Source organism: Armigeres subalbatus, chromosome 3 (assembly GCF_024139115.2).
Source record: "Armigeres subalbatus isolate Guangzhou_Male chromosome 3, GZ_Asu_2, whole genome shotgun sequence".
Classification (NCBI taxonomy): Eukaryota; Metazoa; Arthropoda; class Insecta; order Diptera; family Culicidae; genus Armigeres; species Armigeres subalbatus.
The window spans coordinates 206,087,487-206,231,665 of record NC_085141.1 but is presented as its reverse complement, the minus strand read 5'-3'; the positions used below and the strand labels follow the sequence as shown (position 1 = coordinate 206,231,665).

Below are 144,179 nucleotides of genomic sequence, written 5' to 3'. Positions count from 1 at the left end.
AGGAACATGGAACGTTTTAACCCTAGCCCAGCAGGGTTAATTGGCACAACTTGCCAATGAGGCACGCCGCATGAAGCTTGAGATCCTGGGACTGAGTGAAGTCCGTTGGCCAAACTTTGGAGAACACAGAACACAGGACAAGTTCTGCTATACTCTGGTTTACGAGGTGAACACGCTCCCCGGCATCGCGGAGTTGGCTTCATACTAGGCAGCCCTTGCTTTCTTGATTGTTGAGTATATTGATTCTTGTAAGATGTAGCGTATTTTGGAGCGTGGTGTTTTTGGCAATTTTGTATGTTGCGGTAAGTTCTTCTAAAAGTTTCCTTTGTAGTCAACCTGCTTTTTGATGCAAATAATAGTGTTCGTTCGCAGAATACGTGCCGACCAAAACCAAAACCTGTATAAGCCCTGGGAATATGCGAGATTCTTAACACATATTTTCTGAGACCTTACAATTTTGCAAGCTTTTCTTACACAAGCTTTTCTTCACGAAATCATGTAAGATTTGTAACATGAATAGGTACTTTATCTTTCAATGGAGTTTTCAAAAAAATGTATATCAATCGATTCGTGATCTCTCCACCAATTTGACAGTGGTATTGAAACTTTTTATTATCAACGCTAAACTATTGAAAATTTCAGTTTTTTCATGCATCAGCGTGTTGCGTGTTGCAATCCTTGGTACTTGTTTACTTTTAGGGTATTATCAATTATTGAACTGGGGTGTATGAGAGGGGTGAGAGGGGATACTAAAGCAGGGAAGTAGTGTCGGTGGGATGGTTCCGTCTCTTCTATAAAGAGCGGAATGATTGGTTTAGTGTACTATATCTGGTTTTACGTTTTTCGTCGAGCGATCATGTCCTGTATACAAGATTTTTTTGTATAAGAGTTTTAACCCTAGCCCAGCAGGGTAAATTGGCACAACTTGCCAATGAGGCACGTCGCATGAAGCTTGAGATCATGGGACTGGGTGAAGTCCGTTGGCCAAACTTTGGAGAACACAGAACACATGACAAGTTCTGCTATACTCTGGTTTACGAGGTGAAAACGCTCCCCGGAATCGCGGAGTTGGCTTCCTACTAGGCAGCCCTTGCTTTCTTGATCCATGTGCCTACGTCGATCTTGGTACCACCGTCCGACGCCATTTGGCTACCAAGATATTGGAAGCTAACAACATTCTCCACTGGTTGCCCGGCTACTGTGAAACTGGAAGGGGTCACCGTGTTTACATCCAACGATTTGGTTTTGTTGACGTTGATTACTAATCCGATTCGAAGTCGTTTATGCTCCATGGTTAAGGCTGCCATAACAGCCCGCGGTTTGGTTCACGGTCAATCGCACCTATCAGAATCTCGTTGATTACGATGAGGAACATTAACGGTGAAAGAATACATCATTGCGTCACACCAACTACGACCCGGATAGGGTCGGACAAAACCCCATTGTGCAGTACTCTACACATAAAGGCCTCGTACTGTGCCTCGATGAACCCCCTTGCGTCTCAAGGCGCCACACATATTCTCGTGATTGAGACGGTCGAGTGCTTTTTCGCAGTCAATGAATTCCAAGTAAAGGGACTCTTGGAATTCGTTGACCTGCTCCAAAATGATACGGAGCGTGACAATATGGTCCACACAGGATCTTCCGGCACGGAATCCGGCCTGCTGCCGCTGGAGAGTCGCATCAATCTTCTCCTGAATCCGGGCTAGGCTAACTTTGCATAGAACTTTGAGAACGGTACACAGCAACAGAGGGGCCCTCCTTAGCCGTGCGGTAAGACGCGCGGCTACAAAGCAAGACCATGCTGAGGGTGGCTGGGTTCGATTCCCGGTGCCGGTCTAGGAAATTTTCGGATTGGAAACTGTCTCGACTTCCCTGGGCATAAAAGTATCATCGTGCTAGCCTCATGATATACGAATGCGAAAATGGTAACTTGGCTTAGAAACCTCGCAGTTAATAACTGTGGAAGTGCTTAATGAACACTAAGCTGCGAGGCGGCTCTGTCCCAGTGTGGGGATGCATTGCCAATAAGAAGAAGAAGAAGAAGACACAGCAACATAATGCCTCGCCAGTTATCGCATACAGTTAGGTCACCCTTTTTGGGCACCTTCACTAAGATACCTTGCAACCAGTCAACCGGGAAAGTTGCGGTGTCCCAGATTACGAAATAAACGATGCAGTAGTTGAGCGGATGTCATGGGGTCAGCTTTGGGCATCTCGGCTGATATGCGATCGACCTCTGGGGCTTTATTCGATTTCATGCTTTGGATGGCTGTTTGAATCTCTAGCAGTGATGGAGCTTCGGTATTGACGCGTGTTATATGTCGAATCCTAGGCAGATCATGCCGAGGTGGTGGTGGTCTGACTGGCACTTGAAAAAGTTGTTCGAAGTGCTCGAACCAGCGTTTCAGCTGGTCATTTGGGTCGGTCAATAACTGATCATTCGCGTCTTTCACAGGCATCGTTGCATTCATCTTCGCCCCGCTTAAGCCTCGTGAGATATCGTAGAGGAGGCGAATGTCCCCGGCTGCTGCGGCTCTTTCTTCTTCGTCGGCCAGAGAATCTGCCCACGCTCGCTTGTCCCGTCGACATGAGCGTTTTACTTCCTTCTCAAGAGCCGAGTATTATTGACAGGCTAAGACTTTGGCTCTATCGCGGCTTTGGCTTCTCTTCGCTCCTCTATTTTCCTTCAGATCTCATCGGTGATCCATTGTTTTCTCTGGGTGCGCAGTTCGCCCAGATTGTTCTCGATGGTGGCGATGAAGGCATTCTTGATGGCGGTCCATTGGTCTTCCACGTTGCCACCTTCCGGAATATCTGCAGCACGCGTCTCCAGTTCTTCAACTAAGGACCGTTTCACCGTGGCATCTTCGAGTCGGCGTGTGTTGAACCGTCGTCCAACTCTCTCCTCCTGCCGGCGAATCCGCGCAATGTGCAGGCGTATTTCGCCGATGAGGTAATGATCAGACGCGATATCGGCTCTACGATTATTCCGTACATCAAGAAGGCTCCGTTTCCATTTTCGGCTGATGCAGATTTGGTCGATTTAATTTTCTGTAAAGCCGTCACGGGAGACCCACGTGACATTGTGAACTGGTCGAAGAGGGAAGAACGACCCCCCGATCACCATGTCGTTATTACCACAAAATTTTGCGAAAAGCTCTCCGTTTTCGCTCATTTCTCCGAGACCATGGCGTCCCATAATGCGCTCATGGTTCGAGTTGTCGGATCCGATATTCGCATTGAAGTCGCCCAAACAGATCTTAATATCACCCTTCGGAATTCTATCTACGACGGCATTGAGTTGACTGTAGAAGTTCTCTTTGTCTTGCACATCGGCAACATTGGATTATAGTAAGGTTTCGGATCCGTGTTCTAAAACTGGCAACAATTATCCTTTCACTTATAGGTTCCCACTTCATAAGCGCAGAGTGTGCCTGAGCGCTTAGTAGGAAGCCAACTCCGCGATGCCGGGGAGCGTGTTCACCTCGTAAACCAGAGTATAGCAGAACTTGTCCCGACGGCGTTCTGTGTTCTCCAAAGTTTGGCCAACGGACTTCACTCAGTCCCAGGATCTTAAGCTGCATGCGGCGTGCCTCATTGGCAAGTTTTGCCAATTTACCCTGCTGGGCTAGGGTTAAAACGTTCCATGTTCCTATTCGTGTCCGTTGTTTCGCGCTAAGAGTCGTCGCCGTAAAATCAGTCCTTATTCTTTCAGTATCGGATTCTCGAACAAATTGATGTTTCGGGAACAGTTGGCCCAAGGTTCCCTATCCACCGGGATGGGGCTGTCATCTTAGGTATAGCTTTCGGGGACTAGCATTTCATACTCAGCCGCTGGATGCCAGAACAGACGCTGTTGGAGCCACACTTCCTTGGTGAACAGACGCTCGATCAGTTGGGTCAAATTTGTTTAAAATCCCACCCAACACCAGGACTAGGCTAGTGCGCTTTGAGCGCCACACGGACGCTTTGATAGAGCCTGCTTGGGGACACATGCTTTTTAAAGAAGTTCAACAGAGCCCACTGTCGAACCCCACCACATCCTAGGCAGACCCCACACCCCACAGGACGCACCCTCTCACTCTAGCTGATGTCAGAAGGACAACAGTGCCCAGGCTACACTTCCAGCTAAGTACGCAACCCTCAGCTGGCGGTAAATTGTCATCGGAAGACCCGTGGAAGCGTGAGTATTGGAACTTGTGAGGACCAGAGCTATGTTAGGGGAGCGCCTCCCGAATGTCAACTCACCATTTCGTAGCCCCCTGTACGCTTCACCAAAGATTAAAACATCCAAAACGTACTCAACGAAATATACTTCAGGTCAACCAGAATTTTGGTATTGTCATCATCATCGGTATATGAACAATCGGGTTCAATAAGCATGGGATTTTTAAGCAGTAATAAAGCATTAGGTAAACCCGAATTCTTTAAATATGGTATGCACAGTAGACTATTTTGCGAATTTATTTAAGGCACATTTGTTGACATCGCATAATCTCACAAACATATACTCGAACGAAATCGGATTATCTAATCGCAGCATGCGTGAAATAACAAAAGAGATAGTTCTCGCGCTTAGTTTTATAGGGGCGTAACTGTATATATCGATTTAACTTCGTCGATGTTTTCTTTTTATTATTGTACCGAATTGCGCTAGTTTGTCGATGATTTAATGGTTTGGTATGATAAAGAATGATTGTATCTTGGACCAAAATCAATAATCACGGTTGTAGATTTTGAAACAATTGTGTTATTAACAAAATATAAAATCGATTAAACGAAATCGATCAATACAGTTACGCCCCTATGAAACTAAGCGCGAGAGTTGTACATTGCTTCCTTTTTGAGTGGGGTGCCCTTGTAAAGACGATTGAAATTTGTTTTGGATTTTTGAAGACTTGTCCTTAAAGCTATTTTTTCTCATTTCTCTGGCATTTCTGTTTCCCGAATGTGCAACTCAACCAACTCTGTGAAATCACTGAGTTGGGATCATAAAATAAATAAAACTGCCTACAAGACATCCTACGAAACGACAGTTTTCATACGTTGCTTTGCAAAATAAAAAAGGATACTGCCATTCAGTTACGCAAATGAAAAGTGTGATGGTCTAGTTTCTCAGGTCTAGATGCCTGAAGCCGGGAGACAGCCGGCATGTACGTATTTTCGTTCATGCGTTAAGTTAAGGATTAGAAAAGTGAATATAACAGTAAGCGAACGGTTCCCGGTAAAGTCTCAACTGGATCCGTTTACCGAAGTCCACAGCGTACACGTAGAAATCGAGAAGACTATTCCAGAAAATCTTTCTTTTTTGACCCTTTCTTCGGAAGTGTATAATGTATATACACCCGATTCTGTTTTCACAAGGATTTTTTTACACGGCCGTGTAAAAAAAATCCCATACATTTTTTTTTTCAAAGTTGCTCCATTTTGCATGATTCGTCGAGAAATCATAAAACGGAACGCATCCCCCATGTAAAAAAACGGGTGTAATTTCGCTTTGTATGCGTTACGTAGGCGTGTTACGTGAAATGTAATTGAAAAATTGATATTAATGTTTCGAAAAAGAATACACGTGTCTTGGTTGACCTCCAACCCACAACCTCTCTCTCTCTCTCTTAATATGCGTTATAACTTATAACCCCTACCTTCGTAATAGAACCACAAGTTTACATTTGTGGAAAACCCATCTGATTTAGATTTGCACAATTATCACATGTGCTCTATTGTTATATATCCAAAGTCAAGCGAGCACACATTTTTTAATTACGAGAACATTACACTCTGAAGTAGCTTAGAATATTTTGTAACAACCATTTCGATGGTAACATTCCAAATTATTACACCAATTCCTTTCGTCTTTAATAATAGCTTGCATATGCACAACCAATCACTATGTTAATACAGTTCAAGTTTATCAACTGATATAAAACTCATTGATGCTCACGGTGACTTCCGCCTCTCGGGCAAATTATGCTCCAAGATCGGATAAAACGTGTTTGCATGCAATCTAGAAGCACTTTTCATCGAGTTACCTATCATTGGCGGCTGCAGCAACAGAAGCAGAAACAAGTAGGTCTTTTCAACTTTTATCTTGTACCCCATTACTCACTTCTTGTGCAGGCTGCTCTTTGATTATGCTGGCTTGACTGCGTTCCACAAGTAAGGGCCTCTCCGGGACCTAGTGCCGTAGAAAAAAAAATAAAGTGCTTGCTTACTTTTGTCTCACTTTTCCTCTTCTTTCGTGGTTCCACACATAAATTAATTTAATTAATTGAGTATTTAATAAATTTATGTAGTGAACATTTTATGAAGTTTAGCCTCGGGCGATACAGGATAATCTTGGAAATACAGTGTCGCGAACAGCAGCGTCGTCTGGTTGCCAAGTGTGATAGTCTATTGCACGGGTAGCGCATATATCATTCCCTAATTAATATGTACATAAATATCTACTGCTTACCTGCGAAAATAACGCAAGATCATATAAATTTTTATTTTCATTTTTCATCGCGGGTTTTCTCCCCGCGGACACTTTAGCACTTGGGCAGCATGGATGGGGTGCGCTGGATAGTAGTACAAACACCAGCTTCGCCGATGATCGCCATCAACCAGCAGCTTTCTTAATTCCTGTCGAGAGTGTCATGTTTATGTCGTTATGTTATTAAATTACAATTAATAATAATTTGAGCACAAATTATCACATATTGTTAAGAGAGAATTATTACACGATAACATGATTTGTTGGTATAAATTACGACGTGAGATTTATGACTTGTTTGCCACCACTTGACTGCCTTTTTGCCACTCTAACATAGTAGGACCTTCCCCTCATGCTCCCTATGTCCGTGATACATTGTAGAATGAACTCTCCTTTGGAGTTCTTTCATTTCAGCAGTATGATATTTACGCGAAGTAGCTAACAATAAGCAATTACCGATCTTTACCTCTATCATATCATAATATGGTATCAATTGTTAATTACTTTTTTTTTCAATAATACGGCTGGTTTCTATGATAGGTACCTCATTTAGCAACTGTTTGTTTATTCGAATGAACATAAAAATTTCAATCATGCTTCAACGATGTATTTATTTGGTATTCAATACCTCAAACATACCTCATGTTTAAATGATATTTGACCATCTCTTAAGAAAGATAAAACACATAGAAGTCAATTATACCTTTTGATAATGAGCTCAGCGCAGTTTCCTGTGCTTCCGGAATTTTATCGCGCAGAGACCAGAAGAAGTTTTCTACGAAATGGCACAAAACGAAATAACCCGAGCAGGAGAAATTAAACCAATAATGCCTCATTCTGTTATTGATACTATACTCTGCTATGAACTCACCAAAAAATAATATGCACAATACTTCTGGCATATCATATTTTTTTATTACAATACCAAACGCATCAAAATTTATTATTCGTTTGGTATAAATACATAAGCATGTTATGCCTAAGGTATTTTGCATATACATTTTTGGTTATATTTTTTGGTATTTTACTTCTAGTTCATACCAATTTCTGTTATCGAGGTCGGCATTCCTGCTCGGGAACAGAAGTATTGATTGATTAGAAGTAGTATTTGATTCAGAGATGGACATGGGCAGATGGACACACGGTTGCGATTTTTGTGTGGTTTCTACGAATGAAATTGATTAATTTTACTTGAAATAAACACAATGACAATAAACAAGTGTGGTCTTGCTCTAACATTAACATGCTACTTTGTCATTTTGTTCGGCAAAGACTAGGAAAGTCTACAATGGGGAAGCGGGATTAAAAATGTAAAAAATTGGTTGTCACATCCTTCTTTTACGTTCTCAAGTCTGTGGAGGGGACGTCCTAACGTCCTCCTTACTAGCCCACCGCGTAGGTTCGTATCTAAGGGTCGGCACGCAACACCTGCTTGGTGAAAACACGAACCTTACTTAACCAAAGCGGACGTCAAATAAAATGACAAGCAGTGGAAAAAATGCATCTGGAACATACCCTCGGAAAACCCAGGTGGATAGTATACTAGAAGAGTGTCCGCTTCTGATGGTCCTGGTTTTATCAAAATCGGATTACCCTACGCAAAGTTATGCTGATTTGAATTTCGACAAAATTTGACCTATCTTAACCTTTTTGTCTAACCCCTGTATATGGTACGTTTTATAGCATTTTACTATTTATTTTTTAAGTACAACAGAGGCCGCTGGAGAGGTTATGGTTACCCAATTTGGTTACTACGGTCCTCTGTACCATTGGTACTTCGTGTACCTAAAGGAATAAAATAGACCCCATCTCGCGGTCCTTAGCCTCTTACCCAGCAACTCCTATCACTACCACCTCGTGGTGCTGGCAACGAGTAACCTTAGGGAAGATCGGGTAACCAACCCCGGTGGGAACTATGGTCGTATGCTGACAGGGAAGGGAGGTTTTTCTCCTCTCCGGAGGCGCAAATCGAACCACCATAGAACATTTCTTATGTCGAATTCGTTTTTAAACCTGGGTCAGTGCCAACCCGAACCCTGAATAAAAAAACGTTTTCAGTTCCATCTGTCATTGGATATGGTGGTGTGCGTGGCATCGTGTTTGTTTTGATTCGAAACATATGATCGACACCATACCGGACTTTACCAGTGCACTGGCAGTTTGTGGGCCACAACGAATCAGATCATGATAAAAATGATCAAGTACGCGCTCTGATTTTCGCGAATTACGAAATTTACTTTTGGATGGATATATCTACCCCAGCTTCTCTATTCCTTTTCGCTTCTTCAGGAATTCCTCCGCAAGTTCTTGCAGGCATTTACTCGGAGTTTCTTTCCGGAATTCTTCCAGATGTTTCTTCAAGTATTCCTTCGGAAATTTCTTCAGGAATCTATTCAGATTTCCTCTTCTTCCTGAAGTTACGTTCGGAGCTCGGGAGTTCGTTGGGAAAGTTCCGAAGTTCCTTAAAAATTTCCTTCGGAAGTTCCTTCAGAAAATCTTTGGAACATTCCTTCAAGAATTCCTCCCAAAAATACTTCAAAACTTCTTCCGGAAGTTCCTTCAGTAAATCATTTGGAAATTCATTCATGAAATCCTACTCAAATTCATTTAGGAGTTCCTCCAGAAGTACCGTCAGGAATTCCTCCGGAAGTTACTCCAGAATTTCCTCCAGGTATTCCTCCGGTGGTTCCTCCAGGAATTCCTCCGGAAGTTCTTCCAAGAATTCGTCCGAAAGTTCCTCCAGAAATTGCTCCGGAAGTTGCTCCAGGAAATCTTCCGGAAGTACCTCCAGAGATTCCTCCAGGAATTCCTCTAGAACTTCCTTTCTCAGGAAGTTCCTCCAGGAATTCCTCCGGAAGTTCATCCAGCAATCCCACCAGCTGTTCCTCCAGGTATTCCTCCGGAAGTTCCTCCAGAAACTCCTACGGAAGTTCCTCCAGAACTTCCTCCGGAATCTCCTCCAGAAATCCATCCGGAAGTTCCACCATAAATTCCTCCGGTAGTTCCTTCGGAAGTTCTCCCAGGAATTCCTCCGGAAGGTCCTCCAGGAATTGCTCCAGCTGTTCCTCCAAGAATTCCTCCAGAAATTCATTCCGAAAGTTCCTCTAGAAGTTCCTCCAGGAATACTTCCAGAAGTCCCTCCAAAAATTCCTTCGGAAGTCCCTCCCGAATTTTCTCAGGATACCTCCAGAGAAATTCGTGGAGGAGCTTTCGGAGCAATTCCTGGAAGAGCTTCCGAAAGAACATCCGGGAAAATTATTGGAGGAATATCCGAAGGAAGAAAGGAATTTCGGGAAAAATTTCCGGAGGAATTTCTGAAAGAACTTCCGCAGGAAATTCCGGAGAAATTTCTGGAAGGACTTCCGGAGGTACTTCTGAAGGATGTTCCGGAGGAACTTTTGAAGGAATTCCTGGAGGAACTTTTGGAGGAATTCCTGGAGGAACTCCCGGAGGAATTTCTGGAGGAACTTCCGAAGAAATTTCTGGAGGGACTTCCGGAGGAACTTCTGGAGAAAGTTCCGGAGGAATTCCAGGGGGAAAATTCTGAAGAAACTTCCGGATGGATTTCTGAAGGAGCTTCCGGAGGAATTTCTGGAGAAATTTCCGTAGAAATTTCTGAAGGAACTTCCGGAATAATTCCTGAAGGAATAGCTGGTGGGATTGCTGGATTAACTTCTGGAGGAACTCCTGGAGGAACTTCCTGGAGGAACTTCGGGAGGAATTCCTGGAGGAACTTCGGGAGGAATTCCTGGAGGAACTTCGGGAGGAATTCCTGGAGGAACTTCCAGAGAAATTCTTGAAAGAAATTTCGTAGGAACTTTTGGAGGAATTTCCAGATGAACTTCTGGAAAAATATTATGAAGGAATGCCTGAAATATTGCTCTAATGCATTCTGGGAAGAATTCGCAATGGAATGCATACAAGACCTCTAGGAGGAATACCTGAACGAATTATAAGAATTCTTTGAAGAATTTCCATATGATTTTTTGAAGAACTACTTAAAGATATAATTAATAGGGGAATTGTAGAACAAATTGCAATATAATATTTCCGTTTAAAACAAATTATCCTGGGATTACTGAAAAAAGTCCTAAGGGAATTTAAATATAATGCAAATGTTGACAAATATCATAGGGAATAAAAAATTTCCGTAAAACGGCTTTCGATGCGCATTTCTTATTAAATGCACAAACAGTTTCGTTTTTACTCTGGTTTGTATTTCCCTTCGGCTTGTTTATTCCACCCATATGGTTTTGACAGTTGAAGTGCAGTTGTATTGGTGAACCTGGTGCGAAACCGTGAAACAACACAGTGCGAACCCGACAGCTTTGGGGTTGGAACTAGTGCGAACCTAGTTCCAACCTGAGCGAATAAAAAAACACTTTGACAGCACTTAGGTTGGAACTGGTTCGATTTATGGATCTTGTGATTGATAGTCCTTTACTCTACCACAGCACCATTCAACACTTCGAAGGGACTGTATGTTGACTCACTATAAAAACCATACGAGTATGAAAGTTTTGTACTCGGCTTTTCTGTTACTTGATTGCACTATCACTGGAATAAATTGTGAGTTGTCAAAACGTTGAACGATGCTAAATCAAACATGAAGATACACACACAACTGACCTGTGACTTAATTTAAACTAACAATAATTGATTTATTCAATTTTGAAAGACGCATTGATGTTACATGGTATAAAATATGCAACTTAATGATTTTGTTTGCAGTATTTTTTTGACGTTGGACTTACGTCTTTCTTTACTATACTGGGTGTCATTAAGATTTTTGGAAATCGAGAGCGTTACGCTGGAAGGGAAGATTTTGAACGTTACCAACGCCTTTATCTTTCGATGGATTTTTAAGATTTATATATCAATCGACTCGGACACTCTCCACCATTTTGCCTATTCCATTGAAACTTAAGATTATTAACAATAAGCTATTGAAAATTTCAATTCTTGTCAAAGCCAGTACAAATTTCATATGTAACCAATCCCGTGCATTCCTAACACGGACATCAGAATGTGGTATGTCACGGGCCTTCGGGTCTACCGGAAGATTTTCTTTGTGTATAAAAGAAGCATTGCTGTCGTGTGCGAGTCATTTCAATTTGTGACGCCAGCGCGTACTGACGTGCTTTTTGCTCGCGCATTTTTCGTTTCGTTCGTTCGTACGCCGTGTTTTTTTTTTTTTTTTTTTTTTTTTTCTTTGTCTGTCATATCGAGCTCGGACCTAGTTGATCCATCTCGCTCTTTACGCTGTGTTTACATACACAGCGACAGCATGCAGTCACCAGCGGTAGAACTGCCGGTGGGTCGGCGAATATGCATGAAAGAAGTGGGCGCATTTTTTTGTCATTCTGTGTTTGATGATGATCGGATACAGTGGTGTCGGTTGCGATGGATGCAATCGCCCATCGCATCGCTCGGAGATCACGGCTAGAGGCCGATGATGGCTAATGGCCCGTTTACATATTCGCTAGTTCTAGCGGACAATGCACTATCCGACAATACTAGCGCGATATTAGCACAATGTAAACGCTTATTAGCGAGGACAATTCCTGTTTACATTGAGCTAATATCGCGCTAGTATTGTCGGATAGGGCATTGTCCGCTAGAACTAGCGAATATGTAAACGGGCCAATAAGCAGCGAGGGCAGCGGTGGTGGATGAAGAAGAATAAAATTAAAGAGATTTGGTCTGCTCATCCAGGTGATTGGTTTCATAATCCACATGATCTCGGGATGGATACGAGTCATGTCATATGACTGACCATATGTTAAGTTGTGCTTGGTACTAAACGACACGTGCATTAAAACATGGTTATACTATAACAGTTCTGATTCCCCACCAAAAAAATCAACAATTCTGAGGAAAATAAAAATTTGATCAAAATAATTACTTTCATTTATTTGAAGAAGGCATTAGCAATTAAAGATGCACAATCAGCAATAGTGTTAATATCCATTTTAGATTAGAAAATTTTGCTGTATTACATGTGAATGTTTTAAAAAAAGTCTGCAAAAATAATTTCCAGAAGAATATTTAAATAAAATTTTATCTTATTCTTTGTTTTTCATTTTCTGAGAAATTGTATTATTAAAATTGACGTAGACTCGGAGTTTGGAATCAAAACAAAAAAAAATTCGTTGACGTTTTAGCAGTACCTCCCCTATTTTAGTAGGGTTACTGCTCCTTGACTTGTTTCTTATTGTTGTGATTTTTTTCAGCAGTAAGCACGCATGCTAGCAAAAAGAAGCAACGAAATTGATGCTGTATTTCTTTGTTTGGAAAACGGGACGGTTCCCCTAAAGTAGCACATTTTGCCCAAGTCTGAAAATTTTATAAATAGTATTTTTAAACTTCATATACTATCATCAATAAGAAATCTATAAATGTCGTACATTTGCTTGAGTAAAGAATTCTAATTATGTATTTATTTATTAGTTTTATTTCCAGAAGTTTTGAATAAACAAATTACTAATAATTCTACATAGCATGGAAGTTGTCGTTTCCAATATCAACACCTATAATCAATATCCATAGATCCAAAAGTTAAATGTAAATACGTTACGTTTATACAAGTCCTACGTCTACTCGCGGTTATGTGAAAACATTACCCATCGCTTTTTTATTGTTTGTTTCCAAATGCCAAGCGCGTTCTGCATTGCAATATTAATGAAAAATTGATCACAGTTCGAACGTTTTTGACATTTCGATGCAACTTTTTCGTGCTTTGATGTTTTTCCATAAAACTAAATACAGGGGTTAGACAAAAAGGTTGAGATAGGTAAAAATAAGTCGAAATTCAAATCAGCATAACTATGCGTATAATAATCCGATTTTGATAAAACCAAGACCATCAGAAGCGGACACTCTTCTAGTATACTGTCCTTCTGCAAAACCTGAGATTGGTCCTTGGCCACCGGAAATGTTCCGGATTTTCCGAGGGTATGTTCAAGATGCATTTTTTCCACTGCTTGTCATTTTACGTGACGTTAATTTTCATCATTTTTTATGCTTGCTCCGAAAACTAGAACTAATATGCCGGCCAATGGTGACTGTAGATCGAGAATCCATCTAAACTACACAGAGATACGGCCATTTCCGTAAAAACGGTACCGGGAACATGATGAAATAATAACAGATCGGAATAATGCAAATATGAGTATCTGACTTCATGGATTTGCGATACGATGATTACAGAAACATTTCCAGAATGATAGTGTCCACTGCCACCCTTATAGCAGGTTCCATGGGCCTTCCAGGAGGGGCCGGTTTTGGCACCATCTGGAACCATGCATATATGGGTGTCAAAATTCATGTTTTCCCAAGACGATGAATATAGGACCTTTATTAGAGATATATTTTGAGGACTGTGAGACTCTTTGGCCAATTTGTAACAGGTTCCGGAAGTTCTGCAAAAGTGACATTTGTTCAGGGTGTATGGCCAATCCCGTACCGTTTTCACGAAAATTGCCATATCTCTGCGTATACCTATCGGATTTTCGATCTGCAGTCAGCATTGGTCAGCATATTAGTTCTAGTTTCTGGGGAAAACATAAAACATGATGGCAGTGCACATCATATAAAATGACAAGCAGCAGAAAAAATGCATTTTTAACATACCCTCGGAAAACCCGGAACACCACCGGTAACCAAGGGCCAATCAGAGGTTTCGCATAGGGCCAGTATACTAGAAGAGTTTCCGCGTCCGATGGTCCCAGTTTGATCAAAATCGGATCATTCTACGCAAAGTTATGCTGATTTGAACTTCGACAATTTTTTGCCTATCTCAACCTTTTTGTCTAACCCCTGTAGAAACAAGGTGCTTTTTGGAAGATGTTGCGTGTACACTACGCCCAGAAAGTCGAGAATGTTTCCCACCCGAAAGCATCCTAGACCGGACCGAAAATCAAACTCGGCATCTCCGGCAGCTGGCTTTCGTCAAGGTCCCAGACGTAGAAGTATGTATTGCGAATTGCACCAGGCAGACATCGGCAAGCCAACAGCTCAATAAATACCAACTGTGAACACGAAACCATCTAGTAGACCAATTTGAACCATGCTTTAGTTGTTTGTTTCTTAATTATTACATTACGCTGCGTTTTTTGGTATATGCATCCCGTTAATGGGACACGTTGAACTGGGGATTATATTAGATATTTTTCTATCCTTTATAGCCATTTCGTTTATGTGGTTTTCCTGAGCATACATGACATTCTTTCAATTAATCCATTTATTTTCGTGTATGTTTGTTTAGAGTAGGTTTAGAGTATGCTTCGTTTAGATTAGATGCGTTCACTTCCTGGGAGCTCTATGTGAACCTCGTGGTGTAGGGAATAGTGAAGGACAATATAGGCATTATTAAACAACACAATTAATCAATTAAATACATTATCGAAGAATTAGTTGAAATGCTGAATTATTTACATAAATACTAAGTAAAGTAATATTACCGTGTGCGTTTCATTCGAGCTTCTTTATACCTGTAGATGTAGAAGCGTTACGGCGTTATGCGTCTTAAATTGGAAATTGCCATTATGACAATTGTGCACACACATACACACATACATACATACACATGGACAGCCAGGCATTTGCTCAGTTCTCAGCTGAGTCGATTGGTATATCACACCAAGAATCTCTGGGCTTAATTTGGAGTGAAATGATAGCCTTTCGGTGCAACTTTGTTGTACGAGAAAGGCAAAAAATGTAATATATAAAAAAACATTTCACGTTTTTCACCGAAAAAAATCAACAACCCAAAGATATAAAAAAACATTTGAACATGCTCATTGCTCATATTCTACTTCCGATACAACTAATAGTTGATACTCTGAAAATTCCGGGATAATAATCATTTCTCATAAGTCTCGTTTTTTTTTGTTCAACTTTCGAAGTATTACCGCTTAATGAAGACATTAAATGTTTATACACTGGAATTCATACGAAGGTTGGATTCTGTGAATTTATTGCCACTCCGGAAGAGTTCTTGGGAAAAACACTTAAAGGTGCACTCCAACGGCAACCGTAGATTACGACTGAACCGGAGCCCGATTTTATCGGAGCGCTATACTCATCGGCGGCGGTCCTATGGTGTGCGAATCATTCGGTCGTTGATTACACCATAACCTCATAAATCGCCGTGGTGTGTATTTGTAGAAAAAGAAAACGACCCACGTCGAGCAGTAGGATCGTAAATTTGCCAATGAAATGTGTGATCATAAAATAAAATAAAAACTGTTCGAAGCTGGAGCAATGTTCATGTTTTTCCTATTGCACTGGTCAGTTCGGTGGATTTTTCAATGAGGGAGTCCTATATGGAATTCACTGGTTTCACCAAACAAGCATTGTGGGTACATTTCCAAACAAGTGCAGAAATTTCGTCACGCGTTAATTTTCTAATACTACCTCTAGTATCAGCAATTTTTCAACATCTGATGGCTATTAACAGATTTCCGTTCGACACTCTCATATAACAGGTTCGTGCCATCCCGTTCAGGTTGTTGTGAATTCCGTGATCATGTTCCAGCGCAAATAGCGATCCTTACAGATTCTCCTGCCACAAAACTCGACCGTTGTATGCGCTATTATTATCATTATAGGGCAGGTTTATATAAACATGCAATGAAATTATACTCCTTTTCACGATGCATCGATTTAATAGTATATTAAACTTCATCAGACACTTTAACGCATTGGAATTATAGCTATTAACCTCTCCTCTTTCGCCGTGCGTAAAATGTTTTTCATTATTTTTTGATTATGTTCCCTTGCACTACGTCTCTGACCACACATAAAACCTTTGAATGTTATTAAATCAAACTTTATTTTTATGTGTGCAGCATGTACAGCAGTTCATTCTTGATGGACGTTCTTGGTATGTTGTATGTGCACCGGGCTCAGACACTGTGTGTTGGACATAATGTTGTCTGGGACCTTCAAAAGCTTGCCCCAAATTTACCCACTATGCACTCATTAATGGCTTCATTGATGCCAGTGAAAATGCGATAGGCCATTGAAACGATATCTCGTGTACTTGGAAAGTAACCGGCAAGTATGTATTAAAACTGTGTTGTTATTTGGCAACTCGTTTTTCATCTGCATACGAAGCGCCATCGTATGATATTGAGAAGACGGGCAACGTGTTTAAAGGACTTAGTAACTCTTTTAGTTTAACCAAATATATGAGTTTTGCTACTGAGATGTGTACATATGCTTTCTTTCGAATACCAATAAGGAACAAAAATATCTATTGGTATTTCTCGAATTCCATAAAAGTTGTGATAGTCAGTTGCTAATTGAAATGTCTATGAACAATGTGAATTTACAATAGAAATAGTAAAAGAAAAGAGAAACATGAATTTCGAAAAAAAATGTACCACGAAGAGAGAATCAAATATTTTACAATCAATGAACAATCAAGTGAACAATCATTATGATTAACGTAGACATTTCATCAACATATTTCCGCAGAGCATTATAACCAAAGCATTTTTGCTATACAGCATAAACCAGCAAGCATTAAAAAGAAATGACAGGATAGAGGGTTAACGCTTTATGGATTAGAATGCCTTTGAACACTCACGTAAAGCGCTCCAAGTAGAACAATTCAGACATATTTGATTGCAGTAATCGAAATACAACTTTATATGATGTTATATACGTCACATGACACATCGGACTGGCCCGCTATACCGTACGAGTCAGTTGACGTGGTACCACTAGTGCCTAACGACGAGTTGACCAACGCTTCAAGAAAACTTAAGTTCAGAAGTTGATGCTATTGCCTAAGCCCGGGAAACCACAGGGACACCCTTCGGCATACAGACCAATTTGCTTACTCGACACGACTGGCAAGTTGCTAGAGAGAGTGATCCTGAATAGATTTTTGTTAAAAAAATTATTGAGCTTTTAGTGGAATGTCTTCACTTGTCATAAGACGAGTTTGTACAAACTCGTCTTATGACAACTGAATAGATTATCACCCTATACAGAATGTGCGGGTGCCTTATCAAGTAATCAGTATGGGTTCCATAAGGGCCGTTCTACCATCGAAGAAATTCGGTCGGTAACGGAAACGGCTAAGATAGAGCGTGGTTTAAATTGGGAAAGGTATTAGGTACTGTATACTGATTCCCTAGACCGCTTGCAAGTTCCATATTATCTGTACGGGTTTCAGAAAAGCTATTTTCAGAACAGGATTTTATTATACAAAACTGATGCTGACCGGCAGTAGAATGAAGAGTCAGCGGGTGTTCCACATTGATCGATCCTCGGACCGGTACTGTGGAATATCATGTATGACGGATGAGGTGACTCAAAAAACTCTTTTTCAATTTTTTTTTGTTTAGCAGCAATCTTATTGGGTTCTAATTGATGCCCTGATACTCTGGACAAAATTTCAGCCAAATCGGTCAACGTTTGGGCGGTGCTAAACTCGTTGGAAGTTTATGTGGAAAAATGTATGCAGAAATATCGAAAAACAGTGATTTGCAGTTGGATGGCACTATTTACTATGCAGAACTATGATACTAATTCAGTTCTTGTAGAATTGAATACCAGTGCTGCAAAGTGTCACCGTACAAGTCACGCAAAGCGTGACAATAACAAAATCCAGGTCATGTGTCAAGCACTCAATTGTGATGCTCAATGTGGATCTCACATGCTTGGTGTAACGATCACCATGAAAGTGACATTTTAGCAACTAGCGCTTGGTCACTCACCATGTCTTCACTTCTTCTGCCTGTGATCACCAGCATGAATGATAGGAAAACTTTCCTGATGTTGTGGTTGTCATATCCATGTCATCTTGACTATCGTGATGATCACTTGACCTATGCGGTGTTTGGTTCGAAATCAACGCTCGACAGCAATGGAATAATCCACTTAGCGGAATTAATGGATTTTTGCTGTGATAATGAAGCCAAAATAGAATTTTTGGGAACATTTAAGTGTTCTTATTGTTTATATTGACTTTTTGTGCAATATTTTAAGAGGTGCTATTAAAAGAAAAGTACATACATAGTTTTTCCAAATTTGATCCAGACTATCTTTTGAAAAGGCCAAATTTTTTTATTGATTTTTCAAATGGATACAATTAAAAACGACGCATCCTACAAAAAATGTTGTATGGGTGACTATCGCAAAATCAGTCAAAGTTTCTAATAAAGATATCGGAAACAATTCAAATTGAGCCCTACACTGAAAAAATCAGTTTCAACAGTTTCAAAATTAAAACTCGATTTGCGAAAAAACGCTTTTTGATTTGTATGAAATTGTGTCTCAAGATAGGTGATTATGTTCCTACCAACCGTCCATACATCGCAAGCTTGACATTTTTAAGGGAAAAAAGTTTTTCCAACAATTTTTTTTTCTTGTCGGAATTGGTTTTTTTCTCAGTGTCAAGGAGTGTCAGTGGATTTGACATATACATACATACATACATATATTGAAATGTTCCTGTACAGTCAAGCAGAGTACAATATTTAAGTCGTAACTAATCGCAACGGATAAAAATACACTGAAAATAATTTCGACAAGAAAAAGTTTCTTTTTTCCTTCAAAGTGCCCAGCTTGCGATGTATGGACGGTTGGTAGGGAACATAATCACCTATCTTGAGACACAATTTCATACAAATCAAAAAAAGCGTTTTTTCGCAAATCGAGTTTTAATTTTTGAAACTGTTGAAATTGATTTTTTTTCAGTGTAGGGCTCAATTTGAATTGTTTCCGATATCTTTATTAGAAACTTTGACTGATTTTGCGATAGTCACCCATATAACATTTTTTTGTAGGATGCGTCGTTTTTTGATTGTATCCATTTGAAAAAATCAATAAAAAAAATTTGGCCTTTTTCAAAAGATAGTCTGGATCAAATTGGTAAAAACTTAGTTAGAGCCATTCACAAATACGGCCCATACAAATTTCAGAACCCTCCCATACAAAATACGTTACGAGAGGGTGGGTGGGGGCTTTCAGCCCCCAGGTCCATTTTAGCATTATGTAATTTGTGAATGAACCCTTAATTTAACTATTGATTTATCCAATTTATCAATTAAAAACGACGTCAGTCCAATCAAACGACAACAAAATCAATCAATAACGGTGCTCACCTGCACTTTTGACAGCTGACCGACCTGATGCTCTTTATGGCTCTCAGCTTGTGGTTGTCAATCTGGGTGTCACGCTTACCGAAGGTACTCACGTGTCAGCTTCTACATGTCACGATGCGCTTGCAGTGATTGTCAGTAAAGAACATCGTTTAAAAGCGTGGTGGTTTTTGTTTTCATATCTGATCATCTGGTGATGGTCACGACATTTTGCAAGACTGTTAAATACAGAATGTTATGCTGAAAAGCGCGAGTGTTATATGGGTGATTTTTTTTTTCAAAGATAGAAGAAAAGGAATTTATAACAAAATAAAGTGTAAATTTGTAATGGCGTTACCGACTGGATTTGCTTCACTTATTGCAATTTTTGGCTTTCTCAGTCTGTTGAATTAAGAACGATTATTTGTATACGTTCCCGACGTTTCGGCCGATTGGTTTTGGCCTTTCTCAAGGGTCGTAAGGTCTATCGTCTATCGTTAGATGCGGTTCTCCACTTCAGTTGCTAGGAATGTTTTGCAACCATGCCTGCAATTTCGTAGTTATTATGTTTTAATCTATAATGTTTTCAATGATACGACTGATACAACTGCAACGTCTTTTTTTTTTTAAAGAACGCATAGTATAAATAGTATAAGCTGCAATCATTTACTTCAAGTCGAGTCAAGTACGAGACACTGAAGACGCCCTTAATGTTCAAAATACGTATCTGTCAAAGGTACAATAAAGTGGTGGAATTAAAATGAATAGTACAAACTCGTCTTATGACAAGTAAATACATTCCACTAAGGGCTTAAAATAATTTTCATATGCAAATCACTGTTTTTGGATGTTTTTGTATTAGATGGGTCACCGTTTGCTGACCTCTCTGTAGCACTGATGCAGCAATCAAAGCTCGGATTTGTTGGTTTGGTAAATTATTCTAATTAACTCTTGTATACACACTTTCAATCTGACGACTGGTAAAAACCCTTAATCCTACACCTTATTTATTTACAGAAGTTTGGAGTTACGCAACGGGCTTGGTGGCCATATGGCTACCGCTTCTGCCTCATACGTAGGAGGTCGTGGATTCAATCCCAGGCCCGTTCCATTCCTCCTACTTTCCTCTTTTGATATATTTCTCATGTTATAGCAATCGCTAGAACTGGAAATGGGTTTTCATACTGTTTCCATCTTCTATTCCTATACCTACAACTTGATTAGTTCTAGCAGGTAAGGGGCCGTACGTTAATTACGTAAGCACTTATGGGGGGAGGGGTGGTCTATCGTTTTCTTACGCTCCATATAAATAAAAAATAATTTTTATGGGAAAAATCTTACAAGGGGGAAGGGGGGTTGAAAACCCCAGAAAAAATGCTTACGTAATTAGTGTACGACCCCTAATTGTTAGAATTCGAAAATAGCATCTTTTCTACCCGCGCTTGGATGTTTGCTATTATATACATAGTACATACCTACATGGACCTTGATCTATAATACATAAGGAAATTCCTAGCTGCGCAAACAAACCAACAGAGCTTGGGTTTTTACGAATTGCGGGAGAGACAAAATGTGGAGACACTTGCTTTGGCGGTGGCGTCAACACGCGGATATAATACTAGAGGTCACTGGTGACACTCTCGATGAAGTTGAACATAAAGCTTCATATGCGTGTTGAGGGCTGGCTGAACTCAAGGAGGTTGTCGTTAGCACGTAACGAGATAGCAGTCATGGTGTTGCATAACCGCCATGGGATGCAGCAAGCGAGGGTTAGGTACCTACACAGTTAATTTCGTGAGTTCAATAATGAATTTTACAGAAAGCATCGGACATGCATGAAGTGATATTTTCCTTATTTTTCAGAAGACATCAAGCATAATGTGATATATCAATGCGGATTATAAATACATAATTCGTTAAAATAGTACCGATGCTTACCAACTAACTAATATTCCATCGAGAGACTGTCTTTTTGTGGAGAAATGGAGTTAAATACGGTCTTCAAACATCGCATCACCTATTAGCATTCCTTCCATCTTCCTAACTACAAGGATGTTATCGGCGCTGTTAACCACGCCAACGCCAAATTTTACACCAACGAAGCAGATAATCGATCGATATTCAGCATCCACAATAACGGACTCAGAAACCCTTATGCTAATAACACACAAGCAGGACTAACTAGCTCCTCGTTCGTCTGTCTTTCTAGTGGTCAGTTCTGATAAGAACTATGGCCGAAACTATTTCAAGGAGAAAGCAGCGAGAAAATGGGACATATGTTAGTTCCAGTAAGGGGTCGTACACTAATTACGTAAGCACTTATGTGGGAGAGGTATCTGCCATTTTCTTACGTTGCATGAGAAAAATCTTACATGGGGGGAGAAGGGGTTGAAAAACTCAGAAAAAACTGCTTACGTAATTAGTGTACGGCCCCCAAAAGGTTCATTGAGCAGCAGCCAAATTCCTTGGAGATATCGATTGCTGCAGCCAAGAACAGGAAGCAGCAGAACACAATTTGCGACAGCAACTAGACGAGCAGCGGTTGCTGCATTCCTCAGACCAGACCAGTTTGAAACTTTATTATTCACTGTGTAAATTACGTTTTACATATGGCAAATAATTCAGGTTTAAACTTTCTTTCATAGTTGTCGCAGATAGAGAAAATAGGATTCAGCAAATTTGATTGGTCCGCCAATCAGCGGCATCGTTCTATCAGTTGATTCAAAAGCATAAGATTGCTAGTGTCGCTCCTATTCGCATGACCAACATCTAGTTTGCTTCGGCCTAGCAGCCAAAGATTGGTTTTATAAATGTCAAATCGATGTTGTTGGTAAAATGAAACATTTACTACAACATGGTACATTGTAAACAGCCAAGTTCAGCTTATAGAAGCATAATTTGATAAAACATTATTAATGGCTACAGCGCCACAGCGTTCTAGTACTTATGCTTCTACTGTTCTATCGGAAACAGCGTTCTATCTATATAACGGAAACCAAAAAAATGTTGGTGAATAGGTTACTGTACACTAGGGTGCCAATGGAATGTATGGGAAAAATTTGACCATCAACAACGGGTAGTGTTCAAAAGTCTCATCTCCTCAAAAAAAGTCCCCATGCAAAATTTGAGCTTAACCGGACTTCGTTAAGGGTTCGACCAAAGCGATCAAAGTTCACTTTTTTAAATAAAATTTCCAAGGGGGGAGGGGGGGGGTGTTAACAGGAAAATTTCAAAATGCATTGAACGCTTTTAAAATGTCATCTGCATGTCATTTGACTGATTTGTTCATAACTTTCTTCGGAAGTCAAATATGTTCCATAATTTCAGATGTACTCATAACGCTTGAGTGTGGGTATATTTTTGTTCCAGGGTACATTGCTCTAAATATAATATCTCAGGCTGGAGAGTAAAAACTCTGCAAAATGTCACGTGTCATTTGACATAATGTCATTTGAATGACATTTTGCCTCCCTCGCCCCAGATTATATATTTACAGCAATATCTTGTTAGACAAAGTTGTAGGCACATTTAAGCGCTATAAGTTTGTCATACCTCATGAATTGATAGCTACCTTCTGAAAAAAGTTCTGGAAAAAATATACAAATGAATGCAAATGACATTTTACAACACAGTAGGTGTCACCTCAAAAAAAATGTAAAAAAATGACTTTTTGGGACTTTTTTTGAAATCGAAAAAAAACACATCATCGAAAACATCAGAACTCGACGTTTCATTTTTCATTGCATTTTCATTTCCCACTGTCCGATGTGGCAAACTTTTAATAGAAAACAAGGGAAAACGATTCCCCGTCAAAATGCAACTTTTTTTCAATCAGTTCAAGAAAAGTTTCTGAAACACGAGTGAGTTTCGTTTTGCGCACATACATACACACAGACAGACATCAAATCAATTCGTCGAACTTAGTCGATTAGTATATAACATTATGGGTCTCCGGGCCTTCTAACACAAAATCGTCTCTGGAGTGAATACATAGCCTTTTCGTTACACCTTGGTGTAGCGGAGTCGAATAAATCATACGGAGGTCATGCTCCAAAGATTGTTGAATAATGAATCAGATAAGCATCAAATACTAAAACTTAACAATCGAAACTCAAGACATTCAGTTAACCAAAGATCACTAAGGTAGAACAATACAAGGGGCGATTCAAATATGACGACCACTACTTTTTGAGATTTCTAGACCCCCCTTTCCCCTCTGTCCGGTTTTTGTATACCTGTATTGTATATGCACTGTCACAAAATCTTAGACCCCTCCCCCTAAAACATGTGACGTCATTTTTGATCGACTTCCAAAATGAGAATTAGATACATCATTATTGATGAGAAATAATGATCCATGTACCGTGGAGGTACCATATTCTGCGCATTTAAGAAAATTTGAAAAAAAAATCGTTGTTATCGAGAAACCATAATGATTTATGAATACCTTTAAGTAGTAGATGTGTTATTAAGATCCATGGAAGACTATGCATCATGAAAATTTTGGTTAAATTGACTAAGAACATATATTATTAAACGATTTGTAAATTGCCATATGGCTCCTAATTCTGCGCACATATTTTGAAATGTTCCATATTCTACGCACAATGTTCCTAATTCTGCGCACAATAATAAAAACTCAGTTTGGGTAATTTTTTGTCTCATTAAATGGTTTTGAACATTTATACAAATATTTCATTACTTTTGCACTTTTTTAGTATCATGTATATTTCCTAAAGTCTATCTGACTACAACGTTTTACCGTTCTTGTACGCTAAGTATACGAAAAAACGTCCACTCCAAAACTTATTTTTATATTAGACCTGGCGAATTAGACCCAAACCCAATCGACTCAGCTGCGATGAATTGAGATGATGCCTTTGTGTGCGTGTATGTATGTATGATGTATGTGCACAAAGACCTTATTCTTTTTGCAAATCCATTATCCGATTGCTCGCCATCGCCACAAGTTGCTTTCGACGATCATTTTTATCCGTTATACAACTTTCCAGATCGGTTATTGTGTTCTTGTCAATGGTCAAGTAACTGTTATGATTAATGTTATGATTAATATGTATTTGAGAACCAAGCGTTATATTAAAATAATTACTTAAAATGGCCCTGCAGCTCCCGGATCATATGATCCAATGGCATGTGCTCATTCAGGAACGGTGAAGTGTATTGACTAACCGCAATATAATTCGTCTTGGGATCCACAGTGCTTCCCGAGCAGCACAAGTCAGACAAAAATGGTTGCAGCAACCTGATTGTGACTAAATCTGGTGACATATGAGTTGTTGTAACCTATATGGAACATGTGTGCTGCTAGGGTTATAAATGAGGAAGCGGAAATTTTAACTGGAAGTGTCGGATAATCAAGAAATTGCAACGATTTGGCGTGTTGTGGAGAAATCAATCATGCTCGATCTTGCGATGTGCTCAAGCAAAGACTAATTGTTCAACTATTGACAGTTTAAACCTAGGTTTGAACGCAAAGTACAAACCCGGGCAAGATCATCATCAGTCAAACCTCCAATAGTCGATGTTGAAAGGATGGTTGCATCATGGGGATATCGGGATAATTTTCACACGAATCCTAATTTTAGTTTTTCAGAATTGGTGGTGGCTGGCCCAATTATTACTTCCGGTCTTTTACTATACTTAGTATAGTAATAGTCAAGCATTCGTTCTACATATTACTAATATGGGGGTAAGCGTGGTCAATTGTTATAGAATTTAAAAAGAAAACGAATGCTAAGACCAAGTGCCACTGGATGACTCCAAACGGGCCAGTATAATGTGGGGTAGTCAGGGTTTAACTAAATTAGCTAATAGTATAACTTATTTTGCCACGCACCAATTTCAGTATAATTTGTTTCTACGAATCAAATTCCTAGAAGTTAGGTTTTCAGCATTACTTAGCCCAAGAGAGGGTTTAAACTCTGCGTTAAACTGCATTTTATTCGCCGATTCGGGGCGTTATCATGAGTGATCAGCACTCATGGAACACATTGTTTAACGCGAATGTCAGCCGGGTTCGATCAAAAGTGTAAGATTTAGTGTAATTAGTTTAATTATTTTTATTTTTAGGCATCAAACGTTAGGAGCATGTTTTCAGCGTCGCACAGCCCAGGAGAGGGTGTAAGCTCACAACGGTATAGTGTAGGCCGTCCTCGATTGGGGTCCTGTGGGTCGCATGTAGTGGCTGTGCTCGGGGCAGTTATGTGTTGAAAGCGGTTTCGGGCCAGTTAGGATTGAGTTTTAATATAAACAGATGTAGGATTGAACAAAGTTATAACCACAGACAAACAGACGTAACAGCTAGAACAATTTGTTTTAAAATCCATCGCCCAGCTATTTTACCACCACCTAACGTGCATGTTGTACGAAACAAAGTTTAGTACGACAATGTCACCAGAAGGCGCTAGTGTGAAATGTCAAATAGAAAGGTATGCGATGCGCGCGCCCCTGGATGTGAAACTCGCAAGCAGTTGAATTTTAAACGACCGTTGAGTTCATGGTCGAGGGAATTTCCTCATTGTTACGTCTGTTTGTCTGTGTTATAACCTTCAAGGTTCATATTGTGGAGACTATTGACAGCCAAAGCGTTGAGGATAAGCTTTTAGTTAGGAACTGAATTAATTTATCCGATTTGGAATCCTAGATTGAATAGTAGGTATATATGGACAATAATAGAAACTATATACAGTTATCGTTTTATTAAGTATTGAGGATATGTTTTTAGTTAAATGGGCATGTGTGATATCCATTAATAAGACAGAATTATTAGAACTGTATTTTTGTCTTTGTAGTAAGATTAATTACTTACTAATGTCTTGCGGGCCAACGAGTGAAAGCGGCCCAATTCTTTTATCTACCTCTTTCCAGACGACCAGTGATGAAGAAAATCTCATAGTTCCGGTATCAGCAGTGGTATTCATATTCATAACAACCACCGTCAATACAGGAAGTCTGTGTTCACAACGTGATTACTTCAAGGACAATCCCAACATCTTCTGTGAATTGCAGATAAGTATTGCGTTTATATTTTAATTGCACTGAGCTCGTTCTAATCTGATCGATGAATGAATTTACTTGTCACTAATCAATATCATTAGTAAATTTAAATATTCCCGTAGATTAGAAAAGCAAGTGCATATATTTCTATTTTATGGCAACATATCACAACGAAACGGACCCTTCGGAGCCTTAAGTAAGATCTCGGTCCGGTTGCATCTAAGGAGATCTTAGTGCAGTGCACACCGGACGTATTGCCCAGTAGACGTATCGCTCAGCGGTATTTAAATACAATGCAGATAGGCTATGGTCAGAGGGTGCGTTGATATTACAAGATTACAAGATTACAAGAATCCTAATTTTAGTTTTTCAGAATTGACTCAACCTTACTCGTGATTTTCGCATGAGCAAATATCATATAAACCCGCCGGAAACTATAACAACATATCTGCAGAAGGAATGAAGTCTGAACTGATAGGTTTCTGTATATAAATAAAAACTAGTTGAGGTTTTGTTGTCTCGATTTGACTAGCCAAAGGATTTTCCCAGCGCCTGATTTGGGGGAGGGGGGGTCCTTTGGGCCATGGCCCCGGGCCCCCACATAACCTTATGTACCAAAATCAACCTTTTTCGTACATTTAGGGACTCCCGAAAACTTACCGGCCCTGGATTCACCGAATAGCAACATTTTTTCAAAAATTAATTCTACCTGGGATCAGCAGTGTTTATATATGCATATGAAACATGAAACGTTTCACTGTGAAATACAAGGTTGTGGTTAAGTTTAAATAAAACCTAAAACCGAAATCGATTTACAGCTTGGCGCTGCTAACCTAATGATTGACAATAAGAGAGAAAAACTAACCTAAAACTAACTAACCTAATTTAATTGGTCACAACTAAAAAAATAAGTACCGTCAACTGGGGGGAAGATGATCATTTTTAAGACAAAACATGCAATAACAATGTGTGTTTACATTTTAAATCGAAACAAATATTTTCAAAACATGTACTGCTATACGTTGCAATAATCAACAACTTTAGTTTTCTGAAATGCATTCGCATTTATTAAAATAAATTAAATTATCACACATTTTTTGAGTAATCTGGTTTGGGGTGAAGTTGATCAAGACAGCTCTACTAAAATCATTATGACCTAGTAGTCAAAATACACTAGGTTATTTGTATGAATGTTGAATTTACAACGTAAAGAAGTCTACGAAGTCAATATTTGAAACGAAAATAGCGTCATTTATGACTATTTCTCTCTTTCTTCCAAAAAATACATTTTCATGATTATAATCGAAAATCTCGGATTTGTACCTAGCGGTAACATTACTTGAACGGAGAATATTGTTGACTACCGTTTCATAAAAAAATTTGGCACTTTTGACTGACACATCAAATGATCATCTTCACCTCAATGATCATCTTCCCCCCAGTTGACGGTATTCAATAAAAGGACGATGAACCTATTTATTCTTACTGATTGCCGATTCGCTATTATAAATTATATTCGGGTATCATTTTTGTTATATTGAGCGGTAATTTCACCAAAATGATAACAATTCTAGTTATCAATATGACTGGATAATAAAGTTTGTTATTAATAAGTTATTCTGATTGCTCTCTGCCCAGCCGACTGTTATTTACATAAAATGGTCATGGCATCATGATTTGACTATACACAGTTTTCAGTAAATGCAAGATTGTAGAAAGCGTATTTCTCTTCTCTTCTACTCCTCAAGAAAGCGTTATTGGATGAGTGCCTAGAGACGACGCCGTACAACAACTCGATTCGAGTTCGAATCCCAGTGGGATGTCAACATTTTTTTCAATGCGTAACGTAGTCGGCAAAGAAGATTTAACTATTTTGGTCGATAAAACAATGATGGCTGATAACTAAATAATAACTAAATTAGTTATTTGGGTAAATAACATGTATAACAAAATGTGTTATCAATATGGGATCAGTGATAACCTAATTTGTTTTCATGTAGTTATTTCAGGAACAAAATTCTGGTGTCATTTTTGATATGTTGGCTGTTAATTCAGCCAAAATGATAACAAGTTCAGTTATCAATGTGTTCGATAACCGGATAATAAAATTTGTAATCAATTAGTTATTCATTTGAATCATTTGTTTGAGAAACTGCATAAGTCCATTTTACACTATTTCGAGAAAACAACAAAAAACTGTTTTTTAACAAATTTGCACCGAATCTTTCGATTTCTTCGATACTGATCAATAGTTTTTGGCAAAACTCAACACCCTGGGGCACTTTCAGTGCAAAAAATGTAAGCAGTACTCCACAATTGCTCTTCAAAGTACGTGGACATACATATGTAGTTTCTCAAACAAACGAAATTTTTTTCATACATTCCTGAACAAAATTTTTTTTTTCGTATTTTTTGCCAGAATATGTATTTTTGGACGAGGATTCAGAATATATAAAAATCTTATTTTGGCCAAAAATGTTACATATGCAGTTTCTCAAACAAACGGTTCATTTATGTTCACTACCTATCCATTCCGAGCGTACAATTAGGAAGAGAAAGTAAATTTTGTGCCATATTTTGCGCAACATAAATTGCTTTCTATAAGATAGAGATTACACTCTGAGAGCCGATTTTCATCATATTGAAGCAACAAATAACCTGCTTTTGCACTTCGCTTTTTTTAAAAATGAGTCTAAATGTTTTTTCGCTCAAAGTAGAGAAAAATTTGCTTACGTGCGTTTTAGCGCTGCTTAGCGAGGCCATTTTTAGACGTTTTTCGATTTTACCGATTTTGTTTTTCTTAATATTCCCATTATCAACGCTGGTCACGGTATTTCTTTTGTGAAATAAAGTTTGCTACAGTTTTTGGAAATAGTAATTGTATGTTAATTTTATTTACTTATGCATTATATATAAATAACAACCTCATAAACCGTTGTTAATTTCATAAACTATTGTCAGTATTGCGAGTCCGCTTGTTTCTGCTATAATCATCTTCTCTATTCCGAGGACGATACTCTGAGGTGCTAGCTTCCTCGCCGTTACTCCTTGACCTATCTCGACGATTTTCATAACGATCGTTGTTTCTGTAGTTATTTCTCCAACAGTCACTTCTACTGTAACGGTCACCATCTTGCCATTCTCTGCTTCTCCAGTAGCCCCCATAATCATAACTGTATCGAGATCGACTAAAATCTTGCCTGTGGTCGGTTTCTCGAGATCTATCCCGCCAGTTTCCAGCATAACGGTCCGAATGGTGCCGCCCGTTGCTTCTAGCTTCTCTTCTATATCTGTCCTTTTCTTGATTATCGGTTGGTGGATGCAGCGAAGGATCATAACTGGATGGTTTCAGACCTCTCAAATGGTTCAGGTAGTTGGCTCTTTCCATCGAATGAGTTCGCGCATCATTAAATGCTTTTGAGTAAAATTAAAACAAATCTATTAAACATTGATTTCTAAAACATACTACAGTAGGGTAAAACGACCTATTATGGAGGGGTTTAGCACCGTGTCAAAATAAAATTGATTTCAAAAATTCTTTAAAAATTACATGTTGGTCTTTTTCTACATTGCGGTGGTCGAAGGTTGCTCGTTAACTATAGATTCGTAAATATTACGTCAATTGTGCTAAACTTATGTTGTTTTGTTTTATTCACAATAAAAACAAACTACCGCAATAATAGGACGCAGGTGCCAATCGTTGCGACATTTTTTCAAGGTCAGTCCTATACTGTCGTGAATCGCATATTTGTCCCATATGAATAGGAAACTCAGCAAAGATGGGACAGGTATGCGATTCACGGCAGTATAATTACGGTATTGCATGCAATTCTTATGGAAATCGATACCACAACAATAGGACCTTAGCACTACCGCAATGATAGGCTCAAAAGATTCCAATTTTTAATGAAAAATGTTGATTTTTCATAATTTTGAACGGAACTATGTCAAACACAAGGTGTTCTAGTCGTTAATTCGATGAGTTTTAGCGTATCCACAATTGCTTTTAATGCTATTATATCCAGAATGGACTATTTTAACACTACCGCAACATTAGGACATACCACAACGATAGGACGTTTAAATACATTTACAACAGTTCCTTGTAGATAGAAAATCAAACAAACGTGGGATTGTTCTGAATTTATGGGTAGTGTAGAGATGGTCAGGTTTCTGGGTGTTAAACCCTCAAGTACGGGTTCTATTTTTGCAGGTTAAATTCATGCCGAGTTCGGAAGCTTTCAATAAATTTTCGAAGAGTCCGATTTCCATTTTTTTTGTAAGTTGGGTACAATTTAAGTAAGTTATAAGAGGAAAAGAAACAAAAAATCAGATCGCTACAGGTAATTGAATTTTGTTTTGGTCTGGCACGGATTTTCGTATACAAAATAGACGCTTAGGTGAGCGACAGATCCGAGTTTTACGAAATTTGACATTCTGAATTTGGACCCGAAATTAATATAATTCGAGTTCAGATTTACAAAATATGAAATGACCATCTCTATAGTACAATTGTAATAAATGCTATACTGCCCACAATCGCATATTTGTTCCATATGAATAGGAAATCTTGCAAAGATGGGGCTGATATGGGATCATAGGTAGTATATGCGTCGTAATTAATAAATTTCATATGAGAGGCGAGCCAGCATCGGCTGGAAACCTTTGAAATAAAGACGTTTCCTACAAGAATTCATTAATCCAAAACCCGATAGGCCACTTACCTTTTATCGCTGATCGGGGTTCCTGACCCTGTACTAAGATCATGTAAGCGCACACAAAATATCCAGTTCGGTTCAAGCCATGGGTGCAATGAACGCCAATTACTTTGCCTGTGAATAACAATGTTTTGAACTTATGAAATACAAAACAGACGAAAAAACAATATATCTATGTATGTATATATGTATTAGAGTGGGGCGTCATGGTCATTTTTTCAAATCAATGTTTTTTTCGAAACTATTCTGGATCCTAAACAACTGTGCAGAATTTGGGCCCGATCGGATGCTTCCTCGCTTTCCGCATCGCGTTTGAAGTTTGTACAAAAGCGAGCGAGGAAGCAACCAATCGAGCCCATATTTTGCACAGTTGATTGGGGTCCCAAAACGATCCAGAAAAACCTTGATCTCACTTGATTGGTTGATGTTTGCGTTTTTCCATATAACTGTGCCCCACTCTAATATTTATTTATTTATTTAGTTATTCAATTATAATTCATCTGACAGCTTAGTCTTAATGATTGAAACTGAAAAAAACGGAAACGGTTACAATAATAGTGACCATATTTTTAAAACGTTCGGGTGCTTCGCAAAAGACAAAAAGCTTTTTTTTTGTCTTTATTATCGAGACTTTCAGCCCAAGGCTGGCTCGTCTCGTAAAGTCAAAAAGCTCCTCAACCATTGTAAATGTCCTGATCATTGCAGAGACTGGTTCAAAGAACGAACGATGAAATCGATCCTGCAGTAGTGATCGTTGTCAAAGAGGTCGTTGAATGGCACGAATATCCAGTAGCCCGAGCAACCGAGAAGAGTCGATTTCTCTGCACAGTAGTCTATTGTCTAATGTCGCTTGCTGCAGCTTTCGCCTTCTTTCGAGGGTGTACATATTGAGCAATTTGCACCGAGCAGGATATGGAGGAAGATTAAGTGGATCACGCCATGGTAAATGACGCAGGGCCATTCGAATAAACCTCCATTGGACACGTTCCATTCTCAAGTTCCATACAACGTCATTCGGAGTCCAGACATTAGAAGCGGTTTCCACGATAGGTCGCACCAGCGCACAGTACAAGGACTTCAAGCAATGTGGATCAGTGAAGTCCTTCGCAATTTCCGATATGAAACCCAGCTGGCGGTTTTCCTTGGCAGTTATCGACGTATAATGGACGTTGAACGTCAGTTTTGGATCCAACACAACTCCAAGATCAGTAACCTCTGTAACACTTTGAAGTGTGGTTCCATCAATACATAAATCAAACAATAATGGGTGTTTTGAACGATGGAAGGTCATAACAGAGCACTTTGGAACACTGACAGTCAATTTGTTCTGATAGCACCAGGTAATGAACACGTTCAACAAACTTTGCAGACGACGACAGTCATCAACTGATCGTACTATTAGATATATTTTCAGGTCGTCTGCATAGATAATTCTGCAATCCAAACCCAATTTCGATGCAACGTCGTTGAAGTAGAGTGTAAACAGCAGAGGTCCCATGTTGCTTCCTTGTGGCATGCCAGATAAGTTGCAGATAGGGGACGAAACGCAAGAGTCAAATTTCACATGAAGTGTTCTGCCAGTTAGGTAAGAACCAAGCCATGAAGTGAGTTTGGTGGTTGCTCCGAGGCACGATAGTTTGGACAACATGATGTTGTGGTCGTTCTTGTCGAAAGCAGCCTTCAAATCGGTGTAGATAACATCTACTTGAGCCTTATTCTCCATAGCAGTAATTCAAGTGAGTGAAGTTGAGTGATTGTAGTGACTGATCTACCCGGCATAAAACCATGCTGATCATTAGATATGTAGTTCTTCGATTGGCTAAGAATAACATCACTGACAATTATTTCGAATAACTTTGATGCTGCAGACAAGTTGGTTATTCCTCGATAGTTCTTGACATCCTTTCTATCACCATTTTTGTAGACCGGAAACATATAGGATTGTTTCCAAATGTCCGGAAAAATGCCGTCGTCCGGTGATCGATTAAAAATGGAGTAAAGCGGCTCAGCAAAAACAGCTGCACAACGACAGAACACAACAGATGGGATGCCATCAGGACCAAAGGAGAAGGAGCTTTTCAACTTTTTGGCAGCAGCGATAATCATTCCAGGAGTAACCACGAATGTTGTCAAATTAAGAAGGTCCAGAAGTACATTTAATGATGCAGATGCATGTATGTATGTATGTATGTAGGTTTTTTTTTTCTTCCTAAACAATGGAGGGGGAATCTGCTCAACAGACATCCTGGGTTGACCAGGAAGTGCGGGGTTAGGGATCACCGAGGGAGGCAGGACTACATCCCCGACCCGCTAAACCGTTTCCATTCCCGCCAAGCCCATAGTCCCTTCGGTACAACCAGAAAGTAATGCTTCAAAGGGGGGCCAGTGCACAACGCACCCTCGAGGTTAGCTGCGTGTCCTTGCAGCACCGAAAATCGTAACTCGTTTTATTAGAAGAACACCATGGTATCGTGCCAGCGCATTGCCGGCTTTCCAGGTGGCCTTACCACGCCCTATGTCCTCAGAAGGTGGGAAGGGTCGACTTCGCGCCTGCTTCCCTCTGCATGACTGGTATCAAGAATGATGATGCCGCGTGCACCCCAAATTGACCTTTCTGCGATAGGGCCTATTCGCCAGCACACAGAGGGACTTGCCGACGCGAGGCCTACGCCTGCCCCAGCCTTGACGAGGACCCCTTTCCGTCCTCGGGCTCGGAACCCGCCCGTTTGACCGACGCCGCGAAAGCGACGATACCATGTTGTTCTTCGCGCGGCCACTTGTTCGATAAAAGGATCGAGTTCGACCACAGAGCATGACCACCGGTATGACCAATGAAGCCGACTCCGATCCCTTGGACCACCTCTTATTTGCGCCTGAACTAGCCATCCTTGAGTCCACGCGCCACCTTCTGTGTAGCTCCGAGACGATTTGGGCGATAGCCGATAAAACGGCGTTCCAGCCAACTTCATCTTTACACATCCTCCGAACTAGGTTGTCCGGGGTAGTGTCCAGACCACATATGGCAAGCATGCGGTCACGCATTGCGCGAAAACGTGAGCACACGAACAACACGTGTTCCGCCGTTTCCTCTAAACCTGCGCACACCAAACACTCGGGCGAAGCCGAGCAAGCCAGCTGCTTTACCTGCACTTTGATTTTTCAGCACGCTTAAACGCCGGGCACATCGAACCCCCCATGGGGTGCTTGCTGTTCACAGCTTTGCTGGAACAAATCAAACAATTGGGAGGGTTCGTGCAGCATTGTGCCTTATGTCCCTCCAATCCGCAGCGTCGGCAGAGATTGCTTCTATCAGGGCCTTTGCAGTCCCATTGCTTGTGCCCCGGTTCCAGGCACTTGAAGCAAACTTCGGGTTGCTCGTATATGCGCACAGGGCATACCGACCATCCCACCTTGACGCTCCCTAACTTGACTACCTTGGAGGCGTCCGCTGCAGATAGCCGAACCAATGCTACCTGCGTCCCTGCCGGACCTTTCCGTAGCCGAACGGCTGCGGTGGGCGTCTCCACTTCACACTGTCGCCGCAGTGCCGTGACGAGCTCTTCGACTTCAGTGATCTCGTCCAGGTCTTTAACCCTTAGATTCACCTCCGTCGTGAGTGCCCTCACCTTGACCGTCTCGCCTAGGACCTCCTCCGCCAACTTCTTGTAGGCGGCGCCCTTTGCGAGACGCCCCGCTTCAGCTCGAGTATCATCTCGCCCATCCGGGTACGTCTTATTCGACGTACGTCGGCGCCGAGTTCACCGAGCTTGACGTCACTCCTCATCGCCTTCAAAACATCCGAGTACTTAGCCTCGTCCGCCGTGATGACTAGGGCATCGCCCCTGGAGCGATTGGCGCCTACCCTAGACTTCTTGCTACCCTCATTCGCCTGGGCCTTCTTTTCGGCCCTTGACGTCTTCGGTTTCCTCTTGTTCTTGACCAGGGTCCAGGAGGCGTCATTTCCCTCTATTTCCCTGGTCTGGTGCGGCTGAGAACTTTCAGCCTGCCGTAACCCCTTACCACCGTCTTGCCTGAGTGGACGGACCTTTCCAGGTCCTTCCTCCCCCGGTTTTGGAGGTACCTGACCGGGGTTCAGATTCCCAGCCCCACTACCCTTGTTCGGGGTAGTAACCCTCCGCGTTTTGGAGCGGCCCCCAGGAAGCTCATCCCCTGGAGACTGTCTCCCCCGTTTTTGTGTCTGCTCCGTTGGAGCAGTCACCCCCGACGTACCCGCAAATACTTGAGCCTCAGTCTGGGTAGACTTTGGGACCACCGTCTTCGCTGGCACGCCTTCGGTCGATTCGACCTTGCCTGAGTCCGCGAATCCTTGGGCCTCAGTCTGGGTAGACCTCGACTCCACCGATTTCACGGGTTTACACTTGGCCGTCCCGACCGCCCTCTCCAGCTTGGCGTCCAGCATCGACTTTCGAAGTTTTTGCAAGCTCCTCTTGAGGTCCTTGCTGATATTATGCTTCGATGACGCAAAGTCGATGATGGCGTCCAGCTGTTCCGTCGCCACCTCGAAGGCCGAAAGCCCATCGCGTTTGCGGTTCATCGCCTCCACAAGCCATGGGCCGTCAATAACCCCTACCGGCGTTTTTATAGTCGAGAGGAAGGTTGAGTGACCCACGCTGGCGCTGCGCACTGAGCTGCCGACTATTGCCTCTGGCCTCCTAGGCGGAGACCTGAACAACCCACCTCTTGCGAAGGGGTTGTCGCCTACACTACTACCACTAATTGAAGAATTGACTTGGTTTTCCATTTTGGTCCCACGAGTTGCTCGGGAAAAGAGGTCCACCACGCCATGTATGTATGTAGGTATGTATGTATGTATGTATGTATGTATGTATGTATATATGTATTAGGGTGGTTCAAAAAATCAATTTTGCTCCACAGCGCTCATCTGATTCTTTATCATATTATGAATTTCCTCTGGAAATTTGAGTTCATTTGGATTAAAACTACAAAATCAGTTTCTGCTAAAGCCGTTTCAAGTTTGCATGCAAATTAGTATGAGGAACATTTATATTTTCATTATACTGATAATGACGCTTTCTCATTAAGCGTAGTTTAAAAGAAAACCTACATAGCTAAAAGGAATACTCAAGAGCTTTCACTCAGCGAAAACCGCAGCGTAGGAGAAACGCGAAAGCGACTTTTTTGCCACTGGTTGGAGAATATGTTGGCGCTAATGGACATCAATGTGCCTGGGTATACGTTCCGTTCTAGTGCCTTCTTCCGTTTGCCATAGTTGCTCCACGATTATAGGCTGCAATATCAGCCCGCGGTTTGGTTCACGGTCGATGGCACATACCAGAATTATGTCGATTGCGATGCCTCACGTCGGCAAGACCCCGTTGTGCAGAACTCTACTCTAGCTCTACTCAAATGGGCTTTTCCCTGCTCCAGAAAAAAAAAATAAAAAATAAATAAATAAATAAACTTTTTCAATGGCTCTACATTCCAACTGGAATTTGCCCTGTTTTTCAACTTAGTATTCTATTAGCATTTGCTCAGTTATTGATTGAAAGCTTTTCTATGCCCGCCATTGCATGAGTATATATGTATGTACCTTGTATGACAAGTACAATGGATACACTATGCCCAGGGTGTCGAGAATGTTTCCAACCCGAAAACATCCTGGACCGGACCGAGAATCGAACTCACCATCTCCGGTTCGGCAATCCTACGCCATTGCTCGCAAGACTACTGGAGATCCCAAGCACTCTGTACTGTGCCTCGATGAGGCAGGGCTCGTATTGTGCCTCGATGAGGCCGATGATTTTATCAGGAATCCCCTTGTGTCATGGCGCCCTACATATTCTGATTGAGACGGTCAAAAGCTTTTTCGTAGTCAATGAAAACCAAATAAAAGGGCTCTTGGATTTCCTGCTTCAGAATGATGCGGAGCGTGACAATATGGGCACGAAATTCAGCCTGATGCTGCCGGAGAGTCGCATCAATCATCTCCTGAATCCGGGCTAGGATAACCTTGCAAAGGACTTTGAGAACGGTACACAGCAACATAATGCCTCGCCCCGTTTCATCTTATATGTTGGGTCAGTCAGTGCTGACCATTCGTGTCCGCCACAGGCATCATTGCATTCATCTTCGGCCCACTTAAGCGTCATGAGATATCATAACAAACGAATGTCCCCGGTTACTGCGGCTCTCTTCCTCTCTCCTTCATCAGCGAGAGAGTCCGCTCACGCTCACTTGGGCATGTCACTTAACTCTCCACAGCCGAGTATAGTTGACAGGCAAAGATTCTGGCTTCTCTGGTTATTTGTTCGCTCTATCGCGGCTTTGGCTTCTCTTCGTTCGTCTACCTCCCTCGAGGTCTCATCGGTGATGCATTCTCTGGGTGTGTAGTTCGTCCATTTGTCCATAGGGTGACGATGAAGGCGGTTCTTGATGGCGGTCTATCTAAGACCACGCTACCACCTGCCGGAATATCTGCGGAACGAGTCTCCAGTTTTCCAACGAAGGACTATTTCACCGTGGCATATTCCAATCGGCGTGTGCTGAATCGTCGTCCAACACTCTCCTCTCCTGCGTATAGACTGTTCCAGAAATTATAAGCACACTAAAAAATAGTCGGCAAATTGAAATGCGTATAATGTTCCGTGAAAATTTAGATGCATCCTACAGATAATATCCATTTAATAAACGTGATGAAATTTTTCTGAATATTTTGCGCTAAGTTAAAAAAAATATTTAGCTTCTATTTTGGTTCAGAAAAATTGCTTTGCACAAATTGACCATTTTCACGGTGCTTTTAAAAAAATCACCTGGTAAGAAACGTGGAGCTATTAGATTAGTCGAATTTTCATTGGAAGTGTATAGTCATATTAGTCTTGTCGTGTAGAAGTGGTTGCAAATATGTGACGAAGGTTAGAAAACCTCGAAAAATGCAGAACTTCATCTAGGTAAATAATAATAAATTGATACCATCGTAGCATAAAATTATAAAAATCAAATTACTGCAGCGGTTGATAGGGTAAATCACTACTTGGGCCTATGGACCCGGTTCCCGGCTCACTGCACAGAAAATTAATGATTTATACTGTTTGAAAGCCGTAGGTTCATGATTGATAATTTTTAAAAAGTCTCCCATTTATTTTTAACAATACTCAATATTTTTCAACCACTTGTTTTACTCCTAATTGATCCAATTGTAGAAAATAAAAATGTAGATTTCAAAATTTCGCTCTCCGATGCCACACCACTGAGCCGGAGTGATTCTTTCCACTTTTACAAAACGGTATCATCAAATAAACACCTACCTGAGAATCGTCACAGTGCTCGATACAACAATTGCTTGAAGCTGTTAATCACCGCACCATAATTCTAAACACACGCGCTTCAATTCTTCCTAATTTTTTGTTTCACTAGAACTTATTTAAACACATTTGAATACATTTTAAAATGTATCCTCAAACTGAACAAAAAATCACCTCGGCCCAAGAACTTCTTGCCGCACCGTGCTGCCAAAACGCCAGGAGTATGAAAATGATCCTTCATTGTTAATAGGAAAACTGTCTAATACGTTGACGCTATAATTTTATTTATAATTCTCTCGATTTCAAAAGGTGAAAAAAATATTGTTTTTAAGTATTTGGAAGAAATTTTGATAAGTAAATATATTTTTTCAACCAAATAAAAATGATTATGAATAATACCATCTGGCATCTTGTTGTCGTGGAACGTGCATATTTTTGTTTACGTCGCATTTTCTACCGTCCCGAGAGAGAAAGAGAGTAATAAATTGAGAGATTGAGCGAAATTTTGCTTAGGCCGGGAACTGGTTTGGAAGTGGGCCGGATATTAAATCGCTATGACTGAAATGAGTGCTGCACCTCGTTAATTAAAATCAAATAAAAGCTTTTTTGAACGATATTTAGCACGGATAGCTATTTTTTAATCAGAAGTGAACCTCAATGCAGTATTATACAGCCCACAAAACTCAGGAAAAGTTGCTTCCTGTCATAAATATCGATTAAATAATGTAGTCGTATGCAAGTTAGGCCGAGAATGGGGTAAGAAACCCTATATACTGGGGTTCACTAAGAATCCTAGTCATAAGTCTACACTGATTAAATAAAGCAAACAACAGGCTAAACAAGTGAAAACGAGGGCTCGACATTTATTTGACGATTTTCGGAGCAGCACCCTGTGAATTTCAAATGCCTCTAATTCTCATTCGGTAACGAGTTTTGACACCTGTAATGCTTGGTAAATAAGTGTATTGACCATATGCAATGGATTTAGTGTGGATATTGATGATAAATTTGAAGAAACTACTTGAAACTGTATTGTGCAAACACCTCAAAACCGTGTGCCCAAAACATGACTTATATTCCATGAAATCGGCAAAACTCGACACTAGAAGAAAGTAGATAAGATAATAAACTATACGTAGCCAAAAAAATTGTAAAAGAAATGTAAAAAAGTCAGAAATATAAAAAAACAAGTGTGCTTATAATTTCTGGAACAGTATATAGGCGCGTTTCTCCGATGAGGAGATAATGATCAGACGCGATATCGGACTACGTTTGTTTGATACACTAAAAAGGCTCCGTTTCCGTTTTCGGTTGACGCAGATGTGGTCGATTGGAATTTCTGTAAATTCATCGCGGGAGACCCACGTGACCTTGTGCAATTGACCACAAACGAGAAATGGGCTGTTCGTCCCTAAGATTAGGCAAATCGTTCCGAGTTTTAGTGGAACCTTGATTTTGCTTAGTAGTAGCGATGTAGAGGTCCTCCAGCTGCTATCCAAATCTTCCCAAATGGTCTTCTTGATCCAGGTCTTAGCGTCCGCGTCGCATCGGCCTTGGTATCCAACGCTAGCGTAGAAGTCGGCAGAAGTATTGATCCAGGCAAACGTCGTGTACTGGCTGTGTTGTGCGAGGATGCTCTGGATCCAAGGTTTTTTAGGCTGATCGATCTATAGGACCAGTCCCCCTGCCTAGGCTACAGTTGCTGCCTTAATATTCCTTCGGGCATTACCGGTATCCCTGAGGGCGTTGCACTCCTGGTCTTCCTTTTCATCACCAATTTGATAGGCATCATGCCCGCGAGTTCACATGCCGCCTCGCGAGATACGGTGCAATATGCGATTATGGCATATCAGCTTTCGGGACCGTGTAGGCACTGTACGTTGATGATGCTGCTCCCAACTAGCGGATGGTAGATTTGAATACAATTCTATATTAACCTTTACTGTACCGACCCATTTTTTCAGTAACTTTTTTTCCTTCAATCTACTCTAACTTGGTCAACTATCCACCGATTTTCATGCTTCTGGTATTGTTGGATCCAGAATTTCATATAGTCGTTCATAGTCGTTCCCGGAATCTGGAGACGGTCCGTAACATGGTTCCGGAGATATTCCGGATTCCGTTGGGGTAATAGATTATTTTGGCATGGAAAAAAATCCTTTTCTCAGCAATTTAACAAATGTAAAATATAAATTCATCGACAGATGTTATGATACGTAAAGCAGAATGACCTCATAGATTCCCTATGATTATTAGGCCACTTTGGAAGTACCTGGTACCTTGGGGGAAGTGGCCACTTACCAACCCAATATAAACAAGGCCTTGTGACGATTCAAACTTCACGATTTTGCAATGTCAGTGCATTCCTGGTCATTCCAGGCATTATATTTCTGTCTCTGTCCATCTGGCCATGTCTCCGGACCAATGACTTCATGATTTTACAATTCCAGTTCATTGCTGGCAATTTCGTATATTCTATGTCTGTGTACATCTGACCATGTCCCCGGATTAGGTGCCCTGGGGGAAGTGGACACTTATCTATCCGAGTCAACAATGTCATGCGACGTATCAAACTTCATAATTTTACAAAACCAGTTCAATGCTGGCAATTTCGTATATTTTTGGTCTGTATCCATTCGGCCATGCCCCGGACCAGATGCCCTAGGGGAGGCGGCCGCTTATCGATCCGAATCAAACAACGTCATGCGACGTATGGAACTGCATGATTTTACAATAGCAGTTCCTTGCTGGCCATTTCGTATATTTTCTGTCTGTGTCCATCTGGCCATGTCCTCGGACCAGGTGCCCTGCGGGAAGTGGCCGCTTATCGATCCGAATCAACAATGTCATGCGACGTATCAAAATTCATAATTCTACAATACCAGTTCATTGCTGGCAATGTCGTATATTTTCTGTCTATGTCCATCTGGTTATACCCCGGATCAGGCGCCCTGGAGGAAGTGGCCACTTATCGATCCGAACCAAACAACGTCATGCGACGAATCAAACTTTATAATTTTACAATACCAGGTCACTGCTGGCAATTTCGTATATTTTCTGTCTGTGTCCATTCGGCCATGCCCCGGACCAGGTGCCATCGGGAAAGGGGCTATTTATCGACCCGAATCAAACAACGTCATACGACTACATCATCAAACTACATGATTTTACAATACCATTTTTTTGCAGGAAATTTCGTGTATTTTCTGTCTGTGCCCATTTGGCCATGCCCCGGATCAGATGCCCTAGGGGAATTGACTACTTATCGATTCGAATCAAACAATGTCATGCGAAGTACCAAACTTCATGATTTCGCAATACCAGTTCCGTGCTGATTTTTTTATAATAATTTCTTTATGTGTGTATTTAATTGTGCCTCGGACCAGGTGCTCTGGTGGTCACTCACTTATAGTTTTCCGAGGAAGTTCCAATGAATTTACCGACGAGATTCCCATAATTTCTCAAAGGATATGCAAAGAATTTCCTGAAGAAGTTTCAAAGAAAATTCTGTATTTCCCGTAGATATTCCAAAGCATTCCCGGGGAAATTCTCACAAAATTCGCATGGGAGTTCCCAATGAAAGTTCTGAAAAACTTCCTGATGAAATTCCCAAGATTTCCCGAGAAAATTGCGAAGAATTGCCCAAATAATTTCGCAAAATATCTGGAGGAAATTCCTAAGTATTTCGCGAGAGGTTTCCCTCAAATAACTTGGAAAATCCTTAGAATAATGAGAAACCAATCATGAACTAATAATTTATTCACTAGTTCAGTTTATTCACTCATACTAGTCAATCACGGAGTAGCATCTACAAAATGTACTGTCACCAAGCTCAAGCTCAAGTTAAGTTTATTCGTTCATTTATTTAGACTGCCCTTCCAGTTTTCGCTACCTTCAGGATACTGCGACCTCATTGCGCACCTTCTTTCGGTAACTCTTCCGTATGACAGTTTGCATGGTTTGCTCGTTTCGAGTCTAGGTGCGCAATGCCTGGGTTCGCCATAGAGTTGTGCGAGCTTGTGGTTCATCCTTCGCCTCTTGCACACCGCTAAAGATGGTCCTAAGCACTCTATTCTCAAATAGTCCAAATTGCAAGTCCTCTCCGAGCATGGTTCAAGTTTTATGTCCGTATGAGCGTTCTGTACATGGTACATTTGGTACGGGCGTGAATCTTTTTTCCGTCCACTAGCATGTACTTTGTCTTCGAGGCATTGTCCAACAGTCCAACATTTGTTGCTTCACGTTTGAGGCGGGTGTACAATTCTGCCACCTTTGTAAATGTTTGTCCAACAATGTCCATATTATCCGCAAAACAAATAAAGTGACTGGATTTGTTGAAAATCTTACCCCAGCTCCTACACCCGGCCCTCCGCAATGTTGAACAACAGGCACAAAGCTTCATCGTCCCCGGCGGAGTCCGAACGAACTGGAGTTTCCACCAGAAACCTTCCACAGCGTTTGAAACCATCTACCGTTGCTTTGATCAGTCTTGTAAGCTTCCCAAGAAAGATGTTTTCGTCCATAATTTTCTATAGCTCTACTGTCGTATGCCGCATTGAAATCGATAAGTTTGAACTGGGATTTTATTTTTCATTTTTTTATTTTAGTGATTGGAATTGGGATTGTAAAATTTCTTGAATATTTGCCAGGACTCCTTGAATGTCAAAAAGATGCTAATACAGATATGGGACCTGGGATTATCGAACATTTTCGAGTTTGAACTGCCCAAGTGATCACTTTCCCCAGGGCAACTAGTCCGGATCACAACAAGATGAACACTGATGGAAAATATATAAAATTGCCAGCAACAATTACACAATTATGAAGTTTGATATGTCGCATAAAATTGTTTGATATGGATCGATATGGATCATATGGTGGCCACATTCTCCAGGTAACCTAAACCGGAACATGTATAATCAGACAAAGATAAATAATATTCTACAAAATAGTCAGCAGTGATTTGGATTCAAAAATTCACGAAGATTGATACGTCGCATGACACTGTTTGATTTGGATCGATAAGGGGCCACTTCCCCCAAGGCACCTGGTCCGGGGACATGGCCAGAAGGACTTCTTCTTCTTCTTATTCGCATTACGTCCCCACACGTGGACAGAGCCGCCTCGCAGCTTAGTGTTCATTAAGCACTTCCACAGTTATAAACTGCGAGGTTTCTAAGCCAGGTTACCATTTTTGCATTCGTATATCATGAGGCTAGCACGATGATACTTTTATGCCCAGGGAAGTCGAGACAATTTCCAATCCGAAAATTGCCTAGACCGGCACCGGGAATCGAACCCAGCCAAACTCAGCATGGTCTTGCTTCGTACCTGCGCGTCTTACCGCACGGCTAAGGAGGGCCAGAAGGACACAGACATTAATTATACAAAATTGCCCGCAAGGAACTGGAAATTTAAAATCATGAAGTTTGATACGTCGCATGACGCTGTTTGATTCGGATCGATAAGTGGCCACTTCCCCGAGGGCACCTGGTCCTCCGGGGCATGGCCGAATGAACACAGACAGAAATTATACGAAATTGTCAGCAGTGAACTGGTTTTGTAAAATCATGAAGTTTGATACGTCGCATGGCGTTGTTTGATTCGGATCGATAAGTGGCCACTTCCCCAGGGCACCTGATCCGGGGACATGGCCAGAAGGACACAGACATAAATTATACGAAATTGCCAGCAATGAACTGGAAATTTAAAATCATGAAGTTTGATACGTCGCATGACGCTGTTTGATTCGGATCGATAAGTGGCCACTTCCCCGAGGGCACCTGGTCCGGGGCATGGCCGAATGGACACAGACAGAAATTATACGAAATTGTCAGCAGTGAACTGGTTTTGTAAAATCATGAAGTTTGATACGTCGCATGACGCTGTTTGATTCGGATCGATAAGTGGCCACTTCCCCGAGGGCACCTGGTCCTCCGGGGCATGGCCGAATGAACACAGACAGAAATTATACGAAATTGCCAGCAATGAACTGGAATTGTAAAATCGTGAAGTTTGATACGTCGCATGACGTTGTTTGATTCGGATTGATAAGTGGCCACTTCCCCGAGGGTACTTGGTCCGAAGACATGGCCAGATGAACAGAGACAGAAATATAATGCCTGGAATGACCAGGAATGCACTGACATTGCAAAATCGTGAAGTTTGAAACGTCACAAGGCCTGGTTTCGATTGGGTTGGTAAGTGGCCACTTCCCCCAGGGTACCAGGCACCAGGTACTTCCAAAGTGGCCTAATAATCATAGGGAATCTATGAGGTCATTCTGCTTTACGTATCATAACATCTGACGATGAATTTATATTTTACAATTGTTAAATTGCTGAGAAAAGGATTTTTTTCATGCCAAAATAATCTATTACCCCAACGGAATCCGGAATATCTCCGGAACCATGTTACGAACCGTCTCCAGATTCCGTCTCCAGATTCTGGATCCAACAATACCAGAAGCATGAAAATCGGTGGATAGTTGACCAAGTTAGAGAAGATTGAAGGAAAAAAAAGTTACTGAAAAAAATAGGTCGGTACAGTAAAGGTTAAAACCTTCACCCAACCAGCCAGCGGATGGCAGATTTTAATGCAATTCTGCAAAAGAACCTTACAGAAACTGTATAATAATTGGGCATATACAATTTCGGAAGATTTTAATACAATTGTTGTATTGAAATAATACAGATTTGTATTATTTTAATACAATATCTGTATAAAAAGCTTACAGAATTGTTTATGCCCAGATTTCAAACAATAATTGTCAAATCTTTGGGTGTTGAAAAACTCATAGAACTCGTGATCCCGCTTTTAAAGTTGTATGGTGCGATTTACAGAATGGAAAGTAAAATTTGAAACGTTTCACTATTTTGAAAAATACCAACTTTGAGAATATTATCTCATTTCCTAGGGCTGAAAGTCTCGCTAATAAAGATAAAAAATATTATCTCAGAATTGATATATGGCTGGAATCTCTTTTGGAATCCTTCTAAAGTGTCGTAACAAACTTCTTAAGCTTATTTCACCGCAGGAAATGAAATATTATTTTAATAAATGACCAAAAGGCTCCAACACTTTTTAAGTCGTAGTTTAAACAAAATAAAACAAAACACATGTTTGCACGTGGACTAAAATAAGAAACACATGGACAATGCGAGTGTCGGAAAGTTAATTGCGTTTGTGCCAGTTCTACTGACAACGGCTGCATCACATATGATATTTGTTTCATGTTTGAACCTGTTAAGCATTTACGCTGGAAAATAAGTGTCGATTGTAATTGCATGTGCTAGGTTAGAATAATAATAAATCACTCCTCAGCATTTAAAGGATAATGAGTATGAACAAATCAACTTACCTTTATTGTCGTCTTTCTCCAAGAATTTGTTAACCGTATGTATAAAACTGTAATATGATAAAAAAAAAGTAGAACCATCAGCAAAGTTTCAAACCAGAAGTAGAATTTATTTATTTATTGGGAGCAAGAAAAATCTCGCTTGATTTGAACAATTCATTAGTTCTCACACAGGATCTGTCTCATGTAACGAAATATACGTAAATGAAATTCAAAAATGAAAGTTCAATAATTATCAAATAACCCTACTCGCAGAGAAAGATTACTATTGACAGGTATCGAATCATTTTTGAGATATGTCTGATTGGTCTTGCTGGGTAGCACCAGCTATTCTTATAAACTTTCTGTTTGACGTCATTTACCATTTGTTTTTTCAATATAGTTTTTGTTATTTCAAATACGATGTCAGAATGAGAGAAAATCAGACTCAACTCGAATTTTCTCAGAAAATAGACATGCATATTTTGATGCAATCATAGCCAAGCATGTTGTATTCAATGGGTTTCAACCCCCGGCAAAAATACATCCATACATAATTGTCATTTAAATGGAATCTGTATCACAAAACTTATAATAAATTGTATTCGAAACAAACTTCTCAACACCTGACAAAACGCTGTGCTTGTAGTATTAATTTTGCATTGATCCAATGAAGTCATTCAGCGTGAAATATTGCATCCAGTAGAGACATTAATATTTTCACTCCTTTTACTGCCTAAACATGCCCTCCTAGATGCATTTGCAATAGATTTGCATAAAAGCGATGGAACTATAACCAATCGATTTGCGCGTAGAAATCCGATGTACTTTGCAACGAAAGCGCAAACACCGCGCAATAAATGCACTTTCCGGTCCTGTCGCAAGAGCACGAGTGCCGTCTCTCAAAATCAATAGCGATTATAAATAAATTTTAATACAACGTTTATGTGGTCTGGAAGATATCTGCTTTTTACGCACCACCGACCGTCTGCCTGCCGATCCGATATGGGGTGGTTCGCAGAATGAAAAGATTGCAAAGAGATGAGATTTCTATCTGCATGCCTCAAGTTCTTCTATCTCCTAAAAGGAGTTTAGAGCAGTACAGCTTGCCGTTTTTGAAACACTCGTGGCGAATGATTTATTCGCTCCGTTCTAACAAAACGGCACATCCATTAGTTGTTGCAAAAGCATATATCACTGCATCGCGGCATGCGCAAATCTAAACCGTTCACCACCTCCTGCCTATAATTTATATCTTTTAAATGATTCTTGTACGTCCCCGCCATCCAAACATGACCTGAAACTACGCTACAAATCCTACACGTACTGTACATCACCGTTTGGCTCCAGCTCGAGAAATGTTCAGAAACAACATTTGAGGGGGTTAGAAGCAGAGGGGTGTAAGTGACATTTTTGTCAAAATTGAGTTGACTATAGCAAAAAATACTTTGGTTCTAGAGCTTTGCGGCAATATTCTGATATAGTCTGTACGATGTTTATAATAAATGTGATAATTCACAGAAAATTTAGTAATTTTTTTAGCTTCCATACAATTTGTATGAAACGAAAAAAATATTGAAAAACTTTGCACCCATTTTTCTCAAAACTACGTTTTTGTCACTTGCACCCCTTTGCGTTTGGCCCCCTCATTTACAATGCGTATAAATGGGAGCCCGAAGCGCAAATTGGATATTTAGGCCTACAGCGAAACCTTCAAGCTTAATATAATGACGGATGTTCATTTCTTCGTACACAAACTATTTACTATTGGCAAAAGCCATAAAACAACATGTAAACACTTTTTTTCTTCATTGGCATTACATCCCCCACTGAGACATTACCGCCACGCAGAATTCATTACGCACTTCCATAGTTATCAACTGCGAGGTTTCTTAGCCAAGTTACCATTTCTGCATTCGTATATCATGACGCTAACACGTTGATACTTTTATGCCCAGGAAAGTAGAACTCGAGACAATTTCCAAAAAGAAAATTGCCTAGACCGGCACCGAGAATCGAACCCAGCCACCCTTAGCATGGTCTTGCTTTGTACAAACTCATCTTACCGCACGGCTAAGGAGGGCCCTTACATACCGTCTAAATTATTATACCTTCGCCTTTATATTCACTGTGAGGCAATTTCTTTTATTTTTGATATTTTCTTACCATTTCTAGCGAAAGCTTTTGTTAATTTGCACTAGACAATTGCAATCCAATAGCAAAAACATACCCACTTGACAACTTAAAAAATCGGAATCCACATCATACACTGAGGTCGCTTTCCACGCGCTTTTATTGTTATTTCTGGACTTCAGGATTCTTAAAAGATTCAAAAGAATAAAAAATTGCGCGTATTTTGGGTTTTTTTATTCACTATCAACAAGATTTTTAGCCCAAGACTGGCTCATCTCTATTTCGACATTTACTCGGTTTTTTGGGCTTTTTTTACACGGTTTTTTAATTAGAGCATTTTTTAAATAGTCGGAGCAAATATCGATTGTCTGGTTAACGTTAACGAAGTTCATTTATTAACGTTAATTCTCCCGTTGATCAACTGAAATCAAAGAAAAATAGAAAAACCGACTCCAGTGTGCTAAATTACAATGCGGTACTGATAAAGAGCTATCTTGCAATGTGGATGCTATCAGTTTCACTCCCATACCAAAAAATGTTCTCTTAGTGACAATGTACAAGTTCGGACAACATTTAGAATCGTAAGATTTTTACTTATTTTCCAAACTGTTGGCAATGGCAATGTTCTGTTCTTGAGAAAATCAATGATGTAGTCCAGTGGTTCTCAACCTGGGGTACCTTCACTGACCCTAGGGGGTACCTCGAACAAAAAATAGTAATTGCGGATGAATTCCAATTCCAATTCCAATTGAAACTTTGTTTTGTACATAATATGCATGACGATTAGTAAATCCAATAGAATCCTGCTCTCCACAAACAGTACAGCCTTTTTCCAAGCAGCTCGAAGGTCTCCTTACAAAAGGCTCGGAGGACTTCTTTCAAGATGTCCAGAAGACTTTTTTCAAAACGTTCGGAAGCTTGGAAATCTCCTTTGAAGAGGCTTGGAAGCCTCCTTTCAAGAGGCCTGGAAGCCTCCTTTCAAAAGGCATGGAACCCCACTAGCTTAACTCCTTTCGGGGGCTTCAACCTAGGCACGCCATTGTACATTACGTTCGACAACGTAGGGATTGATCCCTACGAGACCGTGTGGGCACTGATCGTTGATGATGGTGCACCCGACTAGCGGGTGGTAGATTTCAATACAGTTCTGTATTAAAACCTTGAAAAATCTGGATAAAATTTTGGGGTACACAAATTTAGAAGATTTTATTACAATCATTATATTAAAATCTGACAATTTTGTATTATTTTAATATAGTAGCTGTGCAAGGTTTCAATTACATTTCATGGACATTGTTTTTTGGGGGTTTAGTTAAGGAAACGGCCAGAGGCATTTCGACACCTAAATGTGAGTTCAACTCCTCCGTTATTATTGACGATGATCTTTGACAACTGATCTGTCTTTTAAAAACGAGATACAAAAACAATATCAAAGAACTCGAAACCTCGCTTTTAAAGTTATATGGAGGCCTTGAGCCTCCTTTCAAGAGGCCTGGAAGCCTTCTTTCAAGAGGTCTGGAAGCCTCCTTTCAAGAGGCATGGAAGCCTCTTGTCAAGAGACCTGGAAGCTTTCTTTCAAGAGGCCTAGAAGCCTACTTTCAAGAGGCCGGAAGCCTCCTTTCAAAAGGCCTAGAAGCCTACTTTCAAGAGGACTGGAAGCCTTCTTGCAAGAGGCCTGGAAGCCTCATTTCAAGATGCCTGGAAGCCTCCTTTGAAGAGATCTGGAAGCCTACTTTCAAGAGGCCTGGAAGCCTCCTTTCAAGAGGAATGGAAGCCTCTTGTCAAGAGACCTGGAAGCTTTCTTTCAAGAGGCCTAGAAGCCTACTTTCAAGAGGCCTGGAAGCCTTCTTGCAAGAGGCCTGGAAGCCTCATTTCAAGATGCCTGGAAACCTTCTTTCAAGAGGCCTGGAAATCTCCTTTCAAGAGGCATAAAAGCCTTCTTTCAAGAGGCCTGGCAGTCTTCTTCCAGCCCAATTTCAAGAGACACAGAAGCCTCGTTTGAAGAGGCCTGAAAGCCTCCTTTCAAGAGGCCTGAAAGCCTCCTTCCAAAAGGACTGAAAGCCTCCTTCCAAGAGACCTGGAGACCTTATTTAAAGCGGCCCGGATGTCTCGTTTCAAGAGGCTTGGAGGCTTCGTTTTAAGAGGGTCGGAAGCCTGCTTTTAAAAAGCTCGGATGATTAATTTCAAGAGGCTCGAAAGGTTCCTTTCAAAACGCTCGGAAAGTTTAATTCAAAAGGCTTGGAAGCTCATTTCAAGATGCCTGGAAGCCTCCTTTGAAGAGATCTGGAAGCCTACTTTCAAGAGGCCTGGAAGCCTCCTTTCAAGAGGAATGGAAGCCTCTTGTCAAGAGACCTGGAAGCTTTCTTTCAAGAGGCCTAGAAGCCTACTTTCAAGAGGACTGGAAGCCTTCTTGCAAGAGGCCTGGAAGCCTCATTTCAAGATGCCTGGAAATCTCCTTTCAAGAGGCATAAAAGCCTTCTTTCAAGAGGCCTGGCAGTCTTCTTCCAGCCCAATTTCAAGAGACACAGAAGCCTCGTTTGAAGAGGCCTGAAAGCCTCCTTTCAAGAGGCCTGAAAGCCTCCTTCCAAAAGGACTGAAAGCCTCCTTCCAAGAGACCTGGAGACCTTATTTAAAGCGGCCCGGATGTCTCGTTTCAAGAGGCTTGGAGGCTTCGTTTTAAGAGGGTCGGAAGCCTGCTTTTAAAAAGCTCGGATGATTAATTTCAAGAGGCTCGAAAGGTTCCTTTCAAAACGCTCGGAAAGTTTTATTCAAAAGGCTTGGAAGCTTTTCAAAAAGCTCGGAATTCTACTTTTAAGAGGTTTGGTAGCGTATTTCCAAAAGGGCTCTAGAAGCATTGTTTCAAGATGCAAAGGAAGCCTCCTTTTAAGTGGCTTGAGAGCCGCCATTAAAGAGGCTAGGAAGCCTTTCTACTAGAAGTTCAGGAGCCTCTCATCAAGCCTAGTTTTAAGAGGTCTGGAAGCCTCCTTCCAAAAGGTTCTGAAGGCTCCTTTTAAGAGAGTTGGAACATTCTTTCGAAAAGCTCAGAAGGCTCCTTTCAAGAAATTCGAAAGGTTCGTTCCAAACGGCTCAGAAAGCTCTTTACAAAAAGCTTGGAAGCCTTCTTTCAAGAGGCCCGGAAGCCTTCTTTCAAGAGGCCCGGAAGCCTTCTTTCAAGGGATTCAAAAGTCTCGTTTTAAGAGGACCGAAAGCCTCCTTTTAAAAGGCTCTGAAGGTTCGGAAGCCATTTTTTCAAAAATCTCGGAAGGCACCTTTCAAGCGGCTTATAAGGTCACTTTCAAAAGGCTCGGAAAGCTCCTTTCAAGAGGGGCAGAAGCCTTCTTTCAAGAAGCTTGGAATTCTACCTCCAAGAGGCTTGGAAACGTACTTTCAATAGGCCAGAAACCTCTTATCAAGAGGCGCGGAAGCCTACTTTCAAGAGATTCAGAGGGTCCTTTCAAGAGGCTCGGAAGTCTCCTTACAAAGGGCGAGGAATTATTTTTTCAAGAGGCTTGGAAGCCTACTTTCAAGATGGGTACCTCAATAAATGTCAACGTTCGAAGGGGTAGCTACCTCTCAAGATAAAGTAAAGGGTTGTATCAAAGATACGACCGCAAATTGAACGCAGAATTAGGTACATATAGTACGATAGTGGATACGAAATTTGATCATCAACATTTTCTGGCTAATAGCCAAATTGTAGGCAATTCACTGTTAAAGTGCAATTAGTGCCTGTTTTGTCGTGTTCCTGCCCAGTAAGCAGATAGTTCACGCGACCCAATTTTGTTTGTTTTGTGCGATCGAAATAAAACCAATCAGTGCCTGTTTTGTCATGTTCCTACTCAGTTGGCAGATAGTTCGCGCGGGCCAATTTTGTTTTTTTTTGTGCGGTCGAAATAAAAATCAATCAGTGCCTGTTTTGTTGTATTTCTGGTCAGTAAGCAGATAGGTCGAGTGAGTAAATAATTGGTGCGCGATCGGACGTGTTTTAGGTACGATGCAGAACATTCGTAAAATCCGAGTTTTTGATTCTGTTTTTAACGTTCGGTGAATAAGTGTGCGGTTGAACGTGTTTTGTATATGATGCGAAACATTTGTAAGATCCGGGTTACTTTGTCCTGTTTTGGACGGTTCGTAAGTAAATTAATGAATATATTTTTATATTTTTTCAGTATATACTGTTATTGACAAACGCTCTGTATTGTCGAATAGAGATCCCTATTATTCACCTTACCCACTAACAATAATTTCCCTTCCCGAGACATGAAGGTAGTATGGGTTGCATCTCCACTAGTAGATGTTGAACTAACATTCCTTCCCTTCCTTCCGTGATTGTAAGGACGTGGCCAGGTATACAACTGCTACTGTATAGGAAAAGGTACTAATCCCAAGTACCAATTTGCGACAATATACAGTAGATTGCTCAATTGAGCATTGTATAGCCACCCACGATTTGTACAATCACATATGCTATGCTATGCTTATTTACTGTTAAAGTGCAATTCAACATTGGCTGACGAAATTGAATTTTCAAATAGTAAAATGCGTTGAATAAATTGTTAACAATATTTGTATAAAATTTTAGAGAGTTTACTGATCGAGTTTACATACCAAAATCTCCGGAATCCGTTGAAAAACGGCTCGTACTTTCTGACCTCTTTTCGTGACGGTCCCAAATTTGAAACTTAGGAATGACCCCCTATCTTACCGAGGGCGTAATTCTACGTCAAAAGGTTGATAACCGCTGAAATGATTGACTGGAATTGTTCAAGCATTCTCAGTGTGCAAATTTCAGTGACTCAAATGTTCAAATAATCAATTACGGCGTCCGCCACGTCCTTGTAGTCAGTTAGGAAGAGAGAAGAAATATTAGTAGGAATATTAGTGGATTTTGCTATTTGAAGACCGTGTTTACCGCTGCGTCTCACTCTGATAAATTATTCGACCGTTCCAGATTTTTACACAGTCATTTGAACAAACTACTATGCGGCCGCACAAAGCAAAACCAATTAACTACCTGCAGATCGAGCAGGAACACGATCAAACGCGCATCAACTAATTTACTTTCCGACCGCAAAACACAAGGACCGGATCGTGCAATATGTTTTAAGAACCAAGCATGATCACGATCAAATGCGCACTCCACACCATGCATGTCCGGTAGCATATGAAAACTGTGGAGGATCGCGCTTTGGACGAGCATAACGACGCGTAACACTAACAGAGGGTCCTCCAAATACAATGCAATTACCTTCTCTATCCCTAGGCGAGAAAAAAATCAAACCATGCACCCCCGGTGGCATATGCAAACTCTGTTGTGGTCGAAATACGTATCTGCTAATGTTATTATCAAGTGGAGGATTTAAATGTGATAGTAAGAACTCGTCTTATGCCAAGTGCTCTACTAGCACGGCGCTCTGATATGCAGAGTAAGCTGAACGATCTGGCTGAACGCTCCTTTACGACGGGTCTCACCATCAGCATCAACAAGACCAAATCGTTGGATGTCAACACGAACAATCACACCAATTTTACGGTAGCCGGTCGAGCAGTCGAAAACTTTCAATATCTTGGGAGCCAGCAGCCAGCCACTTTTGATGTCTTCTGGAGAGTGTCTTTATTTTAAGAGCACTTTCTTTGAGTAAGTAAAATTTACTTTAAAAAATATATTTTTTATTATATTGCTAAAATTATTTTTATAATATGGAAACATTGTAGAAATGACAATTTTAAGCCACTTTGTCGAAGACACCAAATTTCCATCTCTTAAGTAGATAAAGTTATAGGGGTGTAAAGTTTGTAACCCCTTAAAATGTATTTTTTTTAGCATAGTAAAATATGTCAATGCCGAAAACATGGTTGTAGACCAATTGACTCCGATTAATTCTAAATCAAATTAGGGAAACACTTACACGTCCACCAACGACCTTTGTGGAATTTCATGTCCTTTCGTAAGAATCTTCTTGTGCTGCACCTTGTGTTGTTGGAATTCCAAAGGATTGTAATATTTCGATGTAAATGTAAGGTCTATCACTAGACCTAGGTTCGGAATTTGCTGAACTACATCATCTGGGGTGAAACTCTCATCTTCGCGATTGGTAAAATATTTCTGCAAATTGAAGGAAAGAACATCAAACAAGTTAATAAAACAAAGTCAACTGAAGAATTTTTTAGTCACAGGCTTTTACCAGTGGGTCTTCTCAATATTATTTAATCGATCCCCTGCGATGCCGAAAAAAAAGATTGTATATTAAACCTTCCCCTGCAATATATATCTTTCATCCCAACCGATAAACCAAAAACTTAACGCCACCATCGCCCAAAACTCGATCAATTTAATTTTGAATTTTCGAGGTGTGTCATTTATGTTAACACAATCGAAGTAGAGGGCACGCTTGTGTGTTTTGCTTGCGCTTATTTTTGGGCAACATGTCGAATTTTGTTATCAACCAAAAACTATCTATCCGCAAACGACAAATGTACGAACGCTCTGCTATATGGGTAGTACGATTTATTATTATCGAAAAACTGCACTTTCCATGTTTTCCTTGATATCCAGTCGAAAACGAAAGCAAAAAAAGAGCGTGCGGCAAACGAGGGAAGGGACGGGTTCCTTTTACTAAAACTTGCGCCAACAAATGTGAGCTAAAAGTTCTTTTTTCTGCTCTGATAAAAATGTATTCCAGCGTTCGGTTCTTTGCGCGGCGAAAATCGAACGAGAAGCACCGAAAAACAATTATGGCTTCACGGATTTGCCGCGTGCGATGGTATAAATAACCCACTATCATCAATCTGAAATCATATAAAAATAAAAATTGGATTCACGTATCCTGGCAGGACCGATCTTTCTGCTCTCGATTTGGAATGTACATGGGGCTCGGTATGTACGTAATGTGTTACAATGAAGAGAGTCTAATTTACGAAGCTTATTGTCATACGTTTAGATATATGGTATGATAACTATGAAAACTATATTCGATTAGTATAATGATAATAGGCCTTGATTTTGGAGTCTGGATTCTTCTTACAAATTTCAAATAATTACTTTATCAAAAACACCAAACAACCAAAGGCATTGAAATGATAGAAACAATGGCGGAAAATTCCACAATAAATTCCTCATCAAATTCATGGTTATTTATTGAACGTCATCACACGGTTCAAATATCTATCGCTGCAGTCTATACACTGCCCATGATCGCATATTTTTTAAAATTCGCATTTTTATAAAACTTGTATAATCTGTAAGATCTGTAAGATAGTACCCAAGTAACCACCTAGCATGGTTTATTGTATGTAATCAATCACAGATCAGTATATTAAATGCTAATTGCATTAGATCAGTTTTAATGATGTAAAGATGCATTTATTCATCAACTGTCATGCAACGATACACTAGTTCAGCATTACGAATGCAGCGATGCTTTACTTATGTTTTATTTCAACATGTCAAAGTAATGAAAGCCTTTTTCCAATTTACGTCAACTTTAATGGCTGTATTATTTGCAAGCATATAAAGCTCCATGGTTACTTGGGTAATGCCTGTTTCACTGTCATGAAGTTAACTGAGAAAAATCGAATTATTTGATTGAAGCTTTTCATAAAATTTTCCCGTAACGCTGGGTAGACACCTTTGCGTGGTGTGTTACGGTGTAAGATCTACCACGGTCACATTGCCAGCTACAGGCAAGTCCTGACCCAACGAATACCTTCCCCAATATCCAACTCCGTAGTACTTATGAGGGTGTCGCTGAGTCGGGGGCCTCTCGTTAAGTGAGTACTACATCAACACTTCCCTCCCTCCCAAGTTACGGTGAAGATGGGCGTGGCCAGGAGTAGTAATCCTCATGCTTTTGTGATTTTTATTTTAGATTGAAATCCAGGACAACACCCACCTTGATTTCTGATAGCAATCGGAATAAGGATTTCAAAAGAAAAACATGAGTATCACTAGTGTCCAATCTACGAAGTACACCGTAACTATGCTATGCTATGCTATGCTATGCTATGCTTTCACTGTCATGAAGTTAACTGAGAAAAATCGAATTATTTGATTGAAGCTTTTCATAAAATCATCCAAAATGTTACAAATATGCGGTAATACAAATATCTTAAAAATAACGCCCTATCTCTGGGCCAGCAAAACATTTGTATTTTTGAGGCCGACAGAACACTGGACATTTGTACTGTTGGTAGTTTGATAATATCATAGTCTCTCGCCATTGCAATTTGACCAACATCAATTTCAAGATTACAATCAAGTGTTTTATTTTTTTTGTGTTTAGTAAAAAAAACACATAACAAAAAACGTCCAAACAAATAAGTAACAGATTTCTTGATAGAAATAAATCATAAGATAAATTAGATCGAAAAAAAAAACTTCCTTATAATGTTAGCACACGATTCCATAACATATCTTGTTTGAAATAATTACACAAGCGATTTCTATCTCGACAATGGGGACATTTAAAGTCTCTGTACAGCAAAACATGACCCACCGATCGACTGATCAATCTGATGATGAGTATGATAGTTTACTGCACTTCACACCGCCAGCCAACGGCAGCACACCTTGATCGATGAAGCGCGTTGCGGATAAATTTTTATTTATTCTCTCGGTGCTGCCGGTTCGGCTACCAAGTGATATGCATATAATGCAGACCATCCTTCGCGTCAATCTTTCTCTCTTTCTTTGTTGATATAGCGATACCAACAACCAGCAGCAGCCTTGCCCACGGTGGCCCACGTCTCTCAAGTCTCAGTTAGCTATTTACTTGTGCGATCGTGCGGTGCAAGTAAAGGAATATTCGTCTGGAACAGTGGTCCCCAGCCTGCTCACTATCGAGGGCCACATAGCAATTTTGAACTGTAGAAGCGGGCCGCGGTATATTTGCAATATTTGTTTATCATTTCGAATTGAATTTTGAAGTATAATACAAAGCAATAAAAAAAATTTGTTTAAAAAACGTACTTGTAGGGGCATTACATACTACAGCGTAGCCGAGTTTTAGTTCATATTATTACAAACTTCTGCGATAGCGGACTTAGCGTGAAATTTTACTTTCGCTACTAAATCTCCTCGGCTTAGTTGGCAAAACTATTTTACCAAATAAACATCTCTCGACCGATTCTAAGAGTTTGAACTGTTTGTATCCTCGATGATTATTGTTCAATGAATGTCGTTGCAAATAACGACAGCATGTTTGAAACCAGCAGTACTTAGTTTCTGACTTTTTCGATCTGAGATATTCAAACGGGATTATACCTGCATTTCCCGACGTGTCGACTCGTTTATTTGATCTTTTTTCAAGGAAAATGCTCATCTGGAAAAATACTTAATAACGGGCCGAAACGTCGTACTATGCACATGTAAACCCGTTTGAATATCTGAAGCTAATAAATTCAGAAAATAAGAACAATTATCCCAGTCCTTTTCTTCATCATCTCAACTAATCGCAGCATGACAAAATCTTGATTTCGTTGAACATTTTTCTTAGTGTGAAGTACGTTAACATGACGCATTTTCAGGAATTATAAATCAAGAAATTTTCAATCGAATTTTGCCATAACTTAACTTATTTTGAAGAATGAAAGAATTCATATTAGGGTATAATGGTTCAACATTATTTTTACCTATGGACGTTATATATTCAGCTTGGTTAAAGCTTCAAAAATACCATCAAAGTATGTTGCCTAGCCTACATAGCATGTATCAAGTGAGAAATTCATTTAATCTTGATGATAAAAAGATTCTTGGTTTATATGTTTCTTGAACATCAAAATGATGTGAACTAGACATACACACTCAGTTTTTTTTCTGCAGCTCGGCAAAATCCGCACAGCCTTGTGCCCAGCAAAATAAAAAACTGATATCTTGTCAAAAATGAGGTTTGTTAGCTGGGCTTTGGCAAATTATTTGCTGATTTGCTTAAGCAACTTTGACCGATATCTCGGCGAAAAACATGTTTGCTGGGACTCGGCTGTGCGAATCCGGGTAAAAGTTGAACAAATTGCTGAAAAAACTAAGTGTGTATGTCCAGCCAGAGTACAACGAAAAACTGGACACGGTGAAAGCTTTTCCTGGATGTGATATTTGTCAATGGGCCACATGTAGTGTATATTCTAAAACCCTTCGCGGGCCGCAGGAAAAGGCTTCGAGGGCCGCATGCGGCCCGCGGGCCGCACTTTGGGGATCACTGGTCTGGAAGGACGGTGGCAACAGCAGCACCGGAACAGACATCGGCAGTCAGCGACGTTGGTGGTCTATTTTCAATTATTTGGTCAAAGATAATAATTATCAATAATAATATATAATAAATTATATAAAAAGCTGTCTGCCTTTATTAATCATTTTTAATTGCTATATTGCAGGAAAATATTTCGCAGCTTCCTGACGTTTTCATTTTCACAAAAAATGCAGGTCTGCAGGTGTTTAGTTTGAGTTTACATTCCTAATATTTCAGTAGCAGAGGCGTGCTTTTTTAGAAAAATGGTAGAAGTAGAGAAATATAGCAGATATTGAATAAATATTATTATCTGCTTCTGTCCAGTATCCCGACCAGTTAGCCATAACAAAATTATTTCATAATTATATCAACATGTGTTACCACAGATAACAGATATTTAGGCTAGAACAAATTTTATTGGAAAACGAAGAACAGAATATTATATACATAATACTACATTGTACAGAATGTACTTAACTAATAATATAACCTTAATAAACAATTCTGTTTACCCGGCCTCTGAAAACTTTTTTGGAAATTGTACACATCTGAAACAGAGTTGAATGATCGAAACCAGGAGTCAAGCGAATTGTTATATCCATAATGCGTACGGTGATGTGGGACGGCCAGTAAGCCGGAACCGTCTGGGGGGACGTTAAGCGGTATCTGCTCAAGGATATCAGAACAGTCGATGTTCCCTTCGATTACGTCGAAGATAAACAAGCGTTGCATTTTTATTCGTCGGGTTGACAGAGTTGTTTCGATAATTCCAGGGTAGCAGTCGCAGAGCAAATCAAACAAACTTTTTCTGAATGCGTTCGTTTGAAAGCAAGCGTGAGACATGATACGGAGTCCAGACTAGAGCTGCATACTCTAGAACAGCTTCGAACTTTTGCATTAATTGAGGTACCCCCTATTTTTTGCTATAAATAAAAATAAACGTAGATTAGATATATGAAAAACGGACCTGAAAACTAACGGGAACTAACTCTTCAGGAAGTTGGCTGAAATTTTCATTATTCCGTGCAAAAATTCCAATTCAAAGTGAATTTATATATCAAGCTTCCTACAGGACTTTTTTTGTCTATTGAAGACTTCCGAGCATCTTGAAGAGGGGCTTTCAAGCCTATTATAAGGGACCTTCTGAGCACTTTGAAGGAAGACTTCCGAGCACCCTGGAAAGAAGTTTCAGAACCACTTGAAGGCCGTTTTCGAACCACTAAAAAGGAGGCTTCTGAGCTTTTTGATAGTGTTCTTCCAAGCTTCTTGAACAAATAATTCCGAGTCTCCAAGGGACTAAGGGCTTCCGGGTCTCTTGAAAAAGGCTTTCGTACCTCTTGAAGGGAGGCTTCCAAGCCTGTTGCAGGGAGGCATCCGGGCCTCTTGGAAGGCGGCTTTCGAGCCCTTGAAGGTGAACTTCAGCGGCTCTTTATAGGAGGCTTCCGATTATCTTGAAGAATGGCTTCAGAGCCTCTTAAAAGCGACGAAAGTACGCTTCTAAGCCTCTTGGAAAAAGAATTTCGTGCCTTTTGAAAGAAAGCTTATGAGCCACTTGAAAGGAGGCTTTCGTGCCTCTTGGAAGGCAGTTTTCGAGTCTCTTGAATAAAGGCTTCCGAGCGTATTGAAGGGAGGCTTTCGAGCATATTGAAGGAAGCCTTCACAGCCTCTTGAAGGGTGGCTTCAAAACCCTTTGAAAGCGGCTTACGAGCCACTTAAAGGAAGTCTTCTGAGCGTCTTGAAAGTACGCTTCGAAGCCTCTCGGTGTAAGAATCTCGTGCCTTTTGAAGGGAAGCTTCCGGGCCTCTTGAAAGGAGGCTTACGAGCCTTTTGAAAGGAAGCTTACGAGCCTCGTGAATCGATTCTTCCGAGCCTCTGGAAGGCAGGCTTCCGATCTTTTTGCAAGGCGGCTTTCTGAGGCAAGGCTGAGCTTCTTAAAAAGAGGCTTTAGAACCTCTTGAAAGGATGCTTCCAAGCCTCTTGAAAGGAGACTTAAGAGCCTCTTGAAGGTGGTTCGGTTGTTGCCTTTCACAAATTACGTAACGCTGAAGGGGGAGGGAGAAGCTCAAGCCGAGCGTTACGATCCATACAAAAAAAAAAACTATGTAAGGTGTAGAAGTGTAAGAAGAAGCGTAACGAGGGGGAGGGTGGGGGTCCAAAATCACCAAATTTAGCATTACGTAATTTTAGAAAGAACCCTTAGAAGGAGTCTTCCAAGCCTCTTGAAGTATTTTTAAGGGAGGCTTCCGAGCATCTTGAATGGAGGTTTCAGAGCCTCTTGAAAGGCAGCTTTCGAACCACTTAAAAGGAGGCTCCTGAGCATCTTAAAGGTACTCTTCCAAGCTTGAAAGAAGAATTCCGAGCTTCTTGATGGAAGGCTTCCGAGCATCTTGAAGAGAGGTTTCCGAGATGCTTGAATACATGCATCTGAGCCTCTTGAAAATAGGCTTTCAAGTCTCTTGAAAGAAGAATACCGAACCTCTTGATATTAGGCTGCCGAGCATCTTAAAAGCAGGATTCCGTTCCCCTTGAATAGAGGCTTTCGAGTCTCTTGAAAAAAAAAGATGCTTCCGAGACCCTTGAAAAGAGGTACGAGTATCTTGAAAGAAAGCTTCGAGCTGCTTGGATAGAAGCTTCCGAGAAGTGTAGAAGGATGCTTTCTTTTTTAAATTTGCTCATTCATCGTTTTGTCCTGTTGATGTTTTATCGCACAGATTTGATTTACTAATCGCCATGCATAGTATGTTCAAAACATAATTTTGAAATAAAAAAAACTACACAATTATCAAAAGTTTATCAATAAGTTTTGATTGGAATTGTAATACAGCCGCCATTACGCATTATTGTCCGAGGTACTCTCTGGGGCCAACGAAGGTACCCCCAGGGGTACATGTACCCCAGGTTGAGAACCGCTGCTCTAGAACGCTACAATGATCGGCTTAACTAGATATGATTATAACACAATGTGATATAATAATTATGAATAGCAATACTTGTAACACAACCAGTTATAACTTGGTTCTTTTCAGTAACGTAATTGGTAATAATTTGTAACTACTAATGGTACATGTTTTATAACAACCTCTGTTATAAAACAGAATGCTGTTTCATAATAATGTGTTTTGATATAAATCGATTACCATCTACTGATGGGGATTGTACGCACCATTCGATAGTCAGTTTATCACAACTAACATCGTTTACAAAAACTTTACTGCAACTATTTCATTTGTTCTCTCGTTACATTATTGTTCGAGCTTTTATTCCTATTATAACTAGCTTGTGCTTTTGTGTCACTTCTATGTTAGGAAAACTTAGTTATTTTGTACTAGAGTAGCAAACATTCATCAACACTAACTGAACAAATGAAAGCTCAACTTGTCTTTTCCCGAAGAAAACAAATACACATTTCATTTGTAATACTGAGAGAGTAGCAGTCAAAAATCATACTACAGTAGTAGGACTAAAGCTGGTAGAATCTTGAACCAGCGGATTGGATTGGAATATAATGATTCAGCTTTATGTTTATACTAGCTTAAATTAACCCGGATTTGCTGGAGATTGAAAAGTAAATTATGCAATTCAAATGTCTTATTGCAGCACCAAACGCACAAGTATAAATACTGACGAAAAGTAAATCGATACACAGATGTTACTCGTTGTGTACACTGTGATCGGCTTCTCAGTAAGGTTAGATCCATTAATTACGTAACGCAAAAATTGGTAATTTTCAACCAACCCTCTCCCTATGTTACACTTTTGTTATGAATCAATTATATGGCAACCCCTCTCCCTCCTTTGAGCGTTACGTAATTCATGGATGCTCCCTAAGATGACTGATCAGGTTTGTCTTTGTGTCCTACTTGGTGTTGGGCCATTTGGCTTAATACTACAATATGTAGAATGAAAAACGCAACTCTCGGTGCTTCTTTCTATTTGTTTATTTTTCTTCTTTCTGTTTTCTTCTATCTTCCTCCTTTTTCCAGTTTTTTCTTTTTTCTTTCTTATGCCTTCTTCTTTTTTCCTACATTTTTTTCTTTCTTCCTTCCCTTCTTCTTTATTTCTCTTTTTGTTCATCTACCTTATTCGTTCACACATATTCCTTCATTCTTTATTCTATTTTCTGTTTTCTTTTTCAATTCTTCTTCTGCCTTAAGCCTACTTAATTCCTTTAAATCACTCTGTTCTCTCCAGGCTTGTAAATATTCGGCAGCACTGGATGAAGGTGATGTTTTTTATTTCATTTCTTTTTATTTTCTTCTTTCCTTGAAATCGATCTCACATTCTCGAAGAGAGAGAGGAGTAAACAACAGAACTCACATCACCCAGTGCGCCACGAATATGAAATTCACCACAGCAAAATATACACATTCACTCAGCAAATGACAAAAAATCATCATGCGTTTAAATGGGTCACTCACATTCATGAGGTCGCTCTGTGTTGGATTGAATGATAAATTGAATGCTTGGTGCTGGAATGATTATTTGGATGCCCTACAGTCACACTCACGACGGTGGCTATGAGATTGATCGGAGAATATGCTGAGATCCATATTTTTCACTGCATTGACTTTGACATATTTCAACCCTGGTTCTTTCACTTAGTAAACTATTAATCATTTCCTAAAAAACACGTCTCCTCCTTTAAGATGATAATACAATTGATCTCGTGGTAAATTTCAAATTATGAAATAGGTACATTCCAGGGTTGTTAACGTTAATCAACGATTAACGCCGTTGACGTTGATTTTCTCTCTGTTCAACGTCAACGTCGTTGCGTTGAGTTACTTGGATTGTAACGTTACCGTTAACGGGATGCGTTGATTTAACGTCAACGAGCAGCGATAATCTACTCGTTAATGTTTTTTTCATCTGCCATCAGGTCTTGCATAACAACAATCAAATCGTTTCTAGGCGAATGTGGTTTCCATGGGACATGACATGGGACATGTTTTTTTTTTATCAATCATAGTTCACCGCTATGAAAATCCATTGTCATTCTGAAAATATTTTCAATTCAAGTCAGTCCAACAGAATCTGAAAAAAGCAACTTGCCAATTATTATCTCCACATATTCAGACCGTTCAAGATGTGCGCATCAAAAGCACAGGTTTTAGTTGCTGGTGAAAGATACTGCTTTCATACATATGTATAAAGCAGATTTCATAAAATGGAAAATGTGCTTAAATTTCAGCTGTCCATGAAATTTGGCTCTCCTGTTTTCACTCAAATCCTAATTTGCTTTAAACTGATAATAAATTAAAATAAATTAATGAAAACATCATTTAGAACTATGGCAGCATTTGGAAAAAGTACTAAAGTTTTTCTTTTCAATCAGAACAAATTCTAAATGAAAATGTTTGTTCCACGGGGCATATCATTATGTACCTATTAAATATAATTTGATAGCGAAATCATTAAATTAAAAAAAAAACAAATTCCGGATTGTTAATAAAATTTAATGATTTCTTAGTGCATTTTACATTATGATATTAATTTCAATTTAGTCTCTTATAAAATGCTATGATGTTTTTTTGTCGAATATACTATTATCTGGGCGATGATATTCAATAGCTGAGTAATGACGACATTAGCAGATTATGTTATACTATAAAAAAAATTGTTTGATCTTACATATGTTTCTACAGTTATCTTTATATCAAAGGGGCTTACGGCTAAATCTCCAATTCTAAATCTGTCGAAGCGGTAGTTTGAAAATAGGGTTGTGACAGTACATATAGCTACTCATTAACGTAAAAAATAATGCAGACGTTAACGTTAAATTAACGGAAAGCGATAACGTTACCGTTGATAAACGTTTTTTCAAAATTAACGTAAAAATCGTTAATCGTTGAAATTAACGTTAACGGATTAACGAAACGGCGTTAATCGTTGATTAACGTTAACAACCCTGGTACATTCCTTCTTCAGTATCCAAAAACTTAAATCTGGTGTAATAGTTTTCGTACAGCGTTAATATTTAAGTCGATAGTTCAGGAAAAGTGGACAGATGGTTTACCAATGATTTACCCCATATGCGCGTTATAGTTTTCTCAACTTGAGCTCTTTGAACAATATAGCAAAAATCACGTGGTATCCAAGGTGGCCGATTTGTGGCATTGTTATATAATCACCTTGACTAATAACACTCCTACTCCCTATAATAGTTTCCCTATGTGTCCCAAATTTGGTTGAAATCAATTGAGAGGTTCCCACCACATTGTGTACTCAGGATAAAGAATATGTGTACCAAATTTGGTTGAAATCGGTTCATAAGCACATAAGTTACACTGAATTGTCAGTTTTCTAAACCATACCCCTCCCTCCTGTGGCATGTGCACAACACATGTTACAAACTATTTCTAAAATAACGTGCATCAGGATATCCAATTCAAAGTAGACCACCCTAGTGGTTCTCTTGAATATAAAATTCCTTTCTTCCCAGAATCATCCAACTGCTTACGCAACGAGTGCATACGAGTGCATAAGCAGTTCGATGACTTAAAAAGCTATTACAGCAATTCCGACCCGAACGTGTCATGTTGTAAATTATTGTCACCAAGCCAGATGTGGTTCGTTGTTGTCAAGTACCTTATTCGCCTTTCTCCTATTTCAGAACCCATTCAATATGCCATAGCTATTTGTCTCTTTCCCCATTTACGATATCGATCACTGATTGGTGATCGCCGTTTTCTCCTCAAACCAAAATGCTTCAAGTGTCTCCAGTAGTTTACATGTTTCAAGAAAAGTTTCAATAAAGGAGATCGTTGTTAACCGTCAACAGTGAAGGTTCTATTTTTCTAAATATCACTTCACGGGAAATTGTGTATGGACTTCACACTCCAAACCCTCCCCTTTTCACCAATTACACACCCATTTAATCATCTCCTCTTAGTGAATATTTTAAAAAATTTGGTTCAAACCGGTTCGGGAGTTGAAAATTACACTGATTTGTTCGTTTTCTTAACAAATCCCCACCCCTCTCTATATTATCTTTCCCTGTGGATAGAAAATGTATGTGTCAAATTTGGTTGAAATCGATTTTTAACATGCTTTCCTGAATTTTAACATGCTTTCCAATAAGAACGTGTTCTGCTATGTACCTCAGGTTCAAGATCTACACATTGTCTTTCGAATGAGCCGGGAAGAATTGCATAAATCGGATATGAGACTAAAGAAATATGTGTAAAAAACTTTGCCATATTTTTTAAATGGTGAACCCAAACTTCCCAAGCAACACCACTTGTTTCTCAGTGAGTAACAACAACTGTGGAGTGACTTACTAAAGGTCTGAGTTATGCACAACGCGTCGTATTTGGAAATCGTTTGTGACACAAAAAGCGCAAGAGGTGGAGCCTATTTGCAACATCTTGCGGCTACAATGAAAATAAAAACACAAAAATCAACCGGGAATCGAACCATGGACCTTGAGATTTGTAACCTTTTACTATAACCATCACACCATCAATTCTATTTGGATACTCTGCTACGAGTGCCCTACATAAACAACAAAATCATTTGTAACTTCATTGTACCTTATACGGAACAGGCAGGCGACTGTCAAAAATAAAATGCTGCTCAACTGAGCTCAGTGTTTTGCAACATATCAGAAACATTGTCGTAACATCAATGAACCGAAGTGTTATTAATACTGCAACTTATCTGTTTTGTTTCTGATATGAAACACATTGAATATCAAATCACCCAAAAAGTCAGATGCGTGGCATATTGCAACGCCACTTAAACGGAAATGAAACATTGTGTGTTTCTGAAACTGGAAAGTGGCTTTAGTTTGACTTGATGTATTGCCAGTGTCTTCAATGCAATTCATTAGAAACAAACAGCTATTTGAAAGATGTTGCGCGTGTTTCTTGGGTTATGGCCGGGAGTGTACATGGAGGGAGATCATGTTCAAATATGACCATGTTCCTGTTACATGAGTAAAGACATCATTTAAAATAGTAATATTTTAACTTGCTCTAAGTTGTAGATATTAAGTTGCGTTAGTAGAGCTCATTTGATTCTCCAGCTAATTTTCAAGGATCGGTGTGGTGGTCACATTTTTGGTCACCATGAACAGGACTTTCGCATCGTACCACGTTTACGTCTTCATTCACGCCGAGTATATCCTATTAGTACAATGTTATGGAAATGCTAACATCATCTTCCAAACTTAGACGTACATGTTCATGATAGAATTAGAGGCGAAAGTATAGATTTTTGTTAAATCCGTTTGGATACGGCAGGCATGAATAATGTTTAATAGAAGTAGATTTGAAAGCGAGCGGAGGGCAATATTTGTGATGGTATCAATCTCACGATCGTCCTTCTGCCAAAATTCCGTATGAAGAGGGAGGAAAGAGTATCATTGTTGTGAATTCTATTATGAATATGTACGTCTAAGTTTGGAAGATGATATTAGCTTTTCCAGAACATTGTTAAAAAGCGGTAACTTCACGCAGAAATAATACACTAATCTCATTCACTAATCTCATAGTGTACATCCTATTGGTAATCGTGTTCCTGATCTTCAACAGCTATGTTCAAATTGCCACCGCCTCCTAAGGCAGGCATCTTACCAATTTGTACCAACTCTCACAGACTCCCAGCAACCTTCATTTATAAAATCTGTCAAAAAATTTGATAAATTTGATCCCATCTTTGTTGACATCCTAAAGTGTTGACTATTTCCAATTTCGATTCCAAAGGAAGAAAGGGCTTGTGAAACATCTCTGGAGCCCAATAATGACCTAAGGGCAGCATTTCTCTCATTTGGATTAATGAAATGCATCAATAAGGAGAAAAGGAGAACGATACCAGCAGAGACATTCCGAAATGCATCGTGACCGGTAATTACTCTGGACTCCGCAAACCCCTTCGATCAAATAGAATTCTCCGTCTTCGAAAGAAAAATGCTGCGTATCATTTATGATACACGGAGAAGGCTAACGACAATATAATTCGCATCATCTGTTTAGGGAACAAACATACCGCAAAACCGAACGATTGCGGATCGCCAGGCACATATCCAGAATTGGTTTGGAGGAGGTTTGCGCGAGCCCAATAAGCCGCCTTTAAAAACAACCATTACGAACGGCATAGAAGATAATACGACTGGATACAATCGGCAACGACCTAGGCGACAAATAAAGGATCACGATTGGAAGCTTGGAACATGGAACTGCAAGTCGCTAGGCTGCGCAGGTTGCAACAGGATAATCTACGATGAATTGCATCCCCGCAACTTCGACGTCGTAGCGCTGCAGGAAATCTTCTGGACAAGAAAGAAAGTGTGAAAAAGCGGGCATCGAGCGGTTACCTTCTACCAAAGTTGTGGCACCACCAACGAGCTGGGAACCGGCTTCATAGTGCTGGGAAAGATGCACCAACGCGTGATTGGGTGGCAGCCAATCAACGCAAGGATGTACAAGCTGAGGATAAAAAACCGTTTCTTCAACTATAGCATCATCAACGTGTACTGCCCACACGAAGGGAGAACCGACGACGAGAAGAAAACGCTCTATGCACAGCTGGAGCAGACATACGATGTATGCCCGTTGCATGACGCCAAAATCGTCATCGGTGACATGAACGCTCGGGTTTGAAGGGAGGAAATGTATAGACCGGTCATCGGACCTGATAGTCTGCATACCGTTTCGAACGACAACGGCCAACGATGCATAAACTTTGCAGCCTCCCGCGGAATGGTAGTCCGAAGCACTTTTTTCCCCCGCAAGAATATCCACAAGCCCACATGGAAATCACCTAATCAAGTAACGGAAAACCAAATCGACCACGTTCGGTCCACGGTCCACGACCACGGTAAATTCTTCTCCGACATCAAATATGTACGCACTTACCGCAGTGCGAAAATTGAATCCGACCACTACCTGGTTTCAGTATGTCTGCGCTCAAAACTCTCGACGGTGTACAACACGCGGGTGGCTACAAGAAGGTAAACTAGCCCAAGACTACGCAGCTGGAAGTGGCACTCCCAACGGAAGAGCAGTTAGGCGCAGCGTCTCTTGAAGATATGGCTGGAGATATTCGACCCGCCATTGGAAGCACCGCAGGCGCTGAACTAGGTAGTGTTCCCCCGGATCAGAGAAACGACTGGTATGACGGCGCATGTGAGCACTTAGTTGAGGAGAAGAATGCAGCATGGGCGAGATTGATGCAAAACCGCACATGGGCGAACGAGGCACGATACAATACGATTTTTCGGAGGAAAAAGCGCCAGCAGGAAGGTCGAGAACGTGAAGAGACGGAGGAACTGAACCGCGCTAAGAACGCACGAAAGTTCTATGAGAAGTTAAATCGTTAACGTAAGGGTCACGTGCCACAGCCCGATATGTGTAAAGACATAAACGGGAACCTTCTTACAAACGAGCGTGAGGTGATCCAAAGGTGGCGGCAGCACTACAAAGAGCACCTGAATGACGATATGGCAGACAAATGTGGCGGTATGGTAATGAACCTAGGAGTACACGCGCAGGACATGCGACTTCCGGCTCCGAATCTCCAGGAAATCCAGGAGGAGATCGGCCGGCTGTAAAACAACAAAGCCCCTGGGGTTGACCAACTACCAGGAGAGCTGTTTAAACACGGTGGTGAGGCACTGGCTAGAGCGCTGCACTGGGTGATTACCAAGGTTTGGGAGGATGAGGTTCTGCCGCAGGAGTGGATAGAAGGTGTCGTGTGTTCCATCTACAAAAAGGACGATAAGCAGGATTGTAGCAACTACCGCGCAATCACATTGCTGAACGCCGCCTACAAGGTACTCTCCCTAATTTTATGCTGCCGACTAACACCAATTGCAAGAGAGTTCGTGGAGCAGTACCAGGCGGGATTAATGGAGTGAACGCTTTACCACGGCCAGGTGTTCGCCGTACGTCAGGTATTGCAGAAAAGCCGCGAATACAACGTGCCCACACATTATCTATTTATCGACTTCAAAGCCGCATATGATACAATCGATCGGGACCAGTTATGGCAGCGAATGCACGAAAACGGATTTCCGGATCAACTGATACTGTTGATCAAGGCGACGATGGATCGGGCGATGTACATAGTTCGAGTTTCAGGGGCATTCTCGAGTCCGCGAAGGACAGCAGTCGAGTTTCGCGAAGGGCAGGAATTGACACGAGTGGTACGATTTTCACGAAGTCCGTCAAGTTATTTGGTTTCGCCGACTACATTGATATCATGCCACGTAACTTTGAGAGGATGGAGGAAGCCTACATCAGACTGAAAAGCGAAGCTAAACGGATTTGACTAGTCATCAACACGTCGAAGACGAAGTACATGATAAAAAGAGCATCAAGAGAGGTCAATGTGAGCCATCCCCCACGAGTTTCTATCGGTGGTGACGAAATCGAGGTGGTTGAAGAATTCGTGTACTTGGGCTCATTGGTGACCGCCGATAACGATACCAGCAGAGAAATTCGGAGACGCATCATGGCAGGAAATCGTACGTACTTTGGACTTTGCAAAACGCTCCGATAGAATAGAGTTCGCCGCCGTACCAAATTGACCGGTAATTCTCTATGAACACGAGACCTGGACGATGCTCGTGGATGACCAACGCGCACTAAGAGTTTCGAAAGGAAAGTGCTGCGTACCATCTATGGTGGGGTGGAGATGGCGGATGGTACGTGGAGGAGGCGAATGAACAACGAGTTGCATCAGCTGTTGGGAGAACCATCCATCGTTCACACCGCGAAAATCTGAAGACTGCGGTGGGACGGACACGTAGCCAGAATGTCGGACAGTAATCCGGTGAAAATGGTTCTCGACAACGATCCGACGGGAACAAGAAGGCGAGATGCACAGCGAGCAAGGTGGATCGATCAGGTGAAGGACGATTTGCGAACCCTCCGCAGACTGCGTGGTTGGCGATGTGCAGCCATGGGCCGAGCTGAACGGAGAAGACTTTTATGTATTGCACAGGCCACTCCGGCCTTAGTCTGGTAATAAATAAATAAAATTAATTATGGATGTTGTTATAGATTAATTATAGATAGATGTGATATACACATATAAAACAAAGTTGTCATTGCCATTGGTTCCACATGCGGCTAATTGGGCGTGCGTATACCTTTAAATAACCTTATCTTCAATGAAATGTATGTACCAATTTATTAATTTATGTATAATATTATTTCCGAATGATACAGATCTTGCAATTTCATGCATTTTCAATAACCCACTACTCAATGAACGAATTTTCATCCCAACCCAACAAACAACAGCCAACATTTGTACTTTAATAATTTTCACTTTCACTCTTTCTGCCTCACTCACACTCTTCGGCGGTATTTGCTTCACAATATATAAAATGACATAAAATTTCATGAATGAGTGATTTATAGCATATCCTTCTCTTTGTTAAATGGTAGACCGCCAGAATTTCTTTCGATTCTTCCTTTTTGTTCTATGAGGGCAATTACACTGCCAACTGAAGTTAGAATGAATCGGGTTCCTAAGGTATACATGCGAATAGGCATAGGGGCTGTATCGGTGTTTAATTTATTGTCCATCTCTGGATGGGCATTTGCGCATTGATCTTTTACCCACACGCGACAAATGTGGTTGTGGCTGTTTTGGGCAATAATTTTCACTCTGATTCCGGGGTGGAGCTTGCGTTTCATTTTCAGCACCTGAATGTCTGATATAGTGCGTATTTTGTGAGCTAAGAAGAAAGCATCCGCCTGCCTGATTGCCCGCCCGTAAATCATTTTTACTGGAGGTATGCAATATCACATAGCATGTGACCCGGTGCAAAAGTATTTACAAATAAAAATTTCACAGGTATCGAAAACATCGGAACGAGAAGACGTCAATAAATTATTTCCATGGCGCCGAGACATGATAGTACCTTCCTATAAATACGATCCGAGCTATTTATGTATAGTCACAGAAACAAAGTTCAGCCTGTCTTGCTAGTTAAGGTATTTGTTGAAAATTCGTTGGAACGCGGCCAATATCCTGTACGAAGTTGGTCTTTTTTTACTGCGAAGGTGTGACATTAGATGCGATATATGAGAAGATTTTTTCGTGCTACCCTAACGAATGGAGAAAAGAAATGGAAAAATGGCACATTGATCCCAAAGGTAAAGCTTTGAAGCTGTTACGCAAATCTGAGTCTAACTTTCTTTGTATCCGGAAATTCTTTTATTCGTGCGGTGTAATAACCAAATAGAGGGTTCTTAAAGCACTTGGTTGTCAAAAATTCCTGAATAGTGGGAGATATATGGAAATCTCGTGCGTTGAGTCTGTTCTATTCTATCTTTCCATTCCCATCTGCTTCGATAGACCAGGTGAGGCTGAAAAGGCATGAGGCTCAATTTGATGCGATTGTCTCCGAATGGAGAAATTCTCGAAACTCGGCGAAAGCAAATAGAGTTTGACAAAGCAAGTCGAAAAAGATGTATCGCGTTTGTCTTCAAAACCAGAATCGACGTGTGCAACTTTGTGATTTGTGTCGCAACTTTGGAGGCAAAAATTGAACCCACACAATGAAATTAGATGCATTTTGCTTTCAATGCCGCAATAACTCTTTGTTCTTAATGGTGTCTGTCCGAACAAAAGTCTGGAACAATAAAAAACTGCAGGATGCCTCTCGGTAGGCGACAATGAACAGATCAACTTTTGGACGGTTCCGGTAAAAGGTGAACCGTAAGCAACTTTATATATTTAGTTTCAGTTGTCACCAGTACACATCTTACGTCCTCTGAAAACTTGTTTATCAAATTATTAGCTAATTCCTGTTTTTATTTGGTGCTGATTAGAATTTGTTTTCTTTTTGCACTGTAGTTAATAAGGATAGTTCATTACTCAACGAACGGCACAATTTTCACATTTAAACTAAAAAAGGCAAGGCAATTAGTTATTGCAAAATTGCTCACAAAACAAATATATTTTTTACATTTTGTTACAAAAGAACTGTGGTATGCCAAGGATTGCCAATTCGTAGACGGCGAGTTCGATTCTGGATGTTTTCAGATGAGAAACATTCTCAACTCCTTGGAAAAAGTGTATCCATTGTACTTGTAATTTAGAGTCCAATATAAGGTGAAAGTAAGCCGAGGGACATCATATAAAATTATCTAAATAACATGAAATCGATGAAAAAAGTTAAATGACAAAATCGAATTATGCGATATAGTAATGCAACATGATTTGATTCATTTGCTTATGTCATGATCGATAGGGGAAGGTGGGGAGACTTGATCCCCGGGGAGACTTGATCACTCCCTGTTTTATCGAGAATTAAAGTAGTCTTGTTATAGCGTATTTTTCAGTATAGATCCTCTAGACAAATGACCTTTATGTGGTGAGTTATTTTTTGGATTGACAACCTCATTTATTCTGCAAGGCGGTTTGTATGTTTTGACCTTCCTAAAGTTTTTTTTATTGGCCACGCAAAATTTGAACAACTTTTCATAACAATGACCAAATGCTTTCGTTTTTTCACTGCACAAAGCCATAAATATGTTTAATGATCTGTGCTGATGAAAATGTCAACATTCCATCAAAGTTTTAGGATATTTGGATTTGAAGTTATTGCCTCAATATGGGGACACTTGATCCCCCATTAGTCATCCATACAAAAATTTGGCCAAAAAATATAAATCTATTCTCAGGTTTCTAATTTTTTGTAGATTTGACAGATTTGATGAAGGTTTGACAGAAAAAATATTTATTACGTAGATATCATAGAAAGGGGATTAAGTCTCCCCAAATTTTAAAATTGCATGTGCTGTCGAATTCAATAACAAAAATATTCAGCTATAAGGGGCCCTCCTTAGCCGTGCGGTAAGATGGGCGGCTACAAAGCAAGACCATGCTGAGGGTGGCTGGGTTCGATTCCCGGTGCCGGTCTAGGCAATTTTCGGATTGGAAATTGTCTCGACTTCCCTGGGCATAAAAGTATCATCGTGTTAGCCTCATGGTATACGAATGCAAAAATGGTAACTTGGCTTAGAAACCTTGCAGTTAATAACTGTGGAAGTGATTAATGAACACTAAGCTGTGAGGCGGCTCTGTCCCAGTATGGGGATGTATGCCAATAAGAAGAAGAAGATAAGCACAGCAATTAAAAAGCTCCGCGTAGTTTGAAAGAAAAATATTTAAAAAATCTGAGGGCACCTTTCTTATTTTATCAAAGCAGATTCTTGGAGAGGATCAATTTCCCCCGAATATTTCGAAAGTCGATGTTTGACAGCACTCCAAAAAATCGACTGTGTATCAATAACAACAATAATTTGGAGACTGTCATACATCAGTAAAGTTAAATATTATATTTCCTAGAGAGTCTATGTGGAAATCACGTATGTTTATTTATTTTTGGCTGTAATACATCGGAAATCAGAAAAGGGAATCAAGTCTCCCCAGTCTCCCCTAATAAACAGCTAAAGCGAAAAAGTAAAAGCTTAAAGAAGGCAAAGGAGCGTGAGATCAAATTTTATTTTGAGCCTCAACCGTCCTGATCATGTGGCCCTCACTGAGTTCTCGATCAACATACGTTCTTTGGATCCCATAGTGCCCTTCCTTCCTTAATATGTTAGAAATAATTGTTCATTACCGATCAAACGCAACCATAAATAACTCCCCCGATGTGAAACGCTCCATTTAATTAATTTTGCATACAAAGTCGATCGGGAAAGTTAGTGAGCCCCAATTTTAGTCAAAACTAGTATTACATAACATATATGCATCTTTGCCGTGGAATATGGTCCATTCATGGTTTTGAAACGCTAGCGAAACGAAGTCAACCTTAACCGAACAACGCGCATAAGACAGAACAGAATCGCATGCTTTGCAGTCTCTTTCATTCACCTTGGATATACGGGAGTGTCGTTCGTCGATTGTTGATACACAAAGAGTCTATTTTAAAAATTGCAGTTTGTTGTATGATGCCTATCTGTTATGTGCTAGTATCAAACAAACAAAGTATCATCAAAGCACATTGATCCGAAAGATTCCGCATATAGAATTGCTGGATGGCGCTTTTCACTCCAGCTGAAAACCAAACTTTTACTCTACATATTATACATTTTTTAATTTTTTTTGACAAAATCACTCACGGTTTTCGGGAGCCTCTTCGTAAAAATGTAAAATTGTAATTGTCACTAATAAGCGGGTTTGAATGACAACAGCGTGAGCTAGAGATAAAAGAGTGGAAAGTATGCATTTCCTTATATATTTAGTCGACTTTGACGTAGAACTACTATATTGGGGTACACGCGTTGTGGAAATCGGAGACCATCATGAACATATGATAGATTTTGAACGTTAATATCTCAGCCGTTTCTCGATGGATTTCCAATTCTTTAGCCATTCGATCAAGGATGAGTCAACGCTTCTTTGTGATGTGAAAATATTTATGTGAATTATATATTAATTTATGTGAAAATATTGATTATTATGTGAAAATATTGATTATTAACTATTTATTATCGATAATTGATAAAAAGTCTACAAATAGGTAAATCCAACCAATCACGTACATGCATCACCAGCACAGACATCAAAATCAAGCAACTTGCGGGTTGGGATCTTATCCTTAGTTTAAACAAGATTTCACGCAGAGCGGACACAGCAGCATGAAGGTGTAGGTAGCATTTTCAACGGAAACCATAACGTGGTGGTGGTCGCCGGCGTGGTTGCTGCAGGTCATTCAACCTCAACGAACCAGCAGTTTATGTAAGAAAAAGGTTGATTACAAAAATGGCGTCTGTTGCGATCCGGTGCCACCAGTAGTGATGCAATACACCCGATTCTTTTTTTACACGGGGAATGGTAAGTCACCCCTCCCTCTCTAGCTACACTACTGTACAGAGCATGGAAAGTATTTACCAATCGAATAAAAATTCGCGAGATTGCGTGATAGTCATGCATTTAATTTCGCACGGCACCGAATACGCCTGCATCGCCGCCGCAATGGTCGGTGGTACGTTGCTCTCATTTTAAACTCCCCTGGGGGACACGCTCGACACCCTCGACTTTGGATGCTTATAACTTGGCCAATTTCAAAGGGATTTACATCCGGTCTTCACCAGTCGCTTCCTTATATAAAAAAGGTTCTACATTTTGTCCACAACAGGAATCCGTTGACTACAGCGCCACCTAGAAGCACAAAACTGAAACGGTTGCGTTTCCTCATACATTTGGATCACTTTTCCCATTCAAACTTTGAGCCATTTGCGCACGCCAACCACTGGACCGAATGAGCTGAAATTTTCAGGGGAGCTTCTGGGACCCCCAAACTGTCATTTAAGAGTGCAAGGTTTGAAATTCCAGACTTTTCACTTTTTCCATATAAGCTTGGGCCACTCTATTGACCAACTACCAGGAGAGCTATTTAAACACGGTGGTGAGGCACTGGCTAGAGCTCTGCACTGGGTGATTACCAAGGTTTGGGAGGATGAGGTTCTGCCGCAGGAGTGGATGGAAGGTGTCGTTTGTCCCATCTACAAAAAGGGCGATAAGCTGCACTGCATAAGCACCAATTGCAAGGGAGTTCGTGGGGCAATACCAGGCGGGTTTATAGGAAAACGCTCCACCACGGACCAGGTGTTCGCCATTCGCCAAGTACTGCAGAAATGCCGCGAATACAACGTGCTCACACATCATCTATTCATCGACTTCAAAGCCGCATATGATACAATCGATCGGGACCAGCTATGGCAGTTAATGCATGAACATGGATTTCCGGATAAACTGACACGGTTGATCAAAGCGATGATAGATCGGGTGATGTGCGTAGTTCGAGTTTCAGGGGCATTCTCGAGTCCCTTCGAAACACGCACAGGGTTACGGCAAGGTGATGGTCTTCCGTGTCTGTTTTTCAACATCGCTTTGGAAGGAGTAATACGAAGAGCAGGGATTAACACAAGTGATACAATTTTCAATAAGTCCGTCCAGCTATTTGCCTTCGCCGACGACATAGATATTATGGCACGTAACTTTGAGAAGATGGAGGAAGCCTACATCAGACTGAAGAGGAAAGCTAAGCGGATCGGACTAGTCATCAACACGTCGAAGACGAAGTACATGATAGGAAGGGGTTCAAGAGAAGACAATGTGAGCCACCCACCGCGAGTTTGCATCGGTGGTGACGAAATCGAGGTGGTAGAAGAATTTGTGTACTTGGGCTCACTGGTGACTGCTGAAAATGATACCAGAAGAGAAATTCGAAGACGCATAGTGGCTGGAAATCGTACGTACTTTGGACTCCGCAAGACGCTTCGATCGAATAGAGTTCGCCGCCGTACCAAACTGACAATCTACAAAACGCTCATTAGACCGGTAGTCCTCTACGGACACGAGACCTGGACGATGCTCGTGGAGGACCAACGCGCACTTGGAGTTTTCGAAAGGGAAGTGCTGCGTACCACCTATGGTGGGGTGCAGATGGCGGACGGTACGTGGAGGAGGGGAATGAACCACGAGTTTCATGAGCTGCTGGGAGAACCATCCATCGTTCACACCGCGAAAATCAGACGACTGCGGTGGGCCGGGCACGTAGCCAGAATGCCGGACAGTAACCCGGTGAAAATGGTTCTCGACAACGATCCGACAAGAAGGCGAGGTGCGCAGCGGGCAAAGTGGAGCGATCAGGTGGAAGATGACTTGCGGACCCTCCGTAGACTGCGTGGTTGGCGACGGGTAGCCATAGACCGAGCTGAATGGAGAAGACTCTTATATACCGCACAGTCCACTACGGCCTTAGTCTAAATAAATAAATAATAAATCGATTATCCCCACTCAGAATCAAGATTGAAGAATTGTATTCAGGATTCCATAAAAAAAATTACACGAATAAAGCCAAAAAGGCAATATAAAAGCGAGTGTTCGGAATATGAGCCATATTTGGAATTTGATTCAAAACGGTATCATCTCACTCCGACGCGAGCTTGTGATTCTGCTACCGAAAGGCAACATTTTCTGTCAGCGCCAAACGATTAAGTTTGGACTTTGAAGAACATTTATTTCGGATAAATCTTTCTTTTGTATACAATGGTGGACCGGACAAAATCGATTTCATTTCCAATGATCAATGGAAACAAAACCAAAGACTAAGAGAAGCATAACCAAAGAACCTTGCTAGAAAAGTTCACTTTCTGGCGACGACAGCCAAATCGATGAAGACGCCATTAGTGGAAAATTTCTACACCACCACAACCACCCACCGTTGCTCAAACCGACAGGCGCCAAGCGATTAAGTTTTGTATTATGCAGAAATTTCGCCTTGGATCCAATTTCTTTTGTTACTCTCCTCAACAAAACGTATTTGGAATCACTAATAGCTCCAAATTAACCAAATAATAATCAAATTCAGAATCTTGCGAGATAATTTCACTGCATGCTTTGAATTTGCCAGCCTCTCCCATGCTTCGGGACCGCTCCATTCGGAATCCCGATCAAATTGGCTCGCGCGCGCCTGGACGCCGCTTTTTTGTATCTAAAGAATCTAATCCGAAATCCGATTATCCCCGCATCCCCGTCGTTATGAGTGAACATCATATTTACACCCATAACAGATCCCAAAGGGGCGGGGCTAATGGGCTTACTTTATAGATATTTGTATATATTTTATGACAGATAAGCCATATTTCTATCTTTTTAATAGAACGATCACTTTTAATTTAAATTTGGGTTATTGCGTAAAATAAGACGAAGTCCTAATTGGGAGATAACGACGAGAGGAAGACATACGGAAGGGATTAACGACAGACATTGAAATGTACAACAAGAGGAAGACATTCGTAATGGGGTACGACAGACAAGGGATAAGTCCTAATTGTTATATGTTAACCAGAAAATCGAAATATTTTAAACATGAGCAGATGACTAATACACGTTTGTAATTAGCATGTCTTATCAGAAAAATTGGCCTTCCTTGTACAATAAAGTTTATAGTCTAAATGTTTCTCAATTATTATTTATTCTATTTCTAGTTTACTCCTTTGATAAATAATTTTCTATACGAACGAATTTATATCACCGCCTCTTTTCTCTTCCTATTAAACGCAAACTTTCATCTACTCAGTGACTGAGTAAAATTGTATTGCTGTCTCTTTCTATCCCACGGAAATTTTACTCAATTTACGTCAAAAGCAGGACAACTCAAAACTATGAGTAATCCTGCTTTTGACGGAAATTGAGTAAAATTTTCATGGGAAGAAAAGAGATGGCAACACAATTTTAAGTCACTGAGTAGGTGAAAGTTAAGAGTGTTAGAGTTTAAACGTTTGGGACAAAATTGCTAGCTGTGCAGTGCACAGGTTGCACATGCGGACCAAAGAATCTTGCCAAAAACGTTTACTTTCAAATCAAATCAAATTTCAAATTTATAAATTTTTCAAATTCAAATTTATCACGTTACTAGAATTTATTTCGTTACTCTTCTCAACAATAAGCATTTTAATTTACGAATAGCCCATAACACTACAACCAGCATAGTGTATGAAAGGCTGTGCAACAAAAGTTCTAAAGTACAAAAAGTTTAGTGACTAAAATCTAGAATCTAGAGGTTTGTAATCCTCTATTTGAGAGACATGAAGGCTTTTTCCGAAAAGCTCAGTAGCTTCGTTGATAAAATATCGAAAGTCTCAGAAGCCTCCTCTTAAGAGGCTAAGAAGCCTCCTTTCAAAATGCTTGGAAGTCTCCTTAAAAAAGGCCTCCTATTGGGAAGCCTCTTTTCAAAGGGATTGGAAGTCTCAGAAGCCTTCTCTCAAGACGCACGAAAGCCTCCTTTCAAAAGGCTCGAAAGGCTCCTTTCAAGAGGCTCGGAAGCCTCCTTTCAAAAGGCTCGGAAGACTCCTTTCAAGAGGCGCGAAAGCCTCCTATCAAAGGCTCGGAAGCCTCTTTTCATGAGGATTTGAAGCCTCCTTTCAGAAGAATTGAACATCTTCCTCCTTTTTAGAGGGTTGGAAGATTTCTCTCTAGAGGTTTGGAAGCCTCCTTCATAGAGGCTTGGACGCCTCCTTTATAGAGGCTTTCAAAATGCTTGGAAGTCTCCTTAAAAGAGGCCTCCTTTTAGGAAGCCTCTTTTCAAAAGGATTGGAAGTCTCAGAAGCCTCCTCTCAAGACGCTCGAAAGCCTCCTTTCAAGAGGCTCGGAAGCCTCCTTTCAAAAGGCTTGGAAGCCTCATATCAAGAAGCACGGAAGCCTCCTATCAAGAGGCTCGGAAGCCTATTTTTAAAAGGCTCGGAAGTCTCCTTTCAAGAGGCTCGGAAGCCTCTTCTCGAGAGGCTTGGAAGCCTCCTTTCGAAAGAATTGAAAATCTTTTTGTTAAGGTTTGGAAGCCTACTTTTTAAAGGGTTGGAAGCTTTCTTTCTAGAGGCTTAGAAGCCTCTTTTCAAGAGGCTTGGAAGCCTCCTTTATAGAGGCTTGGAGGCCTTCTATATCCCGGGAATTAAACCACTCAACTTGGACATTAATTTACAATGTTCCAGTTTTTTAGCTGGTGTTAGTGTTTGGAGAGGCACAGTATTGAAAATAAGGAATCGTCATTGTCGTCAACGGAGATTATTTGAACACTTAAGCCGAGTAGTCTGTTTGTCTGGGTGAAGATTTTTTCCAACGGTCAATACCCCTTCCTGGGGAAATAGTATTAGTGCTGAAAAGGACTGTTTGCAATGTATTCTTGAACTTCCGCTCACTTTTCCATCGGCGCCATAGATACACGTACCTCAACCGTGGGCGGAAACCGAACGTTGAAAATGAATATATTTGCGTTTGGATTTGTTCCGCTTCCGATTCTGCTTATTTTGCCTTTTTTACATTTTTAATGATGATGTCTTCTGGGATTCCGATATCCTACACTGAAACCCAGACGAGTGACTTCAGCGGCGATGGACTTCAAGGAAAATGGACTTCAGCATCCACCAGCACTGACCGGAATTCCCAGATTCCCATATAAAACTTAGTCTAAGTTACTTAACCTATAGCTCTAAAATAAGAAAACTAAAACAAACGGCTCTTATCAGAGCCACCCATCTATGATGGGGAAGAAAGAGCTTATACTGAAATTGTTGAAATCAATGTTAATGATGAGACACAAACTATGATGACAAATACTAGAGCCACGATACGACAACACGGATAGAATAAAATGTAGCTCTGTCAACACTGTAGTAAATCTTCTTCATTATAGAACTACACATAATAAGGGAGGAATTGTTAATCTATAGGTAAACTGTTTCATATCGCTTTTTCATGTGAGCACTTAGCATAACAATAAAATACAATAAACAAAGCAATTTTATTTCATAATCTATCATTGGTTTTCAATGCAAACACTTCTGCCTCATACGCATAAGGTCGTAGGTTCAATCCCAGGCCCGTAAATGTCTAACATAGCTAAATCGTTGTTAATCAACTCACCCAATGCTCACATGATTCGCTGTATGCCTGAATAGATGAAAATCAATAATTCATGCAACTTTTTTCTTGCTTTTCTACTAATGCAGGAGATCATTCCGTATTACCAACAAGCATGCTAATTGGCCTCTGTTCCTCCACATTGTTTTCCTAATGGCATTGATAGGGCATTCAATGAACATCCACCTATCGGACCAGTACCAGAGTAAATATCCGATAGACGATGCTAAATACGGCTTGGGATCGGGAGTTCATAAACCGATTACCCCTCGTGGTGTGAGCTGAGTTTATTGGATAGTGATACTCCCCGTCGGCACTTTGGTTGTTCTAAGAACAAGAGAGTGAACTGCCTCCTCTCCGTCCTGTCGTTGTTCTAACGTAGCGCAGCAAAACAAAAGGCAATCGGATGATTTATTTACTCACCGCCAGGCTGTTAATTATGGACTCCACTAACTTTTTCAAAATTAAATAAATACGGGCGGCGTCTTCTGAATATGTTGGTTTTTCGGTTCGTACTGTGGATGGTTCTTGGTATGCAAAGCGCGTGATACTCGTTTATTTGTGGCTGATGCATTGCATTACTGAACTGATCAACCGAATAACAAAAAACTGTCGTAGCTCCAGTGAACTAAAAGATACGAACGATAGTTTCTAAATTACAAACATAGGTCTGGTTAGTGAGCTTTTTAATTCACGCATTCAAACCGATTTTTCATTTCAACGACAGTGTTGAAGAGCGTTATAATACATGTTCAAAATGTTTGATTTGTTTTACTTTGGTTGGTGTAAAAGAATTATGATTTATTACTGTTCAATATGGCATCCCAAAATTATGACAAATATGATTCCAATGCTGAACATGAAAGCACAAAATATTTCTCTATCTACACGCTGACAAAAGATGTTTGTTTCCTCCTTTCTACTTTCATTGTTAATGTTCCCTGAAAACCTCCATAATGTCACGTTCGCAACGAAAAAGAAAGTCCTTGTCACCCTTTGAAAACCAAAAAAAATGATTTGTGGATTAAAGAGCAAAAGATTATCGCATTGGACCAATTGGAATCAGCCCACCCACGAGCGCACTAATGCGATAGCATCCCACTAGAGTCGCACACTCCTGAGAAGGAAACAACAAAAGCAGCCTTCCAAGTCTGGAAAGACCCCACATTCACACGCTTTTGTTTGCATGTGCTCTTCCTTCCCCGTAAATTAATTAACCACCCGCATGCAAAAATCCGTCTAGAGTGTCACCCAGGGGTGATGATACCCAGACCAGTTCCGCAATTTGTCGTCATCTAGGACAAACAATCTAATGAGAACGAGAAACACCAGTCCTCAAGTGATGTGTCCGGCTTGACAACGAAGGAAAAAAAATGCCCGTGCCTTCATTAATTCAGTGGGACGTGTCTTGTACTTGTTTTTCATGCCGCACATTGACCACTTCCATTGTATGTACAATAACGCACGCCTCATCAACTGTTGGTGGCCGAACACAGAAATATGGCGCAATAAATTTCGCGGAATTCCAAGGAAGGCCACTTCAACGGCGATTTTGAAATATTTATGAAAAGGATAAAATCAAACAAAAATGCGAACGATGAGCGATGAGTATTTCTGGCAGATATTTCGCCGAAGCTTTAAGGCAAAAGTGGTCATAATTTAGTAGTACAGTCCCATCCCGATTTTGGCAACACCCGTTTTTGGCAACATTTTCTTCACGATTTTGGCAACAACCTCGAAAATATTTTTTTTATTACTTATTAGAGCTAAAACCTTTTTATCAATATGTTATAGGATAAACAAAACCAAAAGTGAGTGTCATTAAGGTTTATATGCGTATTATGGGCTATGTACGAATACAGTCCCATCCCGATTTTGGCAACACCCGTTTTTGTCTACCCCCGATTTTGGCAACACCCGTTTTTGGCAACATTTTCTTCCCGATTTTGGCAACAACCTCGAAAATATTTTTTTTATTACTTTTCAGAGCTAAAACCTTTTTATTAATATGTAATATGATAAACAAAACCAAAAGTGAATGTCATTAAGGTTTATATGCGTATTATGGGCTCTATACGAATAATGGACACTTTCACTGAAATAATGAACCACCACCGTATTACCGCTCATTGCAAATAATTTCTATTGGAACTTTTCTACTCTTTTTATTCACGTTTTCCATGCCCTTATTCACACTACCCTAATCTAATCAGCCCACCGTGGAATGTCGTACTTTTGGCATTCGCACCGATTTTGTCATCGACAAGCTGACACACACCGTTGTACATATTACAACACCTATTAAACGAAGCCCGCTGTTTACATCACAATGCAACCGATACTGCATGAGTGATCCAGGACCAAGTAAACTGACCCCACAATCATGGGTCACACACTAATATGGGTCATTTCCATTTGATCAACATGCAAAATTGAGTGACTAATAGTTGTTACAAAGTGACCCATATGTGGGATCAGTGTAAGCCCCAGTAGGTTTAATTGCTTATTAGGGTCTTGCCGACATTTCTCACCAACACAAACGCATGGTTCGTGATTGCAAATAATCCCATGTGATTTTGCCGTGACAACAGCTCGTGGTTGCAAACAAACTGAGTAAAAGTGTGAGTGAAATATGCGTGTGAGTACACGCTCGCAGAAAGGCTAATGATTAGCAAATTCGATTTTTTAAACATGCTATATAGCCATCAGGTCGTTTTGCTCATTATGCGCCTCTTTTCTGGTATCAGCCGAGAAACCATCGTTTTTTTTTTAAATCCGTCTTTCTATTGCATTCCCGTATAGATAATAATAAACTATTTTATTTCAAAGAGTATTATTATTTAAAATTGACGCATATTTATCTAGCGATTATTATCAGAACATTGTTGGCTTTTTCAGTTTCCTGATATGCCAATTGCATAACGAGCCTTTTGATTTCAGCTTGTTTTCCAACAGTTCAACAGTAATGGTAAGAGTTTGGTAACATAGAACCGTAAGGCTCTCGCAGGCATTGAAAAAAAATCAGAACATGAGAAAAAATCGGGTTAATCTTAGCCAACTTGATGATTTGCCGCGGGGCAAGTTATGAGCTTCCTCAGATCTTTGAAATTGAATGTTCGATGATTCACCGTTTAATGATCTTCAACGCTCACCAATGGAAGCTTTTTGAGTAACGCGAATCACTTGGTAACAAAACAATGAGCGTCGTTACCGTGCGCTGATAGAAGAAGCCATTCAAGCATTCTAGAAATGAAGACTTCTATGAGTCTGGAACTCTAGCACACTGAATGGGAGGCGTTGATACTTTCTCTTTTTCACACGTCCAATGCCGTTTCCATCCCAAGAAACATTTTGGGTTTTATAACGGTCATGAAAACCAATATTTGCTCTACAAAGCTTCTATAAAACTATTATAAAACTATTATAAAACTCTATAAAACTATTATAAAACTTGTATGTTACTGGGACATGAGCGCGTTGGTCCTCCACAAGCATTGTCCACATCTCGTGTCCAAGGAGGACTACCGCCAACGGTTTAATGAGGGAGTCTGTTTAGTACGGCGGTGAACTCTATTCAATCGGAGTGTTTTATGGAGTCCAAATTATGTACGCTTTCCTGTCACGTTGCGTCTCCGAATTTGTCTGCTGGTATCGTTATCGGAGGTCAATGACTAGTCAGATCTGCTTCCCTTGCTTGCTTCCCTATTCAGTCTGATGTAGGATTCATCCATCTTTTCAATGTCAAAATAATGAAAGTAGTGCATAGAGAACTGGAGTGCGATGACCTGCAGCGAGCACCAGTTTGTCCGTAGGTTGACTGTTGTCGAGTGTCAGAGGTGGCATGCCGCAAATGGTCTTCCAGCTTCCACTTGGCCACACTGTCACTCGTAGTGCGAGGTGCACATTGTGCTCATGGATCAATCATTGTCGTCTGAAATATTCCTGGGTTGAGTGCTAGGAGACCGACTAGTGCAAAGGGATTTGGTTTTAGTGAGTCGAGTAACTACACCCATACTGACAGTACATTGGATACGTTTGACCAATGCACAGAATGGATATTTTAGTTACCATTTTCTAAAACATCAAAATCCATTATATAAGAATTCAAAATTTGTAGCACATTAAGTCATCTTGTAAAAACAATTATTTTTGGTTGATTAAATTTTATATGAGATGTCAGATTGAAGTCAGCACTTCAATGGACTAAAATAGAAACGTTTTTTTATCACCACAAATTTTTGTAAGGACGTGGCCGAGGCTATTGTTAATTTCAAAAATTATTTGTTATTAAATGTGTATTGTGAAATTGGGTAATTAGTTACATTATCGTTTGATTACTATTCTAGAGTTTGATTCAATTTTGTTTGAACTACAATCTCCGAGTTATGAATAATATCGCAAAAATGTCAATTATGATGCACGTGCATCACTTAAACACACTCTACATTCTTTGTAGTATATATTCTAAGTATTTAGCTTCAATCATGCAAACCAAAAAAAAATGAAATTTTGCATGAATTTTTTCCCGTTTTTGGCAACATCCCCATTTTGGCAACATTAAAATCCGGTCGTGTTGCCAAAATCGGGAAGGCACTGTATAGGAGGGATTCCATCAGGACCAGGACCTTTCGAAGCATCTAAACTACGTAGGGCCTGCAAAATGTCATGGACATGAAGTTGATTCACTCCAATATCATTTGAAAAGTCTGGAAATAAAAGCAAAATAGTCGTGGTCCCGATCATTTTCAGAAAATGTAGAATAGGTTTCCTGGAAAAAATCTGCAAAAAGATTACAGTTCTTTTCCGAGCTATCCCCCGCGTTTTCGTCAAGATGCATAATTGATGGAAAGTTATTAGATTTCAGTTTTGTTTTTACGTAATTAAAGAAGTTCTTAGGACAGGACTTTATTTCGCTCTCAGTTTTTGAATTGTAATCTTACAATGCGTTACTGATAGCGTAATTCAATTGATCGCATACGTCCAAGTAATATACTAAATTTTCATTACTGTTATGACTTTTGTAAATTTTGTGTGCTTTTTGCTTGCGATTTCTTAAATTCTTGATTTGCCGGTTATACCAAATTGGGTCTTTATTATTGTTATGACGTCGTTTTCGTTTTAGTGGAGTTTCTTGTGAGATTATGTCAGATAATAATCTGTAAAAAGTGTTAACAGATGCTTCGACATTTTCTTCATTTCTTAAAACTATTTGCCAGTTTACACTAGTTAACCTACCTCGAATATTTTCATAGTTCGCTAAATTATATTCAAAGACATCCTCATACTCACAATCGTTGGGTCTTTGTTGCTCATGAATGAATAACGAGTATTCGATTGCAGTGTGGAACGCTTCATTTTTCCACAATGGATTGATAGATTCTGTTACACAGAAATCTTCATAGATATTTGTCAGCAAGAGGTCCAAATAGCAATTTTGATTGTTTTTTATATGATTAATTTGGTTCAATCCTAAACTTGCAGACTTGTCAAAAAATAATTGCAAAGTTTCGTTATCCCCAACAACTGGCAGTAGGATACATTCGTTTTCTGAGTCTAGAATAAAGTCAGCATTGCGTTGGTTAAAGTCCCCATAGATGTGAACTTTAACCTCCGGTGGATGTTCTGATAGTATTTGTTCAGCGCACCCAAAAAAAAGATTCATAGTTGTGCTTACAAGCATGATTAGGTGGGAAATATACCGATGCGAATATATGCATTTCTCCAGCTATATGGGTTTTTACCCAGACATGCTCAAATTCATTGATTTTATTTGTTGTGATGATTTCTAAATTAAAGTTTGCTGAAATAGCTATTAGAACACCACCACCGGACTTTTTCTGAGACGTTAGAAAACTCCTGTCATCTCTAAATACATTAAAGTTACTTCCAAAAATTTCTTCACTCCTAACGCTTTCATCCCAGCTTGTTTCAGTTGCCAGAATAATCGAAAAGGATGAGCCTAATAAGTTTTTGTATTTTTGCTGGGCTTTCTGGGAAACTGGGAAACTCTGACAATCAATTAGAACTTCAGTCGAATTCTGTTTCGGCGAAGAAAATTTCGGTCGTCGAAATGTTTACCTCTTCTAATATTTCAAGTAGCGTGTTATCTTCTTCTTCACTTGTTAATGTATCTTCCGAGGAGTGCGTCAATGCCGATGAAAATTTGGTGGGCTGTAGAATTTATATGCGGCCTCCCTAGTGCGTTGAAGTTGTTGAGTGCGTTCACTGGAAAGGAACGAACGGTGTGATTGAAGGTCTGCCAAGGCGTCGTTGCGAGATATTCCTAGATCCTCGTGTACATCCAGGAAAATTTGACGCAATAGTTGCAAGTCTGTTGGTAGTCCTTCAGATGCTAGCATTGCAGTGGCGCTGGTTTTGGTGGTTCCACGAATGCATACTGTAGGTGGCTGGTCGTGCAAGTATGACAGGAACATCCGCACAATGTCCATAATTTTTGGGTCCCGTAGTCGTGCTTTTAAAAAACGTCGATCACCAGACGCAGCAGAATGCTCTGTGAGTCTTACTATAGGTGGTCGCATTGGGTCCAGCAGAGGAGGGTGCTCGATATCCATTTGAAGTCGGCTTTCACTGCTGCAAGAAAGTTGTGCTGGCTGTTGTTGTTGTTGTTGGCTTTGTGACTGTTGATAGTTTTCTGGTTGATGTTGTTCTTTTTGAATAGGTGGTTCTGCTCGATATGGGTTGATAGTTTCACCCTTTCTAAAATTAATCAGTTTTGGGACCGATAGACCAGGGATAGGATGGTCAGTGATAGAGGGTGGACCGGCAAATTTAACTTTAGCAATAGCAAGTAGTTCCTTGTCTTTACCCATGTGTCCTTGAGTATGATCTTTGAAATGGCCATATCTCTGCGTATATCTAACGGATTTTCGATCTGCAGCCAGCATTGGTCAGAATATTAGTTCTAGTTTCTGGGGAAAGCATAAAACATGATAGCAGTAAAAGTCATATAAAATTACAAGCAGAAGAAAAAAAATGCATTTTTAACATACCCTCAGAAAACCCGGAACATCTCCGGTGGCCAAGCGCCGATCAGAGGTTTTGCATGGAGACAGTATACTAGAAGACTCCTACCGCAGGCAAGTATCATGTCATTCTGAGCTTTTCGTACTCTGAATCCAATGCTAATTCCAGTCTACCCGCAACTAACAACAACTGGACACCGACACGAATAAGCGTTTCCGATGAAATTACCGAAGCTTGCATCACAGACAATCAATTTGCTTCAGGCCTGCCTTTTTCAATTTCTTCCAACGGGACACCGGGACGCATATCTGCCGCACGCCTCAAGGAAGCCCCTACTCCTCTCAGCTTAGTCGAGCCCCCGCTGCCAGCGATCAGCAGCCGTCCCGGTCCTTTGTCTGAGGTGGAAGATGGGGTCTTCCGAAATCCTACATCCGGCAAGTACAACCAGTTACCGGTATTTTCCGTACCTGAGAGTGTCTCGATTTCCAGTGCTTCCACTTCCGCCTCACGAGAGTTGAGTTCTCCTCAACCGCTTGTTTCCGATGTAAGGACTGCTGCCTCAGTATCTTCGAATATTTTGGTATACTACCAAAACGTCGGCGGAATCAATAGCTCTATTGCCGATTACCATCTGGCCTTGTGCGATGGCTGCTATGACGTGTACGCGTTTACCGAAACCTGGCTCAACGATAAGACCTCTACAAATCAACTGTTCGACGACTCATACTACGTTTATCGACAAGACAGGTCACTTTTCAATAGCAACAAACGCACTGGAGGAGGGGTTTTGATAGCTGTTCGCTCTAGTTTCAAATCCCGACTAATCAGTCCTCCTAACAATACATCTGTAGAGCAATTATGGATCGCCGTATCTACTGTTGATGGCACTCTCTATGTCTGTGTTGTTTACATCCCCCGACCGAATTAACGACGCAGTCCTGGTCGAAAGGCACCTTGATTCACTTAACTGGGTGGTTTCACAATTGGGACCAAGAGACAACCTTATTATCCTGGGTGATTTTAACCTGAGCTCGATCACTTGGCAGCGCCACACGTTGAGGTTTCTGTTTCCGGTCCTTTCAAGATCCTTGATTGGCCAGACGTCTCGTGGGCTACTCGACGCGTACAGCACAGCAGGATTGAAACAAATGAATGCAGTCGAAAATGAAAACGATCGAATACTTGACCTTTGCTTCGTTAGCGACGAACTGCGCGAGAGCTGTTCGATTATACAGGCTCCATCTCCGCTCGTTAAAATCGGTCGACATCATCCTCCCATACTGACACATCTTAAGATAAATCCGTACTGTCGCTTCTACGAGCCGTCTGAAAGCGTTTCGTACGACTTTAATAAGGCCAATTTCAACGGCATGAATGATTTTCTTGCACACGTTGACTGGGACGCTATTCTTCAAGACTCCGACGCCGATCTCGCTGCATCGACTGTGTCAAGTATATAACTGTACGCTATTGATCAGTTCGTTCCGCTGAAATCCGTATCCAAACCGGTTAAGCCAGCCTGGTCTAATGCTCACCTCAAAAACCTCAAAAGAGTGAAACGCGCGGCTCTCAGACAACATAGCAAGTATCGTTCTGATTCTACAAGAGCCAGTTATTTGAAGGCAAACTCTGACTATCAGCAACTCAATGACCACCTTTATAACGTCTTTCAAAATCGTCTACAAAGTCGACTCAAGACTAACCCTAAAAGTTTTTGGCGGTACGTCAACGACCAACGAAAGGAATCAGGACTGCCCTCTTCGATGACAGATGGTTTATGCGAAGCCGAAACTACCCACGACATGGTCAATTTGTTTCGTTCCCAATTCAGTAGTGTCTTTACAAATGAGCACCTCGACCCTCAGGCTGTAGCCAACGCTACCAGGAATATTCCCCGTTTTGAAGCCGCTGAGCAGCCGTTCTTCGTTACCGACTATAATGTAATAACAGCTAGTAAGGAATTGAAAACTTCAATTGGATGCGGCCCGGATGGTATTCCGTCTCTTATTGTGAAACGCTGCGCTGATACGCTTGCAAAGCCGTTAGCTGCAGTATTCAACCTCTCATTGACTACCGGATTATTTCCGAACTGCTGGAAACAATCATATTTATTCCCAGTTTTCAAAAAAGGATGCAAGAGGACTGTTTCAAATTACCGGGACTTAGCTGCGCTAAGCGCCATTTCTAAGCTGTTTGAGCTGATTATTCTCAAAGAATTGGTTCAAAAGTATGCACATTACATATCGAACGACCAACACGGGTTTATGCCTAAAAGATCGACGACTACTAACCTAACGTGTTTCACTTCCTTTGTAATTCGACAAATGGAGAGTGGCCATCAGGTGGATGCCATTTATACAGACCTTTCCGCAGCATTCGACAAGATGAATCATCAGATCGCCATTGCGAAATTTGACAAATTAGGCATTAATAACTCCATGCTCGGTTGGCTTCAATCCTATTTAACTGGACGGAGTATGGCGGTTAAAATCGGAGATGACATTTCACTGCCCTTTCCGGTTTGTTCTGGCGTTCCACAGGGCAGCCATTTGGGTCCGTTTTTATTCCTGTTGTATATGAACGACGTTAATTTTGTGCTCAAATGCCTTAAACTATCGTATGCCGACGACATGAAGCTATATTACTCTATAAAGCATCCTCAAGATGCAATGTTTCTGCAACAACAATTCGAAGTGTTTGCTGAATGGTGCCGCATAAACCGAATGACATTAAATGTCGCAAAATGTTCTGTCATATCCTTCGGCCGCAAACATTCGCTCTTCCTATTCGACTACGCTTTGGGAGATATTCAGCTTCAACGCGAATCGACAGTCAAGGATCTCGGAGTTTTGATCGACTCGAAAATGACATTCAAGGATCATGTAGCATATATCGTTTCGAAGGCATCTTCACAACTAGGCTTCCTGTTTCGCTTTGCCAAGAAATTCCGGGATGTGTACTGTCTGAAATCACTGTTTTGTACAACCGTTCGCCCAATCTTGGAGTACTCATCAGTTGTCTGGGCTCCGTATTACCAAAACGAAGCTCAGCGCATCGAAGCTATCCAGAGAAAATTCGTGCGCTTCGCTCTGCGACATCTAAGGTGGAGAGATCCGCTCAACCTACCAAGCTACAGTAGCCGTTGTCAGCTTATTAACCTCGACTCTCTTGATGCAAGGCGCAACGTGGCTAAGGCCTGCTTCATCGGTGATCTTCTACAAGGAAACATTGACTGCCCTACGTTGCTCAGCTTGCTGGACATCAACACTCGCCGCCGTAATCTCCGATCGAACTCGTTCATCAATCTCCCTGCAGCCAGAACTAACTATGGACTACATGAGCCGGTCCGAAGCATGTCCCGCTTATTCAATACGTGTTATTCTGTGTTTGATTTTAATGTGTCGCGAGAAACAAATAAGTGTAATTTTCAGTATATTTTTCGCTCTTGACTATAAGCTAACGTATGTACGTAGTTAATGTATTTATTTTAAAATAGCGGTCATTGGGGTGTCTATTTCACCTGTTGACAATAAAAATAAATAAAAAGAAAAAAAAAAGAAGAGCTTCCGCGTCCGATGGTTTCAGTTTCATCAAAATCGGATCATTCTACGCAAAGCTATGATGATTTGAACATCGACAATGTTTTGCCTATCTCAACCTTTTTGTCTAACCCCTGTACATACGTGAACTTATATGCTTCGGACCAGCTCATGTAGTCCATAGTTAGTTCTGGCTGAACGAGTGTGATCGGAGATTCCGGCGGTGAGTGTTTATGTCCAGTAAGCTGAGCAACGTGGGACAGTCGATGCTTCCTTGCAGAAGATCGCCGATGAAGCAGGCCTTAGCCACGTTGCGCCTTGCATCAAGAGAGTCGAGTTCCATAAGCTGACAACGGTTACTGTAGCTTCGTTGGTTGAGGGGATCTCTCCTTAGATGTCGCAGAGCTAAACGCACGATTTTCCTTTGGATAGCTTCGATGCGCTGAACTTCTTTTTGGTAATACGGAACCCCGACAACTGATGAGTAGTCCAAGATTGGGCGGACGGTTGCACAAAACAGTGATTTCAGACAATACACATCCTGGAATTTCTTGGCAAAGCGAAACAGGAAGCGTTGTGAGGCCAAATAAGTGACATGAAAGTCATCCCCAAACGGGGTAGACCGGTGGGTCCATATGTGCACCCAACCGGGATATATCAAGTTAGATCATATTTGAAAAAATCACATTTAAGTTTACAATTTTTCAAGATATTTTGCCGGAGTGCTGAAATATTTGTACTATATGTGTTGACCCGATTTGGTCTACCACCAATTTCATCATGTTTTCGACCCAATTTTGTCACAACAAAAATGAAAATAAAATTGCCTCTATTTTTATTTTTGCAAATAATGCAACAAACAACAATGATTTTTGTGAAATAATTTTCAATCAAGGATTTTGTAAGCTATTTCGACAAGAAATGACCGGTACCGTTCAGGCATTGTGCCTTTCCAACGTACACACTGATCTATTTTTTTTAAACGTAATTATTTCATTACCACAAATTTAACAAGAAGGCGATAACACCGGAATTTTTATTTATTTATTTATTTAATTTTTATTTTTCATAAGCGATTTTAAATTTTTTGAAAAAGGAGAAACAACAAGTACATATTTATGAAAACCCTAGCAGTGGAACTAACCACTCCATTATTTTGGCTATTTAATATGTCACTAGAATCAGGAAAATTCCCAAATATAAGGAAAAACTCATTTTTGATACCCATTTTCAAATCTGGAAAAAAATCAGACATACGTAATTATCGTGGAATAGCCATTATCTCTTGCATTCCAAAACTTTTTGAGGCCATAGTAAACGAAAAATTATTCAAACAAGTAAAAAACCGAATAACAGACGCACAGCATGGCTTCTTCAAAGGGCGTTCAAGTTCAACTAATCTTCTTGAATTTGCAATGGATAAAGGAAACCATGTAGAAGTTCTTTATACTGACTTCGGTAAAGCATTTGATCGCATAGATATACCCATGCTTCTATTCAAATTGAAAAAAACTGGAATTGAGCCGGGACTACTCAAATGGCTTGAATCCTACTTAACTGATCGCCAATTGATTATAAAATTTAACAACAATAGATCAAAACCCATTCAAGCCACTTCCGGTGTCCCCAGGGCTCTCATTTGGGGCCTCTATTATACATAATATATGTAAACGACATTTCCTTCATTCTTGACAAACTTAAAGTGTTAATCTATGCAGATGACATGAAGCTCTTTTTGGAAATAGGAATAAAAATGACCTCAACATATTCCAGAACGAAATATGCACATTCTACAAATGGTGCAATAAAAGCCTATTGCAACTGAATGTAAAAAAATGTAACCTTATATCATTCAGCAGAAAAAGGACAGCATCAAATCTCTCAATTACTTTAGGAAACCAGGTTGTAGAGAAATGCGATAGAGTTAGGGATTTAGGAATTATCTTGGACTCCAAACTAACGTTCATCGACCATTCCAACACCATTATTCATAAAGCAAATAATATGATGGGTTTTATAAAACGTTTCTGCTATAACTTTCATGACCCATACACAATTAAAACATTATATATTGCTTATGTAAGGTCGATACTGGAATATTGCAGCATTGTATGGTCTCCATTTTCAATAGCACACGAAGAAAGATTAGAATCAGTACAAAAACAATTCCTATTATTTGCTCTTCGTAAATTAGGTTGGACAACATTCCCACTTCCATCATATGAGGCACGCTGCAAGCTTATAAACATTCAATCTTTGAAAGAGCGTCGTGAAACTGCAATGGTTTCATTTATTAACGATATAGTTTCGCAGCGTATTGATTCAACAAACATTTTATCGAAATTAAATTTCTACACACCATCTCGACAACTGCGTCATCGACATACATTTTTAATTAATCACTGCCGTAATCGGACCTCTCAATCAGATGATGGCCATCTATAATCAACACTGCGAAACTATTGACTTTACAATGTCTCGGCAGAACCTAAAAACATATTTTGTCACAATTCGAAACCTACACATCTAAATTTACATTAAATCCCAAAATTAAACACTACTTAACCAAACTATTTTTATTTTTATACACTATAATACCGTTTTTATAGCATTAAGCAAATAAAGAAAAACATGTATATTGTATATGTACTAGTCTACGTCGGTTGACGAAATAAATAAATAAATTTTCGTGAAAACGGTACGGGATTGGCCATACTCCCTGAACAAATGCCACTTTCGCAGAACATCCGGAACCTGTTACAAATTGGCCAGAGAATCTTACAGTCATTGTATCTTAAATAAAGATCCTACATTCATCGTCTTGGGAAAACATGAATTTTGGCAGCCATATGGCTGCTAAAACCGGCCCCTCCTGGAAGGCCCATGGAACCTGCTGTAAGGGTGGCAGTGTACACTATCATTCTGGAAATGTTTCTATAGTCATCGTCTCGCAAAGCCATGAAATCAGATACTCATATTTGCATTATTCCGATCTGTTATCATTTCATCATGTTCTCGGTACCGTTTTTACGGAAATGGCTATATCTTTGCGTAGTTTAGATGGATTCTCGATCTACAGCCACCATTGGTCGGCATATTAGTTCTAGATTTTGGAGAAAGCATAAAACATGATGAAAGTAAATGTCACATAAAATGACAAGCAGTGGAAAAAAATGCATCTTGAACATATACTCGATCTCAGATTTTGCAGGGAGACAGTAAACTAGAAGAGTGTCCGCTTCTGATGGTCCTGGTTTTATCAAAATTGGATTTTTATACGCAAAGTTATGCTGATTTTATTTTTGACATAATTTTACCTATTTCAAATTTTTGTCTAACCCCTGTATATAGTTAATGTATTTATTTTAAGATAACGGTCATTGGGGTGTCTATTTCACCTGTCTAATCTAATCTAATCTAATCTCATACTTGCGTAGCCAATACTTGAAAGCATCCTGGAAAATGACGGTTTCTGAATTCCGTCATTTTTCTTTTCATATGGCCAGGCCAACTACGCAGTATGTACCGCAAAGATGACTCCTAGATATTGAGTGACTTCAGGAATACCTAAAGTCACTTAATAGCTTGGAATCGAGGGGAAAGGAAGAAAGCGTGGACCTCCCGTACCAAACGCCTCCAATAATATAGATACCTAATATATAATAAAAATCGTGTGCGTATTTATGTATGGTGTATATCAGTTTGTTTATGTGTGTATATATGTATGTGTGTACATGAGTGTGTATGTGGGTTTATATGTGTAGTGAATGTGTGTGTGTGCTTTTGTGTGGGTGCGTGCGTATTTAAATAAATTTACAGTTTATCAAAACCTTACCTCTGCTCAATAATTCTGACGCTGAACCAAGAGCCAACACGCACTGAACTAATTAACTTTATTACCGGCCGCGTAATGCAGAACACAAAATTTCGGCAAATCGCGTGATCGTTCTGCCGTCCGAAACAAGAGCCAACTCGCACTGAATTAATTAACTTTATTACCGGCCGCGTAATGCAAAACACAAAATTTCGACAAATCGCGCGATCGTTCTGTCGTCCGAAACAAGAGCCAACACGCACTCGTTGAAGAGCGGTGCGACTGTTCGTTTTAAAATTCGACAACAAACTTCATTCGGGTGTCTGTTTCACCTGTTAATAATAATAATATTTGAACAACAAAGATAAATTAACGCTCACTACATTGTCAACAAATTATCGTTATAGAAGTTGGTGTTAAATTAACGACGATAATTTATCGATTAACAACACTACTCATAGAAAAAAAAAAGGCCGACCGAAAATAAACACACAAAAATGATTGTTTTATGAAATAGCAAAGGCTCAAAACCACTGATAGACAAAATATGAATTCGTCGGCTCTAGACAATTTAACGGTAGACTTGTCATGTGCCCTCAATATTTTATTGAATCCACCACCCGGTCAAAATGAGAAAAAAAAACATTGAACAACGCTTCCCTGGAATCAAAATAATTTGTGTCGTAAAAATTCTTCTTGCAACTTAATGTTATTAAGTATGAACTGTAAAATTGAGTCATTGTAAATTATATACCGTCGTCTTCAAAAATGCGTTAAAAATTAAATGCTTATTAAAAAGTGTTGACTATTATTTCATAGTTAGTTTGCAAAAAACATAAACCTCCGGTGTCCAAAAATGTTCCCAATTATACGTTATAGAAATCTTTGATTGAGCATTTTGGCAGATTTGTAATATCCCACTATATCATTCTAGCAGCTGAGCGAGCACTGAGCAGTCCGCACCTAATTTATTATTTTCTTTCCAATCGCACGTGTGGTCTATTGATCAATGTTGCGTGAGATCTGTGCCTAGAAAATAATAATTATGTAAGTTCGTGTCGAACTGCATCGCGTACCTACATACAACTTTTTTTTCTCTAATGAAGACAACTTTACGCGAGTTTTTGTTCTGCCCACGCGATCATTACCCATCGTAGAGGAGAAAATCAACAATAAGGCCACGGATGAGATCGCTAAAACGAAAGGCCTGAATATTCATAGATCGGTATTGATGTCAGTGCAGTGTATTCTTCGTGTACCAAAAAAAAGGGTAAGGTACGGAGTACCTCACAAAAGGGTACATCTCGCAAGCACTTCAAAAGAGCATTTAACAATTCTTCGACTCGACACAAGTTGACCAATTTTTATGTTCCCCAGGCGAAGTATTTAAAAGGGAGCTAACATTTTCTCACACTTCAACATCACTTCCAAATAATTATACACTCAATAAATCCGCGCTTCTTTCAGTCGAAAATCGAAACTTGAAATTAAGGCAACCGCTTATACTGGACGCTAGTGTGTTTTTCGGGAGAGGAAAAAACTTCTTGCAAAAATAAATACAATCGGAACGCCCTATTTTGCACGAAAACAAATAAATAAATAATGACTTTTGTTTCTTCGATTTTACACATCGCTGGACGACTGGAATGGCTAACTGGCAAGGAAATCGGTTCTTTTCCCTTTTTAATTTGTACGTATTCGCACACTTTAGCGCACTCTTGAAACCGATGATTCTGTGCGCACATTTACGTACTCCGCTGCTCCCTTTCTACCAGGTTCGACTTCCTTTATTCCTTGTCATTTCCTCATAAACATTACCGTACGTCGGTGGACACTTTGAATCATGGCGTATTAAAGTATACAATTCTCAGTTTTATTCAAAATGCCTTCTGAAAACTCAGATGTGAATATGTACATTATGTAGAAGACAATTATTTAAAAAAATATATTGGAAGTAACCACCTTCCTTCGATGGGACTCGAACCCACGACCCTCAGTACGATAGACTGGTGCTTTAACCAACTAAGTTACGAAGGACCTCCCAAATGACGTTAAAGATCGTGTGGGCGTCGTCGGTTGAAATGACGTTTGTTAACAACAGTCTTTTAGAATGCTGAATTTGATATGCTGATCTCGAGAATATAATTTTAATTTAGAGATCGAAAGTAAGTGCATGATGGAGTTTTTTCAAGTATTTGACGTCTTATGTTGTGGAAACAATAAAGTAAGAAATAACATGTACATGACACCCCATCATACGGTATACATCCTGCAGCGGTACTCTCACGCCGTGATGTTTATTTATGGGTCTGATGTCTGCAAGCGACACAGTGCGTCGCAAAGGTTAGCGAAACTCACGTTTGAAGACTCCCTATCATCGGTGCTCTATGGGAGCGCGAGAGGGCGAGATTGTCGCTGTTTTGTTTTAGGTAAATTCTAGGCACATCATAAACGAACACAATGGGTAGAATCGTGCGATTTTCGATGCATTGTTCATCAACTCGTCTTTGGCACATTCAATTATGATCTTAATTTTATGTTTTTTGCTAGTTATGGAGCGTGCGGCGGCATGGTGGGAAATAATAGCGACGATTAGCATTAAATGTCACGTGTCTCCTCAATTGCTGTACCTGGCGAGAGCGCGGCCGATGCTATGATATCGAAATCGATTAATTGCAGAGGCGTTAAAGCGCCCCGTCGTATAACCGGAGACACAATCTTAGGTTGGATGAGTGAAATATCTCGATCGTGACTTATTTTGTGAAAACATTGTACCATGTGAAGTGACGAACTTTTCGCAGCACTAGTATTGACTTACTCTCCTTAACATCCACGCCGCATCAGTCAAAGGTTACTTATTGATGGTATGCATTCATGAAGATACGAGGATTGTTGCACAGGCTCAGTAAATCAGTCTTCTTTTTTCCCCACTGCCATAGCATCTTACAACTGGAACATTGCCGCTTTGCCGCTTCGATTTTTTTTAAATCGTCTATATATGCGGTAAGACGCGCGGCTACAAAGCAACACCATGCTGAGGGTGGCTGGGTTCGATTTCCGATGCCGGTCTAGGCAATTTTTGGATTGGAAATTGTCTCGACTTCCCTGGGCATAGAAGTATCATCGTGTTAGCCTGATGATATACGAATGCAAAAATGGTAACCTGGCTTAGAAACCTCGCAGTTAATAACTGTGGAAGTGCTTAATGAACACTAAGCTGCGAGGCGGCTCTGTCCCAGTGTGGGGATGTAATGCCAATAAGAAGAAGAATGTTCACAAATTGATTTAGGAAGGTCCAAGTCCTACCTCGCATATGCTAAATTTTTCAAAGATGAAAGAATGGCTAATATTCAAAATATTGAAAGCAATTAAACTCGTGAACCTGGGTTCACTGGTGCCCGTAAACAATACTGACAAAGACGTTTGGAGACGGTGCCGTGGCAGAAGATCTTTACTTTGGACTCCGCAAAGCACTTCGATCGGATAGAGTTCGCCGTCATACAAAATTGGCCATCTACAGAACGCTTATCAGACCGGTAGTCCTCTACGTGGAGGACCAACGCGCACTTTGAGTATGTAGCACAAGTAGAAGATTGGCGTGTGTTTTGACGATTCCAAGCACGGAAAATATGGAGATGTTGTAAGTAAAAATATGGTATAATTTTATCGTCTTGAGTTTTTATCATGTTTTCATAGTAATCTATCTGAATTTATGCAAATACTTTTGCCCATCAGTGTATAAGCCAGGGCACTAGACTAAAAACTGTGTCCCATCCCAAGACGTTGAGGACCCAAGGAGTGTACATTAATATTCTTAGCAAAGTCACTCCCAACGATTCGTCAATCAACTTTCCCCCTGAATGTGAAACGGTTGGTACGGCTGTCCCCGTTTCTTCCTTTCGTAGATTCAAAACTTTTTGTTGATCATATCATTTATTACTAAATAATCTGATTGCCGGGGAGTTCTGGATTTTCTCCCAAATTCAAGCCTGCACGGTGGGCCTGGCCGTTTTAATACTTGTGTTATATTTATGATATGCTGCAAATATTAATGCAGACAAGAAAATGCTCGGGAATACAACCGACATTTCCAGGATGCTTTTCAATACTGGCTGTGCATGTGCTAAGACAAGACAAGACAAGACAAGCACAAGTAGAAGATTGGCGGACATGCAGACAAGGACCGAGAAGAAGCTCTTTTGTTTTGGAAGCATCAATCACAAGGAACTCTCGCGATTCGATAGCAACCGCCGTTCCGAGACCAACAGTGGAATTCCAACGAAGGAGCGTCCATAAATGACGTAGCATCTTTGGAGGGACGTAGGAGTCTGCAATTTTGTGATAAAGTGTGCTTTTTTATTTCTTCATTTTTTTTGACGTAAACTACGTCTAAGGGGATGACTCAGATACAGGGTGTAAAACCGAAATTTCCAAATTCGAGACCGTCACGAAATTAAGATAGATTTCAAACGCTAATAGCGTCTTTATCTTTCGATGGATTTTCGAGATTTGCTTATCAATAGATTCAGAAACTCTCCAGCAATTTGCCAATTCTATTGATACTATTGATTATCAACGTTAAACTATTGAAAATCACCTGTCATAAGACGAGTTTAAACAATCCCATTGAATTCCACCACTTAATTGTATCTTGACAGATACGTATTTCGACCTCAACAGTAAGGCCGTCTTCAGTGTCTCGTACTTGACTCGACTTGTCGAAGTCGAGTCAAGTACGAGACACTGAAGACGGCCTTACTGTTGAGGTCGAAATACGTATCTGTCAGGATACAATTAAGTGGTGGAATTCAATGGGATTGTTTAAACTCGTCTTATGACAGATGAAAACATTCCACTATAAAGCTCAAAATAATTTTCTTATCTATTGAAAATGTTATTTCTTTCCAAACCGGGTGAAAAATTCAATTCCGTTTCTAAATCCCTAACACGGACATCAGATTGCAGTAAGGTACGGTCCTTTTGATCCACTGCTTCGTTTTCCCTGTGTATAAAAAGCCCCGTGTTTCGCGTGCGCGCGTCATTTTCATTCTGGATGTCACGGAGAACGGACCAGCGCGGTTCCAGCGATAACGCCTGTGGTTTGGTCTGGGGTCGTTCAAAAATGATGTCACATTTTTAGGGGGGGGGGTCTAAGATTTTGTGACAGTACATGTACTAGGTATACAAAAAAGCGTGACAGAGGGGGGGGGGCTAGAAACCCCAAAAAGTAGTGGACGTCATATTTGAATCGTCCCTCTGTTGTGGTAAAAACTCAGACGATTCAAATCAAACCCAACTCAGTTCCTAAAAACTCATGGATGAGTTGAATCATCGTATGTTTTCTGTATGTATTTAGAATCACTGTATGTATTTAGAATCACGAGTGCGCGTCAAACGGAGAAGCTGCAAAAATGTATTCGCATGGATGACTATCTACTAAAATTATAAGTCTTTCTCTGAATCGTGATCTCGTGATTCTACTACCGACGGAAAACAATCTGCCATCACCAAGCAATTGAGTTTTACTTTGATCAAAATTCATCTCGCCTCAAGTTGTGACTTAAGAGCTAATTTCATTGATGGTAGCCAATCGTTAGTAGGGGAAATTACGGCTTTGGCATGTTTTGTTCTATTATTGTCAGGGGGATTTTCTGTAACTATGCTCAAATTTGGCCTAAAGATTCTTTGCATATCAAAAAAAAATTTCATAAAATTTGGTCAACTAAAACCCCCTTGACAATAAATGAACAAAACCTGCCAAAGCCGTCATTCCCCCTGCTTCAAACAAGAAAATTTAATCTGAGCACTGCTAATGATAATGACGACGACCGCGCGACCCACACCATCGCCAGGAATAAAATTTCCGGTAGGAGCTCCGCCAATGCCGAAGGTGGTACCACGGTCTGCTCTCCGCGACATCTTGAATGAAATGGCTCGCGAGCGCGGAAGAGCTGCTTTCTTGTAATCAATAAAGTTGAACCTGTAGCCACGCCCCTTTGGTGAGTGTGTGACGGTTACACAATATTTGCAGCCATACCGGACAACAAAGAGGCGGGACTAATGGGTCATCTTTATTGATTATAAGAAAACTGCTTTCCCCCGCGCGCGTGGCATTTCATTTGAAATGTCACGGAGAGTGATCCCAGCATCGGCGGAGTTGCTGAACGAATTAATCGGTTCTTCTCAGGGCCACCATCCTATACAAAGGAAGAGGTGAAGCGAATACACTGGTGGAAATAAGTATAAAGACAAGCTCGGTTTCCATACAAAATGGCCATATTTGGAAGTCAATATCTCGATTCTTAGCGATTCGATTGGGCTGATTTTTTGCCAACAAGCCTAAAATGACTTGAATTTTTATTCAATGATAGCTACATTTATGCATATATTCTGGTTATACGCGTTTCTGTTGGAAATAGTTATAAAGACAGTTCCGTTGTATGGAGCTCCATATAAAAAAGTGGTGTCTTTATAATTATTTCCAGATTTTGAGGTCTAAATCAACAGAGGTGTATACAATTTACTCAAAGATCGAAAGTTCAAGTTAAAAACAGGTGCCTAGTAAAATTTCAGCCAAGTCGAATCGCTACGAATCGAGATATCGATCCTCAATCATGATGAAAATGTATGAAAATCATGCTTGTCTTTATACATATTTCCGGCGGTATATTATTCAAAGAGCAAAGTAACCACTTGGCGACGCTATAATGTTGCCGTCCGTAGCAGAATCACGAGTGCGCCCCGGGAGGAGATGCTACAAATATGAATTCGTATGGATGGCATCAGTGGCAGCCAGGTGAAATTTTCTCAAAATTTATATTTGGTTTTGTTGCAGCTTGTGATTGGGAAGGCGGATTATTAACAATCAATCAAAAGATGGGGATGGGGACAGTTCAATCGAAATGATGCCGTCAGTAGCGAAATCCCGAGTGCGCTTTGACGCGTGGTCTTTGCAAAAACATGTGTGCGTCTTCAGTGATTTGACGGTAGTTATCCTCATTTCTGAAGTTTTAATGGTTAAATACAGTAAAAAGTGCAATCTGATAAATTGAAATTAAGAAATACCCAAGTTTAGTTAAGTTTAGTAATACTCATCGAGAATGGCACTAGATTCTTCATTTCACCAAACTGTTTCACGTAGTTTACGTCGGGCGGTCGTGTCTTGTACACAACCCTTATAATTTTTCAATTTGAAAAATATTTATTTTGCAGTAAATGCTAGTTTAACAAATTAAGGGAGTTACAAACAATCTATTTTGTTAAATTCTTCAAAATAATTAAAAACTAAATGTTGCTCAATTTCTGTGCGATTCGACGTCAGGTCATTTTGATGACAGCCGAACGCCCTACCAACTGAGCCAGATACGCTAGCTGTTGCCTCGTGATGTTACGATTGAATAACATTCGACCATCAAGGCAATAATGTTTACTTGCCTCGACCCATGTTCCAACCAAAAATTCATGATGTTTTGATCCTCCTTAAAATGCTCTCCTTAAAATGCTTTATTTTACTTACATATACAAGTTTACGGAACATACTGAGTTGATTAAGTGATACTAAAACATCGAAAAGCATAGACAACAGTTTTTGAGGTTAGTTTACCAAATTTAAGCGATTTCTCCTACAAATGTTAGTACAAAGTATAAGCTTTATTCATCACAGATGTTCAAAATAACATAATCTACAACATTGCAGAAGACATCAACCCTCTAAAAAAACATCGAAAAATTAAGTGTCCATGTAAATTGACCCTTGAAATTTATATTCCTACTGATGCAGGGAATAAATATGTGACAACCCTAGGGAGACAACGTGGCGAATAAATGCTGTTTAGGAATTCAAAACATTTTCGATCGTCTATTTTCAGAATGATCCCATTGTGGGACGCTTTCATATCGTGTCATTTTCATATTATTATGGTGCATATTCATATTATTATTATATCGCTTTAAGGTGAAGGTGGGTTGAGTACCAAAACAAAGCTTTGAAAGTATTGTTACAATAAAAACTGTCATATTGGTGTCGTATTCATAAAAACAAAGAATATTGGTAGGGTGGTTCAAAAAACGACCCAACTCCACAACACTCACCCGATTCCGTCCCATGCTCCGAGTGCCCTCCAAAAACCGATTTGAAGAGAAACTGATTGAGCACAAGCAGATTCAAGTTTGTATGAAAACTAGTATGGGAAACTAAACTTTTCATTACACTGGCTACAGCGCCTGCCCTCCAAACGCTGGCGAAAAGAGAACCTACATAGCTGAAAGCAACATTCCAGAGACTTTACTGAACGAAAACCGCACCTTAGGAAAGATCCATTAACCTTCTGTCTGTGCTCAAAAAAACTTACGTTGTCTGTGCTCTGGGGTCAAATTGACCCCAAATTGAAATTGCTATAACTTTTTTAATGTTTGGCCAATTTTGGATTTTTTGGGCTGTTTCGAAAGATAATTTAATCATCTTTCAGGTCGTTGCCAAATATTGACTATAGGTGGGCGGGTACATCGCGGGGAGGGGTTTTAGTGAACAAGGGTACAAAAACAGTGATTTTTCATGTTTATTTTACTTATATCCGAAAATCCTACCCATTTTGAACTGCAACTTTTTTAAAAAGGCTATGCAGGAAGGCATGTGCTTTGGCATGAGGCGTTGATAAGTTTAGAACTCGGCCGCCAGGTTTTGGTATATTTGAATTCATTATTTTAGACTACTCAAGATATTCCGATATATAGAATTCTCCTCAGTGTAAATATTCTTATCGCACAAATTAAAAAATGGGAAGCACAGAGCATAGACAACGTAAGTTTTTTGAAAAAAGGACACTGTAGCGCATATTTTCAAGATTTTTCAAACGAATTTGCACCTAGGAGACAGATCTCGGCGAGTTTTACCAAACTACCAAAAATTAGGAGAATCGGTTGGAAACTAAAAAAATGGCAGCCACTCAAAGTGGCCTGGGGTCATATTGACCCCAGAGCACAGACAAAAGGTTAATAACGTAACGTAAAAACATAGCATTTTATACCGCGCTCACCCCCATGTCACATTTTTTATATGTAGTATTTGCTCCTGGTGCGATAAATATCACAGACAATATCTGGCTATTTTGTTGAATTACACGTTACTCTGATGCCTTCTGAGAAGCCTAATTATCATGCAACCTCGATTAAAATCGACTACCAACTATTGGAACGATCATTCAATATGCATTGTCTATGGTGTTGAAGCTCTTGAATATTTCGTCCGATCATATGGTCTCCCCGCTCCCAGGGCCGAAATGACGGAGTGGCACAATCAGAATAATGTAAAATATAACATCACCATATCAACTGCCATACAAACCTGAAACGGCCTGTGCACGGTAAGCTCCTATTCAAACCAGCCCAAACCATCAGATGACACCTAAAATATGAAACATAACTGAGCGTGGCGGAGCAAAATCATTTTGAACCACCCTAATTATTAGTTTGCTGATATCGGTGCCGGTGTTTACACTCGGGAAGGTGGAGGACATGATGATGCAATCATTCGCTCATTGCAAGCCGAATATACCTCTGCAATTGCCACGAGTTCAGGCGGAATTTGTTGGAATTTTTGGGTTAGGTTCGAGAGGCAGAGGTCCGTCTTGGTTAACGAGCTGCCAATGTGATAGATAGGCGAAGGCAACTGATGGAATTTCTAATTGGATGTAGGAAACGAGCTCTATAGTCCATTCATTTCCAATTCTAGCAGATTACTGTTAGAATACTCAAGTTGAAGGTATATGAATAGTAATGGAAACGGTATGGAAGTCCATTTCCAGTTCTAGCGATTGTTAGAACATGAGAAATATAGAGAAAGATACAAAGTAGAAGAATGGAACGGACCTGGGATTGAACCCACGACCTCCTGCGTATGAGGCAGAAGCAGTAGCCATATGACTACCAGGCCCGCTACTTTTGCTAGGAAGTGAAGTGCAGTGATAAACCCAACAAATCGCGAACGGCTATTAAATTGGCACGAAACTGCTGATTTATGCTATAATTCGAGTCGAAATACATAAGACTCTTTGAAGAAAAATGTTCATTATCACGGGTAGTAAATAAATATGCTGTGAACAGGTTAGTAATTTGAATATTAAACTTTTGTTTGATACTATTCGATGCATTCGAATGTTGGTAGGAGAGGAGTGCAGGAGGTGTGGGGTTGACCCGTGGAAGGTCCGCTGCCATCGTGGTACTCTTCCAACTATGTCCTTAAAATATAATGCAGATAACGAAAATGCCACAGAAGGTGTCTCATACGAGAGACGTTTTTCGATAGCTGTAGCACGCGGGTTAGCAAAAAGAAGCGACAAGATTGGTGTTGTATTTCTTTGTTTTGCGATGAGATGAATATATGTTCAGTGAGATGGAAATCGGAACAGTTCCCCTAGTTTTATTTCTCATTTTTGTCATTTTTTCAGCAGTGAGCGCGCCGGAAAACGACAAAACACGACACAAATTGAGCCTAAATTGCCTGTTTTGCGAATGGTATTGATATAGGAGCATGTTATTAATAATGGAACAGATATCCTATATGCGTAAAATAGCCAGCATGAGTAAAAAATTTGTATGGCGAATGGCGAATTAGGAACTTTTCATGAAAAAATAGTTGGTACTGGTTATGTAGGAAGGTGTCCACTATTACGCCTACCAAATATTTTTTCGATGAAGGTGCTTAATTTTGAGAAATCGAACTTCAGATGCCTTTTGCCAAAACATATTTTAGTTACCAGATAGAGATTGTCGCTTCGGTTCCCTTTGTTCTGCTGTCCGAAACATGTGTGGTACCTAACTGTCAAATCGTATGTATTGTTCCTTCATTGACATTTAGATTCTCTATCCTCGCCAGCAAAATATGTTCCGGACTGCGACGACAGCGACAATCTTCATCTGGTAATTAAAATATCTTTTCTTTCGCCATACTGACTTCAGAAAGTTAACTCCTAGTATGCCACTGTAAGCTCGCTCAAAGTGGGCAATCATCATCTGCTAAAAACATATTAAAGATTATAAAATTATATAATTTTTGGATTCATTTAGGAAATGTAGATTAAACAGGATTCAGGGATATTCAATTCGATTTGTAATCAATTAAATCTGGTTATTTTTTGAAGGCGCTTGGTGCGATTTGGCAAACACCCGGCCAATTACACGATCAGTTGGGCGTATTTCTATCAAAAACACTGTCTTACTGAAAAACTTGCGTACGAATAAAAACTTCGTACCGGTCAAACCACAGTTTTAGGTCCCATTGACGAGAAGCAGACAAACTGATGCGCAACGAAGAAAATAAAAAAATGCACTCACTCATTCAAAGGTGATCAATAGGTTGTGTGGGCATCGTTTGTAATTTTAAATGAAGTAAATAAATATTTGTTAAATATTTTCCGTTAATGGCTAGCACCTAACTGTATACCTCATAGTCTAGCCTTAGGGGCTCATCCTTAGTCAAAAAATGCCTATACCGAACGTCTGCTTATATCGCTTCGCGGTCACAACAACGACAAGGTATGTGTAGTGGAAGAGTGGTCGGTTGCGACTCCGTCGGTTATACGATGATAATTATCGCCGTGCTCTCAACCGGCCAAGTGGCGGCCACTTGGGCTGCTGCGCGGCTCTACAAATGCAACCGCAATCCTCCAACGCGCTTTTGTCACCTCTTTTCATTAACCGGTACGGTGCGGTGCGGTCTTATGTCGTCGAAAGCTGCTTGATCGAACAAGGGTCGTATGAACGATTGATTTATTGCTTACTAGCTGACCCGGCGAACTTTGTCTCGCCCGAAACTCACCAATTTTCTGAGACTTTTTTTTTGCGTACAGAGTTTAATTAACACTAGGATGTATTCGCTTAGAAAATCGTAATAACTAAATTTCCAAACGGCTAAATCTCAGTCGTTTTTCAGCCGATTTTCACAGGTTTTCCACAAATCTCTTAGCATTCTCTTCGAGTTTCTGGAAGTATTATGTTTTGGAGTGTTCAATTTTTCGCTGTGGGAGTAAAGCAATGGATTTAGAAAAATGCAATCTTGATGAAATACTCATATCTTATTACCGAAAATGATATCTATCATCTAGTAATAAAGAAAATATTGACATAACATATGGAAGACATCACCTAAAACATTGAAATATATTTTGAGCATCCCTATTATGCATCAGGTAATAATTCGGTGCCTGATGAAACCGCCTTATACTACAGGGTGTATTAAGCTACAGAAAATATTTAAAAGTATGTTATCATGATCGTGTTAAATTGAAGGTAAACTATACAGGAAACATGTATGATAATAAACTATGATGTTCTAGGATCTCCACATTGTCCTTGAATTTGAATTAAATGGTCTATCGAATCAACTACGACTTACATGATGTTCCAAGTCATCAACCCAATTATGTGCTCCGAATATTTGTCTTTTATTTTCATCTCAAACCCAGGCATGTGAGATGTTGTAAGATCTATGTCCTGGAGTTTAAATCAAATGGTCTCCCGAATCAACCACGACTTCCAGGAAGTTCCAAGCCGCGGTATCAACCCAATTATGTGCTTCGAGTATATTTGTGTCTTTTTGCGTCTCAATCCAGACATGTGAGATGTTGTAAAATCTCCACATTGTCCTGTTCTTATCAAATGTTCTACCGAATCAGAAACGACTTCCATTACGTCTCCAGCCGCGGTGTCGACCCTATCATATCCTCCGAGAATTTGTCTTTTATTTGCGTTTCAAATCCTGGCATATGAAATGTTGTAAGATCTCCAAATTGTTCTGGAGTTTAAATCAAATGTCCTACCGAATCAACCAGGGCTGCCATGATGCTTCAAGCTGCGGTATCAATCCAATTATGTGGTCCAAGTATTTGTCTTTTTGCGTCTCAAATCCAGGCATGTTAGATGTTGTAAGATCTCCACATTGTCCTGGAGTTCTTATCAAATGTTCTACCGAATCAGCCACGACTTCCATTACGTCTCCAGCCGCGGTGTCGACCGGTGTTTGCGTTTCAAATCCTGGCATATGGAATGTTGTAAGATCTCCAAATTGTTCTGGAGTTTAAATCAAATGTCCTACCGAATCAACCAGGGCTGCCATGATGCTTCAAGCTGCGGTATCAATCCAATTATGTGGTCCGAGTATTTGTCTTTTTGCGTCTCAAATCCAGGCGTGTTAGATGTTGTAAGATCTCCACATTGTCCTGGAGTTCTTATCAAATGTTCTACCGAATCAGCCACGACTTCCATTACGTCTCCAGCCGCGGTGTCGACCCTATCATATCCTCCGAGAATTTGTCTTTCATTTGCGTTTCAAATCATGGCATATGAAATGTTGTAAGATCTCCAAATTGTTCTGGAGTTTAAATCAAATGTCCTACCGAATCAACCAGGGCTGCCATGATGCTCCAAGCTGCGGTATCAATCCAATTATGTGGTCCGAGTATTTGTCTTTTTGCGTCTTCCTTACTTTCTTGCGATTCTGTTATATAATATTTTTGCTTTCTTTTTTAATGTAATACTTAAAGTCTATTAACAAGCACAGCAAGAAGATCTATGAACTCATAAAACATCTTGCAACTATAAGTTTAAACACTTTAGCAGGCGCGGTTTTGTAGAACGAAGTGCTGTGTTGTAATAACTAAGCAGATGTTTCAATTTTCGCGATTTTTATAACGATTTCAAAACTTTGTGCTAATTTGATAAAAATTTCAAGAATAAAATACTGGTTCTGGAACCTTTATAATTTATGTTTAGTTTTATATCTATATAAATGGAGCTTTATTGCAAATAGCAAAATGTTGTAGAGGACAAAACACTAACAATAAAATGAAAAACAATTTATTCCCCAATTTTCAATTTCCATTGTTATTAATATGGGTACATGTTATGAACTCAAAGAGCAGTAATCCTATCTTGCTCTTGGGATAATTATCTAAAGTTTTTTAAATTAATTGCCCCGTTCGACTATATGGTATTCGACCAAACGACACAACGCCGTGTTTGCACCAGGCGACAACATACGTGCAAGTGAATCGCCTAAGAAGGGGCGTGCTACGATACGACAACAGCCCTTATAACTCTCGGGTATGGTCAGTGCAAATGTTTTCATTTCAGTCCGAACCGTTTTCACTCTCACAGCGACAGGCGGTTCCCCAAATACCATGGTGCAGATTAAGTTTAGCTGATGGAGAAGAAATACACGAGGAATGTCAACCAACCGCCTTGTTTGTTCATTCCTACCTATCTACCTCAATACATGCCTACGACCATTATTGACTAATTACAGAAGAATTGAACATTTGAGGTCACGAGGCATGTGACGTACGGGATTTCCCGTGGCAATGGGACGTTGTTGGTTTAGCAATTCGTAATTCCTGTAGTTCACCAGCCAATTTCTAAAGCTAGGAAAACAATTTGTATTCAAATGTACATTGGTGCCTGTCTGACCTTGAAACATGTCTACATTGTGATGAACTTCTTGAGAAAATTGAAGTACACAAAAACGTGAAATACATTTCGGTCAGAGATTAAATACAAAGAAAAATGAAAAAATCTCACACTCATCTTCTCTGTATACACTCACGATATGTGGCATACCCTGAAAAACGTTGTCGTTACCTTTGTCAATCCTATTCAACTCATCGTTACGTTCAGGAATTTTTCCGGAATATTGGAAAAAATCATACACTTTTCCTGTCTTCAAGAAAGGTAATAAGCAAGAGGTTAAAAACTATCGTGGCATAGCAGCGCTATGTGCCATGTCCAAATTGTTCGAACTAGTTGTTCTAAAGTTCCTATCCTACAATTGCCTGAACTACATTTCTGAGGATCAACACGGTTTTGTTCCAAAGCGATCTACAAATACTAACTTGATTATCTACTCCTCGATTATTATGCAAGCTCTTCAGAAAGGACAACAAATCGATTCAATATACACTGACTTCTCATCAGCTTTTAACAAAATCAATCACCAAATCGCTGTCGCCAAATTCGAACGACTTGGATTCTCTGGTTCCATTCTCTGTTGGCTCATTTCTTAGGAAACCGTAAAATGGCGATAAAAATTGGCGACTGTGTTTCTTTGTTTTTCCCTGTGACTTCAGGAGTTCCCCAAGGCAGCCATCTTGGTCCTTTAATTTTTATAGTTTACCTGAACGACATTAACTTGCTACTCAAACTACTTAAACTATCATTTGCCGACGACTTCAAATTATTTTGGATCGTAAACGGTGTACAAGATACACTATTTTTGCAATCGCAGTTGGATCTCTTCACTGACTGGTGTCAGCTGAATTGTATGGTTCTCAAACCAGATAAATGCTCCTTCATTTCGTTTTCTCGTAAACATTCAGCAATTGCCTTTGACTATACTATTGGATCAACCACACTACGTAGAGAGAATGTTGTCAGGGATCTAGGTGTATAATTAGACACTAAGCTGACGTTTAATGAACATGTTGCTTTCATAGTCCCTAAGGCCTCCCGTACACTGGGTTTCATTTTTCGAATAGCAAGGAATTTTAATGATGTCCACTGTTTAAAGGCTCTATATTGTTCTTTAGTAAGATCCACTTTAGAATATTTATCTGTAGTTTGGGCACCTTACTATCAGAATAATAATACTTGAGTCGTAACACTCTTCGGAAAAGGTTTTCCCTCACCCTGTCACACTTTAAGAAAGGTTAGTTTAAAATGTTGATACTAGTCTAGACTAGCAACCCTATAACCAGAGACCGGCGGAGTGAAAAACTGACGAAATGGCAACGTATGAAAATGCATGAAATCGTTCAAATTATACTGGCAGCACTTGAACTTTTTGCTTGCTTCTTATGGAAGCAAAAAGTAAACAAGTCGAATTGGAACCGTATTTGACGGTTCGATTGGAAACAAGATGGCGTCTTCGCCGATCTCTTATTCTAGTATTTCTAGTCTAGACTAAGTTAATTATTGTAAATAGTTGTAAGAAATAATTGTATTGTGTATCATTTGGAATGAAATTGTATTTTGTTGGTACGAAAAGACGAAGAGGTTTTGCGCCCTTTTGAGAGAGAACAAAAAGAGTTCAACTCAAACGGGCTTTTCCCTTTTCCTAAAAAATAAACAAAATAAACGTTTTTCGCAAGTTGTTATAATAAAGGAATGATTCGGGGGGCTATCCCAAGTAACATTTTAAGTTTTATAACGCTCTTGAAGACCATAATTTACTTTACAAGAGTGTGATAAAACCATTATATAAACAAAATGTTACTGGGGATTAGGGTGGCTCAAATTAGTATGGGAAAAACTTTGTTCAATTTTTGTGATGGGCCGGCCTCTTATTCGGTTCTATTTGATGGCCTGATGTTCTGGACAAAATTTCAGCCAAATCGGTCAACGTTTGGCCAGTGCTAAACTCGTTGGAAGTTTATATGGAAAAATGTATGCAGAAACATCCAAAACCAGTAAATTGCAGCTGGACTACACAACTTACGATGAAGAACTATGATACTCATTCAGATCTTGGAGAATTTAATACAGAATGTTATGCAGAAAACCGCGAGAATATTCGAGTTTGCCCGGCTAAGTTATTAGCATTTCTCTGCAGTGGGGTTTGAGCAAATTTCGTTTCTTTTACCTTTGAAAAGAAATAAATTCACCCCTACAACACTACAGTAAAATGCTAATATCTTTGCGTAATAAACTCTAATCTTCTCGCGGTTTTCAGCATACCATTCTGTATTTTATTTTACAAGAATTGAATGAGTATCATGGTTCTTGATCGTAAATTGTGCCGTCCAACTGCAAATCACTATTTTTGGATGTTTCTGCATACATTTTTTCATAAAAACTTCCAACGAGTTTAGCACTGCCCAAACGTTGACCGATTTGGCTGAAATTTTGTCCAGAGCATCAGGGTATCAAATAGAACAGAATAAGAGGGCGGCCCATCAAAAAATTTGAAAAAGTGTTTTTTGAGCCACCTTACTGGGGATACTTATGATAAATTCCTATAGAATAGCATCAATTGTGGGGATCACCGGTTCTGATGATGCATTTCAATTTGTTTGACACAGCTGCGCGAAAAAAGCGTTTTATCATGGCTTCTCGGTGGGGGCTGTCTATCCGATTCTGTTTTTTCACGGTTGTATATAAGTTTGATAAACTTTTTTTCGTGGCTTGTTATGATTCGAACAGGGTTTTGCCTCTCTTTTATCGTTGTTCGTTATCTAATGAGAGCGATTTCTGCAAATCCTGATTACAGTACCGATTTTCCCAAAATTTAGTCAGAGCCCGTTATAATTTTTGATCAGCAGGGCAGAAAATATCCCTCGGCCCTGCAAAACCATAGTCCGTGTCAGTTGATCTCCAATTTAAAATATTAGATAATCTGCCGGATGATTTGTTTTGCGATTTTATTATCCGGATATTTGACCATGAGTGGGATTTGTGGCCATTTGGGTTAGTCGTCTAAGCGTCTATTGCGTGCTGTGAAGTATGCATTCGATACCCGCCTAGTAAGGAAAAAAACTTTTCGTAATGCGGAACATTCTCCACTAGTTCACTGTGTAAATGTCTTTTCCTTTGTCAAATTCTTGCTGTTAAATATTTAGTATGTGCGATCTCTGGTCGAAGACGGTGACCCTGTTTTTCTTTCCACTCAACATGGACATTAATTCCAATTTGATAAGAAAATTATTTTGAGCTTTTTAGTGGAATGTCTTCACTTGTCCTAAGACGAGTTTATACCATCCCATTGAATTCCACCACTTAATTGTATCTTGACAGACTTCGAGTCGAGTCAAGTACGAGACACTGAAGACGGCCTTACTGTTGAGGTCGAAATACGTATCTGTCAAGATACAATTAAGTGGTGGAATTCAATGGGATGGTATAAACTCGTCTTAGGACAAGTGATTAATTCCAATGTTTTGAAAACTCGATGTACATATGCACAATACCATTCTGTCTCATGTTCAGAGCGTCCTCCAAAAACTTGAGCTGATTTAAATAACAACTGACTTAACACGAACCATGTCAAGATTCCATGGAAATTATTTAGTATAGGGAGATTAAATTTTTGCTGCACTCAAAAGAAGCACACAGGCGAAAAAATAACTCACATACCTACCCAAATCAATACTCAAGAGCTTTCACTTAATAAAAACTGCGTCTTGTATAATCGTTTCAATCATTAGTAATCGTATTTTTTCTTGAATCGTTTCCGACTAGTCTTCGTTACTTCACTGCACACCATTGTTGAAACGGTTGTCAGGCGTATCAAGTCCAAGCAGATGTTCTAAGTTCTCCAAATCGTTCTGAAGTTCAAACCTATCGATCTACCACGTCAGCTGGCCCATACAGGCCCTAGAGGTCGTGTGCATAATTCATGATCTAATATTTCCAAACCGGATGTTCTAACTTCTCCAAATTAATGTGGAGTTCAGACCAATTGGTCTACCAAGTCAACCGGGCTCAACACAAAGCCAATAGCAACCTATGCTGTTCATTCAGTTGCAACCAAAAATAAGCGCCAGTTAGTCGCCTAAGAAAAACATACCTTCAGACAAAAAGCTACTTTGATATTTTTGAAAATTATAATTTGGCAGGCACGAGGTGGAGTGAAAGCTTTACTGCCGCTAACCGCAAGTCGAGCACATCTGTATATGGCGTCCATATACAGATGTGCTCGACTTGCGGTTAGCGGCAGTTTAATAGCACGTGCATTTTGTATTGCGGATTAATTTTGCACATCTATGAGACCTTTGGAAGATGATTACGATAGTTGTGATTTTGTTGGCATAATACAGCGCTTTATGACATTTTTTCTTCAACTTACTAGTTGACCCAGCAGGTGTTGCCTTGTATAGTAAGCAAAAATGTGCGTTGTGATTTTCCCATGTCAAAATTCAATACGAATCTTAAATTTAGTTGTCCACGATTTACTCAACCTTAATCTTGATTTTCGCATGAAGAAATATCATGTAATTTGATACTTGATCTTCGATGAATTCAATGCCTCCTTAAGGATAAAATGTTGTTTTAGAACATTAATAAATTGTAACTTAATTTTCGGATTGGCTTTCAGTCACGGGTAATAGCGTTGACAGTTTTACTTCATCGCCGACGTTTCGATCCGGGATGGGATCTTCTTCAGGGCTCGATGGCAGTCAATTTGTTAATTACCGCTACTTTCTTACGGAGATTTGTCCTGTTCGGTCTCATGAATAATGTTTCTGGCCTCATTGACAAAAATATAGATCACTTTTCGAATTTGTTCACTATCTTTTGTCACACACTATAGTGAACTATAGTGTGTGACAAAAGATAGTGAACTATAGTGTGTGCCATCGAGCCCTGAAGAAGATCCCATCCCGGATCGAAACGTCGGCGATGAAGTAAAACTGTCAACGCTATTACCCGTGACTGAAAGCCAATCCGAAAATTAAGTTACAAATTTCACAGTCGTAATCCACTAGCAATTAATAAATTGTGCTTAAACCAAACCGTAACACCGCGCACGCACACGCGTCACTATGTCATCGGCCAAAGAGTTTCAAGTGAAGACAATGTGAGCCACCCACCGCGAGTTTGCATCGGTGGTGACGAAATCTGGTAGAAGAATTTGTGTACTTGGGCCCACTGGTAACTGCCGAAAATGATACCAGCAGAGATATTCGGAGACGCATAGTGGCTGGCTGGAAATCGTACGTACGTTGGACTCCGCAAGACGCTCCGATCGAATAGAGTTCGCCGCCGTACCAAACTGACAATCTACAAAACGCTCATTAGACCAGTAGTCCTCTACGGACACGAGACCTGGACGATGCTCGTGGAGGACCAACGCGCACTTGGAGTTTTCGAAAGGAAAGTGCTGCGTACCATCTATGGTGGGGTGCAGATGGCGGACGGTACGTGGAGGAGGCGAATGAACCACGAGTTGCATGAGCTACTGGGAGAACTATTCATCGTTCACACCGCGAAAATCGGACGACTGCTGTGGGCCGGGCACGTAGCCAGAATGTCGGACAGTAACCCGGTGAAAATGGTTCTCGACAACGATCCGACGGGCACAAGAAGGCGAGGCACAGCGGGTAAGGTGGATCGATCAGGTGGAAGATGACTTGCGGACCCTCCGTAGACTGCATGGTTGGCGACGTGTAGCCATGGGCCGAGCCGAATGGAGAAGACTCTTATATACCGCACAGGCCACTTCGGCCTTAGTCTGAATAAATAATAAATAATAATTCTAACGTGAAGTACGTGAGATTTCAATTGAGTGCAAGAAACAGCTGCTATAGACAGTATGAGCTGAAAGTAATCATGAGTAAAAAACCCAGATTAATCCACCTAGCGTTGGTGGTGCCTTTCTCGCATTTAGTTAAGACACCAACCTTATATGGGGTTTATATGGTCCGGTGTACCATTTTCTTCATAACTTTTAAACGCAATGACCGATTGTTATAAAATTCAATAGTGATCAACAAGGCTTTGTCCCCTGTCGAATGAAACCTGTTGCGAGAAAATCGGTTGAGGATTACTATACGAAAAGTTGTCTAATGTTTTTTATAGCTTTTGTGCACACACATACACACACACATACACACATACATACACACGGACAGACAGACATGTGCTCAGCTCGTCGAGCTGAGTCGATTGGTATATAATACTATGGGTCTCAGAGGCTTCTATAAAAAGTTCGTATTCGGAGTGAAATGATAGCCTTTCGGTACAACTTAGTTGTACGAGAAAGGCAAAACATTCAACAATTTTAATGATCTATCACACCGTTCTGGATTTTTTTTGCAAACTCCATCCGAATATCAAGAAATGCCCATGACTCAGCAATGTTCCTTACATATTGTACAAAAAGTAAAAGAATATCATAAAATTTAAATATTCGGGGATGTATAAAAAAATTATATAACATTAAGTTTTGAAAACAGATTTCTTTTTTAGTTTGTTCAGCGGCGCAACCGAAATGTTTGATAATATAACGAATGGAATAAATTTAAATATGTCTCGAAATTCCGTTAAATTTCGTTAAAAGCTAGTTTTTTCTAGCTGAATTTTTGGAGTTTAACGAAATGAAACGAAATCAAGAAATCAGATTACGCCATGCTTAAATTCTGAAACGATTTTTTTCGAAATACCGCATATGCTTAGTCTGTAGAAATATCAAAATTTCCATTTTTTATGTCAATGCACAGGTAAAAAGCCATTCGCGACGATATTGTTATTAGTCTAGCGGTGTTAGTGCATTTCTCTTGCTGTAAAACATGTATTAAGAAAAAACACAAAAGAAAGGTCAAAATATCACTTCTCAAATATAGATCCATTTCCACAAATTCCTTCTTCCGAGACGTGCCAGCCTAGGGCAATTGGAATTGCAACACGCGTACAAACTCGCCGATGTGCTCAAGGATCGTGGATTCGGCATCGCTGCAGGAGGTTTGTTGGAAGGGATCAATTCTTCTTATCGGCATTACATCCACCAGAGATGCATCCTGAACAGAACTATGAAACTATGCAAAAACATACGAGCATGCTTGATTTCTATCCGTTAGATGCCCACGTGTTCCATTACTAGCCGAAAAATGTGTAGCATGCCGTCGCTTGAATTTGTTTTCCTAGGATACAAGTTGCTAAGTTAGGTCAGTGCTCTTGAACAGTGTGCAGTGTTCAGAACGTAGTGAACACGAACACGCGTTCTCGTGTTCAGATGCATCTCTGACATCCACCACTGGGACATTGCCGCATCGCTGCTTCAGCATTTCCACAGTTATTAACTGCGAGGTTTCTAAGCCAAGTTACAATTTTTGCATTCGTATATCATGAGGCTAACACGATGATACTTTAATGCCCAGGGTAGTCGGGACAATTTCCAAACCGAAAATTGCATAGACCGGCACCGGGAACCGAACCCAGCCACCCTCAGCATGGTCATGCTTTATAGCCGCACATCTTACCGCTAGGCTAAGGAGGGCCCTGGAAGAGATCAATGGTGCAAACGTTTAGAGTTAATCATACCATCTACCAGAGCTGCGGCAACACACACTAGCTGGGAACAGCTTTCATAGTGATGGGCGATATGCAAAGGCGTGTGATCGGATGGTGACTTCAGCATAATCAACGTCCATAGCCTACACTCCGGAAGCACTGATGATGATAAGGACGCATTCAACGCGCAGCTGGAACTTGAGTACGACAGCTCGCCAAGCCACGACAAAATCATCATAGGAGATTTTAACGCTCAGGTTGGCCAAGAGGTGGAGATTTGACTGACTATTGGGAAGTTCAGCGCTCATCGGCTGACGAACGAAAACGGCCTACGACTAATTGATTTCGCCGCCTCCAAAAATATGGTCATTCGCAGCACCTACTTCCAACACAACCTTCCTTATCGGTACACCTGGAGATCACCACTGCTGACAGCATCACAAATCGATCACGTTCTGATTGATGGACGGCACTTCTCCGACAATATCGACCTCAGGACATATCGTGACGCTAACATCGACTCTGGCCACTGAAGCAATCTAATGTCGTCACTGCATACGCGCAGCATCTCGATGCAGCATTGCCAGGAGAGGGTGAGTTCGATGGGGCCCCTCTTGAGGACAGCTGGAATACAGTTAAAGCAGCCATAAACGACGCAGCGCAGAACAACGTCGGGTATGTGGGACGAAGTCGGCGAAACGATCGGTTCGACGAAGAGTGCAGACAGATTCTGGAGGAGAAGGACGCAGTGCGGGCGGACGCGCTGCATCAAGGTACCCATCAGAACATGGAACGTTATAGATGGAAGCGAAGACAGCAGACCCGCCTATTCAGGAGAAGAAACGCCTATTCAGTAGAAGTGGGCTTCGTGGGCTTCGTGGCCGTGCGGTTAGCGACGTCAATCGTCTAGACGCATGTGCTGTGGAGTGTGGGTTCGATTCCCGCCCCGGTAAGGAGAAAACTTTTCGTAAAGCGAAAAGTTCTTCACTGGTCCACTGGGTGTTGTGTAAATGTCCTGTCCGTTGTCTAATGCTAGATGTTAAGTGTTCAGTCTGTGCGACCTCTGGTCGAAGACGGTGACCCTGTCTTTTTTTTTTTTTTTTTTTTAAAGACGGATGAACGTGTGTGTGATCGAAAGGTGAAAGCAGCTTTAAGAGGAACATTTAAATGGCGCTGAGAGTACAGGCAGTGAAAATCAAGTCAGCGGAGGAGATGACTACGTCAGTTCAGCGGACGATGGGAGCCAACCAGCCCCCACCTTGAGGGAAGTTAAGGATGCCATCCAACAGCCAAAGACCAATAAAGCAGCTGGTAAGGATAGTTCGGGAGCTGAGCTCATCAATATGGGCCCGACAAATTTGGCCACTTGCCTGCACAAACTGATAGTCAGAATCTGGGAAACTGAACAGCTACCAGAGGAGTGGAAGGGGTTATATGTCCCATCTACTAGAAAGGCGACAAGCTGGAGTGTGAGTACTTTCGAGCGATCACCATCCTTAATGCCGCCTACAAAGTGATATTCCAGATCATGTTCCGTCATCTGTCACCATTAGCGAATGAGTTCGTGGGAAGTTATCAAGCCGGCTTCGTTGACGACCGCTCGATAACGGACCACATCATTCTTTAAAAAAAAATTAAAATCAACTGCACAAAATCGAGTTTAAAGCAGTTTCAAACCGAAAGACTAATTAAAGGCTAGATTTAAAGTCCTCGCGTACTTTGAGGCTAGTTTACAAATCAGGAGTTTGTCAGCAAATTTTGCTCCCATGTGTGTGGACGAGAAATTCGGATACAATCCGGCGGAAATCTCCGAAAGTCCGAGCTGTAAACCACGCTATAAATTGTCCAGGATTTTTTAAGGTAAACTACGTCTAAGGGAAAGGCTCGAATACAGGGCGTAAAATGAAAATTTCAAAATTGGAAACCGTCACAAAATTATGTAAGATTTGTATCGTTAATAGCTCTTTTATCTTTCAATGGATTTTAAAGATTTATATATCAATCGATACACAAGCTTTCAATCACGAGTTCACGAATTGGTATGTCTCAGATGAGGAATCCATATCTGACCATCGCTACATCTTCTTTGATCATTTGAACGTTACTTCGCAGACCTTGCGTTTTAGAAATCCTCGTTCAACCAACAAGGATCTCTATACAGAGTTGCTCTCGACAAAGTTTCAAGGATATCTACCAACCATTGAAACTCCTACCGACTTGGATGATGCCGTTGATACTTCAACGCACTATGGTTCAGGATACAGATTTACGCGGAAAGATGCATTTTACGCCAAAACTATATTTTTTAGGAAAAACTGTTGTTCAACAAAGTTGTTCGAAATAGTAAGGCCATCATTATGGTGCAACCAAAAAATAGGGTGGCCCATCATATAAAAAAAATTAGGAAATATTTTTTTATTTTTTGGAATATTGACATGTTATGTTCTACAAAGTTGTAGCGCAGCTTATTCCAATCAATTTTGTTAAAAAAAACTTTTTCTGTAGCGGCTGATTTAGAGCAATTTTACCTAATTGGATTAGGGTGTACCTCACAAAAACAGTATTTTTGATCTACTTTTTTTGTTTTAGATTTCTCGAAAAAGTCGTCTTCCGGTGAATTTTAGAGCTCAAAAAATGCAACTTTTGATGGGTGGATATGCTCAATATCTTCTACAAAAATCTACAGCTTTAACACTTTTTATAAGTTTTATCATTATCATCGTATTGCAAGATTTACGAGAAAAGATGCATTTTCGGCCTAAAGCATACTTTTAAGAAAAAAATTTTGTTCTACAAAGTTGTTCTGGATACTCGGGCCCTTATTATACACTGCAAAAATTCCACACATTTTTATTGGCAAAAATCCATTAATTTAATTCATGATTCTAATTAGTGCACACATAACCACTCTCCACGCGAAGTACAAATATAATCTATAATCAAATAAAATGTATGTGTGGTCTCTAATATGCAGTTATTGAATTTATGTGTGGGTACAAATTGCATATATTTGGGTAGCCAAATTGCAAAAATTTATGTGTGCGACAAATATAGTCAATATAAAGAATTTTCTCAGTGTAGAGTTACCGAAAAATAGGGTGGGCCATTTTGAAAAATGGGATTTTTTTTTTATTTTGCGGAATATGGACATAAAATGTTTTACAAAGTTGTAGCGCAGCTTTTTCCAATCAACTTTGCTATAGAAACTTTTTATGTAGCTCTTAAGCTCACTTGTTTAGAGTAATTTTACTTACCAGAATTAAAAAACAATATTTATGATCTGCTCATTTCATTTTTTATTTTTCACAGATGTCACCTTCTGAAGACTTTTGGGGCTTTCCAAAACGCGTGTTTTGCTATAAGAATAGCGTCTGTATCTTCTTCCATTGCCGAGTTATATCAATTTATTTGAAAAAAAAGGATTTTAGTAAAATTAGTAAAACTTGAGAAAAAAAATAACATATCCCCAATTTTTTGACATAATAAGGAATATGAGTTTCTCTTTCAAATGCCGTGTAAACATATTTTTTGGTCTGCCCTAACCGGAGATATCAACTTATGAAAAAGGTAATTTTTGACAGAAAAACGATTATAACTTTTGATCGGTAGAAGATATTGAGCATATTTACCCATCAAAAGTTGCATTTTTTTGAGCTCTAAAAGTCACCGGAAGACGACTTTTTCGAGAAATCCAAAACAAAAAAAGTAGATTAAAAATACTGTATTTTAGGTACACCCTAATCCAATTAGGTTAAATTGCTCTAAATCAGCCAATTGATTGGAATAAGCTGCGCTACAACTTTGTAGAACATAACATGTCAATATTCCAAAAAAAAAAATATTTTCCAATTTTTTTTATATGATGGGCCACCCTATTTTTTTGTTGCACCATAATGATGGACTTACTATTTCGAACAATTTTGTAGAACAACAGTTTTTTCTAAAAAATATAGTTTTGGCGTAAAATTCATCTTTCCGCGTTCTTGAGGTGAACCGGTCAAGGGCCGAAAACCTCATTAATAAAGACAATAAAAAAAAAAAAAATCTTTCCGCGTAAATCTGTATCCTGGACCATAGTGCAACGTTGCACATCGTGGAAGCTTTCGAAGAAGCTTGCCCTTTACGTTCTGTAAAAACCTTAAGAGGAACCCCATGGTGGAATTCCCAATTGGCTAAACTCAGGAAGCAGTGCAGAAGGAGTTGGAACAGACGCCATTCAGCAGGGACGGAGTCTTTCAAGTCGACTCGGAAAGCCTACAAGAAGGCTCTTCGATCTGATGAACAATCCGACTGAAAAAAACCTCTGTGCAAATGTTACCAATTTGAGTAAAGCCAGTAGGTTAAATAAAATTCTTGCGAGATCCAAGGATTTCCAAGTTGGCGAAATTCGCAAGCCAAATGGCGACTACACTTCTTCTGACGAGGAAGCATTAGAACACCTATTTGATACACACTTCCCTGGATATGTCGATATAGCATCTTCGCATGTTCCTGATGTCTTTTCATGTAGCTACGGGTCTTGGGCTCAGGCTCGTAGAATCATAACTACTGAATCGATTCAATGGACTCTTAACAATTTTGCTCCTTACAAATCTCCAGGGGAAAATGGGATCTACCCCGTTCTTCTTCAGAGGGGTTTTGAGCATATCAAACATGTTTTGAAAAAACTTTTAGAATGCAGTTTTGCTACTGGGTATATTCCCATATCCTGGCGGAATGTCACTGTAAAGTTTATCCCAAAAAGAGGACGTGCTTCGTATGAAGAAGCAAAGAGTTTTAGACCCATCAGCCTGACCTCATTTCTTCTGAAATGCTTAGAACATGATTTCCCAAAATGTGGGTCCCGACCCCCAGGGGGGTCGCGAGCGGATTGTTGGTGGGTCGCGTAGAACAAATATTAATTGCAGCTCGAATGCCGAATCTTTTGATCATTCGTTTCAGGAACATAATTTCATCACCACGCTATTTTAGAAAACATTTATGCCTAAAAGCTGTCCCTTTAATGAAGTAAAATAAAAACATTTTGACAAACAATATCATGTTTGACATTTTTGCATTTGTACATGAAGGTAATATATGAATATTTTGAATATTTTTGTAAAACTTGCCGAAACAGATGACATTCTGATTCAATTAATGCTTATTACTACATGGTAAAATACATTTCTTCATAGGTGGGTCGCGAGACATATCGAATTTTGCTAGGTGGGTCGCATACCCAAAAGTATGGGAAGCTCTGGCTTAGAACGTATTATCGATCATCACATTCGTGATGACTGTTTGGCAAACATGCCTCTTCATGTTAATCAACATGCTTATCAATCTGGAAAGTCCACCGTGACTCTTCTACACAAGGTTGTCTACGACATTGAGAAAGCATTTGCTCAAAAGCAATCATGCTTGGGTGCGTTCTTAGATATTGAGGGTACTTTTGACAACGTGTCTTTCGATGCCATATTGGAAGCCGCACGTCGTCATGGGCTCCCTAATATAATAAGCAAATTCACCAGATGCTTAAAAACCGACATCTCTACTCGACATTACGTCAAGCAACGATTAGGAAATTAAGTGTCTGCGGATGCCCCCAAGGGGGAGTATTATCTCCACTTTTGTGGAACCTTGTTGCAGATACGCTATTGATATTACTCAATAATGGCGGTTTTCCTACCTATGCATTTGCCGACGACTATCTAATATTGATAGTCGGTCTGTGTATTACTACTTTATTCGACCTGATGCAAAACGCTCTTCAGGCAGTCGAAAGTTGGTGTCGCCAATATGGCTTTTCGGTTGATCCGAATAAAACATCCATTGTACTTTTCACGGAAAAACGTAACCGTCATGGTATTCGCCCATCTTTTTGACTCTGAAATCAATGTAACGGATCAGGTAAAGTATGTTGGACTAATTCTTGATTCCAAGTTCTCCTGGACACCTCTTGTGTGGTGGCAAAAGGGTGCACTACACACACGACACACATCTCAAACAAGAAGTACTTTCTTGTACTTACCGATTATGGGTTTTCGGTTTCATGGAAGAGAATCCTGTAAACCGCAGTTCTACACACACTTCGTTGTTACAGCTCATGGTTGATTGGGACAGAACTGTCCTCGCTCCAAGTGATCAAACACTCGCTAGTAGTTTTCCTTATAGGACATTTACAACACAATTCCCCTCGCGGGATGAGTGGACATCTGGCTATTTGGAAAGAAGTATGTCAGACAGCATTGTTTTTTACATTGACGGCTCTCTTTTCGAAGGTAGAGCGGGTGCAGGTGTCTACTCGCGTGAGCTGAGATTGGAACAGTCCCACTCACTAGGTAAACACTGCACTGCCTTTCAAGCGGAAATATTTGCCATTATGTGTAGAGTGCTATCCGCACTGCAGAAACACACAATGGGCAAAGTAATATACTTCTGTTCAGATAGCAAAGCAGCTATCAAAGCTCACGCTTCGGCCAACTCAAGGTCGAAGTTAGCCGCATGTCGAACTCAAATTGAGGAACTGAATTCAGTTAATACGTTACACCTGGCCAGTTACGCCCCTATGAAACTAAGCGCGTAATATATAAATCCTCGATTTTTTGTCTTTCTCGTACAACAAAGTTGTACCGAAAAGTTATCATTTTACTACGAAAACGAACGTTTTATAGAAGCCTCGGAGACCCATAGTGTTATATACCAAACGACTCAGCTTGACGAGCTGACCAAATGTCTGTCTGTCCGTTTGTATGTGTGCGTGTGGTCAATTAAGTTGGGTTTTTATCAGTTAGTTCAATCTAGCGTCCAAAGACGACGGACTTTTTTTTAATAAATTGCTAAAAAAAAAGTTACTTCCGCTGCATACAGTTAAGCCAAAGAGAGTTCGAAACGGTCAACCATCTAAAGGGTAAAGTTAACGGATGGGAACCACATAATCAGATCAAAAAAATATTAGAGGTTCATGTTAGATTAAATTGACGAAAACAAATTAAACAGCTGTTAACCCCAGGTACATGCAGATCACGATAATAATGATTTTCCGTGACCAGGCAAGTAGGGGAAATGACAGCTTTGGCAGGTTTTGTTCTATTATTGTCAGGTTTTCTATAACTAATTATGCTCAAATTTGGCCTAAACATTCTTTGTATATTAAAGAATAATGTGGCCGAATTTTATAAAATTTGGTCAACAAAACCCCCCTGACAATAAATAGGCTTTCAGCGATCGTGTACGTACACGCACGTTTCACTCACACTTTTACTCGGTTTGTTTGCAACCACGAGCAGCTGTCACGGCAAAATCAAATGGGATTGTTTGCAACCACGAACCTGCGTTCGTGTTGGTGGGAAATGTCGGCGAGACCCTAATAGAACAAAACATGCCAAAGCCGTCATTTCCTCTATCGCAAAACTGAAAAGCTGTAAACAGCTAAACTATCTGGAGCTTACCTTTTCCAGTGGCACTTTCAGCGCAACGAACTGCGTGCCCTCAACTTGGGCACCGATGCTGCTGTAGGCAAGCCACCTAAAATAACTCGATGCGATTAGATTACAGATTTTATATTTAATTATACAATTAGCACAAACCTGTCTGGGTATCTGCATGCCATTTCGCTAAATCCAACAACGATCAATACTACCCACAGGAAACTTTCACGTTGTTCTTACTTTAAAACTTTGATAAAATTGCCTAATTTCCGCTTAAAACAAACTCACGCACTGTATCATAAACAAAATCGGCGAGGTCCGAGCTTGAAAACACAAAAACAAAAACTCAGCAAAAATCTCATGACGGAAAAAAACATCCAAGAACTGTCAAAGAATTTTGCCGACAAAAACAGAAACACGTGCGGACCAATGGGCTATTCAAATATTACGATCTATTACGATATCCAAACGATTACTATTCGGAGAATCATCAAATGCGTGCATCATAAAGAGATTGTAACCTCAATGATACAAACAATAATAATAACAATCGGGGAGGTGTGAATAGAATTGATTTAGTGGTCAAACTGAAGCCAAAATTTTCTATTGTGCCTGAGCCAAGCATTGAAGCTTGTGGTTATGTTGTTTTCAGATCTTATATTGAGAAGTATTGTTATTATTTGGAGAAAAATAAAAGTAAACTTAGTTTGAGTTTTGATGTATTATTTGTAACAAATATTTTCACATTATATTTCGCTCGATATATCGAGTGCAAAATTATTAGTAGGAATGCAACTAATACTATCGACAGACATATGATTTCCGCACAATGATTTTCGTATCACGCTGCACGCGTACAGTGACAAGATGACACACATCTTTTCTTTCCACCGTTGTATCTATTTGACAGCTTGTTTTGATATTGATTCTACCGCTTTCCAGAACTATATTTTTTATCAAAATGTATAGAAATCACAAATTGTTACTATAGTTTTTATGAATATTTCACAATATTTACCCATATTGTTTGATTAAATTGTAAATTCGCGTCAGCAGTTCATCCATCGATATGAAAACGTCATAGTTTTCCAATTCTTCTTATAGGTATTTTAGCAAAAATATGCGAGTTCTTGCAAATATTCCGTAGGGCAATTATTTCTGCGGACGTTAATCACTCTATTCTATGATTCGGAGTGATTTCAGTGCAAACGGCACTGATCGTCTAATTCATTTATGCACTTTGAAGAATAAAGCCAGAGACGTTCAATTGGGTCATAGATCCTGTAGCAGGTTTATTCGTACAAGGAACTCCGGGCTTTTCAAACACTTATTTATTTCGCGCTGACTACCGTTTATTTCTGCACTCCACTTTTACCTCCACGAGATCCTCCTCTCCTCTCCTCCATCCCTATCAAAACACTACAGATCAAATTTTGAATTTGTCCAAAACAACGGTACAAAATATTTTTCCCATCTAAAAAAGTAGATTTTTTTTTGTGTCTTTATTAAAGAGACTTTCAGCCCGAGGCTGGCTCGTCTCCGAAAAAAGTAGATGCTGACCTGGGTGCTGCGGATAGAGCCGCTTTTCTGCTTTCAAGTGAGTAGAGAGATGGTTTGAAATAACTCCCACAAGCAAAATTATTTTGCAGTTACTTGGCTGTCAAACATTTCCCGCTCTTCGATTTTCTCTTTCCATGCTGCATGAGGGTGCAGAAATGCGCGAGACTCTACATTACTTTACGATAGTTTACATTCATTACTGCTCCAATCAGCTGCTGAATCTCGTGAAATTTCGTAGCGAGTGCTTTTTAGTTGCATCCCTACTAATTTTCCACTCGAAATATAATGTGGAAATATTTGTTACAAAGAATACAAAACTCAAACTTAGTTTATTTTTATTTTATCACCAAATAATAACAATACTTCTCAATATAAGATCTGAAACGAACATAACCACAATCTTCAATGTTTGGCTCCGACACAATAGAAAATTTTGGCTTCAGTTTGACAACCAAATCGATTCTATTCGCACCACCCAGATGCTGACTAATGGCAAATCAAAGGTCCCGCATCCTTCCCAATCCCCAGACCTCATTCCAATTAAAACCCATGGGATCCTTGCACAAAATGTTCGAAATCACACGATACAGAACTCAAACCATTGAATATCATGCAAAAGTGACGGTAGATCTTCCCGGAAACAACCCTAGAACTGGCAAAATCAAATAGGAAGGCATCTTCAGAGCGTAATTATAGCAAATAATGGGCTTGCAAATCATTATTTTGCAATTGTTGTGAAAAATATCATCCAGCCCTGCCGTCCTTCTTAGTCACACTTGGTCGACAACTAAGAAGCTTTGCCCAAATCTAAAAATTTCTATTAGTCTCTTTAGGCTATATGTGTGCATGTGAGCGTGTATGTGTGTACAAAAAATAGTGTGCCGTACGGCCGAACACCTTTACAGTCTCTTTAAAATGCTCCCACAGGTGCGGATTCACACTGCTGCCGCCCACATGGGTCTCAATGATGCACTGTTGGTTACTATCAACCCCCCCAAAGCCAACATTTTGCGCTCCCGCAGGTGCGGATTTGCACTGCTGCCGCCCTCATGGGTCTTAATGATGCACTGTTGGTTACTATCAACTCCCCCCTAAGCCAACATTTTGCGCTCCCGCAGGTGCGGATTCGCACTGCTGCCGCCCTCATGGGTCTTAATGATGCACTGTTGGTTACTATCAACTCCCCCCAAAGCCAACATTTTGCGCTCCCGCAGGTGCGGATTTGCTATACCAGCACCCATACTGGTCCCAGTTTCGTATTGGAAGTATTGATTTGTTCTCCTAAAATCCCATTTTCACACCGCATGAAAAAATAGTTTATTTTGGGATACTTGGGTCATAATCATCCCGAATTGCAGAAAAACGTCAGTCAACTTGCAAATGTTTGTTTTTATTTCATATGTCAAACGGCGTATTTGACATGTCAAAACAACAAATTATGTTCTGTTTCGTAAAATACAACGGTCGAAGGGCAGGGTACGGAAATCATCCTGCTATCGTGATACCAGCGTGATTCTGGGTGACAGACATATGATTTTATGCTGTACAGTGATATTGGTATCATATATGTGTCACAAGTATAAAACACACTCGTTACGAAATTTCACGAGATTCAGCTGCTGATTGGATTCCAAAAACATCGCATATGCAAATATATATGGGGAAAAATCCGCGGATCAAATTCCCGAGGTGTGAGTCTACCTTTAAGGCTGGTTTACAGTTCGGAAAACGCGTCCCGGGATTTGATCTCCCATGTAATTTAAATGGGAGCGGGATTTGCGTTTCCCGTGACAGGAGCAGAAGTCTACACGAAAAAATATTTTCCTGAAGTGTAAACCCAATCGCGGGAAAAGTGTATGGTTAAAAATCTCGTATGTAGAGATGCAAATCCCGCGGGGAAACAATTCCGTTTGAATTGACTCCGCACGGGAAATGTGTAATCTAACGGAAATTTATTATCTGAAGAATTTAGTGAAGTGGCTAGTGAAAATTGAGAAATGTGAGAAGATTGAAGAGAAAACTAACGAATGATAAACGAGAAATGAAAAATATGAGTAAGTAAGCAATGAGCAATGAGTAGTGAGAATAAGAAGTAAGAAGTGTAAAATTAGAAGTGAGAGTTGAGTAGTGTAATGAGTAGTGAGAAAGAGGCGCGAGAAGTGAAGAGTATGAAGTGAGTTATGAAGAGTAAGAAAAGAAAAGTGAAAGGTGACTAATGAGAAGTGAGAAGTGAAGAATGATAAGTGAAAAAATGAGTTGTGAAAAGTGAAATGAATAGTGAGAAGTGGGAATTGGAAAGAGTAAAGTGAGAAATGAGTACTAAGAAGTGAGAAGTGCAAAGTGAGCAGAGATAATTGAGAAATAGTGCATAGTGAGACTCACTTGCTCTAAGTCATTCTCACTCACTCGCTCTAACTCATTCTCACTCACTCACTCTAACTCATTCTCACCACTCGCTCTAACTCATTTTCACTCACTCACTCTAACTCATTCTCACTCACTCGCTCTAACTCATTCTCGCTGACTCGCTCTAACTCATTCTCACTCACCTTCTCTCACTCATTCACTCTCTCATTCACTCACTCAATCTCACTCATATACACACATTCTCACTCACTCGCTCAATCTCACTCACTCACTCACATTCACTAACTCTGGCTCATTCACTTATTCACTCTCACTAACTGTTTCTCACTCACTCACTCTCTCTCATTCACGTACTTTCACACACTCATTCTCACTCACACACTCATTCTCACTTACTTACGAATTCTCACTCACTCGTTCACTCACTCACTCACTTTGACTTACTCACCTACTCTCACTTACTCATTTTCACTCACTCACTCACTCATTTCCTCTTTCTCTCCCTTTCAATCGCTCTCTCTCACTCATTCTCTCCCTTTCTTTCGCTATATCTCCCTCTTCTCGTTATCTTTTCAACTCTTGAATAAAGAAATCCGAACCAAAACCCCGAAGTGTAAACTCAAGCACGGGCGAGATACGAATATTCTCAAATCCCGCAGCAAAATCCTGAAGTGTAAACCCAATCATGGAAAATGTTTTGACAGTGGAGACTTATCGGCGGAAAATTTTCCCTGGCAAAACCCGGAGCAAAATCCCGTAACAAATCCCGCGGACACGTCTTCCGAACTGTAAACCAGCCTTTAGTAGGGATATTTGAAAATGTTTGAACTGTTCGAACTGTTTAATTCGATTTTAAAGCCTACGCGTCTCTTACGGAATGAGTTTATGGAAAATTTGATCAAATTATCAAGGTAAATTTGACAGCTGACTCAGTATGGTATAAATGACATCTCTACCTTACGAAATAATGGTACGGAATATTTTTCCATGAGGAAAATTGACAGCTCCACTTACTTTACACAGCAGGTGTTATAAGCGTTTCGAAATTATCTGTACTTTTCAGCTCCGTACTGCTCACGGTATTTCAATAACAGAATTATTCCGTAACCATTCCGTGTCCTATCTATTTACACAGTACTTTTCAGCAGCGTACTATATGGTACTATAGCCTTCATGAATCGGACCAAAGTCTTAACAACCCTTGCAGTCTGGGTGCTGCGGATAGAGCCGCTTTTCTGCGCTCAACCGAGCAGAGGGATATTTTGAAATCACTACCATAAACAAAATTATTTTGCAGTTACTTAGCTGTCAAACATTTCCCGCTCTTCGAATTTCTCTTTTCCACGCTGCACGAGGGCACACAAATGCGCTAGACTCTACATGACTTTACGATTGTTTACATACATTGATGCTCCAATCAGCTGCTGAATCTCGTGAAATTTCGTAACGAGTCCTTTTTAATTGCATTCCCACTAATTTTCCACTCGAAATATAATGTGAGAATATTTGTTACAAAGAATACAAAACTCAAACAAAGTTTATTTTTTATTTTTCCCAAAATAATAACAATTCTTCTCAATATTAGATCAGAAACGAACATAACCACAATCTTCAATGTTTGGCTCCGGCACAATAGAAAATTTTGGCTTCAGTTTGACAACCAAATCGATTTTATCCGCACCACCCAGCTTGCAGTATATCATCCAAAATCCAAAAATTGTAGAGGCTATCATCAAAACTATGCATGATACAACAACGATACCATTAATAATCCAATCATAATGTGTGTAATCGAAAAACGATTTTTAGACTAATTGACATTTGATATTGCCTGATTTTCTCAAAATTGCACGCGGCGAACCCTTCATGAAAGGTACCGCCGCGCTTTCTGCACCCCGTTTACTTAATTCTTATGGGTGAATAGCATTGCGGTGTATCGTTTGGCGCGGCCGTACCTTTCGACAGTCATTCGCCGCGTGAAGTTTTGTGCAAGTACCCATTTGGGAACACTACAAACGCCGCGCAGTGTATCATATCCAGAAAATCTGACAATATCATTCTATGTGGATATCCTACAGGTCCTACAGGGTAGAACAATTTGAATAATAAATCGGCCAATCTGCGACTTACGAGATAAACAATAAATTGTAATGTACATATTTATAAATGGAAAGGAGGTTAAAATGCCAAATAAAATGAAAGATCTTCTATAGAAGATTTAGGGTCTGTCTCATTTGGAGAATTAAACTTAAAAGTGACAGTTCGAAAATTAGCGAATAACCCGATCATAAGAATGGCTGGTGCTACCCAGCAATTCCAATAAGACATCGATGCAAAATGATTCGATATCTGTCAAAAGTAATCTTGCTCTGCGAGCAGGGTTATTCGATAATTATTGAAATGTCACTTTTAAGTTTAATTTCAGTTTAATTCTCCAAATGAGACAGACCCTTAGAGTGAAATCAGGAGTGATTCAGTTTCATTCCAAATTTTCGACCACTATTCTAGTTTGAATCTGGAGCCAAATAGAACAAACACGCTGGTTTCCCCAGCAGTGTTCTATTCATGTTTTTCAAATTTTCAATTAAATGAAATCATCATGTTGCGCCAAGAAAGGCGCCATAATTGCAAAGTGGATCGATCCGTAGATAAAATGACCCATTCATACACCAAAACAATTGGAAAATATTTGAATCTCGTGATTCAATCGTGGTTCAAATCTGCAGAAAATAGAACGGAGCGTTATACCAGTTTTATTTTTTTGACATTTGACTGGTATAAAAAATGAATCTAGAACAGCTGCTGGGAAAATGAATGTTTCAGATTCATATTCAAACTGACAGCCCCGAACGATTTGAATCACTGCTGATTTTACCCTTAGGGTGAAATCAGGAGTGATTCAGTTTGATTCTAAATTTTCGACCACTATTCTAGTTTGCATCTGGAGCAAAATAGAACAAACTCGCTGGTTTCCCCAGCAGTGTTCTATTCATGTTTTTCAAATTTTCAATTAATTGAAATCATTATGTTACTGCCAAGAAAGGCGCCGGAATTGCAAAGTGGATTGATCCGTAGATAAAATGACGCATCCATGCACCAAAACAATTGAAAAATATTTGAATCTCGTGATTCAATCGTGGTTCAAATCTGCAGAAAATAGAACGGAGCGTTATACCAGTTTTATTTTTTTGACGGTTGACTGGTATAAAAACTGAATCTAGAACAGCTGCTGAGAAATTCAATGTTTCAGATTCATATTCAAACTGACAGCCCCGAACGATTTGAATCACTGCTGATTTTACTCTTAGAATTAGAGTAAAATCAGCAGTGATTCAAATCGTTCGGGGCTGTCAGTTTGAATATGAATCTGAAACTTTATTTTTCCCAGCAGCTGTTCTAGATTCAGTTTTTATACCAGTCAACTGTCAAATAAATAAAACTGGTATAACGCTCCGTTCTATTTTCTGCAGATTTGAACCACGATTGAATCACGAGATTCAAATATTTTTCAATTGTTTTGGTGTATGGATGCGTCATTTTATCTACGGATCAATCCACTTTGCAATTCCGGCGCTTTTCTTGGCAGTAACATAATGATTTCAATTAATTGAAAATTTGAAAAACATGAATAGAACACTGCTGGGGAAACCAGCGAGTTTGTTCTATTTTGCTCCAGATTCAAACTAGAATAGTGGTCGAAAATTTAGAATGAAACTGAATCACTCCTGATTTCACCCTTATAATTCCAGTGTTTCGGCGATGCCTTGTGCGGAACGAGTGAACGCACCCCGATATGTTCTGACAGCCGAAATTCCAATTGGAATGTCATGTGCACATCGCCGCATCGTGATTACCCGCGCTTCGCATTTGGTGCCCTCCTAAACTCTGATTTTGTGCAAAAATTCCAGAAGTGAGTTGGAGCGGCATATTTTGAATTGTTCCGCTTTCTGGTTGTGGTGTAGCGAGACTAGAAACCACCAGCAAAATGGCCCAAAACGCAGATATTATCAAGCAGGCAATATTTGAGGAGCTGCAGAAAATTCTTAATCCCGATGGAGACATCCGAAGGCAAGCCGAGGAAAGAATGGCCCAGCTAAAATACACCGAAGGTAAATTCCGGAACAACATTTTTAAACTCCTTAAGTTTCAAGATTACATTATTCTAGGGTATGGTGTCTATTTGGCGGAAATAACGATCAATCAGAATCTGGAGCTGGCCCTGAGGCAGCTTGCCTCTGTAATGTTGAAGCAGTATGTGGAAGATTGCTGGGCGAATGATAGCGAGGACGGTCAGTCGTCTAATGGAACGCTGCTAGTGAACAATGAAGCGAAGACTGCCATCAAGACCATTCTACCACAGGGACTGTACGATCCAAATAGCAAGGTGAGCTAAAGGCGATCTCTGTTTGGAAACATTCAACATAAAAATAATATCGATCCCAAAAACGTAGTGGCAAAGTACCCAGTTTGTACAATACGATAGAAGTTCTCAATAACGGCTAATATTGCAAGAATATTTTCTACATGTTTGGCCTTGAAAAACATTCAGAACGACGGGTAATATTTTACATCTTTATCAACTTAAAGATACATAATATATTGAATTAAAAATATACGATTAATTTAGAATTCGCGTGTGTTTCTAGACTTCTCTTGAAATCACGCTGATTCTTTTTTTTTTTTGTTTCTTTATTAAGGAGACTTTCAGCCCGAGGCTGGCTCGTCTCCGGCGCTGATTCTGTGTACAGCTTACACAGTGCTGTTTATACAAAGCTGATAGTTTTTCGAAACTATTGTTGAGTATATTCACTCTATCTAATCAACTAAAAACTTTTTTGCTTATTTTTGCAGATTCGTAGCGTTGTAGCATATTCAATATCAAACATTGCTTCATACGATTGGCCAAATGACTGGCAAGAGCTGTTTGATATTATTGTCAAATGCCTCGGGGGAAATGAAAACTCCGTTCACGGTGCCATGAAGGTGCTGGTCGAGTTCACATTGGACTTGGACAAACAAATCGTGGAAGTTGGCCCAATGATTATGTCCGAAGTGTATCGTATATTCGAGGCACAGGATGTGTACAGCGTTTCAACCAGGAGCTACGCAGTCAAGATTCTCTACTCACTATTACGCAGCATCAACAATCACGTTGACTCCAAGCAGGAACAGGTCAACATTCTAAATCCTACACTGCCTGCGTTCATGCTGAAAATGATAGAAGGGCTCACCGTACCCAATGGACCGCACAGCAGTTTTCAATTGAAAACGCAAATTGTAAAAGGTATAAGACAGTTTTTATATTCATTTATATAGCGTCGTCAATCATTTACTCTTAGCAGTTCACGCAAATAACATTCCACTTTAATCGATATTGTTCTTCTTATAAATTTTATTACAACTTTCAGTGCTCCAATTCATGATTTCGGACTTGCCGAAGTTCGCCAACCAGTATTTAGCATCGATTCTCCCTCCAATTTGGCAACTTCTTACCCAAATGGCTGATATCTACATCAAAGTCATCGTAAATGCAACTGAAGAGAATCCGTTTGTCAGCAATTCAGAAAGTTTGTACCACCACCACCTAACCGTAGTAGGGGATCAACTACATATTTGTTAATTTTCAGGCGACGAAAGTGAAGATTTCACTGCCATGATTCTGCAAACATTCGAATTCTTACATACCCTCATCGAAATGAAGAAATACAAAGGAGCCGTCACGAACGTACTAACAGATTTGATCTACATCATCATACTGTACATGCAAATGACGGAAGAACAAGTGCAAAGCTGGCACGATGATCCGGAGAAGTTTGTCGAAGACGAAGACGAGCAGGGAATCGATTTCACCATCCGAACCACTGTTACCGATGTGTTGCTCATCATCGGCCAGGAATACGAACAGAAGCTGTTGCCCTGTCTAACGGATGCCTTGGGTAAGCACATCGTCGTGGCTGATGCCGATCGAAATAGTGGCAACCCCCATTGGTGGAAAGTGTACGAGGCCACTATGTTGGCCGTAGGTTCTTTCAAAGATTTGATCGTCGATAGCGAAGGCAAATTTGATTTGGCGCAGTACATGAACTTGGTAAAGAACACAATGGAGTATCAGGTGAGTAGTGAATTGAAAAATGATAACATACAGATTTTTACAATTCCAACATTTTCGAATGGATAGCTTGCAAAAGAAACAAAAGTAAGCTCTGAATTTATCATCATTTGGATTTTATGTGTTGAATAAACTGAAAATTGTGTCTCGTCAGGTATCGCCATATCTTCTCGGACGCTGCTTGTGGATTTTCAGTCGGTACTGTGACTGTAATGTCTACGATCAGGCAACTCTGCAGCAGGTGATCGACATAACCATCAACAGTATGTCAGCTGATAAGCAAGTTGTGCTTAAAATTACAGCCGCCAGGTAAATATGAACGATTTTTTCAGTTCGGATTACAATTTTCGAAGTTGCAATATTTTCCACACACACATGGTTCCCATAATTTTTATTTGATTAGTAGCAGACCCGACGAACTTCGTTTCGCCTTAAATTGATTTATTCTCTGATTAGTTCTTGAGTTATGCAGAAATTTCTGTTTTATTTGTATGAGAGCCCCCCTTTTCAGGGTAGGAGTTTCGAACCACCGCAGAAACATATCTTGTCTTCCAAAAATATCACATGCCAGATTTCTTACGAAATTCATGAAAGTGTTCTTCAAACTCAGTAGAATTGGAGAATGTATGATATTTTGCGTATACATACAAACTGTTAGGTAAGTCTCACGTCCCTTGAAATTTGAAAGATTCTAACTCCCAGAAGCTACCCGACTAGAAGGTCATATCAAAATTATATCAACATATGTTTTATGTAATCCTAATTTTTGTTTAACAAGATTTGTTAGTTCAATCAAAGTTAATTGCCTATATTCCGGGGATTAAACCACCCAACTTGGACATTATTTACAATGTTGTGAAAACTCATATGTGAATATGTAAATTTTGTGGAAGATATTGATTTGAAAAATGTATTGGAGGTAACCACTTTCCCTTCGATGGGACTCGAACCCACGACCCTCACTACGCTAGACTGGTGCTTTAACCAAGTAAGCTACGAAGGACCTCCGTCGCAACCTAGCGGCTACTGAATGAGCTCGAGATTCCCAAATTGGACGCATGTATCAGTTTTCTTGCGGTAGTGGATCAATGAGTGATGATCTGGGTAGAAGGTAAATGTACACCTCTCCAGAAGATGCCTTAAATAGTTCAAATGACTCTTCAGCTGCGTCCAATTCAATTTTTGTCATGTAACTACATATTAGGCTGAATCACATAAAAATCAAATTTACTTTAGGATTTCATACGGTGTAAAAAAAATTGATTATTATCGAAGTTTCATGTACCTCTGATTTTTTTTTCACCGATAGTTAGGCAAGGTCATTAGAAAGGAGGCACGGGGTGTTTTATTTATTTATTTATATTTCATCTAACTGTATGGTCTACATGAAAACATAATTACTATTTGGAACATTGTCAGTCATTAAAATATCTTGTCAAAAAATACCGAAATCTAGATGCGTTGATGTTGAAGTCGAAGTAAATGGCTCCTTCGTTGAAGCCATAGTTCATGCTTTGAACTGCTTCATACAATAAATCTCTAAACCGAAGTGTACGAGAGGGTGCGTAAAGTTGTATCTTTGTCAGCAAATCTGGCACATCGTATTCAGAGAGCAATAATTTAGCGATAAAAACTGCTTGAGCCACATTCCTCCGCTTGTCAAGAGTATCCAGTCCTAGTTGCCAACGATCAGCGTATGGTGGAAGATTGAGCGAGTCCCTCCAAGGGAGATGGCGTAGTGCGTAGCGGACGTATTTATGCTGGACAGCGTCCAAACGAGCCGTCCATACGGCTAGATAAGGATTCCAAACAACTGAGGCAAATTCCAAATGAGACCGCACTAATGACAATGCATTTAGCGATGGCAAGAACCATCATGTTTCGATCACACCAATCATTGAAGATATCTAAACGTTTTTGCAATTCTAGGCTAAGATCGTCCGCAAACAACAGCAGTCCTCCACGCTGCAGGATGAAGGTAACATCATTCACGAAGAGCGAAAACAGCAATGGACCAAGCGTGCTTCCTTGGGGCACTCCGGAGCCATTCGAAAAACAACGAGATGAGTGGTTTCCTATGTTTACGGTTACTTGGCGTTGCACTAGGTAGGAACGTAGCCAGTTGCAGAATGTTGCAGAGCATCCAAGTTTTTCTAATTTTGCTAGCAGTAGGTCGTGATTGACTTTATCAAACGCTGATTTGAGATCAGTATACACGGCATCAACTTGAAACTTTTTGCACATGTTGTCCATGCAAAACGAAGTGAAGCTTACGAGATTTGTTTCCACAGATCGACCAGGAAAGAAGCCGTGTTGGCATGGGCTGATATAATGCAGCGAACAATCTCTCATAGATCAGCGACTCAAACACTTTCGATTCAACTCCGAGTGATGTAATGCCCGATAGTTTCTTACGTCACTTTTGTCTCCTTTATTAAATACGGGAAACATGGTAGAGCATTTCCATTGAGTAGGAAATTTTTGCTGACGAAGTGATAGTATGCGCAGAGGGGTGGCCATCGGAGCATTTTTTTAACACTGCCGAAGGAATTTCGCTAGGGCCAGCAGATAATGATGATTTGATTCTATTAATAGCCGAAACGACCATATGAGTCTCAACGTGAAAAAAGTCGATGCCGAAAGCGCCGTCAGGTACATCACTTAATGCACCCAAAATGTCAGCATGAGACGGCGAAGCTACTGAGAAGACGGACGAGAAGTGCTCAGCAAAAAGGTTGCATTTGTCATCAGCATTTAATGCAACGTCGTTGTCAAGGAATAATCTTGACGGGAGACCGATTTCATTCCTCTTAGTATTAACGAATGACCAAAACCCCTTGGGATTGCTGGCAATTGAAAAGTTCCTTTTAGTTATAGTACAACGACGATTAGCAAGAGCGCGAAGAGCTCTAGCGCGTGCCCGTTTTAGATTGCGTAGAGTCCATGGTGGTTTTCTTGGAGGTTGGCACTTCGGTACGGATGCAGATACACAGTCCCGTAGAAAACAGTTGAAACGGTTAACTGCTGAGTCGATGTCCAAGTCTTTCAATGCGCTCCAATCGAATCGGGACAAACTGCGTCGGAGTGATTGGAAATCAGTCTTGCGGAAATTCAAGCCATCGACATCTGAGCTATCGTCAAAGCTAACATGACAGCTATTTGCAATAGTAATTTCTAGAGCAGGATGATGATTATCAAGAGGAACGATGGAATCCGATGCCTCGATGACCGTACAGTCAGGAATTGAATTTTCGCTCACGAACACCAAATCCAGGAAGTGTGATTGGAAATTAGGTATCAAATTAATCTGGCTTAATCCAAGAAAAGCAGTTCCATCGATGAGAAGACGGCTGGCAGGAGTAGTCGTCGAATTTTCTGAATCAAGAAACGCAAACCGGTGGCCAGAATTTCCAAGTAGAAGAAGTACATCCATCAGGTCAGTAAAATATTTCAACGGCGATTTTTTGAAAATAGTAATTTTTATTGTTTCCTTCTCCAATATATATTTAAAAAGTAAATTGACAACTCAGCAATGGATAATTCATGGTAATTAACCGACAAAATTGAAAATATACACATTTGTAACATTACTTTATATAAAACAAATTTTTAAACGTATCAAAAATGTTGAAAAATCAATTATTTCTGTATTTTGAGCGTTTTATAAGGGAAGATCCATAAAGTACGTCACGTAAAATTTGGCTATTTTCAACCCCCCCTCCCCCCTTCGTCACACTTTTTGTATTAAACCTCTAAAATTTTTGTATGAGTCGTCACGCTGTTCGGAACCCCCCCTCCCCCCTAGGAGCGTGACGTACTTTGTGGATGGCCCCTAAGTATTTTTTGAGTATTTTTTTATATATGCATAAATTGCAATATTTTTCCAACATCTATTTCCAGCCTTTATCAAGTTCTCAGCTCAATGTTATATTTGTATCTTTTTCTTCCGACAGCTTATTGTCAGTCTGCCATATTTTATAGAATTCATAATATTTTCTTCTTGAGACACTGTCTCATAGTTTCTCATAATTTTCAGGCTTCATGTTTGAAATTGTCTACCGGATGAACCAAAGTTTGATATGGAGCAAATTTCATTTCTGTATGTATGCATCGGAAGCTAAGCTGCTGCTACACGCTCGACAGTCTCATATTTGATTCGTTCCATATCTGCGTGTTTTTTCATGCTTTTATAAGCAGTAAACTGGTTACTTACGTCTTAGAGAATATCATTTTCGCAGTAGCAATACGTCTTTCAAATTTACGCAAAAAACATCCTAAGTAATAATTATAGCGATAGCGATTTATTTTTCAAATGTGCTATGAAACCATTATAAGTATAACTATATTACTAGGGATCATTGTCCCACTTCACGAGAATTCTTAAGTAAATAATTTCCTCAACGCCTCCAAGCACATCTGCTACATATCCTCTCATTCTTTTTCTATCCGTAACAATCTACTTCGTATTGGTAGAGTGAATAGTTATGTCTATTTTTACCGTTTCAATCTTCAGTAAGACAAAATAATACACCATTCCTCTGCGATCGTTTCCAATTATCTCGATTTCATCTGCAAAACCCAGGAGCATATGCGTTAGCTCTGCTAAAACGATGTTCATGCTTGAAGGGATGTGTTTGAAGGTGTTGAAGAAATTTTTACCTTCAAAATGCTTGGAAAGGCCCATTATGACGTTCCTGTGAAGCATTTCTACTACGAATAACGTTACCTTCGCCTTACTTAATATTTAATATGTATTCTTCTAATCCATCAACAGGCTTAAGATAGCTCCAATGATGTTGGTAATAATATAAAACAAAAAAAAACAGAGATACAAATCAGGTCAGCAAATAGAAGTAAAACAAAATAAAAATAGAACAGAAATAACAATCAATAATCTACATTCATCTTCACAGTATCACGGAGACCTGTTAGAAAAGAATGACGAAAACTTATGACGAACCATATCACGTGTACTGTTGAAGTCGAACAACGGTGCCACTTTATTGAAGATCCGTTGTAAGCCACTAACCCCTCCTTGCAGGCCATAATTAGTACGTCGTAAAGGCAACCGAAGCATTACGTTGTTGCGAAGCGTGCGTTACTGAACGTTAATATCATTTCGTTCCAAGATGGCTTCACAATCAATTCGAACCTGAAGCGTGTCAGCAATCGTCATTGCCCTTGCTGTATCTCTTATGGTGCGGAGCAGCTCGAGATCTATTAATCGACATCTGCTATCGTAGCTCGGCAACTGGAACGGATCCCTCCAAGGAAGCTTTCGAAGCGCGAAACGAAGGAAGCGACGCTGGACGGATTCTACTCTATCAGATCCACTGTTGTAGGCCGGGCTCCAAACTGCTGCACAATATTCCAGTGTGGAGCGAACGAGGGCACAATACAGGGACAGACAATATATATCGGTAAAATTTTTCGCTGTTCTGAAAATAAATCCCAGCGTCTTTGAAGCTTTCTCGACGATATACGACACATGCTGCTTGAATGTTAATTGCGAGTCTAAAATAACTCCTAGATCCTTCACTTGATTCACGCACCCGATTGTCGTACCGTGCAGGTTGTAGGCGAATGTGATCGATTGCCTCTTTCGCGAAAAGGTGATGACGGAACACGTGTCAAGCGGTTTAGCAGGCATCGACTGGCGAAAAGATCTAGTTGCTCTTGCAGATAGTAGCAGTCTGCGATTGACTGGATCAAAAGGAACATTTTAAGGTCGTCTGCGTACGATAACCGCGGGCTCTTTATGATCAAGTGCGCACCGTTGAAGTAGAGTAGAAAAATCAGTGGACCTAGTGTACAGGAAACATGTGGGCGTGTTTCCAGCAGGATGGAAATGCGCCGCTGGATAAAGACGAACGAAACAAGCGCTGAAGCGGTACTAATAAGCAGGAGATATGTTCGATGCTGGAATCCCATCCGGACCGGGACAGTTCGATGATTTCAGTTGAGATGCAGCCTTGGAAATTGCATCCGCATCCACATCGAATGTACCAAGCGTTTGTCCAGCCAATGGCACGTTCCTAGCAGCGAGGGTAGCTTGGTTATCACTTACAGTTTCATTGTTAAATACGCTGGAGATTTTTTCTGCGAATAGACGACAAGTTTCTTGGGTGGAAGTGGCTATTTCGTCATTCAGGTGTATCGTGGACGGAAACCCAGACTCCTTTCGCTGTTCATTGACATATTTCCAAAAATGTTTTGGTAGGCTATGCTCTACGCTGAATATCTTGCTCGTATTGAAAAAAAAAAACATCTTTGATTGGCTTGCTTGTACTCGTAATTGAGCCTGACGTAATGATTTCTAAGCGGTACTGTACGGTGCTTTGTAAACTTACGCAGGGAAGCTCGTTTAGTTGATTTCAGTTTGCGTAATGAAGTCGTTTGCCAGGGACAGTCGGTTTTCCCATCTCGCACAGTCTCTCTTACGCAATAGTTCTAGGACTAAGCTTGGCTTTCGATTGTTACTATTGAAAGGTGTTACGTACAATACTCAGTGAGAGGCTAGAAAAAAGCGTGTGGTGCATACGGATGAGTTACGAGTATCATGTATTTAAAAAAAATGTTATTAATCTTATAAAATGCGGCTCACTTCAGTGGGCTGGTCATCATCATCAAAAGTTAGAAGATAGAATTTCACATATATTAAATTGATAAAAAACAGGATAGATGCCGGAGATAGATGATAATTGCTGAAAAAAGATTGTAAAAAATTACAAGAAAAAACACTTAAGAAACGCCTGAATTACATAAAAAATGAATTTTTACCATTTTAGATCCGTTTAAATATTGATTCTCATACAGAAAAAATACAAATGTGTATCATTCCAATTTTGAGGGTTAATTACTATGATTCATTCATTGCTGAGATATCAATTGACTTTTTATACCGAATATTGGTGAAGAATACAATAAAAATCACTTTTTCCAAAAAATCGCCGATGAAATATTTTAAAACACCCCGTGCCTCATTTCTAATGACCTTGACTAACTTTCTGTGAAAAAAAATCAGAGGTACATGAAACTTCGATAATAATCTATTTTTTTTACACCATGGCCCCAGGAAATAAAACACAGGAAAAACCAAAAACCATTGCACTTGTCATAAGACGAGTTTGTACAATCGTACAATTGTACTTCGTCGAGTCCAGTACGAGACACTGAAGACGGCCTTACTGTTGAGGTCGAAATACGTATCTGTCAAGATACAATTAAGTGGTGGAATTCAATGGGATTGTACAAACTCGTCTTATGACAAGTGAAGACATTCCACTAAAAAGCTCAAAATAATTTTCTTAACAAAAACCACTGCGTTATGCCGATTAAGTATTTTATTACAATTTGTTCCACCAAAAACGCGTGGTATGTTTTTGAGCACCTATTGTTTCATGCTGAGATTTGATGAAATTCTAGTATGAAAATCTTGTGTGATCAAGGATAGCAAAAGCACCATATCCATCATTTTTTTTTTTGTGAAGCCTCATTGGTGAATACATTTTTTATTTTTTTTATTGCAGAGCAATTTATGGTTTCTGTACGAATCTACGAGAATGTAATGATGAGCGCAAGAGCTTTCTTGTACCAAAACTGGAGCAATTTTTCGAATGCCTAATGCCTCTATTCAGTCAGTCGCAGAATACAGTGCAAGGACTTCTGCTGGAAACCTTGACCTCAATAATTTCGGTACGGTCTAATCAATACTTCAACTAAAATATCAATAATCTTTTCTAATATTTCCCAACAGTATGACACCAATGTTACGGCATCCATTTCCAGCAAGGTTGTGTCTCTCGCAATTGCCATGTTCCTCAAATACCACGACGATCGCTTCATTCTTGAAATAGTGCAGGACATTCTTAAGATCCTTTCGCAAAATCCTTACTGCTTGATGCCATTGCAGGAGAAAATAATTCCGACCATCATCAGTATCCTCAATTCAGACGGAGCTCAAAAGTCCACCATGCAGGACATAGCCCTGGACATTCTGTGCACGGTGGTCAAATATTCTCGAGGTCCTCTTTCCGCTATCATGGTGGAAAGTGCGTTCCCGGCCGCGGTCCACTGTATTTTACAAACCGAAGACCACTCCGTTATGCAATCGGGAGGGGAATGTTTAAGGGCGTTCCTCGCGGTCGATCCTGAGCAGATTTGTGGCTATAAAAATGGCGAAGGACTGAACTACATCATGCAAGTTGCAACGATGCTCTTGAATCCGATGAACACCGAATCGACGGCTGCATTCATTGGTCGTCTAGTGACAACCATCATCACAAAAGTGGGCAATTTGCTTGGCGAAAATGTGGATCTGCTGCTTAAAGCTGTTATCAGTAAAATGCAACTAGTAGAAGCGTTGAACGTGATTATGAGCCTGGTGATGATCTTCGCCCATCTTATACTGGTTCAATTGGACGCAGTTCTAAACTTCCTAAGTACCGTTCCTGGACCGACTGGAGAACCCGCAATGACCTTCGTTTTTGTAAACTGGCTGAGCCGGCAGCACATGTTCTATGGTTCGTATGAGCGAAAGGTCAGCACGATGGCGTTATGCAAACTGTTTGAATACGGTGTCACAACTAAGGATGAACGGTTGAACTCCGTCATGATCAAAGAACCGGTTATCAATCCTCAACAAGGCAGAAAAACGCGTTCAGCTGCCGCCAAGACACAACAGGAGTGGGTTGATGTTCCGATTCTGCTTAAAATCTTCAAGCTACTTGTAAACGAATTGTCCAATCTGAAAGAGGCGAAAGAAGCTCTTGAGCTAAATGACAAGGATGATTCAGATGATTCAGGCAGCGAATCAGATGAAGGAAAACCAATTAACTTGTCAGCTGCAATGCTGCTGGATGACGGTGCGTTGTTCTCATATGTAGTAACTCGGTAAGCTAACATTTTATTTTGTTTTCAGAGGAAGAAGACGATGACGATCAGCAGATGATGCAGGAGTTAATGCAAAACCCAATGTTCCAGTGCGACATGCAGGAGTATCTGGTGAAATTCGTACAAAGCTTCAGCCGAGACGAACATTTCCGAGTATTTTTGGAAAAACTGGATGATTCTGAAAAGTTAATCTTGACCGGATTTGGAATCAACGTTTCGTAAAGCTTGGTTGGTATTAAATCGATTATGTTCGTCAAACGAGATTTATAATGATAGCGGCCAAGCACATAGTGCGGGTTCGCTTTATTAACCAGTGTACACTCATATGTTAAGTTTAATAAAATATTAATAGAAAACATCTTTGAAAAACGTTCTCTTCTCGTCTATCGCTTTGCTAATTTAGCTTGACAAGCCATGTGTTCTATTATATTGCTTTATGTAGCGTATAAACGCACAAACAAATGAAAAGAGTACCGCCATGTTTAACATTTCCCCAGGTCCCCTGTTCGGTTGGAACCGTTGGAACGCGTATTTGTATGTACTTGGCGGCTCTTTTTTTTAGGACTCTTAAGCAACATTCACTCTGTCCATGAAACTTCTTCGGTTTCGGAAAGTAGACAAAAAATACATGATACCAGATCGTTCCGAATCTTTCCCGAAAAAAGTTTAGTTAAATTTTGTTAGGGAGATGCTTTACAGCATTAACTTCAACAAGCCACCAAAAATTAAATTTACAAGCTACAATCATCAAATTTTGGAATCAGCTCATTTAATATATCTAGAAACTTTTTTCAAATAGGCGTAACTGTATTTGACCTTGAAATTTGAAATGACTCAT

The 144,179-nt window shown here is 40.1% G+C and overlaps 2 protein-coding genes and 1 non-coding gene across 3 annotated transcripts; 1 reads left to right on the top strand and 2 right to left on the bottom strand.

Moving 5' to 3' along the window:
- Window positions 1–29,454: 29,454 nt before the first annotated feature.
- LOC134227509 (RNA/RNP complex-1-interacting phosphatase homolog) lies at window positions 29,455–124,790 on the bottom strand. Its single transcript, XM_062709056.1, has 6 exons — window positions 124,573–124,790; window positions 124,435–124,510; window positions 53,972–54,168; window positions 45,954–46,000; window positions 31,317–31,424; window positions 29,455–30,006 (listed from the first exon to the last, which is right to left on the bottom strand). The coding sequence occupies exons 1-6, from the start codon at window positions 124,593–124,595 to the stop codon at window positions 29,537–29,539; spliced, it is 921 nt and encodes a 306-aa protein (XP_062565040.1). The 5' UTR covers window positions 124,596–124,790; the 3' UTR covers window positions 29,455–29,536.
- On the bottom strand, window positions 96,975–97,048 carry Trnad-auc (transfer RNA aspartic acid (anticodon AUC)). The gene has a single exon. It is a non-coding gene; the product is annotated as a tRNA-Asp (tRNA).
- A 7,366-nt stretch (window positions 124,791–132,156) lies between the features above and the next one.
- Window positions 132,157–143,710, top strand: LOC134227449 (importin-9). The gene is made up of 9 exons (XM_062708952.1): window positions 132,157–132,449; window positions 132,507–132,724; window positions 133,192–133,624; window positions 133,749–133,907; window positions 133,968–134,452; window positions 134,604–134,758; window positions 141,979–142,144; window positions 142,206–143,313; window positions 143,370–143,710. Exons 1-9 carry the CDS (start codon window positions 132,326–132,328, stop codon window positions 143,561–143,563), a joined length of 3,042 nt encoding a protein of 1,013 aa, XP_062564936.1. The 5' UTR covers window positions 132,157–132,325; the 3' UTR covers window positions 143,564–143,710.
- Window positions 143,711–144,179: the final 469 nt, after the last annotated feature.

Excerpts from the sequence above, each read along its gene's own strand:
- LOC134227509 (XM_062709056.1), bottom strand. The coding sequence starts at position 124,595 with ATGGCATGCAGATACCCAGACAG. Across the intron at positions 124,511-124,572 it reads GCATGCAGATACCCAGACAG|GTGGCTTGCCTACAGCAGCA; the intron begins GTTTGTGCTAAT and ends GAGTTATTTTAG. Across the intron at positions 30,007-31,316 it reads ACCCCGATCAGCGATAAAAG|CATTTAATGATGCGCGAACT; the intron begins GTAAGTGGCCTA and ends TTTACTCAAAAG.
- LOC134227449 (XM_062708952.1), top strand. The coding sequence starts at position 132,326 with ATGGCCCAAAACGCAGATATTATCAAGCAGGCAATATTTGAGGAGCTG. Across the intron at positions 142,145-142,205 it reads CCTTGACCTCAATAATTTCG|TATGACACCAATGTTACGGC; the intron begins GTACGGTCTAAT and ends ATTTCCCAACAG. Across the intron at positions 143,314-143,369 it reads TGCAATGCTGCTGGATGACG|AGGAAGAAGACGATGACGAT; the intron begins GTGCGTTGTTCT and ends TTTTGTTTTCAG.